This window comes from Carassius gibelio, chromosome A12 (assembly GCF_023724105.1).
Source record: "Carassius gibelio isolate Cgi1373 ecotype wild population from Czech Republic chromosome A12, carGib1.2-hapl.c, whole genome shotgun sequence".
NCBI classification, from domain to species: Eukaryota; Metazoa; Chordata; class Actinopteri; order Cypriniformes; family Cyprinidae; genus Carassius; species Carassius gibelio.
The window spans coordinates 12214252-12333017 of record NC_068382.1 but is presented as its reverse complement, the minus strand read 5'-3'; the positions used below and the strand labels follow the sequence as shown (position 1 = coordinate 12333017).

General features: G+C 36.9%; 11 protein-coding genes and 2 pseudogenes across 16 annotated transcripts; 6 read left to right on the top strand and 7 right to left on the bottom strand.

Annotated features, from left to right (window-relative positions):
* The first annotated feature begins 12510 nt into the window (after positions 1-12510).
* zgc:163057 (Hemoglobin subunit alpha-D-like) lies at positions 12511-13652 on the top strand. Its single transcript, XM_052611208.1, has 3 exons — positions 12511-12842; positions 13143-13347; positions 13449-13652. The coding sequence occupies exons 1-3, from the start codon at positions 12751-12753 to the stop codon at positions 13575-13577; spliced, it is 426 nt and encodes a 141-aa protein (XP_052467168.1). The 5' UTR covers positions 12511-12750; the 3' UTR covers positions 13578-13652.
* Positions 13653-14876: 1224 nt separating this feature from the next.
* LOC128025159 (hemoglobin subunit beta-2-like) lies at positions 14877-18033 on the bottom strand. 2 transcript variants are annotated; one of them, XM_052611206.1, is made up of 3 exons: positions 17139-18033; positions 16807-17029; positions 14877-15005 (listed from the first exon to the last, which is right to left on the bottom strand). In XM_052611206.1, the coding sequence occupies exons 1-3, from the start codon at positions 17228-17230 to the stop codon at positions 14877-14879; spliced, it is 444 nt and encodes a 147-aa protein (XP_052467166.1). In that variant the 5' UTR covers positions 17231-18033. The 2 variants fall into 2 exon arrangements, with proteins under 2 accessions (XP_052467166.1, XP_052467167.1); XM_052611207.1 differs by lacking the exon at positions 14877-15005 and adding an exon at positions 16415-16697 and having other exon boundaries at positions 17139-17245.
* Positions 18034-18169: 136 nt separating this feature from the next.
* On the top strand, positions 18170-20346 carry LOC128025158 (hemoglobin subunit alpha-like). The gene is made up of 3 exons (XM_052611205.1): positions 18170-18911; positions 19010-19217; positions 19330-20346. Exons 1-3 carry the CDS (start codon positions 18817-18819, stop codon positions 19456-19458), a joined length of 432 nt encoding a protein of 143 aa, XP_052467165.1. The 5' UTR covers positions 18170-18816; the 3' UTR covers positions 19459-20346.
* Positions 20345-23061, bottom strand: aqp8a.2 (aquaporin 8a, tandem duplicate 2). The gene is made up of 5 exons (XM_052611204.1): positions 22568-23061; positions 21753-21879; positions 21437-21651; positions 21172-21306; positions 20345-21079 (listed from the first exon to the last, which is right to left on the bottom strand). Exons 1-5 carry the CDS (start codon positions 22819-22821, stop codon positions 21037-21039), a joined length of 774 nt encoding a protein of 257 aa, XP_052467164.1. The 5' UTR covers positions 22822-23061; the 3' UTR covers positions 20345-21036.
* Positions 23062-25042: 1981 nt separating this feature from the next.
* On the bottom strand, positions 25043-29167 carry LOC128025156 (aquaporin-8). The gene is made up of 5 exons (XM_052611203.1): positions 28487-29167; positions 26899-27025; positions 26567-26775; positions 25556-25690; positions 25043-25320 (listed from the first exon to the last, which is right to left on the bottom strand). Exons 1-5 carry the CDS (start codon positions 28744-28746, stop codon positions 25278-25280), a joined length of 774 nt encoding a protein of 257 aa, XP_052467163.1. The 5' UTR covers positions 28747-29167; the 3' UTR covers positions 25043-25277.
* An 823-nt stretch (positions 29168-29990) lies between these two features.
* LOC128025155 (leucine carboxyl methyltransferase 1) lies at positions 29991-38668 on the bottom strand. The gene is made up of 11 exons (XM_052611201.1): positions 38308-38668; positions 37918-38009; positions 37706-37827; positions 37378-37454; positions 36349-36410; positions 36155-36257; positions 34284-34404; positions 34083-34184; positions 30479-30570; positions 30263-30360; positions 29991-30170 (listed from the first exon to the last, which is right to left on the bottom strand). The coding sequence occupies exons 1-11, from the start codon at positions 38388-38390 to the stop codon at positions 30148-30150; spliced, it is 975 nt and encodes a 324-aa protein (XP_052467161.1). The 5' UTR covers positions 38391-38668; the 3' UTR covers positions 29991-30147.
* Positions 38669-39393: 725 nt separating this feature from the next.
* LOC128025154 (rho GTPase-activating protein 17-like) lies at positions 39394-65066 on the top strand. 2 transcript variants are annotated; one of them, XM_052611199.1, is made up of 20 exons: positions 39394-40017; positions 49087-49126; positions 52951-53055; positions 53162-53238; positions 53703-53814; positions 53995-54071; positions 54170-54287; positions 55832-55900; positions 56039-56120; positions 57566-57693; positions 57992-58103; positions 58181-58262; positions 58351-58431; positions 58886-58999; positions 59082-59173; positions 59270-59426; positions 59750-60013; positions 60910-61037; positions 61425-61958; positions 62931-65066. In XM_052611199.1, exons 1-20 carry the CDS (start codon positions 39965-39967, stop codon positions 63044-63046), a joined length of 2541 nt encoding a protein of 846 aa, XP_052467159.1. In that variant the 5' UTR covers positions 39394-39964; the 3' UTR covers positions 63047-65066. The 2 variants fall into 2 exon arrangements, with proteins under 2 accessions (XP_052467159.1, XP_052467160.1); XM_052611200.1 differs by lacking the exon at positions 59750-60013 and having other exon boundaries at positions 39401-40017.
* Positions 65067-66456: 1390 nt separating this feature from the next.
* LOC128025152 (delphilin) lies at positions 66457-92204 on the bottom strand. Of its 3 annotated transcripts, none has more exons than XM_052611195.1 (23): positions 91817-92204; positions 89389-89642; positions 88280-88612; positions 88040-88194; positions 81064-81333; positions 79015-79100; positions 78133-78202; positions 76965-77258; positions 75394-75545; positions 75188-75313; positions 73872-73954; positions 73648-73780; positions 72476-72789; positions 71209-71982; positions 71040-71127; positions 69954-70043; positions 69585-69781; positions 69338-69493; positions 68800-68886; positions 68586-68715; positions 67967-68085; positions 67675-67839; positions 66457-67588 (listed from the first exon to the last, which is right to left on the bottom strand). In XM_052611195.1, the coding sequence occupies exons 2-23, from the start codon at positions 89632-89634 to the stop codon at positions 67517-67519; spliced, it is 4140 nt and encodes a 1379-aa protein (XP_052467155.1). In that variant the 5' UTR covers positions 89635-89642; positions 91817-92204; the 3' UTR covers positions 66457-67516. The 3 variants fall into 3 exon arrangements, with proteins under 3 accessions (XP_052467155.1, XP_052467157.1, XP_052467156.1); XM_052611197.1 differs by having other exon boundaries at positions 69954-70031; XM_052611196.1 differs by lacking the exon at positions 91817-92204 and adding an exon at positions 89739-91247.
* Positions 92205-92337: 133 nt separating this feature from the next.
* On the top strand, positions 92338-97681 carry zdhhc4 (zinc finger DHHC-type palmitoyltransferase 4). The gene is made up of 8 exons (XM_052611198.1): positions 92338-92422; positions 92512-92647; positions 92855-92993; positions 93068-93141; positions 95591-95769; positions 95852-95977; positions 96697-96941; positions 97044-97681. The coding sequence occupies exons 3-8, from the start codon at positions 92871-92873 to the stop codon at positions 97332-97334; spliced, it is 1038 nt and encodes a 345-aa protein (XP_052467158.1). The 5' UTR covers positions 92338-92422; positions 92512-92647; positions 92855-92870; the 3' UTR covers positions 97335-97681.
* A 2740-nt stretch (positions 97682-100421) lies between these two features.
* LOC128025151 (glycerol-3-phosphate phosphatase) lies at positions 100422-102203 on the top strand. The gene is made up of 2 exons (XM_052611193.1): positions 100422-101225; positions 101306-102203. Exons 1-2 carry the CDS (start codon positions 100631-100633, stop codon positions 101629-101631), a joined length of 921 nt encoding a protein of 306 aa, XP_052467153.1. The 5' UTR covers positions 100422-100630; the 3' UTR covers positions 101632-102203.
* A 430-nt stretch (positions 102204-102633) lies between these two features.
* Positions 102634-104969, top strand: LOC128025642 (uncharacterized; annotated as a pseudogene).
* A 263-nt stretch (positions 104970-105232) lies between these two features.
* On the bottom strand, positions 105233-109069 carry LOC128025150 (target of rapamycin complex subunit lst8). Of its 2 annotated transcripts, none has more exons than XM_052611192.1 (9): positions 108948-109069; positions 108562-108718; positions 107913-107964; positions 107631-107793; positions 107482-107557; positions 107246-107398; positions 106995-107119; positions 106721-106884; positions 105233-105553 (listed from the first exon to the last, which is right to left on the bottom strand). In XM_052611192.1, exons 2-9 carry the CDS (start codon positions 108688-108690, stop codon positions 105435-105437), a joined length of 981 nt encoding a protein of 326 aa, XP_052467152.1. In that variant the 5' UTR covers positions 108691-108718; positions 108948-109069; the 3' UTR covers positions 105233-105434. The 2 variants fall into 2 exon arrangements, with proteins under 2 accessions (XP_052467152.1, XP_052467151.1); XM_052611191.1 differs by having other exon boundaries at positions 108562-108749; positions 108948-109067.
* A 5732-nt stretch (positions 109070-114801) lies between these two features.
* Positions 114802-116176, bottom strand: LOC128025641 (meiosis-specific with OB domain-containing protein-like; annotated as a pseudogene).
* Between the last annotated feature and the right edge of the window lie 2590 nt (positions 116177-118766).

The window sequence follows — 118766 nt, the reverse complement described above, 5'->3', positions numbered from 1 at the left end:
TGTTAGTGTTATTGTGCCACCATAGACTAAATTATACTGTAATGAGATATACAATATGATCTCTCATCTGTGCATCAAACTAAACTGTTTAATTCAAAGTTACAATGATTGCTTTTCAGAATAGAGACCAAGCTCGGTGTATTCTCTATTGAATTTAGATACTGTAGCAGCGTTAATTAGGATTGTGCCATAGAGGATAATGAGGATAGTGGTGGAAATCTAAAAAGAAAATGCCTGCTATCCAGCAGGAATTCACACACATTCAGAAGCTTCAGAGTCTGATACTGTTATAGGAAAGACAGAGCCAATCTTTAGTCAAGTCACCTTTATTTGTATAGCGCTTTAAACAACATACATTTCAGTGAATTCAGAATTCAGTGATGTCATCTCTGTTCAGTTTAAATAGTGTCTGTGCATTTATTTGCAATCAAATGAACGATATCGCTGTAGAAGAAGTGACCCCAACTAAGCAAGTCAGAGGCGACAGCGGCAAGGAACCGAAACTCCATCGGTGTCAGAATGGAGAAAAAAACCTTGGGAGAAGCCAGGCTCAGTTGGGGGGCCAGTTTTCCTCCAATTCCAGGCTGCAGCAAAGTCAGATGTTACAGAAGAATCATCTGTTTCCTGTGGTCTTGTCCTGGTGGTCGTCTGAGACAAGGTCTTTACAGGGGATCTGTATCTGGGGCTCTAGTTGTCCTGGTCTCCGCTGTCTTTCAGGGCTGTAGATGTCCTTTCTAGGTGCTGATCCACCATCTGGTCTGGATACGTACTGGATCCGGGTGACTGCAGTGACCCTCTGATCTGGATACAGACTGGATCTGGTGGCTACGGTGACCTTGGAATAAGAGCGAAACAGACTAATATTAGCGTAGATGCCATTCTTCTAATGATGTAGCAAGTACATTGGTTGTTATGGGAAGTGTTCCCGGTTCTGGTTTACCTAATTAATGCTGCTTAAAAAACGTATTTGGAAATTAGAAGCATATTAGTATGTTATGTGTAAGCCAGGTTAAAGAGATGGGTCTTTAATCTAGATTTAAACTGCAAGAGTGTGTCTGCCTCCCAAACAATGTTAGTGTAACACAGTTCTTTCGTGGGAAGAAGGAGGTGGGAACCGGTGGACAATCAAATGATATTTTAATAATCAAAATAAAGACAAAACACAAATAAAAACCAAACACAACTAAAACCCAGGCCTGGTCCTCTCTCGTCCTTCCCTGTCATTGCTCCTGTTTTATATCCTTCCATCTCCTCCGTGGGACACGAGACCGGTGAGTGTTGCAGGTGTCGCTGATTTCCAATCACTCCACCGGCCTCACTCGTTCCCACGGCTCTCGGCCCCGCCCCACTCGTCACAGTTAGGTAGGTTATTCCAGAGTTTAGGCGCCAAATAGGAAAAGGATCTGCCTCCCGCAGTTGACTTTGATATTCTAGGTATTATCAAATTACCTGAGTTTTGAGAACACAGCGGACGTGGAGGATTATAATCTAACAGGAGCTCATTCAAATACTGAGGTGCTAAACCATTCAGGGTTTTATAGGTAATAAGCAATATTTTAAAATCTATATAATGTTTGATAATGAGCCAGTGCAGTGTTAACAGGTCCGGGCTAATATGGTCATACTTCCTGGTTCTAGTAAGAACTCTTGCTGCTGCATTTTGGACTAGCTGTAGTTTGCTCACTAAGCATGCAGAACAACCACCCAATAAGGCATTACAATAATCTAACCTTGAGGTCATAAATGCATGGATTTACATTTCTGCATTTGACATTGAGAGCATAGGCCGTAATTTAGATATATTTTTGAGGTGGAAACATGCAGTTTTACAAATGCTAGAAACATGGCTTTCAACCATCAACTCATAGACAGTGTTCTATGTTAATACATGCAGAGTTTTCAGGTCCTATAATTAACACCTGTTTTTTTCAGAATTTAGCAGTAAGAAATTATTTGTCATCCAGTTTTTTATATCGACTATGCATTCCATTAGTTTTTCAAATTGGTGTGTTTCACCGGGCCGCAAAAAATTATAGAGCTGAGTATCATCAGCATAACAGTGAAAGCTAACACCATGTTTCCTGACGATATCTCCCAAGGGTAACATATAAAGCATAAAGATTAGCGGCCCTAGTACTGAGCCTTGAGGTACTCCATACTGCACTTATGATCGATATGATACCTATTCATTCACTGCTACGAATTGATGGCGGCCATATAAGTACGATTTTAACCATGCTAATGCACTTCCATTAATGCCAACAAAATGTTCAAGTCTATGCAAAAGAATGTTGTGGTCAATAGTGTCAAATGCAGCACTAAGATCCAATAGAATTAATAGAGAGATACATACAAGCACGATCAGATGATAAGTGCAGGTCATTTGTAACTCTAAGGAGAGTAGTCTCAGTACTATGATACGGTCTAAATCCTGACTGGAAATCCTCACAGATACAATTTTTTCTCTAAGAAGGAATATAATTGTGAGGATACTACTTTTTCTATTATCTTGGACAGAAAAGGGAGATTCGAGATCGGTCTATAATGAACTAGTTCTTTGGGGTCAAGTTGTGGTTTTTTGGTGAGAGGCTTAATAACAGCCAGTTTGAAGGTTTTGGGGGCATATTCTAATGACAATGAGGAATTAATAATGGTCAGAAGAGGATCTATGACTTCTGGAAGCACCTCTAGGAGCTTAGGTGGTATAGGGTCTAACATACATGTTGTTGGTTTAGATGATTAAACAAGTTTATACAATTCTTCCTCTCCTATATTAGAGATAATGAGTGGAACTGTTCCTCAGGGGGTCTATAGTGCACTGTCTGATGCGATACTGTAGCTGTCGGCTGAATGGTTACAATTTTATATCTTATAGTATTTATTTTAGAAGTAAAGTAGTTCATAAAGTAATTACTGCTGTGATGTTGGGAAATGTCAACACTTGTTGAGGCTTTATTTTTCGTTAATTTAGCCACTGTATTGAATAAATACCTGGGGTTATGTTTGTTTTCTTCTAAAAGAAAAGAAAAGTAATCAGATCTAGCAGTTTTTAATGCTTTTCTGTAGGATAGGTTACTTTCCCGCCAAGCAAAATGAAATACCTCTAGTTTTGTTTTCCTCCAGGTGCGCTCCATTTTTTGGGCTGCTCTTTTTAGGGTGCAGAGTTCATGGTTTTTGTTTCATAATCAAGTTGTTCTGGGGTTTTGGATATGCAAAGGAATTTGGATACATCAGGAAGATAACTTAAAATGCAGTCTTTTGTGGTAGAAGTGATGGTTCTACCATACTTGCAACAAGAAGTAGAATTTAAAATTTTGGCTATATGAAGTTTGCACAAAACTAAATAATGATATGAGATATCATCACTTGGCTGCATAATTTCAACACCATCAACATCAAACTTTATTTGGCAAGAAAACGTGAACACATGTTTCTTGGACATAACATCTGGATAGATATGATTTTTTTTTTCAGGCAGTGGTGCATGTCTTTAATTCCTGAAGATATACTGTTCCTCCTGGTAGAGAAAACATCTATGAGACATTTGATGAGAGGAAACAAAAGTAAACAGAGGACCCTAGTATTGTCCCTAAAGAACCAGACAATTCTGATCCCTGTGTTGATTGGATCTGCATGTGGATGCATCCTCTTCCCCTTCCTGAAAATGAACAGCATTCCTCCTGCAGGATGGACAAACTTCCGACCGGGATTTTCCAGTGCTTAGCTTGGGCCCGAAACATTACATTTTAGGCTTACATTTTTTTATTTCTGTTTATTCAATTTCTTACACATCCTTTCCTTACTGATTTCTCAAAAATATTAGGAACTCTGGAACAATGACAAAACGCTTGTTTAGTGTATGGCAAATACACACTTCTAAAGTGCAATGGAAGACCTCTGTTCTGTTATTGAGTGCTGCAGTTGCTCCTTTCCACTCAATCTCAAACTTTTGTCATGAGGTGTGGAGAGCTTTGATTCCACACATTGATTTGACTGCTTAGGCAACAAACTCAGCCCTCAACTGAAAGCAGAACAAATCAGATATGCTGCTCCACATAAGGGCACATTTGCTACACAAAGGAAGCAGAGAAAAGGCACAAATATCTAAGGATCACCCTTGCAATGAATCAACCCCCTGCATGGGGGAGCTATCAGAGATTTAGTGTTCTGTGTTGATGGAGGAATGCAGGTAGAAAGACGAGAGTGCATACATGTCATTAACTCTATCAACATATGGAAGACATTGTGTGCTGACCTGAGATTTAACCCTGTCTGAACCCTGTGTGCTTTCTTTCTTTATGGTTCACACTGATATGTGGTGTTATGTCCTAATATATATATATAGTATATAAGTCATAATTAACTTTTTTGATCTGAAACACTGTTCTGTGAAATTTATGTAACAGTATTAGCAGCAAGAACAGTTTTATCTTTACATTTCTAATGCAAGACGATGTAAGCAAAATGGACATTACAAATGAAACATACCCGAGTCATTTATAGCCTTCTTTAGTAATGGTGCACAGATCCCCCCAACCCTCCCTGACAAATGATAGAAGACATCTGCAGGTTTTGTTTAATGGAATGTATGTAAATATCCACCTCAAGGGCTCTTTTTGTGAGAAACTGCTGGAAACAATTCAATGCTTGAGTGTTGAAAATGTTTGAATTAATTGAACTGAACAATTAGATCAAATGAGAGATTTGCAATCTGTCATTGCTAGTCCTGATCCCGAACAACTGAGAGAAAACATTACTTTATCAGGAAACATTTCAATTGTTAAGTTAAAGTTAAGTTAAATTGAGATTTTGTGAATCTGACTTAAACAGAATTTAGTCATCTGTATCTTACCATAGATATCAGAGGCACATTAAAAAAAGCTTTAATTTGACTCATTTCATATTAGATTTAACATGCAACGTCTGTGGTATAAAAGAAATGTAGTGACAGCAGATATTCTGTGAACTTTTAGAAATAGTATCAAACGGAAATTAAAACAACACTGGAAAGCACAGAAACAATGGATAAATTGTTGTATGACGATATCTAGTGTCTTCCAAATGTGTCTATACTCAGAGTAAATGTGAAACTTGTTTTCAGAACTGACTCATCAGGCACATGTGCCTCAGTTCTTCATGTGATACTTCAAAATCTTATACAAACGCCTCTGAGTCTGTTCCTACACTCAAAAAAATAAATTTTTAGTTTTTTTCACTTTACCTGAACAATTCATGTTGAATTAATGCCATTTTGGCTATTTTTCATTTCAACATGATTGTGTCATGTTAAACTGACTTAAAACTGTCTCTCGTTGGTTTAACATAATGTTTTCATTTTGAAAGAACATGTTTCAATCAAGTCCCTCAAAATAAGTTTTACACTTCCCATCATGCTTTGCACAGGACTGGATATGGGGAGAGAAAATGTTGAAATAAAGTGTTATTTTATGCAGTTTTTAATAAAATGTGATAATAAGGAGACTTTTTCATGTATAATGCTCTATTATGTGGGCATTTTAAAAGACTTTATATTGGTGTATTTTGTGCGAGTTACCATTGTGGTGAAGTGTGGAGCTTGTGGTTGGGTTGAGGACCTGGTTAAAAGAACGTCTAAAATACTTAATAAAAAAAAAAGCAACTTTAATGAGAGTGCTAGTGTATGATGTACACATAGTAACATCCTTAAACTGCAAACAATTAACATCATGTGTAAAGAAAAGTTATATCTTACTTGCTAATGTTTTTATAACACTTTGGCTAAACTTGCATGGACAGTGGTTCTACATGATGTAAACATATTATCTCTACTCAGATATTTCATGTAGGATGAACTAAAGCAAACTGAGTAAACTCAACTAAAGGTAGACAAGTCCTTATAACTTGATTTATTCATGTCCAAATAACATGGTACAAACATGTGGAACCACTGTCCATGAAAGAATCATGTTCAGCCAAAGAGTCATTTTTTTGAGTGTATATCATCAGTCACCTGTCACAGTATATTAGGGATTTGAGGTTAAATGTTGTTTTCGTGGTTTCTGTGACTGCATCCCCACTAACCAATACTGCACCAGTTCTCCAGGCTAAATTAGAAAAGAGAATGGAAATAATTACACTTCAGATGAGTAGATGCTTCCATAGCTCCCCACAAACTCTGTTTATTAGCAGCAAATGAAGACAGCTGGGGACCTAAACACTGCTGTTAAACTCGTAGTAGTTCAGGGGCGCCAAGATGATGTTTCATAAACCTCTCGTTTATTAACTTGGGACCATAAACTGTTCAGAGATACTTTTGGAAAGTGAAACTCCACAGAAGGCTACAGAGGGATAAAAGCAACACTTTGTTTTACAGTCCTGTTCTTCAAGTACATACTATTTACTTATTATAGTAATTAAAATAACTAGTAATATGTAATATGTAATAACTAGGTACTAACCCTGAACCTACCCCAAAACCTAACCCTACCCCATGTAGTTACCTTGTGTTACCAGAACTTTCTTAGATAAATACACTGTAAGTACACTATAAGTACATGTTAGTATACGTACTGTAAAATAAAGTGCAACCAAAGATATGATAATCTTACACTGATTCTATAAAAATACAATCATTATTTTGGAAGTTAAAGTTCTTCACTGGAGTTTAACTGATTAAAGATTCAATTAAATACAACTAACTAATTCTAACCCTTGATTTGGGAAAACTCTTAGATCACTGGGAGTTTCCAGACTATAGGTTTTTTTTCAGAATCATCCCTCTGGCAATTCAAAGGTGCTCAAAGATAAAGTTGGTGTAAGCTGAGTAGAGGAAGTGTTTATCAAGATTTAATGCTTGGATATTGACCCTGTGAACTAGGAAGTCGAGGTGAGGGGAATCCCAAGAGTTAACCACAGCTGATGGCAGATTCCTTTTAAACACTGTATTGTATATTATAAAGACGCATGGACAGGGCTTTTGCATTGCAAATTCACAGACAGATTGTGAATTGTGTGCAATGTATATAACTGAACAGTCACTACAAAAGCCTTAGGTACACAAGGCATGGTCTCTTGTGACCCATTACACTTATTGACTGGATCTCAAAACCCATATTTCCTTTCATAAAATGTTCTCTATAATGTAATATTAGTTTAGTATAAGGTGATATTGTTAAATCATCATAAGATATTGCAATATAGCAGGAAACAGAAGAACAAAAATGTATAAATGTATTATGTATATTTCGCCTTGATTTTGAAGCTCGTTCCTGCTCTGGAATTCTTTAGAGCAATATCTGCTTTATGCTCTTGCTCCTCATCTTCATCATCAGATCAGTCGTGACAGCATGATATATATATATATATATATAAATGTGTATATATATAAATATCTAAGTATGTTTTTTATAGTATTATTGTGATATACAGACATTCTGCAGTGAGCATGTAAGATACTGCTGTAGCATGAATAGGCATGCATAAATCCCTTAGCAGATCTAGTCAGGTGGAGCTGGGGGAGGTGGCGGGTTTCAGAGGAACTCTGATAGCATGCTTCAGGACCTGCTTACAGCGAACACTGAGCCAGACTATTCAAATATTGATCAAACAATCTCATTGGCTGCCGATCAGCTTGTGCCATGTAGTAAATTATGCGATTGCTAGCAGGTTGTTTGTAAAGAACCTGTCAGCCTGTGCCATGTAGAGTTCCATGACTGAACTAAATATATGGCAGAAATAGTGAGATGCTAGTATGTGTCTCTAAAATCAGCATATTCTTTTACTTTGTTTGGAACGGTTTTCACTGACAAAGCAAAAACATACAGATTAATAGCCAATATTGTAAAATGTAAGTTGCTAAATATTAACAAATGTTGTATAATTACACTCATGATGTCTATATATCAGTTTTGCAACTTCATGCCTACAGCTGATTCACTGATACTTTCAAACTGTTTTCTAAATTATGTCACATCTTAAATTGGATTATAATTAGTTTAGAGAGCAGACCACTGTATGAACCTTGTTGTCACACACTCTAGTACTTCCTCTCTACAGCTTCTTAACCCTGCCTGTGGCTCACTACTGTACATGCCATGACCACTTCAAAGGTTTCTGTCCCCCTGTAGAGACCCAGAGCAGGAAGTGCAGCTGGCAGCTGTTCACAGGAGCACTGGAAGGTTTGCTTCTTCTCTCTTCTGTTCCCCTTTGGCCTTCTAGTTTATGTGGGCCAGAAGGGAGTACTAGTTCTCCACTTTACGACATGTCAAAACTCCCTCCGAGAACCTAACTGTGAGATCTGCTTGTTTCCAACAAAGTAGCTATATGGCTTTGTATAATAGTATAATATAAAAAGCAACCACAAATTGGTTCCTTTTAGTAACATGTGAGTCACTCAGTTATTCCATTACTCATTTGCAACTAAGAGCAAAGGCAGGAGGATCTCCTGTAAATCACTGACCATGAACAGACATGAACAGCCAGAAACAAGAGCTCTTTCTTTTTCCTCCGGTTTGAGAGAGACAGGGCTGCTGCTGATGTTTTTATCTAAACAGCAGCGCCAGACAGTAAATCAACTGCTTGTCTTTAACTAAACATTGACATATAGCTCAGGGAAGATCCCTGGTGACTTACAGTATTTATTGCTGAGGTCGTTCGTCATCATTTTAGATAGTCTGGAGCATGAGGATAAGAGTATGTGTATGTGGTCACAAAATGCAGTCTAATCTGAATTGAAGCGATGCATCCCACTTTAGCAAACAAATCATCATCTGCATATATGTCTATTATAAAAATTACAGTAAGAGCAATTCAGTGCATATGTGGACACTCTTTGTTCTTGCCAGCCCAGAGGGCTTAATTTAACCATTGAAAAATTCACTTGTGCCTCAAAAGTTTGCAATTTAACTTTCTCATTGAAAAGGTGCATTTTTCCCCTTCCTTTTCAGCTTCTAATACGTGCAGGAAATCCAAAAGCCTCCTCCCTTTTGTGTAGCTAAGAGCAAATGGCTTTTCATTGAACATTGAACTTTTTGAATGCAAAGATCAAGTGTGACTGTGAGAAGGAGAACTCCACAGTTTCGAAGAGTTGCCTAAAGTTTTTATGGAAACGGTGATACTTTTCCCGGGATACTTTTATGAATGGAAACTTCAAAAGAACAACATTTATTGTTATTGTTATTTATTCAAATATTTTGTAAGATCATAAATATTTGTATTGTTATGTTTGACCAGTTTAAATCTTCCTTACTGAATAAAAGTGTTCTGAATATTTTATTCAAAAAAAAAAAAAAAAAAATGAAAGATACTCTGTATGTACTGTAGTATTTACATTTATAAATTTTTGCATATGATATATTTTCTGCACACTTCTTGTTTTGATCGAGATGCATGCTCATGTTCTTCACATATCAGCAAGATGCATGCTTCTCATAGATAAGCTTACAGATATCCTCCACCAAGCTCCAAAGCACAATGACTGTCTGTGGCACTGTTTAAACGCTTGAGACTTTTTTGTCCTGGAAAGGAGGATTAGGTGTTATGGAATGATAGATGTTTAAATGCCCTCATGGGGGCATTCACAGGATGGGGAGACATGACATGGCCTAAGAGGTGAGCACATAGTCATGTTGAAAGATGTGCACATGATTTATGGCCTCTGTTTGGCAAGATTTCACAGAACCACTCACATATTTTGTTTCATGTGCAGAACAGTCAAGATTAAATGAGCTATTGATGTTTCGCAGTACTTTCCTCTCTCCTTTCACCATTATTACAGCCCTCATAAGAACTCAAAGGCTTCCTAAATACACTAATCTAATGTAAACTGCAGTTATAATCCATTAGTGTGCCATCCAGTCACAATATAACACATCTGAGTATTTGGCAGCCTGAGTATTTGGCAGGCTGAGACTAGACAGTGTGGATGTCATGTGTGATCTAATGAGTGCTCAAGCAAACAATACATAGGATTAAAGAAGAGGAAAATAATTCATATGTGATCCTGTTTGCTGTATTTAGTGTCTTTTGAAAAGATGACAGACATTTCCCTCTTGTGCGAACCATGGGCTTCTTTATTTAGCTAAATTGGCACTTATTCAAAATTAATTTTGTTCACCTAGTATGCAAAATACTTCAATACATGCTTTTGATTTGCATGTTGTATTCATTGCAATTGTTTGGAAAGCAGAGCTTTCAATAAAATGGATGGTATATATATGTCATACAAATGCAATTTTTCCCAATGCCTAGCCTTAAAAGTATGTTTATTGTTTTCATACGATATATTTGCTTATGGTGCGTTGTTGCCACCTAGTGGACAGTAAGATCAACAACAGTTTTAAACAATTGGTAGGCAGGGGTTTTAATTTAAGAACCTATATTTGTTACAAAACAAACAATTGCACAACCATTCAAAATTTTAGGTTGGTAAGATTGCTCAATAAACATTCCTGAAAATAGTTTTGCTAAGTTGTTGTTGTTTTTCTTGCTGATAATTCTTTATGGTGAATAGAAAGTAAAGAATAAAGCTTAGATATATATAATTATATATATATAATTTAAAATGTTGTACATGTCTTTACTGGCACTTTTGATCAATTTAATGCATCCTTGACAAATATAAGTATTAATGCCTTTTTTATCTATAGACTGCATTGTATATAAAATAATAATAAGAAATTATACACTCTTGAAATATTAGTTACAAATAATATTTTTCGAGATTACACTTTCATTTGAGCTTTTCAGGACACAAGGTTATCCAGGGGACAGTGTTTTCAGATCCTGCAGAGCTGTTTTTCAAATTTAAAAAGAGTTTTTTGTTTTTCTGTCAACCTCATCAATTCCCACTAATGATTTTTTCATAAACATCCATTGTTGTTCTACTCTTCTTGGGACTGTATTACAGCTGAATACAATACTATCTCTTTTCTCTCTCCCTCTTTTTTTTTTTTTTACAGGTGAATATTTAAATAATAAAGAAACCTTGTCATATTCAAATATTAATAATTCAATATTCTCGTCTTGACTTATTCAAACTTTCATAATAAAGCAAATAAAGTACAAACAAAGTACACAAAAAGTAATACAAACTTTTATTTTTGTTTTAAAGTGGCCAGACCTTTTTGTCGATTTGTGTTTATTTGACAAAATACTTTACATTATCATATATAACTATAATAATGATATGTCACTTGGATATGTTGTTTCCGATCGAAACAGACACAAAATTTAAACACATAAAGGATTTGAAGCATAATAAATGATTATAAAAACAACAACAACAACAAAACCTATAACCATTAGACGAAAACAGAATATGCAATGAAGCTTTAACTCTCCATCAGCTTAACAAAAAACACCCACACACAGAGAACAAAGAACAGACCTGAGCACCGTCATGCACTACCTGTCATACTGCACATTTCACTAAATGCAAAAGGATGCAGATTCAGTTTAGCTGAGTCATGGGTAGTTCATGCTGCCAGGGTTTGTTCCCAACAGGAGGGCAGGGCAGGAGTGAGGCGGGTGATTACGCTGCTCTTCAGCTTCCACCCACTTTCAGCCCCCAGCTTGAGCCACTGATATGAACAGCCATAAGGCTTTATCACATTCAATGCCTTGAGCCCTCCCTATCACAGAAGTGCAGGCTCATAGCCATTAAAGATGAGAGTCAATGTCATTCAATATCATAAATAAGTATGCACTCCACAGTTTTACATTGCCGTTTTCTTTTTACGTTTGTGACACATTTGGCATTTATGTGTGGTAAAATCCCAGAGACAGCAGATGTTGCTACATATTTATATTCTTTTGAAAACTGTTTACTGTTCATTTAATTTGAGTAGTCTGTTTGTGATAAAAAAAAACACCAACTAACTCTAACACTAATTATTCAATAGAAATAAATTTTCATAATCGTCTGCGTTGATATCAAATCAATGTTATCAACATACATCTTATAGAAGGAAAGATGCCCCCTTAAGAATGTTGAGAATTTTCTTTTAAAGTAAAACATGTTTAGATATGAGATATAAATATACATATTTGCTAGTTGTTATAGCACATATTGGGGTAAAAGGCCCCCTTGAATACACTTTTACAGAATGTATGAATCACTTTTGATACAGTTCTTACTAGTATTTTTTTATGAGTTTTTATGTATATATTTAACATTGTATTTTTATCAAATACAAAATATATTTTTATAATGACAACCCTCAATTAACCTATAGGTTTTAATGAAAACAAAGATGTCAAAATGTACATGTATTTTTTGGAAATATAAAAAAAAATAAGCTCATTAATTACAATAAGCATGAAATATATATATTTTTTTACTTCCAATAAATAAATAAATAAATAATAATAATATATATATTATTTAAAAATAGCGTAGCCATTCACCACAAGCGCTACGATGAGATTTTATGACTAATTGTGCTATCGCTATCTGTTGCGAAATACATCACTGAACTCACTCAAGACTCGGAATCCCTTCATGATAACATAGGCTCTTCTAATATGACGCAGGGAACACTTAACAGTGCGCAGTTTCAACTCACACGTGATTACCTCGAGCTTGCCGATGAGTTGAGGACAGCGACCGTCGGGAACAACATTTCTGCTAACTGCTCCTTTCTATTTTTGCATTTTTTTAAGTCGAGATGTGATCGACATTGCATTGGCAAAACTCAGTTAATATTTATTCACCTGTGTTTAGATAGTAGGCTATTAATAGGCTATATTTTACTTGTGCCACGCCGTCTTATAATGCTCTCGAACACCGAAAAAGAGTTGATTGTACAGATATGGGACAAAATGATTCCAGTGGCAGAAGATATTGGATCTGAGGCTCTTCTAAGGTATGCTGTCCTATACTGAACAAATATTGGCTAACAGACCAAACCGACGTTTCTGTAAAATGTTGCTTTTCTATGAAATGATACTAAACTTGGTCTGAGTTGCTCTGAGCTGAGCCTTGATAGTCCGCCGCTCGGTTTTCTGATTCTGAATATCAAAATTCTTTACAATGATTGATGGTACTGTCGTTGGCCATTTGGCAGTTTCCCACGAGTAATGACGCAAGCAGCAGAGAGGGAGGAAATACCTTGGGTCTCGTGCCGTCTGTGTTTCGCTGACCTTGTTTTTCTCCCTTGTTACAGGATGTTCACAACGTTCCCCAAAACAAAGACATACTTCTCTCATCTAGACATCAGCCCCCGTTCGGAGCATTTGCGCTGCCACGGGAAGAAAATCGTCCAGGCTTTAGCCGAAGGTGCGAGGAACATAAGCACACTTACTACAACGCTGGCACCGCTTAGCAGGTTCCATGCCTATCAGCTGCGAATACATCCAACAAACTTCAAGGTGTTCATGTAATGTCTGTCTGTCCACTTAAATAATGCAGTAGCCTACAAATGCAGTTGCTTTAGCTCACTAACGTAAACTTCTCATTTTTCCACCCCCAGCTTCTCAATCATTGCATCCTTGTGACATTAGCCTGCTATATGGGTGAAAACTTCACACCTGTTGCACACGCGGCGATAGACAAGTATCTTTCGGCATTCTCAGCGGTTTTAGCCGAGAAGTTCCGATGAAGACCCCTCCGAAGGCACATGGGATGGTCCTGATCATTCTGTCTTTAATAAATAAATAATACATGTTTTACCAAAGTATGTGTTTCTTTGTTATTTGTCCTCATGTAATGCCATGGAATAATCAATAAAATCAAATAAAAAAAATCGCTCATTGTACTCTTCTCTGTTGGCGCCCTCTGTGGGATCATTACACTTCCAATACTCTTCTTGTTTTCATATAACATACTGTACAGTACATTAGCTTAGTCGTTTTAACGGTGATGCTGTACTGTCTGTATTTTGCCTTCCTAATACAAAGTCCTCATTAGGTACTTGATGCGAAAGGAAAGAAATCAACCAATGACGACAGTGTTGCACTTGATCAAAGCCGCGATGTTTGATGTGGGTGTGTTGCTGTCCAGACGTTAAGTGCTGAAATCTTGGCTGAAGTCCAAAGGAAACGTGACGCTCTCCGTTGTGCTGAACGGGTTTAAACAGCACACCTGTCGTTACCTGTGGATCACATTGAAAATCTAAAAGTATATTACATGAAATATGTAGGATTTATGTGATAATAAACTGAATGCTTTAAATGCACAATAACCAGGTTTATATATTTATCATAAATAAATCCCTTTTGTTTCAATCTTATACGTTTTAACTAATTTAATTTAGCTTGTTCCAGTCACATAATTAACCACATTTCAGGTCAAGCTGCTAAGCAGTTTGAATAAACACATTTTTAAAATACGATTAATTAAAAAAATATTATTTAAATAGAATTTAAAAAACTCAAATAGTTAACAATGATCTATGAAATGTTTTTTTGAGTGCAGAAATCTTTCTGTTCATTAGGCTGACTAATAGGCAACGCATAACTTCATTAGTTTTGTGTTAAAACTGTGTAATCCAAACAGATGGAAACATGGAATTCAAAAACATAAATCTTAAATTTAGACCTAAATACATTTGAATGTATTTTTGAGTGTTTACAATAAAGCATTTTGGATCTTCAGCAAGGGAATTTTGGACATTAAGTTTGCATCAGCTATATTTCTTTTAAAGTTCTGTAAGGCGTGAGAAGAGGGAAGGGACATGGAAGTGGAAAATCATATGATATGGCCTCTGGCCTTTGTGACACAAAACTACATGCAACATTCTTGTAAGTTAGTAAAATTTTGAATATTAGCACTTCTAATTGTAGAATATTTCATTTTAAATGTAGAGACCACTCAATGGATGAAATTGTATCAATCGTTTGTTTTTCAGGAATGCATTATAAAGTCAAGTACAAGATTATTTTCTTGTTCAGTCAATGAATCAATGGTACTGCCTTCTTAGGGCTGACACAACAACAGACATGAACTTCTCCCATGCAGCTTGGATATCTGGGGTGAACTCATTTCTCAAGTGTGTAGCGATCACCACCGTCAGACACTCACCTAAGAGCTGGAAAGCTTTAACAAGTCCCGTGTGTTGCGACCTTTGGGTTAGCCATGATTGCCTCAGCATTAGGTTTCCAAATCCATCAAAGGAAGTCCAGGGGTAGACAACCAAGCATCTTAAGACCAGACAATCAATACAGGAAACTCGAAGGCATTGAACATGCTAATGGTTAATTACATATACATCCCTTGATGAAATACACAGGGGCATCGGACTGGGGGTAAAACCAGTACTGATTACCAGGGCCCAAAGGAAGAGAAGGCCCTTGAAAAGTCATGGAATATATAGCCCATTAGGACTGCCTATGCATAGGGCCCGGGATCTTGTGCAGCGCCCCTGGAAATACATACAATAAAATATATCAGGAAAAAAAAAAGCCAGAAATAAGATTACCTTGCCAAGCTCACATGGCCCACCGACTCGAGTTTCGCAAATACACCCTGTATCAAAGCGTGCTCCTCAGCTGTCCATCAATGTCTGTTTGGGGATGGGTGTCTGTGTTACTGTGGGCTTCCCAATAGCTTAGGATACCCCTATATATATTATTTATTATATTTTATCTGCACTATTGAAAGATGCAATGACTACCTTTTTTATTTTTATTTTTTTATACAGATTACATTTATTTTTTATATATTTGATGGATTACTTTTCACCAGTAATTAGTTAATTGTTTATTAGTTTGTTTTGCATTTTACACATGCAAAACATTTATGACTCACTTTCTTCTGTTGAACATAAAAGTAGCTATTTTGAAGAATGTGGGTAACCAATCAGTTGCTGGTCCCAGTTGACTTGAATATGCAAATAAATACATACATACATACATACACATACATACTGTACTATGGAAGTCAGTGGGGGCCAGAAACGGTTTTGTTGCCCACATTCTTCAAAATATTGTATTTTAATAGAAGAAAGAAAAATATACATGTTTGGAAAAAACTTGAGGGTGCATTCATGATTTTTCTGTGAATTAACCCTTTAAGTTAGTAATAATTATACAGCTCAGAAAGGAAAGAGCAAAACTTAGTAGTGTATCAGAATTCGAATGTATTTTGATTGGGCAAGATAACATCCTTGCGAGGGACTTTCAACAGACAGGTGCTCCATTCATCTAATTTTAACAATAGAGTATTGTGGGCCAAATGAGTGTAGAGGCCAAAACCGGGAAAAGAGTTTGCATTGAAGCACTTCCAGTTTCATGACCATGAAGTCAATGTTTTTTGTTTTGTTTGTTTAATGGGTTTTTGGTTGAAAGTGTGGTCTGTGGTTAACACAAGCTCAAGATATTTTCACATTTTATTCTGTGACATAAAGTACATCATCAATACCACTTGTAATGAGTCATCTTGAAACTTAAAAAAAATGTCTTGTGTTATGTATGTATGACTTTTTGCTAAATGTTCTGGAATGTTTGACACAATGATGACAGTTTTCAGTTTTGGGTGAACTATCCATTTAATGATACACAATGATCAGTTTAAACGCATGGCTCAGGTGCGTGTCAATTCCTCTTTATTGCATTAGAGACCAAAACATGTTTTCCCCCATATGTTCGAGGATTTAATGATACTGTCTGCACAGGGCAGAGACGACAACAGCGAGGAACTTCTGCCAGGCAGCCTGCACCTCAGCTGTGAAAGAGGTACCCATAGTCGCCGCAATCACGATGGTCAGGCAGTCAGCCAGCAGCTGTACAGAAAAAGCAGAAGACGGAGGTGCAACAGCTGAGTCACTGGTAGCTTTTAATTATTTTCTGACCGCATCTGTGTGAGTTTTATATGATGCTGTGTTTGCATACCCTAAAGTTGTCAGGATCCACGTGCAGTTTCTCGGAGTGCAGCACGCTGAGTTCGGCATAGGTTTTCTTGATATCATCCATATTCTTCATGGCTCTGTCAAGCCCATGGAGCACAACAACTCCGTGGGCTGCCACCTTTGAATTGGACATGATGGCCTCTGCATTGTACAGGTTTCCAAAACTGGTGAAGTACCGCTGGGTCCAGGGATACACAATCAAGGTCCTACAATACAGTATAATATATAACATACAAGTTAATAAAAATAAAAAATAAAGAAACTGACATCATTTAGCCTGTGATAATGATGAGCATAATAAGATGTGCACAATACCTCTGCAAAGCTTTGGGGCCAGCGTCCTCATAATTCAGCTTGCTGAAAATGTCCTGGATGTAGGCACGCTCCTGGTCGGTCCACACAACCATGCTGTCGGTTTATGATTGTTTTTCTCCGTTAGGAATAAGAATCATACCTTTCCACTCTTGTCCACACTATTTATATCATCGGGTTGCATCGCCAATACAAGAGCGCTCATTTGATTGGCTGGAACTTCTGGTGGGCAGGACTAAGCTCAGTGTAGGGATTTTGCACGTTTGCATCGCTCTTGAAGTTAGACAGCGTTTTAATGTAAGTGGCAAAACACTTGTAGCATAACATACACCCCCTCTTTATGTAAAGTAAAAAAACATATTATGATGGTTAAAAAGAGAATCAGTATTGCTTGGCAATGATAATGTCTTTGCAGGTTAAACCATAAACATATAGGATTGTAGAGTAAATCTTTATTTAATTGTTTAAATCCTTGGGAAATGTGACTTTTAAAGACCATCAATTATTGTTGTGATCTGCAGCTCCTGGTTATCTTATGCACATACGTACGTATAAAACGACTCTGCCTTATCTCTACTCACAGACTCTCCTCTTACGTAATCTCAAAATGAACTGCCTGTAAAAAATAAAATAAAAAAATCAAGTCTCATCAAATACCAAATTAAAAGGGTGTGGCCACTTTATCGATTCACCAGACATGCACTATTGCAGAGCCAATAAATGAAATAAATGATTTATAAATCAATTCAGAATAAAAATATTAAAACAAATCTGAATAATTAAGATCTGTGCCCTCAGTTCCTGTTTTTTTTTCCCCTTCTACACTATATATGCCTTGTAACAAAAAACAAAAAACAAAAAAATGTACATATGTATTAATAATAATAATAATAATAATAATAATAATAATAATAATAATAATAATAATAATAATATATTGATAATATATGAATATATAATATATTCAATATATAATATTATAAAAATAATTATATATTGTGAACTAATAATATATTTAAAAGTAACAATAGTAGTAAAAAGTACTACTAATACATAATATATAATAAAAATAATTATTTTAATTTTTATTTAGTAATAATAATCATAATATTAATAATAATAATAATTATTATTATATAATATAATTATTTGCCCTTTTATTTTTTTATTACTTTTTTTTTTTACAACTTTTATTGGACTAGATAAGCAGGTATGCATGAGTCATGCATGAGCAAAATGGACCGTTTATTTATGTATTTATTTTGTAATACATTAGGTAAAAGAGTGTAAAATAATTTTGGGTGCAGAAAGCACATGTGAGCATAACGGGTCTAAGATCTATCATCTAAACTAACTAATGTACTGACTTCATGAATAAATTCTTAGTGAAAACATGTTTTGGGGTTACTTGAACTGAAGATGCGGTCTCGGACTGATTAGGATCTGCCCATATCTGTTTATGTCTTGTGACTCAAGTGTGCACGCATGTAATATCACGTTCTCCCTTAAACAAAAAAATGGGCATCATGTCAATTTTCAGTGTTAACTGGCAGAGGTTCAATCTGACACGCAATTAGGCTGTATCTTGGGTGTGCCCACTCAACTACAAACGCTTAAAAAGAGGGCCAACGTTAAGGTGGGTAAGTCATTTGACCCAAGCACCACTGCTCATCGATTCAAAATGAGCCTCTCTGCTAACGACAAAGCAACTGTGAAGGCCTTCTGGGCTAAGATCTCCCCAAAGGCTGATGATATCGGAAATGAGGCGTTGTCCAGGTAAGTCAAATCAGTTTTTTTTTTTTCTATAGAATGTCTAATGCTTATTTTGCAGATATGGCTATGAATAAATTGGCTTTTCCCCACTATTTTTGCAGAATGCTCTATGTCTACCCTCAGACCAAGACCTACTTCTCTCACTGGAGCGACCTGAGCCCCAATTCTGCTCCTGTGAGGAAGCATGGAAAGAAGATCATCGCTGGAATTGGTTTGGCTGTTGAGAAAATTGATGACCTCTTTGCCGGCCTGCTTACTCTTAGCGAGCTGCATGCCTTTCAGCTGAGAGTCGATCCTGCTAACTTCAGGGTAAATATACTGCTGTGTGTCTGACACTTTATATTATTAATTTAGCCATATTTCATATATTGCATTTTGAAGTTGTCTTCAAAATTGGTGACTATTGATCTTCATTTAACAGATCCTGTCCCACAACATTCTTGTGGTGTTGGCCATGCTCTTCCCTGATGACTTTACACCCGAAGCCCACCTGGCCATGGACAAGTTCCTTGCAAGACTGGCCTTGGCTTTGTCTGACAAATATCGTTAAGCAGTTTGATATTTGTTAACGCCGTTTGAATGTTGTTTTGTCAGTTTGGTCGACAACATGTCAATAAAAACAAACAAACCAGGATACAATCATCCGGTGCTTTTGGTTTCCCTGACGCAGAGCAAAAACAAAATACATTTGCAATACATGCAAATCTAAAACACAAATCTATTTAAATACGGGATCATATGAATTCCGTTAGAATTGTGAAACTGTTTTATATCACTAAACTAAATAGCAGACAGGGCTGTGAATTAAAGTTAAGCCTGTTGCTTGTGCAAACCATTCAATAAATAGTTTTGGCACATCAGGATAGGCTCAAGCTATGATACCCTTATCCATTCTGTTTCTTTGTACAAAGAAGACGGTCAAGGTTTATTTCGAGAGTATATAAGGAGGATATTGCAATAAGATTTAATATATATTAATTACATACTTTTACTTGTTCTTATACTTTTACTTTATAAAATGTATTTTAAAAATACATATATATTTTTATATATAATAGATTTTATTTATAATATGTGTCTAATATTTATATAAATATAAGATGCATAAAAGCATTAAAATATAGTCTGTAATTTGAGAAAAACAAACAACAACAAAAAAAACATCAATTAGTAAGAATGAGGTCAACTGCATGAGACACACCAGCAGCTTTGAGTCACATGAGTCTTGGATGGAGCGTTTACGGTCAACCTGATATCTTGATCATCTGAAGAAAAAAAAAGAAAAAAAACAATACTTTATCAAGGAGCCGCATGCACAAACACCAGAAGGGCAGACGGGCATGCTACAAACTATTTCACATAAAGTTAGGTACTACTCATGATCACATAAAAATAGTGTAACATTTTACTGAAATAATTAAATACATCCACTGAGCCCTTGTGACAACTTAACTCTTTATTTTAAGGAGCAATTCTCACAATTAATTGGCATGCATATGACAGTTGTAGCATATTGGCTGTTTATTACTACATACAAAACACATATCAATGCCTTATTCTGCATGATAACTTTAGATCACCTAATCCTTCCCTACACCTAAACTTAACAACTACCTTACTAAGTAATGATAAGCAGCAACTTAGCAGTTCATTGAGGCAAAAGTTGTAGTTAATAGTGAGAAGCTTAAAATAAAGTGTGACTATATTTCAGGGGTGTCCAGTACTGTTCTTGGAGATCTACCTTCCTGCAAACAACCAACTCATTAAGAAGTGTCTGGGAAAAGGATAGGGAACCCTTAAAGTGATGATAAAGTGGACAGTGGACTTGATTTGTTTGGTCTCTGCCAAATATACTATACTATACTATAAATTGCAATACTGACACACAGATAATATAAGAATATGAAATAGACTGTACTGTACACTACAGCTTGAGATGAGCAGGCTCTTTAATGTAAAACATTATCAAAAGACAATTAACTCACATATACTGGGGGGAGAAAAAAGATAAAGTGTTGGTCATTGTTTATAAAAGTCAAAAATACTAATTCACAGTTTTAAATGCAATATGTGCTGTTAGATTAGACATTAGTGTCCTGATGCAGTTAGATGCTGATGTGCTCCAGTATCATTTCAGTATAACTCGTATCTTCTCATCTCCAAGCAGAAGTCTGTTAAAACAGTAAAGTAATAGTGTGCTGTAAAAAAATAATTTCTTAGACCTCAACAATGAATGGCAGATTTGATATCAAGGCAAACTGACCTCACAAGAGCAGCCGCCACCAGACCTCCCCCTATCGGACCGACCCAGTAAACCCAATGATAAGCCCAGTAGTTAGCCATCAGTGCAGGTCCAAAAGCTCTCGCAGGATTCAAACAGGTGCCAGAAATGTCTCCTCTATTAAATAAAATAACATATATATATATATATATATATATATATATATATATATATATATATATATATATATATATATATGTTTTACAAAGCAAACATGTTATTAAAATTATTTTTTTTCCAGACTCACCCAGCCAGAATATTGACAATAACAGTGCAGCCCACCATGAAGGGCACCAGGGGACTCTTGCTCTTTCCATTGACAGCTCCCAGCAGCACTACCATAGTTACTAGACAAGTCATGGCCATTTCAGCGAACACAACTTTGCCCAGCTGCTCGTCAGATTCAAGAATAGTAAAGGCCGCTCCAGTGGCATTCATGTAGTTCTTGTGTGATGTCATAACCTTCAAAATATAGATTTTCTGTTGTTGAGCAGTGTTTGGGGTTGTGGGAAGTAACAATGTTATGTTACATGTATGTGTAATAAGTGCATTCTTGTTCACACCTTTGACATTGCAGCTCCCAGCACACCTCCAATAAGCTGACTGATAAGGTAAGGAATAACCATCGTCAGCTGAATTCCACCACATAACCAGATAGCAATGGTGAATGGAGGGTTAAAATGGGATCCGCTAGAGAGGGTAGAGAGAAAAAAACATTCAGGTGAAACGTAAACACTGGTGGTGGACGAGGAGATAACCACTGCCCATGTAAAGCGCTTTGAGTGCTTCGAAAAGTGCTATATAAATGTAAGGAATTATTATTATTATTATTATTATTACTATTATTATTATTATTATTATTATTATTATTATTATTATTATTATTATTATTATTATTATAAACTCATTTGCTTTCAGAAATGGATGCAGAAAATCACTTTTGGTACTCAAAAATCATTTGGGGTCCTGAAAATTCTGGCAATAGTTTTGAATATAATACAACTGAATATAAATGTATTGTAAAGCATAAAGCAACTTAAATAACAATAAATTAAAATTAATATCTCTTTTGATATTTGATATTACACAATAAATAAATGTAAAAAAATTATATATAAATATAAATATATCTATATAAATATAAATATAAATATAAATCTAAATCTAAATCTCTCTCTCTCTCTCTCTCTCTATATATATATATATATATATATATATATATATAAATATATCTATATAAATCTAAATCTATATATATATATATATATATATATATATATATATATATATATATATACAAAGTATTTTAGCACATAAATAATTACAACTTTTAATAAAAAGCAAAAAAAAAAAAAAAAAAAAGAAGAAGAATGCTTACCTGATTTCTGCCATACATGCCACCAGCACAGCCACTGCCAAACCATGGACAAGTGCAGGTTGTAGTCGTCCGGCTGCCTCCACATTTTCAATGACAGACACGCAGCCGATGAAGACAAAAAATGTAGTGCCGACCAGCTCGGCAACACATGGCTGGATTATTCTCTCGTACTTGCCCAGAGGTTTGGGTTCATTCTTCTTTAGCAAAGTTTTGTCCAGCTCTTCAAGCTCTAGCTTCTCCGCCTGCGCTGACATTGTGCACCATCCAGTGCATTGAGTAACTCTGTGACAGTGGCAGAGGGAAGCACTATGATAACAGAGCCAAACTAACTTGTTCTGCCATAAATCATTCTTTTATCCCTGAAAGGTCTGATATATTATCGTAGGGCTATATGAATGATGCAGCAAAAAATACAATCAAGTTTTAGGAGAAAATTTGGAAAGAATAGATTTGGGAAGAACAGTAAGGTATCCAAGCACAATTACAGACCTCTTCAGGTTGGAGTTAGATTAGTGCATAGTTATACCCTTACCAGATTCACATTTGGACAGCATTGTTTCCATTATTATCTCTGTGTTATTGATCTGCTTGTCAAGTGTGTGATAACTGACTGACCTTGGGTGGAAATGTAATCAACCCACACGGCATTATAAAACAACATACCAACGCTCCAAGGTGAACTTTGAGCTGCAGTGTGGTATGTAAATATGTTGATGGTGGTATAAAAATACTATTAATATGATCAGGGGTTCATATATTTAACAAAAAAGAAAAGACAAAAAAAGTGGTGTGAGTGTGTGTATATACATGGGGTTTATATTATTATTACCATCTATATATATATATATATATATACATGGTGTGCATGGTTATATGTTGACATTGACATGCTTCAACCCCCCCCCCCCCAAAAAAATGTGTGTGTGTGTGTGTGTGTGTGTGTATGTGCATGTGTGTGCGTGCGTGCGTGTGTGTCTCAGTGGTAGATCATTGCATTAGCAGTGCAAAAGGTCGTGGGTTCAATTTCCAGGAAACACTCTAAAAAACTAAAAAAAACTAAAAACAAAAGTATAACCTGAATGCACTGTAAATCGCTTTGGATACAAGCATGCATAATTTAAATACACACACACACACACACACACACACACACATATATATATATTATATATATGTACTGTCAAACAATTCATTAAAATATTTAAAAGTAAAGTTTTGTTTGTGTACGGGGTGTATATTTATTATGTATGCATAAATACACACACATGAATGTATATATTTAAGAAAGATATATTTGTATATTAAATATATTTATATATAATATACATTATATGAATATAAATAAACATGTAAATACATATAAATATTTCCAAAGTATATCCTGTATGAGTGTGTATTTAAATATACACAGTACACACACATATTATGTAAATAAAACTTTTATTTTGGATGTGATTTTGGATTTTTCGTTTGACAGCTATATGTATATGTGTGTGTATATATATATATATATATATATATATATATATATATATATATATATATATATATATATATATATATATATATTTTTTTTTTTTTTTTTTTTTTTTTTTTCAGATTCACTTTGTGAATGTGTTGTCATGCTTAAAAATTCAAATATTTATTTTTACGGATTAATTAAACATTTATATTATATTTTTATATGGATCCTGCACATTACATGCTCCAGAAGGAAACAATGCATTAAGAGCTGGGGGTGAAAACTTTTGAACATGATGAAGATGGCCAAATTTGTCTTATTTTGTTGAAATATAATTTTTTTCCATTTAGTTCTGCCCTTCGTAAGCAACAGGAGATACTTGAATGTTTCCCGGTACACAAATTAAGTACAATTTACCTTGATCTTCAAAGCTCTTAATGCATCTTGTTTCCTTCTGGAGCATCAGTGAATGTTTGAATCTTTTTTAATAGTTGTGTTTGAGTCCCTCAAATGTCCTCAGTGTGATAAGATGTATCTCAAAATCTTAAAGTCACTGCTTAAAAAGGGTTCAAATATGCAAAGATGCTGGAAAACTGAAGAATCTGCAGGACCTTAAAGATTTTTCTGAAGAACGCTGCTCAGTTTAACTGTTCAGAACAAACAAGGGACTCATGCACAACCATCACCAAACAGAAAGACAGTCGAGGATCATCAGGTAACAGAACACAGTATTAAGAACCAAGGGTTCCCAAACTTTTGAGTGGGGTTATTTTAATAATTTCAGCATTTTTTTGTCTTGTGGACTAAATGTTAATATCTTTTATGTACAATATCTTACTCAGGACAGAACTAAATAAAATATAACATGCATTTAGTATGATCTCTCTTATTTTTTGAAAATTACTTGCATTTTCACAGATTCTGCAAAGGGTGCCCAAACTTTCGAGCCCCACTGTACATAGTATAAAGCTGTATATATACATAGTATAAACTGAAGAATTATATGCAGGCGATTTCTAACAAAAGACTGTTTATTAACAGAAAACATCAGAATAAACAATGGCAGGCTATACTTACTAAAAACAAATAAAACAAAAAAACACTTGGCAAAGAGACAAGGAAGCATCACAATACAGAAAACTAGAATACTGCACCAATATAAATGTTTGACAATATCATACAATGCTTTACAAGTTATCTTGAATTTAAAAAGCTTGCACCATGAGATCCTCTGAGGTCCCCTCTCCATTATTTGAAAATAACACGAATCTTCTTGTCTCCCACTACCAACCTGGAATGGATAATGCAATTGATCAGATATCAGATACTCATACTCGCATATTAAATATAAGGATTGAAAGGTTCAGACACAAATACTGTAATGTACATAAAACATGAATGAACTATTAATTCTTATTTCAATCTGATCAGCCTCAAAATCGGTTATCATATATACAATAAATGACTTTGTACTCTCCCTAAATTAAGAAAATCATTTGTTTGTATAAGGTGAGCAGCAGGAATACCTCACAAGGCTGACAGTGACCAGAGCGCCTGCCAAAGGTCCCACCCAATATATCCAGTGGTGCGTCCAGTGACCGGACACTATTGCTGGCCCAAAGGCCCGTGCTGGATTCATACACGCTCCTGATATTCCACCTCTGTTGAACATTGAAGACAAAATCAGTGAAATCACAGAAAACCGAGAGGTTGGAAGACTGGCTTTAAAAAGGTGACCCTAAATATAGCACATTAGCACATATTGTTAGGAATCTTTATTCCCTATTTACTGTCCAAAAGCTGTTTAATGTCTTTGTTTCCTGTAACATATCCTGTGATGTTCAGTTTATTTGGTTGCCATGTTCAATAAAAACACCTCTGTCTCCACAATGAAACAAGTGTAGCAACTTATGAGAAAATGAGACTTGATTGTGATAGGCCATCAACATCTGCTTATGTGACAGTAAGGGAGAACAGAATGAGTTAAAACAGCATCAGTTTCAATGGTTAAAAATGTAATGTAATGTAGTTATGCATGACCACCACCCTAAATATGTGCGTTTCTGCGTATAACAATATAAAAAATTACACATTTCTGTTTTTATATCTCTATTGTTTTGTAAGTTTTAAAATGTGTATAATTATAGTAAAACTATATCAATTAGACTGTTTTTTTTACTACTTGTTTTGAATTAAAATGTGTCCTGTATGTGAATTAAATTAGCATTTTGAATTAAAATTCACAACATTTAAACCATCAGTGTTTGTTACAGTAGTGAACATCTAGTTAGTATATTTTTCTCAACTTTTTTTCATTTGTAGCAGCTATACATACTATAACATTATATCGAAGTTGGAGACTTAAAATAAAAAATGAAATGAAACAGATTTTTCCAGTCATTCCTATATTTAATCTCTTTAACTATTTATCACAAATGCTCTTTTTATTGTTGCAAAACAGAAGACTAAATTTGTCTTATTTAAACATACTACAGCATAGTATTCGGTGTAATTTGTGTGAAATATTAGTTTCCTACCCAGCCAAAATATTTGCAGTCACAGTCAGTCCAATGCAGAAAGGAGCTAGATGACTTCGGGTCCTTATGTTCACGGCACCCATGCTGACAACCATAGTCAAGAAGAGCGTCATAATCATCTCTGCCATCGTCGCAGAGCCAATGCCATGAGAGGACTCATTAAATGCTGCTCCCGTTGCATTTCCAAATGCCTCATTTGTAGTGACAGCCTAAAGAAAAAGAAAAAACTCATGAATCATGGAAAGTGAAAGTGCTTTGTCACCAGTGTTAATGACTAGTAATTTGTGCAATAAGGCTTCACCGTGTCTTAATAGAGAAGCTTGCACACATACTTTTGCGAGGCTGGCAGCAATCACTCCACCTAACATTTGTGAGAGCACATATGGCACCAGTAGCATCAGTTCCATTCCTCCGATGAGGTAAACGCACAAGGACACAGCTGGATTAAAGTGGCCACCACTGGAGAACAAGATCAAATGTAAGCCATCATGCATAAATTATGTTTGGGTTCGGAATGAATGGCTTAATTCCCCTTTCTCCAATAAAACAGGTTAAGAACAATAGGAAAATACAATTAAGAAGAAAAAAAAAGAACTCTCAGAAAAAAATAAAAATCATTAAAAAACATTATATAAATTGCTTAAAAGATCATTAGTTAATGTATAGTCAGATAGCTTGAAATATGAGATAATGTTTACTAACGAACTTACTAAACGTTATCTAATGATTAACAGATGATTATTTAATGTAAATTGAAATCTTAGTAAACTTTCAGGTCATATGATCTTCATTTGTTGGTCTTTCTTTGTTGTGTAGCCCTCTGTTTATCAATCTTAACAAATAATCTATGAATGAATTATTTCTTCATGTTTTTGCAGTACCCAATCTAAAGTGGAAACTATTCATGATTTGTAAATGCTTATAAATGATTACTAAACATTTAGCATTTTTATAGGCATTGGACTTTTAGCTAATTTAACAAGGTTTGTGTGATGGGTGGCTGGTTAAGTTTAGCTAAATGCTGGCTAAAAACATTACAGACTTTATTTATTTTTTATTATTACCTCAAAACTCACATTAATATACTACTCTTTAGTATAACATAAAACATGGTATTCCTTGAATCAAAAATAAACAGCAGAAAACCAATCAATCAAAGAATATAATTGTTCATTCATCAAAACAACATAATATAAACAGATTGAACTGTGTTCCCTTATAATCAAATTGACCCCTGTACACTGTTGACCCTTAAACCTACCCATACCAACCAAACCTGTCCTTAACTCGTACCCATATCACACCTCGATAGCAGCAAAAGTGCTGTGCATTATTTATAACACCTGTTAAAATCATTTGTAGATTTTCAATAAGTGTTTGATCATATGGAATTGAAAGTTTAATGACATCTGTAAGCATTTTAACTTGCATGAAATAATGTTTTTGTAAACATTATCTTGTTTATTATGTTTATTAGCAAACATTAACGAGCACATTATCTCACATTTCTAACTCTTTGAATATATATTAACTAATGATCCATTAAGCATTATATAATGTTTGTTAATGATTGATTAATAAGTTATTATAAAGGGTTACCAACTTTTTAATTCGAATAAAACTTCACATTTTGAAATGAAAAATACAAAAATATGAAATTATTATTTATAAATAAATGTATACAATCATGAAATTATACATATATAATATTTTGAGCAATCAGATATTTTAAAATAAATGTCTTTCAAATGACAGGTTTGGCAACATTATTCATTGTTCAATATTTTTTTATTACAAATATAGAAACCTAATATAAATATTATATAAAAATGTTTTAAACATTGTTTATATACATTCTTATTCTCTATTTCAAAGTCTAGTCATTTGCTAAATCATGCACACAGAACATAAGGCAGTTACCTGATATCTCCAAAAATGGCGATGGCTATAGCCAGTGCTAGTCCATGTGCAAGGGCAGGCTGGATGCTCCCACTGATGCCCACGTTGCCCATGACTGACACACAGCCCACAAACATGAAGAGAGTGGAGCCGAGGACCTCTGCCAGGCACGGCTGAATGTAGTGCTCATAGAAGGACAACTTAGGCTGATTCTGATGGGCATCCCTTCCATCGCCAGTGGCTACTGTAAAGAGCTCCGACTTGGACTCGGTGGAGGTCATTTTGCCTGAAACTTCAGGTGATCTGTGCTCACAAAACTGTGGCTTTGTTCTGATAAAGGTGGACAGAGGATTGGGTGGAGTGCTGGTAAGGCGGACCAACAGTCTCACCCGTCATCACTCTTGGTGGCTTGGGAAAAATACTTTACAATTACAGCAGTGGAGAGCATTGTTTCGGGGGGTGATGGCTTCAGGATATAGCTTATCATCCACCAGTCTGTGATTACACAACTGAGGACCATAAAAATGTGCATAACGAACTCATGTCACTCAAGGTCTGCTCGACTGAATTATGCAATTGAATTGATCTGATTTAATGCAGTTTCCCATTCTTCACAACTCTAATGGCATATTATAGATCGCTATGCATTTCAGCATGGCCTGCAGCAGATTTTCCTGCACAGGCATCTGCATTTATGGCAGTGCCATGCTCTTCTCTCACTCTCATGCATTAGGGTTCCTGTGGCTGTAAATAACAGCACAAGGTCGGTTTGGGTTAATGTTTCTCTTTAGGGACTCACTGACAAAAACGAATACAGAGAAAGACTGCAGGATGCCTGGCTTTGACGGCTAAAGAGGAAACACTTCCCTTTTTTTTGTGTCTTTTAATCACCTTTTGTTTTCTAAAACTACTTCCTTGAGATTATTTGTGACATTCGGAAAAAAAAAAAAAACATACTCTACAGTTCAAAAGTTTAGGATCATAATATTTTCTAATGTTTTTGAAATAAACTTATAAGCTTATGAGCTTTTAAAGTAAAATGTTTTTTTCTATATGTATAATAATCCACCAAATTAACTACATTTTATTCAGAAGAAATTCAATTGAGGGCCGCTTATGACAAATTTATGTGGTTTGACAAGGGCATCTCTCTTCCTAGGGTTTTAATGCTGTAATTTTACACAATGTGGATTGTTTCAAATGGTTTTCAAACCAAAGGTATTTTTAAGTGGAATAGATCATGCACTTAACCATCATTTTATACCCCTAATTGTCTTAATTCATCATCATTGTTCATGAATATTCAGTGCTTTAAAAAAAACAATTGCTATTCATATTGACTACAAAATAGTTTATTCGTATAAAATTGTATTTTTATTTTGTCATCCTATGGATGTTTCACGATTGTTTAACAGGTATGCAATAGATTTGTAAAACATACCTTAATTAATATGGCACTTTAGTGAGAGACAACGGTCACATGGGAGAAAAGAGGCGGCACATAAAAAAGAAGAAAATACGCTGATACCAGTAGTCTCCATTTTTATTGTGCACAAAAATGGAAATAAAGATATAAATGACTTCCCCTTTCTATTCTCTGAAAATAGTCAAGAAGGTTGTCCTGTCCTCTCTTGGCGATGTTGTTTCAAATGAAACTTTTACAGCCAAGTCCATACTGACGTTTAAACCCCAATCTGTGAGAGGCCTGAAAAGAGAAGTCCGCTATTACTTACAGGTGGTGTCAAACGATCCATGAAACTCTAGAATGCAGTTTAATGGGTAAAAAAGATGCCTCACCTAGACTGAGCTTATCTTTTACAGCCCAGCAGATGCAGTAGTGTTGTAGAAGCTGTTGGAGAAGTTCCTTTTCATCTAAAAACTCTAGACGCTCAATTCTTTGATTGTAAAACAAAGAACGTCATTGTAGTGATTCTGATCTCAAACTTTCCTGGCACAGGTTGAACAGTTATAAATACACGCTTGATTACTGTACTTGAGTGTTGGCTTGTGTACCTAGCTACATCTTCCTGAGGAAGCATATTGTATACCGTCATCATGTCCAGTGCATTTGCACTTTCCCAGCCTGCTGACAGAAAACGATTCATCTGTGGAAACACACATTAGGTTAATTATCATGAACGAAGTCTAAAACCATTTAAAACATTTGATTTTCATTACTTGAAAAATGTTAACTGAAATAAAATCTAATATATACAATAATTTATTTAGACAAAAACATAAAATCCTAAAACTTTTAAATTATTATAATGAGATATATACATATATACATACATATATATATATATATATATATATATATATATATATATATATATATATATATATATATATATATATATATATATATATATATATATATATATATATATATATATATATACACATATATATACACATATATATATAGGCAAATTTTCCAACTCCCCTAAAGTTAAACATTCTGGCGTAATAATCAAGGAACTTTCATTGCACCTGCTGCACCCATGGTATGGCAGCAAAGTTCCTTGATTATACGCCGGAATGAGAGTGTAGTTCCTGGCAAAAATCGGCCTAGAAAATTGCAACTTTTCATTTTCCGTCGGTCTTAGTACACGATAATATTGAAACATATTGAAACTCTTTGGCCATTTTTGACCATGACTGTCTGAAACTGTATGGAATCACATCATACAGTTGATGACATGATGACACTGGCTGATGACATGGGCGCCACCTCAACGACACTATGTAACCCACTTGAGGCTGCGCCATCTGCTCCTCAGAAGTCCTGTCATCAACATGAGGAGCTTGGTAGCAAACACAGCATCTCATTCCCCATTCAGAAGACATTGGTTACTCGAGTAACTCGAGTAATTCTCTTTCAATGATGCGTAGCTATGATGCAATGGGAACGATATAACACACCTGCCAAGCTGAGAGCTGAACATATCTGGCCCGATGCAAAATAGACCAGGCTAACCTCAAAATGTTGGTTCAAGCAGAAATAATCTGGGAGCCAGGAGCCGCATCGAAATCCAAGCTATAAAACCTGATAAAAGTGTAAGGAGGGGACCATCTTGCTGCTACAGAGATGTCCTCCAGGGGAAATCATATGAAAAGAGCTTGGCACTAGTAGAATGAGCTCAAAAAGTGAGCAGTGAAGAGGTACCTCACACCTCATACCCAAGGGAGGTAGTGTCTTTTACCCAATGAGAAATCCTATGTTTTGATGCAGCCAGCACCATCCCCTACGCATTTGATAGAAGCCAACTTCAAAAGGAGCGTCACTTTAAGGGTGATACAATAACCCTCCAGGATGATAGACAAGTCCCTTGAAGGAACACTGACATGGTGTGCCAGCCTCAAATGCCTAACCCCATAAACGAAAAGACCAAACTATGTCTACCTAGGGGGACTTCATCTGCATACAGTACCTGCAAGCAGGGAACGCTGGAACATAAACTCTCAAGGTGGTAGCAGCCACCCCAGTCTTAAACTTTTCCTGCAAAAACTCCAGCACTGAACCAATCGGGCAGCAGACTGGGTCCACTACATGAGCCAAACAGCATGACTCAAAAACCTCTACTTGGAAGAATTAAACCTCCTAGTAGAAGAAGCCCTAGCATTATCAATGGTTTCCTGAACATCCAAAGGAAGACCAAAGGTTATAGCCATTCGCCCTTAATCATTCACATCCATAGCCTCCAAATCTCAGGCTGAGGGTGCCAGATTCTGCCCTGGAGTTGAGACAGCAGGTCTTTTCTGAGTGGAATCTCCCATGGGGGGGTGCTCTAGAACGGACACTAGCTCAGAGAACCACATCTGGGATAGCCAGAACAGGACTATCAACAGGAGACAGACTTTGCACTCCCACTATGTATTTTACATCTTAGACTTTAACATTGTGGTATTTTATTTTATTATTATTATTATTATTGTCTGTTCAGAACAACAAGACAAATTACCTTCAGCGACAAATAAAGTTTATCCTTATCCTCACACTGCACAAGATGGCCAAACTCAATTTGATTGTTGTGAATGCGTCAGATCCAGCCATGGGGGAGCAAAAGCAACTATCCCTAGAGGTACCTGTTGATATAGGTAGAACCAAAGGGGACATTGGGTTGATTTCAGCGACCATAAGAGATCTACCTCCACTCATGCAAAAAGATGCCAGACCAAAGCCACCGTCTGGTGGTTCAGCATCTAGTTCCCCGACATGAGTTTCTTCCTCGATATGAAGTCTGCTGCGAGGTTCAGAGCCCCGGGGACGTGAAAACTCACGGGACCTGCTGGTAATGAACTGCTTAAGGGCAGGCGACTGAGTCTTGGCATCATGGAACTATCCTGATTTTGAGGTAAGGGGGTCAAAGAGAAAATCTTTTTTAGCCAAAGATAACACCCAGCAGCCACCAACCCCACCGTTGGAGCTATTTGACCACTTCAGGCCCCCTCCCTCGTCCATCTCCTTCAGGGAGTGAGCTTGATAAACCTGAAGGACGGCCATGGTGTGAAGGGTCATGTCAGCCTGGGCCGAAGATGCAGAGAGGTGAGCAGTCAGAGTGTCCTTGAATGCTGGGATAGCAGCATAATCCTGCTCCACAGAACCTACTAAGTTGGTGAAGTCAGTAGCCACCATGTTAGAAAGCCGAGCAGAGAAAGGCTGCTTTCAGCATCCGGAGATTTTGTGATGCAGATTATTGAAAAATGCCAACTTTCTTTCCACAGGACAAAAATTAGGGCCACTCAAGAAGCACTCGTTGAGCTTAGAGGACTGGGACTCGTGTGGTTCGTCCGGCCACTCAATATAAAGCTTTTCGGTAGCATGCGCTAACTTGTCCACTAACTCAGTATAGGCCACAGGCGGTAGAGTGTCGACTCTCAGGCACGAAATCCTCCAAGTCAGATGCTGCGGTGTACAAAATTATTTCTAACCAGAAGGAAACGGTCTTGCATGCCTCCAAGCTGGGACATAATGGGTGAATCCGAAAGAAGGAAATCTAAGGAGTGGGTGGCACAGTCACTTGTAATAGACAGGGTGACGTATTAAAGTTGAGGTGGAGCCCGTGATCCCATATGGGGTTCAGACAATCAGCACACCCAAGCATTCCCATTGCATCATATGTTGAGCCTATGAAATAGTACAGAAAATATTAAAAATAAGAATGAATTAAAAACATTAATAAATCTGTGACATACTATCTATCATCATAAACACTAGCACATTATCAATAAGAAACACAAATTTCAAGCTATGCTGAACAGATATTCTAGGGTGTCTATAACAGGGCACAATGGTGGTTGTAACCTTGAGAGGCCTGTGCTGATACTGCTTGTGAGACTTAAGTGTTGGTGTTGGCCACAGTAAACAATGACTTGAGCTTAACTGCCCTGTTTTCCTGAGTCTTGATCACCCATTGTATGTTGAGCAGGAAAACAACTTTGAATTCCAAGTACAATCCAGTCTAATGTTTTGATTGTACATAGAAAGACACTGTTTTACTGTAGGGAGTAAAATAATCAACAGTCATTCAGCATGACAGCTGTACAATATCACTGAAGTACATTATAAATAAAGAGTTAGAACGTTGCTAGTCCTAAATGTTAAATGTCATACTTGAGAGTCCAGAGACTGACACAGATCCACCCCAGCCAGATTGCACTGTCGACGCTGCAGATTCTCAATCATGATCTCCCCAAAGCGATCATTCATGTTCACCTGAAAAGATCTGGACACTTAAGAGGTGTAGACCGAAAGAGCTCCTGTTCATGCTTTTAAATGACTATAATAATGAAGCTTTTTCAAATATGAACTCACCTGTTCGTAGTTAATGAACATGGCGGTGGGGAAGGTGTCTGCAACCCAGTGCACCAGTTTAGAGGACTGCTCAGGGGTCATGTACACCAGTACACATTCAGACAGAAACAGAGTGGGCAACCTGGGTGGAAAGAAGCATGAATACACAGATAAAGTTAAATGTTAAGCAGCTTTTATCAATGGTGGGGAAGTGGAAGATCTTAAGCATCCTCTAGATCGGATCAAATTGTCAAACTAAATTCCTGGAGAGCCGGAGCCCTGCAGAGTTTTGTTCCAACCATGCTCCAACACACACATCATTTCGTTTCAAATAAACCTGAAGGACTTGATTAAATGATTAGTGGTTAATTAAGGTTGAAGCTAAACTCTGCAGGGCTCTGGCCCTCCGGGAATTGTGTTTGACACCCCTGCTCTATATAGAGACTAAATTTAACTATGAATTATAAGTAACATTTTTTAATTTAATAAAATTAGAACTAAAGCATTAGGCACCATGAAATAACAGTGAACAACAGTACTTTTTATACCATTTATAAATCTACATAAATGTTAATTTCTGCAGACACTAAGAAAAAAAAAGTTCAAAAACGTATCACAGTTTCCATAAAAATATTAAGCAGCACGGTTGTTTTCAACATTTATAATTATAAAAATCAGCATATTAGAAAGATTTCTTTGAAGGATCTTGTGACTTTAACGGCTGCTGAAAATTCAGCTTGCCATCACAGGAATAAATTACATTTGAAAATAAATTAAAACAATTATTTTAAATTGCTATAAAATCTAACAATACTACTATTTTAGTAAATAATAAATAAATAAATAAATGCAGCCTTGTTAAGAATAGTATTTCATCTATTTCATGTATATTAATAAATACTGCAAAAATATGTATATATAATGCATTAACTACATAAAATCTTATTACCAAATAACATTTTCCTCATTAAAAAAAAGTAAATTATTATTTAGCAGTTTACAGTTCAAAATAAAAGTTATTTTGTAGAATGAGATTTTAAAAAAAATCCCGAATTGAGAAACATCACAATCTAATAAGTTCTAGCATTAAAACTTAACAAGTGTGTTCCTGGTAACAAATCATTATGGTAATATGTGAAAGTACACAACAGGAAATCACATTTTTGGAAGAGCGGTTTGCGTGCTATTACAATAGACTTTTTTTTTCTCAGCATCTGAGACTGATGTGATTTGCAGCTGTCAAACGTCAAGACGCCACGTTAGGCTGGACTGAACAGGAAGTTGCAAAAAAAAAAAAAACTCAAGGTGAACGACCTTGGAAATGATGCCATTGATGTCATACACCTTCTATAAAGATAGCTTCCTTCGGCTCTCATCAGTCCACATCAAGGAAAACATGCACTTATTGACGCATCGGAGGAAACTTTAAATGCTCCCGAGTGTACTATTGTCGTCGGGGCATCAGCAGAGATGCACAAAAACAGAACAACAGATGCGTGCAGCTCCTATTGGTATGCCAAACAGGATGGATCAACCCTATCTAGGATGCACAGCATCGTTAAAGTTATCTTTCTAGTAAATTGAGTTAAATCTCAAAATCCTATCATTCTGATATGTAACGTTCCATCAGCCATTAATATTAGTTGCAGCATTATACAACTAACATGTAACAGAGGCAACAAATCAAACGTGAACCTTTCAGAAAGTCAAATCAGTAGATCACAATAAAGATAAGACAGGCTCATCCTGAGGTTGCAACTGCACTTACTTGATAATCTACTTTGATAACCATGTTGGTTAGGTTAAACATAAAAAGGTAGTGTATTAGAAAGACTGAAGAAAATTTGAATTTATGTTTAACCCAGCCAAGGTTGGGACGTTAAAGTACATACTCTGGATTTATCTGGAACTTTTTCAGTTTCTCCTCCAAAGTTGGCAAGTCTCTTAGATCAGCGCCGATTATACAATATCTGTCCGAGTCAAGGCTGTGAACATCTGTCAAAGAGACAAAGTTGAACAAGTGAAAGGTTACTGTGGAAAAATATCACTACACAACAGCAAAGTAAAATGAATCTGATTTCAATACCCAGAAGGAGTGCATCAGAGGAGTGGGTCTCAATCAAAGGTTTTGATAGTGGAGGTTTCGTCCTGTGATAGATAGAAAACATTTTTAGCTCAAGATCGTTATCAGTTATCAGATTTCTATCTTCAAAGGCAAGTTTTATCTTCACACAACTTGTAGAAAGTCCACAAGAAAAATACAAGTTTGACTCCTAAATTATATTACTCTGTACCATATTGTAAAGCAATTTCTAAAAATACACACAATAAATACATCATAAATACATTTTGTGTGAACCTGGGGGGAACTGACTTTATCCAACACAGAGTCAACTGCAAAAAAAGGGTCGTGAGAAAGGGCTAGTATCATTTGTTTGCAGATGACACTTTGGTATTCTGTTATCTAATGCACTGAGGGTCGGATTGTATTGTATTACATACGGTAATTCCCTCTGTACACAGCTTGTGTGTTTACATTCTGTCACTTACATAGACATCCTTAAACCAAAGCACTTACAGACATACACAGTCTTCCCTTTCTTTGCATTTCACCTTTGCCCAAGCTTGTTTCCTAGTTTAGCTTGAATGAATATGAATATTGTTGGCTCCGTGACAAATCTCTATTGTAATTCACTTTAAAATAAAATGCACTGTGAAATGTACATGCAACACATGCAGGAACTTCCACTGACTGTGGTTACGTAGCAATAAAAAAAAAAATATTCCAATCACCCATGACAGTATAAATCAAATGCATAACAAGTATTGAATAGTATTATTTCAGGTGGGGTACTTAAAATTTTAAAGAGCACCGAAGGAAAGATTTGATTTAGTACACTACAAAATAGACAGTAGCTATAGCCTACAATCCAACCATTGCTTTAGAGGGTGGATATACTCAGATGGAAAACTTCTCATTTGAGACACAGTCTCCCTCTACAGGAATATGAGTAAAAGAACATGCTAAGCATCCAAAATCACTCAGGTTAATTTCAAAAGGCAATTTACTGAAAATAATAACAACAATAATATTATAACAGTAAAAATGCCTTACTTGATGTGGTGTATTTTTCTGTCAACAATCATTGGGAAGTCGACTTCAAAGAACTTTTTTGGCATAATCTTTTCATCCTAAAAATTTAAATAGTACATGCACTTAGTAAAAACAACATCATTTTCTGATTGCTTATCGATAATATTTTATGGGAGTCTGTATAGGAATGTAAGAGTATAAGAATATAAGAAGAAACTTTTTTACTTATTACAGAGATGTATAAACTAATATAATAATAATTTCTTCTTTTTAATAATAATTCTCCTTCTACTTTCTGAATCTCTAAATAGCTAAAAGTGAAATTAACTTAAAAAAAAAAAAAAAAAACCTTTAATCTCCAAAAAGTAGTATCCAGTCCTGCCCCAAGATTCACCACCTGGCAGTCACATCGTGTCTTCTTGAGAAAAGCATCAATAAGAAGATTCATTCCTTTGACGCGTCCATAATAACCTACAGCACATTTAAAACAACAGCGCATTTGATTAAACGCAGCTGCGAACATTAACCAGCAGGGGGGGATGTTTCAACAATCACTCTCACCTCTGTTGATCTCAGGTGCTTTACGTTCACCTACTTGTCTCACAAAATACTGGACGTAGAGGTCATTCCAGTAACCTTTACTGGAAGCAAACCTACGAAACAAAATAAAAAACAGTTTTATGAAATATTAGATGATTATTATAAGTCAATAACAACTAGTATAACGACGATTGTTCTTGAACATAAAAATATTTTATAATCTGTAAATGATGAAATAATGTAAGTATTATTCATATCAGTGCAGAACCATGACATTAATATATTTTCATCCATTTTGGAGATGCACGGAATTCTCAATAGCATTACAGTAGAATGTCAATAGAAAAGCACAGTAAGTTACTTAGAAACATGTTTAATAATTGTATTATTGATTATTGTTGGCCATGCTACCTTTTGCATATCGATGCATCGTCGCAAGTAGCTCTGACTGCTTCATCCGAAATGTCAGAATCAAATGGCTGTTTGGATGCCATTTGGAGCGATGCTGATAAACACTGCGTTACATACACATACTGTAATCGTATGAACACAAATGCTAAATGTTAGCTAAACAGATCGGGTATCGAAGTCTAAGGATTCAATACTTAACTGGCAAGGTATTCAACAGATTCTTTAAATATATCAATTTTTTTCAGGCAAATTTATTTGAATAAAGTATAATGATTTTCGCAGCCGCATAACAGGACCATACGCACTCCGTTTGACGTTTGACAATCACGTTTACATCTATTTCCGCTGACGGAGCTTTCCCATAATGCATCTCGAGGTGGCGAAGAGACATACTGCGCATGACAGTTTAGTTAATTCACGTTTGTGTGTAACCTTTACATTGGTTGATGTGCAGATGTTTACGCTTATGATTCTGCAAATCGTTTAAGAATGCTTTTAAAAATACCCCGTTGGTTTATATCATTCTTCACAACAGTGTTAAAACCCTGCAAGCACTCACGGAAATGTCCCGGTTTAGCTTCAGACTTATCATAAATAATAGAGTTTAAGGATCTAAAGGCTATACAAACTTAAATCTGCCGTTTAAACGCACTCCACAGATAAAATGAGAGAAAGTCGACCGCGTTTTTAGAAAACGAAAGTGGTGGATTTGGATTGGATCAGTAGCTGCAAACCCCGATGATTTAAATTTATAAATGTAGAGGAGTTGGGAGATGTTTATTTAATTTTATTAGCACTGTTTTCAAAATTTGTAATATTTCCAAATACAGTACATGAAGTATTAAAATAGACAATATATAAAATAAACAGTCTGACGCAAACAAGTAACATGAGGCTAATGGAAAATAAAGTAAATGGACATATTGTAATATATTGTAAAAAAAAAAAAAAAAAAAAAAAAAAAGGTTATTTCATAAACTAAAATGGAATAAATAATTAGTTATGCTGTAAACACAACAGGAACGACGCGTAAAATTCCTACAGTCCATACAGGGACTGTATGGTCATCCCAGTAGGTAATAGTGGACCTGGACTCTACGTAGTCTTCGTTGGCTGTGTCTCAAAATCTTTGCGGCTGTCTACACAGACTGCATTTTTGGAGATCACAGACGCTCCAAAATACTGTCTGTAAACTCAGCGCACTCGGTTTCGAGACAGCCCCTTTGTCCACATTAATGTCATCATGATCAGCCCGGAGCTGCGCGGATCTGAGCGGTGAAACACAGACAGTACCAGACACGAATGGAGTATCGGTCCGATAACGAGCATTTCCACTCACTCCCGTAGATGTCACGGCTGGCATACGTGGAAACACCACTCACTCCCGCTTATGAGACCAGTTGCAACACGGAATGACATGAAACGAGTACCGCTATTCACCGGAGCTAACTTTTTTTCCCCCATACTACGGTTTTCTTTTTTTCTTCTCCAGATCGGCTAGTTTTCTAGCTGCGTGAGCTAACCGTACACCGGGCTGTTTTAATGTAATTATTCACACGCCTTGACCATCGTACTCAAGGATCTTTCGGCTCATGAGGCATCGACGAACACACTCTCCACGTCCTAAAAACTGGGGTTTGAGGCCGACGCCACTAAAATGAAGAAACAGTTTAATCGGATGAGACAGCTCGCCAATCAAACAGTCGGCAGGCAAGTATAGTTTATTGGGTTTTGCCCTCTCATGGATGTGCACGGACAGCTCTGACATGGTTTGATAGTGTTGTTGTTATGTTGTCAAGGCGGTAGCTGCCCTAAAATATTCTTTTGCGATTTACCGCTTAGTATAACTGCAAGTAAACTTTCTTCTTTCTTTTTTTTTTTTTTTTTTTTTACATTGTATATTTATATTACGTAATTTGTAAGACTACGTACTGAACTTTTTCGGCACTCTACTTTTGATTTGAATATTGACTGTTATACTGTTGCATTGTTACATTTGTAGCGGGCCCCTTAATATTGTAATAATTAATCTTAAATTGTAAATGGTTTAAGATAAGCTGTCTGATAAACTACTGTCCGGTTGTGAACGAATCATTCTATTGAGTCGGGTTTTTGCAATGAATCGGTTAAAGAAGATCTGGTATGAACGATTCGTTCATGAATCGACTGAACTGTTTGGAATGGTTTACAATTTACCACTTGGTATAATGGCAATTTCCTAAATGGTAAATATTTTTCTTGTTATATTTTTCCTAGCTTGCGTTATAGACCGAGTTTATGCAGTTCTTTGACCTTAGACTCTTTTAGATACATTACCTTTTGTACATAATTACTTTAGAGTAGAGTAATGACTCGCTTGCGGCCTTATACTGTACATGCTGTGTCTGTAAAATAAAGTTTCTGATAAACTACTTGGGGCCAGATGTATGAACAAAGCCACTTATATTAATACTAAGAACTAGTTTGACCAACTAGCAGTTAACCAAGTGGTAATCAATCTTACTTTTTGGATTCAGATTAGAGCAGTATAATTTTTTACACAACTGACTTTACAAAGTTATCAGTTTTTGGAGGAAAAAAACAGATGATTAACTTTTAAGACTAGCTATGCAATTTAAAAAAAATTCTTATCTTAACCGATTTTAAAACTGTGGGAAACCACAGACAAGACAGTTCGACCAGTTTTTAGCCTTATAATCTTCTGGACCAGGGTTAGTACAAGGTGCTTAAACTGCTAAGTACTTGGGTTTTACTTTTTGAATTGTAAGTCCTCGAAAACCCTTGAAAACAGCCAGTTTTTTGAGAAGGTAACTGAAAAGTCAGTATATATGAAATAAGTGTTGTTATTTTTTTTTCCCTTGATAAAACAATATTTTTGCCAATATCAATTAAATTAACGATGCAGCGTGTCTGAAATAAATACAGAGCTGTTTTGCCTGGCCTTTAGCAGCGCAGGAGATACCGCGATATTACTCACTGAGGTAAAAAGTGGTCTTGCGATATTAGTATAAGTTGTGTTTGTGGTACAACTTTGATAGTGCTTGGATTATATTGTTCGGTCTTTTATTGCATGTGCTGTTGATTTGGGTATACAAAGTCTGAGATGGTTTGTGTTGCACTGTAATCATTTACAAGCATGGAGCGCATCTCCATTTCAGCAGCTCGGGGACACAAACTTTTCCTCAGAAACATGTTTAACATGTTCACATATGCTGTGAGTTTGTGGCCTCTTGCGGCCTCTGTGTGTGTGTTTATAATGCATAATATACTTAAGTTGGTTATGATCATATTTTGTTTAGTCATACTAAAGCCTGTTTTTAACTTTTGTCTGTTTGTGTTACTTAATAATATCAGATTACTCAAAAAAAAAAAAAAAAAAATGTACAAAGGTAATAAATAGCAATATGTGATGTGACTTCATACTTTAATACATCATGGTGGTGATGTCATGAATCAAAAAGTGATGTAATTGTTGAATCGTTTTTTTTTTTTTGAGTCTGTCTTCCAACACTACCGCAAATTTTTCCTCTTCAAAGGTATATTGAGAACATCCTGGCTCTTTTTGAATGAGTCCTTTGAGCTCATACTTTGTTTCCTACATTGAAATGGTATGTGCATGGTCATCACTTCTGACTCCTCTGACTGTTGATAAAGCCTCTAACTGCATTCTTCATTCTGCACAAGCTGCTTGAGGGTAAACGGACCTCTAAATTCTCAACATTCAGGGAGGTGTTCAAGCAATATATGCTGTTTTCCCCCCTCAAGTCAAACAATAACTTGTTCACTTCAAGCCTTTTGAGTAGGCCTAATACAGATTTTAAATGAAGTTTCTATCAATTAGATAGCACTTTAAACTTTATTGAATAGGCCACATGACTAAAAGAACTGTAGGTAGATTCCTTTCTGTGATCTTGCTCAAATAGGCTAGATGGTATCAGAGATGACTAGGCTTTCACTGTTTTTTTTTTTTTTTTAAACCAATCATAGCACGTTTACAAGGACGGATGCACTTGCAGCTATCAGCTTTGCTCATCTAACTGGTGGTTAACCTGACCTTTAGCATCCATGTCTGCAGCGTCATTCCCTTTAAATGTGTGCAATTCGATCAGCCACCGGAGACATTTGGCTAGCCTGATGACAATAGAATGGTATAAGTTGAGAAATGCCAGTAACTAGCAGTCTACTTGAGCCCAACTGGGGCTAGGCCATTCCTGTTCAGTTTTAAAGAAGATTTATAATTTTGTTGCAAAGTTTCGAAATACCAGGAACTTTACAGCCCCCTTAATCTTTCTAGGCCTCAAAAAAAAATTACTGTCCGCTTTAAAGAGGGCGGTACGTCCATCCACCACTAGACAGTCCAGTGTATTTTCCCAAAATTTGAGGTGTCAAATTATACTTTATATAAATGAAGATCTACATAGTAATGAACTTAAAAAGCATAATTTGGTATTAAAGAAATTACATTTCAAATATCAAGCATCAGACATCACAATAGTATTGTTCATAACCCTGGAAATAGTACCTTTAGGGACAAGACAATTATATGTTATATGTTGTATATGATGCCTCTCCACTGTTGGTTGTAATATTGGTGAAGTAAATCCACACTTTGCTGAAGAAGTGTTAGTAAACTCTTGAGCAGCGACAACAGTACCATGTACTCTGCCATTGTTGTATTTGTTTGTTCGCGTTTGCCTTTAAAATCAACACATTCTGTGCATGTCTACATAACTAGAGGTTGACCAATATGGGTTATTTCACTGGCTGATGCTGATGCTGAAATGTATAAATCAGGGCAGCCGATGGCCAATATATGTGGCCGATTTTTTTTTGGTCCGATATGTTTGCCCGATTTTCTTTTTTTTTCATTCATCTTATAAAAGTGAGTTTAAGCAAATTATTATTGCAGGGTACAAGATAGTAATAGTAGTAGTAGCCCAATTTAGCGTAAAAATACATGGCTCAACACTTAAGCACCTTCTCAAAACAGTTCTGAAGCATGCTTTTTGTTTATGTTTACTGACAGACACCAGTGTATCCCACAGACTGCAAATTAATTTGTTGGAGCGGAGATATAGCGGTTTCCCCAGTAGCGGCTGTAATAAAATAAGTGCTGTTCACAAGCGCTACTTTATCAGGCATTACAGGAAAGACGAAGTTAAAATGACATCGAAGCTTTTTTGAGGACGCTCAGATCTTTTCGAAGACACATTCATATGAAAACACCCGCGCTTTTAAATTGAATATGAAGCTCTCATTTTATTCTACGAAGTATTAGCCTTTGGAAGATCTATTTGTGGCGGTCAGTTTTTGATATAGTGACGAGCCGTCACAAATTCTCAATTTATAGGAAACACTAGACACTGCTATAAGTCAAGTGGCCATAGTGATAACAAAAATAAAAGATTTCACGCACATTACAGAGTCTGCTGCTCATAACTGCTAGAGTGCACTGACCACAAGCGATGACATCGTGGAGGATATTGTCGGACCTACATACACATTTCATGAGGAAAGTGTGTGTCAATTATGCAAATGATTTGTTTCACTCATAGTATGAATCAGCCTTATCTGCAGCACAAATCGGCCGATCAATCGGTTGACCTTTGTACCTTACCTGTACTACGCACGCGCACGACGTCACCATTTTCAAAGATTCCCGTTTTGGGAGTTTATACTTACACCATAACGGTGACGTTTTCAAAAATTTGCTCTGAAAGCTGTTTCAAAAATGTGTTTTCAGTCCACAAAATGCCGTTGTCAAACAGTAACGCATAAGAAGTTTACAGTGTTTGGCTGAAAACGTTGTCGTGTAAACTGACCTAATATCCATTCAAATAATATGTCCATTAACAAACTGTGCTATTAGGTTAGGCATTTGACCTTACATAGTGAATCTGTTATTAAATCCTACTGCTGAAAGGTCCATGATCTGACAAAGTCCTTCTGACGTGACCTGTAATCTTCCATTCATTTATGATATGGTCTGTAAAATAATTTTTAGAACGTTTATAATGTTACAAAAGATGTTTATTCTCTAATACATGCTCTTCTTTGTGAACTTTGATCATCAAAGAAACCAAAAAAAAAAAAAAATATATATATAACTTTTTTCCACATATATATTAAACATTTTTTTTACGTTTTTCTATAATAATATTATAACATCTACAGTTTTTTTTAAAATCTTGATTAAATAAATGAAGCCTGCATTAAAAAAAAAAAATCTTACCAACCCCAAACATTTGAATGGTAGTGAAACCAATTTTTGACTGCGGGTTGTATTGTTTTATTTTACTTTTGTTTCTCATTAACATATTTGTATAGTCAAAGCCGTTTGCTAAATAATATGGAAACATTAAAAGCCCGTCATTGAATACTGCCCTGTAAACACAAATGTTTTACATGTGGATAAAAGCGATTCAGCTGGAATTCTCATCTCTTCCTGAATTTATTTTCGAAACGTAAATCACTTCAGAGTGATGCAGAAAGCAGACTTGAAGTGGTTGAGGTTCGGACACACATGGGGTGGAAGCGGGGGGGTGTTGTTGAGGTGGCTGGGTGCAGGTCTCAGCAGGTCCCATGGTTCCTGTGATTGTGAGGAGGCAGTACACTGTGTTCGGCATGCAACCCCTCAAAGGAAATCTCTCCTTATTCTCTTTTTAAACAGGAAGACGTACTGAGGAAGTTACATTTCTATGAATGAAATCAAAGAATCAAGAGGCAGATCCAGTGGCGATCTAGGTTTTAAACCGTGTGACATAAGATTCTACCCAACAATCTACGGCTTGCTTGTGCATAGCACCTTCCCAAGGCACATTAGTGCCACTTTACCTCACAGTTTATCAGAAGACTAGAACCACCTGCCAGTTTGCTGATGATGCAGATCTATTGTCGGCTCAGATTTTCCACTGGCCTCAGGTGCTTTGTTTGAGGGAAAGCATTATTGTTGTAATTAAAGTAAAAGCATGGCTGTTTTAATAGACAGTTACAGAAATCAAGCAGTCAGTGCAAAGGTTTTTACAGTGGCTGGCTACCATATCTGCTCTTAATCAGTTTCTTTATCAAATACTGTTGATATCAGTAAGTAGTGCATGGCTGAAACCATGATAATGTGATTAAGGGAATAAACTTGCCACTTCTCTGAATATAACATACAGATAAGGATTATATGAGATAAAATGTGACCCTGGAACACAAAACCACTCTTAAGTTGCTGGGGTATATTTTTAGCAAGAGCCAAAAAAACATTGTATTGGTCAAAATTATAGATTTTTCTTTCATGCCAAAAATCATTAGGATATTAAGTAAAGATCATGTTCCATAAGGATATTTTGTAAATATATCAAAACTTAATTTTTGATAAGTAATATGCATTGCTAAGAATTCATTTGGACAACCTTAAAGGCGACTTTGTCAGTATTTAGATTTTTTGCACTCAAAAAACCCCCCTAAAAATCTTGCAAAAAGTTGCTTACAATTGCTTTTTTTTTTTTTACTAGGATTTTATATATATATATATATATATATATATATATATATATATATATATATATATATATATATATATATATATATATATATATATATATATATATATATATAATTATATAATACAAAAATTTGCAAGCAATTTTAATTTATTTTTATAATATTTACAATTTTATATATATATATTTTTTACCTTTACATCAACCGTTCATACACAGACTATGTACTATACACTTTTTCAGCAATGAAGGAAACATTAAATTGATCAAAAGTTACAGTAAAGACTTTCAAATTGTTGCAAAATATATATTTTTTTCCAACAAATGCTGTTCTTTAGAGCTTTCTATTTATAAAAAAAATTTGAAAAATGTGTCATGGTTATCACAAAAATAGTAAGCAGCTCAACTGTTTTCAACTGATAATTATAAATGTTTCTTGAGCACAAAATCAGCATTTGGTAGCAGGATCTCAGAAGGATTTTGTGAAGAAGACTGAATAGCTGCTACAATTCAGCTTTTCTTTCACAGAAATAAATTACATTTCAAATAAACATTTTAGATTAAAATAAGATCATTGTGTTTTATAATATTACTGCTTTAACTGTATTTTTGATCAATTGCTAGCCTGACAGTGGCTGGAGAACGCTCTGGAAACCATTTATTCTCAGTTCTGCTTTACATGTGACATCAAGAGCTTGATTCAGACACACTGTTAAGATGTCTGGAGCTCAATCTGGATCGGTTACAGTGTTGTAGGCTCTTTTTCTTGTCCTCCTGTGTTAATTGAAAGCAGCTGTCCTCCACTGTCACGAGGATACAACTGCCGTCCAGTTTTGCCAGAAGCAGGAACTGGGGCTGAGATGAGATGTGTGGGTAACTTGGCAGGATAAAGGAAGACATGAAACGGTAAAGAATCAGAGTCTTGAGTTTTGACAGATCAATTTTCAGTTATTCAGACCCTGTATTCTGCTTTAACCACATTAGTCAATCTTCATTAGAAGCTTATGGCAATCATCTCTGCTTGATTGTTCCTCATTAATTACATCGGTAATAAATGTTTTATTACTATCATGATAACTAAAAGAAAACATAATGTCTTAAAAGCACCATAATTAACGGTCAAGCCAGCATTGGCGATAGTCTTGCCAGTACATGTATACATGACAAAGGCATGCTTTTACATCTGTAGTTTTTAGAATCGTTGAAACACATAAAATGAAATTAACAATTGTAAAAAGAGACCGCTCATTAGTTTTGGCCACGAGCATTGAATATTACAAAGGATTTCTATTTGAAAAATATGCTGTCATTTTGAACTTTGTTTGTTAAAGAATCTTAAAAAAATTAATGATGGTTTCCAAAACATATTTGCAGCACGGCTGTTTTCAACATTAAAAATAATATGAAATGTTTCACCAAAGTGACTTCTAAGTGGCTGCAAGATATTGGGAAAAACATATTGTGATATGAAATCTAATCAAATTTTTTCTTACAAACAAAAATGGGGTGAGCACACTTACATTCTCATGTTAAATGATTTAAACATCGAAACCATTGTGTCAATTAATTAATTAATATGCACGACGGAGAGAGAGCAAGACAGCGCTAGTGTTGTTTGAAGACGGTGAGTGTGCAGCCGGGGCTCGCTTGCTCTCTCTCTCTCTCTCTCTCTCTCGCGGGCTCTCTCTCTCTCTCGCGGGCTCTCTCTCTCTCCCTCTCACTCGCACTCGCTCTCTCTCTATCTCTCTCTCTCTCTCGCGCTCTCTCTCTCTCTCTGCCCTGTCAAAACTTTCACTCTATGATGGTTAATGTGCAATTAATCCGCGAATCACATTCGTCAAGGGCCGGGGAGCAGCTGGCCCATACAGTTAATGAATAGCGGATCAACTACGACAGCCTACATCGCACATCTTGCGATGTGACTATCGTCGATTCGTACATCGCGATATCGATGCTTAAACGACACATCGTGCAGCCCTACTTGCTAGAGCGTTTTCCGAAGGATTTTTTCACAATGAAGACTAAAGTAATCGCTGCTGAAATTTCCCCTTTTTCACCACAGGAATAAATTACAGTTTACAATATATTAAAAATAAGTTTTCATTTTAAATTGTAATTATATTTCACAATATTACATTTGACTGTATTTTTGAGTAAATAAATGCAGCTTTAATGAGAATAAGAGACTTCTTTAAAAAAAAAAAATTTAGTATAGTACAATGTGGTAACTTAGTAAACTTGTTTTACTGCAGCATTTTTATTTTCATGTTTAATGTAAGTTACTGAATCCAAGACACTGGCAAAAAAAAAGTATGTAAAACAATACCTTATAACTGCTGTCATCCTCTTGGAGAAAAAAAAGATGTTGTAAGAGTACAGTGAAACTAATACTCCAGGTTATGATGGGCAAGCTTACAGTATTGCATAACTTATGACATCCTCCATGCTTTTGAATGTTACAGTAGCCACAACAAAAAGTGCAGACAGAGACAGGCCCAACTGATACATTTCTGCAACGTTTTATTGCCACAGACTGTTGTATGATTTTTATGTTGATGTGAACTCCATAAATCCATTCTGTTCTCACTGTTTTCCCTGCGCAGTCCTTTCTGATATTTACAGTAGCGCAAACACACAGTTTTTAGGTGAGGTCACACAACCTGTCTCTGAGTCATTGTTCTGAAACAGTAGTGTGATAGATGTTTGTGTGTGTTTGTGAACTGAGCCGGTGTTGTCCTCTCACATTCTCTGTCTCTGATAGACAGGACATAATCTGTGCCATGGTCAAAGCCCTCTATTAGTTTACTATTAATAGGGCCTTAACTATTTGTTCACAAGGCTGACAGTGGAAGGCTAAAAATCCCTGGGAAAGTAAATGCCTGTCACTCCCATTTCGGACAGCTGCTTTCATTAGACAGACGGTCAGCTGGCTTCTCCAGGACTTGACCATTGCAAGAATCTACAGTTGAATTTACAGTTTCAATTATTTCCATACTTTGAAGGGCTGCAAGATTAATCATAATAAAACAGAAAGCGCTGTGTGTTTCAGAAAGAAGTGCGGCTCATTGTGTTTTTGCACACATGCAGCTCCTGATCCAGTGCTTTCAGCGTCTTAGTCCGGTCTGATTCATGTGAATGTAGATCCAGAATCACTTTTTTTTTTTTTTAAATATCAATTGGGTATTATTTCCCCCCGAATTGTAAAGTCCTACTACTTTACATTTGTTGTTTTGTGCAGTTTAAATATATATGGGTTTCGTTTCTAATGATATATTGTATTCTTTTACAGAGCGGAGAAAACCGAGGTCCTCAGTGATGACCTGTTACAGGTGACTGCTTTTTATTTCCATCTCTGTCTGCAGTGAAGCCATTCTGTTCTTTGGCTGTGATCCATTTACATTAACTGAAATGGTGGGAAACTAGTGAGTCATCGGGTAGAGAAAGGTGAAGTCACTGGTGTCAAACAAATACATTCCATTTAGTTTATTTTGGTCACATTCGAAGGAATGTTCTCTTCTGAATAAATGAGCGAAATGGACTGCGTCACGGCACTTTTGCTGTCCTTATGTGAAACTGTCACTAGTGAAATTGTCAAAAAGTTTGGATGCCTTGGAAATTGTTTCAAATCAACCTCATTATCTTAACTTTATTAACTTCAGCTAATATTGTTTCTGTGAGCGTTATTTGACAGCTTGTTTATTGCACGTGATCGGCTGCATCTGAAATTATCTCTATGAGATGTTTGGACACATCAAGTGAGAGTTATGCTGACAACCCCCCCCCCCCCCCCCACACACACACACACACCCCTCGTCACTCAGAGGGGCTTGGTTTTTATTCTGGGTTCTGGATGGTGCTCAGGGAGGATCACAGCGGTATCCCATCACCCCATTCTGTCTGGACACCCGTGCCACTCACAGATGCATTCAGGGGACACTTTTGACAATCTTGAGCGTCTGGATAATGGCATCCTCCCAATTTGAAATGCATCCAGTTTTCCCTGATCGCATGTCCGGACAGGACGTTCCTGCCGCTTTCATTTTGCCAATGACTATTCAGTATTATAGTGGTGTTTCCACAATTTCTGAACATATTATAATATGTTCCGTTACATAAATAACATAGTTCATTGTTTCTGCATGTTTAGTCTGTCACTGGCTCGCCTGTTTTTAGTCTGTGACGGCAACAGGCAAACACTTAGACATCTCACACCAGATAATCCAAACAACTCCCCTCGAACAGGATCCCCCTCAGCAGAAAAAGCACCGACAATAACAGTTAGTGCTTCCCCTTGTTCCCATGCCAGGTAGTAAGCCCCTGTGCATTCTCATGCCGGAGACACCTGAGCGGAATGTACGCTTGACCCAGCTGCACTGGGACGGCTGTGAGAGAATGTTATGACGTAAAAATATGAGGAGGTGGAATTCCTGATCTGGGCTGTTTTTGAAACACAAGTCAGTTTTTTGTCTCTCTCTCTCTCTCTCTCTCTCATTTGGATCTCTTTTCTCCTCCTCAGTGTTTGTTCAGTCATACCGCTCTCACAGTTCTGAAGTGTCATTCTCTTCATGGTTGTTTTTAGGGCTGACATGTGTTCAAGCAGGCCTGCCCTGCTCACATCAAAAAGCTGACATGTCTGTCATGACACCAGTCTTAGACAGTGGCCTTCTGTTCTGACAAAACATACATGATGACACCCTCAATTTTTTCTAAGCACATTCCTGTTCAAATAAGAAGCCTATATAATAAATGAGAAACTAAATCTCAGTCAAAACAAAAATTAATACAATAGAACATTACACATATAATTTCACATTTGCCAGTTCCTATGGAGTTATACACTGTATTATTAATACGATTTATAAGATTATAAATGTTGATATATATATATTCACCTAAAGGATCTAATCAACCAATCACAATATCTAATCAACCAATCACATGGCAGTTGCTTCAATGCATTTAGGGGTGTGGTCCTGGTCAAAACAATCTCCTGAACTCTGAAACTGAATGTCAGAATGGGAAAGAAAGGTGATTTAAGCAATTTTGAGCGTGGCATGGTTGTTGGTGCCAGACGGGCCGGTCTTAGTATTTCACAATCTGCTCAGTTACTGGGATTTTCACGCACAACCATTTCTAGGGTTTACAAAGAATGGTGTGAAAAGGTAAAAACATCCAGTATGAGGCAGTCCTGTGGGCGAAAATGCCTTGTTGATGCTAGAGGTCAGAGGAGAATGGGCCGACTGATTCAAGCTGATAGAAGAGCAACTTTGACTGAAATAGCCACTTGTTACAACCGAGGTATGCAGCAAAGCATTTGTGAAGCCACAACATGCACAACCTTGATGTGGATGGGCTACAACAGCAGAAGACCCCACCGGGTACCACTCATCTCCACTACAAATAGACAAAAGAGGCTACAATTTGCATGAGCTCACCAAAATAGGACAGTTGAAGACTGGAAAAATGTTGCCTGGTCTGATGAGTCTGGATTTCTGTTGAGACATTCAGATGGTAGAGTCAGAATTTGGCATAAACAGAATGAGAACATGGATCCATCATGGCTTGTTACCACTGTGCTGGCTGGTGGTGGTGGTGTAATGGTGTGGGGGATGTTTTCTTGGCACACTTTAGGCCCCTTAGTGCCAATTGGGTATAGTTTAAATGCCACGGCCTACCTGAGCATTATTTCTGACCATGTCCATCCCTTGATGACCACCATGTACCCATCCTCTGATGGCTACTTCCAGCAGGATAATGCACCATGTCACAAAGCTCGAATCATTTCAAATTGGTTTCTTGAACATGACAATGAGTTCACTGTACTAAAATGGCCCCCACAGTCACCAGATCTCAACCCAATAGAGCATCTTTGGGATGTTTTGGAACTGGAGCTTTGTGCCCTGGATGTGCATCCCAAAAATCTCCATCAACTGCAAGATGCTATCCTATCAATATGGGCCGACATTTCTAAAGAATGCTTTCAACACTTTGTTGAATCAATGACACATAGAATTAAGGCAGTTCTGAAGGTGAAAGGGGGTCAAACAAGGTATTAGTATGGTGTTCCTAATAATCCTTTAGGTGAGTGTATATATATATAGTCAGCTGCCTCCCTACTAATTATGATCATCACCACCCCATCCCTTAATCACTGCCCTTCACCAGGCACCCGACAGGAGTGGGTGTGTGAGAGAGGAGGGGCGCTGGAGGAGTCAAGGCTGACGGCATGTGATGGGGCACACCTGACACAAATGGAGTCCCATCACCACCGCTGTTAAAATGCTGAGTGCACCAGTCTCTTCCCCCATGCATACACGCTGGTGTCCTCGTGGGTCATACAGGGACTCCTGCGCCAGAGTGTTTCAAAAACTGCTGATCTACTGGGATTTTCACACACACCCATCTCTAGGGGTTCACAGAGAATAGTCCCAAAAAAAGAACATATCCAGTAAGTTGTGTGGACAAAAATGCCCAAACTGGTTAGAGATCATAGAAAGACAACAGTAACTCAAATAACCACTCGTTACAACCAAGGCATGCAGAATACCATCTATGATTTAATGTTGTTACAATCAACACATTTATTTCATATTTATTTAATTTAATTTTCCCTATAGAAATAAATTGGTAACTATTGTGAACAAAACCATGCAAAACAGAATGAAGTAGAAAAAGAGCGTATGGTTTGCATCTGTATTTTCTATTTATGACATCCCAGTGCTTCGCTCGTGCATCTAAATCTTATGTATCCTAACAGGGCTCATACTTGACTAACAGAGTCATACTTGACTTCTTTATGTAAAGTAACATCTCTTTTTCATGCATCCACTGGGAGTGGTGTGATAAATCATGTTTGACCTTACCCCACCCTCAAGACTGTGGAAAACTGTTAATTGACACAAACCCTCAGGCTGTGATGACCTATGTCTAGTCTAAGGCTATCTGAAGGCTAAGATGTCATGCTGAATTTATGAAATCTGTTTCATGTCACAGAAGCTTCCCATGCATTATTGCATAACATGCCTTAGGCACTCTTTTACAGGCTGTTTTCTTTCAACACAATGCATACGGGCTTTGCATTGAGTGGTGGCCAACAGCCATAGCTCAATAAGGATTGTCGGTTGTTATTGACATTTTGTTTTATTCTGAACAGATTGAGCGCCGTATGGAGTTGGTGCGAGTCGTTTCGCATAACACGCACAAAAAAATGGTTGCGTGTTTGCAGGGGCAGATAGGCACTGATGCTGAGAAGAGACATGTAAGGGCATAACAGTGCTTATGACTGCACAAAATGTCAGTCATCATCACATATTTTTATCTGCTTGAATTTGCGTGTAATATTTCCCCCTGGTTTTGCGTCACAGAAAAAGCTTCCACTAACAGCGCTGTCACAGGCCATGCAGGATGGCGGAAACCAGTTGGGGGAGGAGTCTCTGATTGGGTAATTGAATGACATCAACATTTAAATAGATTTGAATCTATTTCCACCTATGTTGTTTAGATTATTAATGGGTTAGTTCATTCTATCATTTAAATATTTGGGTTTTTGTTGGTATGTTATTGTGTCAGTGCATTTCTCAAATTTATTTAAATGTTTGGGATCAGGTGAGATTTTTTTTTTTAAGAAATTAATACTTTTATTCGGATGCATTAAATTGATCAAAAATGACAATAAATGACATAATGTTAAATAAAAATAAATGCTGTCATTACATAAATATTTCAAAATGTGTTGAAATAGAAAAGTTATTTTCAGCTGTAATAATATTTCACAGTATTACTGTATAATTGATCAAATAAATGCAGCCTTGGTGAACATGAGTGACTACTTTCAAAAACATTTAAAAAAAACTTACCTACCCCGAACTTTTAAACGGTAGTTTGTATTTAATTTCTTATATGCAGGAAAATGATGGAGATGTGCGGAGATGCCGGGAACAGACTGGCCTCTGAACTAATGCAGCATGAGATGAACATTGAAAAGGAGATCTTAGACCCCCTCAATCAGCTAGCTGAGGTACAAACAAAACTCGCCTTCAGAGACTATGCATGCTTATTTCACCAATTTAACATTTAGAGCACCTTTGCTGGATTTCAATGTCAGACACTTATTGGTTATCTTACAGTAATATGGCAAATTATTGGTATCGGCCAGAGTTTTAATAGTGACACATACCTAATCTTATTCTTTTGTCAGGTGGACATTCCTAACATCCTGAAACAGAGACGGCAGTTAGCCAAACTGGTGCTGGACTATGACTCTGCCCGAGCGAGGTGAGGTTTCTGTCAAACATCTTGACTTCTTAATTTATATTATATATATATTATATTCTTTATTACCTTAGTTTATAACTGAAACGGTCTCTTCACAGGTGGTTGCAGGCGACCAAGTCCATAATCTCAGGAACAAACACACAAGCACTGACAGCCAAAGCAGACTCACTTAAAGAAGAAGTCGACGAAGCTATGAACAAAATGGAGCTGTGTAAGGTACTGATGTGCAACATGCCTAAACATGTTTTACCCTTGTGAGTTGCTTAGTTATGGATTTTAAACCAACGTATGGTCGCAGGGGCATAAGAACAATCACATCATACAGCTCATTGTCTTGGTTGATGAACAACAATTAGATGACATAACATTTGCTTAGTTTGGTTTGCTGATTGAAAGGTAGGTTTTTGCTAGTCATGAGGATTACCAGTTAGCCAAGCATATTGAAACTCTCAACATATATTGTTTATGAAGGGTGTGCAGATTTTGAGATTTCAAAAAAAATAAAATATATATAAACATGGAAGTATGGAGGCAGTAAGATCTTATATATATATATATATATATATATATATATATATTTTTTTTTTTTTTAAAGAAATTACTTTTTTTATGTTACAAAATATTTCTGTTTCTAATAAATTCTATTTTATTTTATTTTTATTCATCAAAATATCTTACATTTTCCAGAAAAAGTCAAGTCACCTTTATTTGTATAGAGCTTCATACAATACTGGTGGTGTCAAAGCAGCATTACAGTGTTAAACAGGAAAATAGTGTGTCAATAATGCAAGAAGATAATAACAGGGTCATTTTTGGGTGGTGTTGGCGCAGTGGATAAGTCACATGCCTTTGGTGTGAGAGACCCAGGTTTGAATCCACTGTGAGACACCAATGTGTCCCTGAGCAAGACAATTAACCCCTAGTTGCTCCAGATGCGTGCGACCTCTGACATATATAGCTATTGCAACTCCCTTTGGATAAACGCGTCAGCTAAATGAAGTAATGTAATTTTTGAAGGTCAAGTCAGTTGATTTATGATTCAGTGATGTCATGATCCAGCTCTCTTCCAGTAGTATCTGTGGAATCAGTCAAGAGTCCCCAACTAGCAACCGTATCTAAAGTGCTAGAAAAGAGAGAGTCAATAGTTTCTGTTACACCATCAAGTTTTGTTGAGCTATTGGATATTCTTAGAAATTGAGACAAATCGGGAAGATTGTTTACAAAGGGAATAAACCATATTATAAAATATAAAAAAAAGAAAATAATTATTTTGAAGTTATTTTAATCTCAAAAAGATATGTTTTTATCTCAAATAAGGCTAGACATCAGTCAGCTTAATTCAAAGTTCATCTGCCCTGTGGCAGAACCATTGATCTGTTGTTATAACTGCAAAAATCTGGTGTGTAAACAGTGTTGTAATTCTAGATAATTTTTTCTTTCTGACTGAAAAGTCGTTTTTGGTAAATGGAGACATTAAATAAAGTTTCAAACCTGCGTCACCTGCATGAGCAATTAAGGCTCAGTTTGTGTGTTCCTGTTTGGCATGGGTCTAATTTTCGGGGAACACATTACTGATAAAATGTATAGCATTGAGTATAAGTGAATTTGGATAAAAGCATCTGCCAGATGCATAATGTAACGTGTCAAGAGCATGTGGCTAATTGCTGTGCTTTTTTCCTGTAATATTCAATTTCTCTATCTGAAACAATTCTACACATTCAGAGTCAAACCATTAGTTTCAATCGTGTTTTTTTGTTCAGGATCAACTTTCGGCAGACATGTACAATTTCTTCTCAAAGGAGGCAGACTATGCCCGCTACTACGTAATGGTAAGAATTTTTTAGTTTGTCATCTATTTGTTGAATAACTCAGTTGCTCTGTTTATTCCTGTTCAGTTCCATGTTTGTTCTGCCCATTGTTCATTCTGCTGTGAGTCCCTCCTTCCTCAATGTCTGCTCTGTTTTCAGTTATTAGAGGCACAAGCAGATTATCACAGAAAATCGCTCACCTTGCTTGAGAGCGTCCTGCCTACCATTCAAGCTCAACAAGGTAATGGCACAAGTTTTTATTGCTGTGTATCTGAAATAACTAAAAGTGAAACCTAATTTGCCTCTAGGGACTAATAGACTTCTCTAAAACGACATAGTTTCATATATGACTAGTTGACTAACTGGTCTTAAAGGGATAGTTCACAAGTTGTATCATCAGGTATTCACAATCATGTTGCTCCTGACCTGCATAAAGTTGTTTCTTCTGTGGAACATAAAAAAATTATTCTGATGAATGTTTCATCTGTGTTTGTCCATACAATGAAGGTCAGTGGGGTCCAACATTTGTCCCATTGATTTTTAGTGTGTGGGGGAAAAAAAAACACAAATAAATATTATATATAACTAATAAGTGGCAGAAAGAATGGGATGGAAATAAAAATAATAAGCTGTATGAGATAAACCCTAGTATAAAAAGAAGTAGCTTCTATAATTTTAAATCAAGACATGATCAAGTTGTCTTTACTAGGTGTAGACTGGGGCTTTCAAGACTTACCCATGGGTATTTATTAATAGGCGAAGTTCCTCCTTTATGTCTTTCATGTAAAGTTCCTTTGACTAATTTTTATGATGCTGCTAGAAAACGCTTTTATTCAGAAACATCCTTGCATGGAATATTTGAAAATGTACCACCTAAATGTATTTTAGATTTTTCTATCTTATGTTAAGTTGAAATGTTTTATATAATGTAAATCTTATGGATGATACTGATCCTTTTTGCCATGTAAATAGCCATGATGCTAACATGGCGTAAAAAAATTAATAAACAAACAAACACAAAAAAATCTATTATCGTTATGCAGACAAATTAAAGTAATAGAAGTTAAAAAGAAAATTAGGGTGAGTAAATGATGACACAACTGTCTTTTTTGGGTCAACTATGCCTTTAAGGAAAATCTGATTCTTTTTTTACACAATTTGTATGTTTTTTCTGAGACAAGATGATCAATGCTCGGAAAAATATACAAAAGAAGTAGCAACCAAAGCTGGTTTTTAGATGAGCCTCTGTGGACCAATATGACCATACTTGGTGACTACAAATGAAACAAAAAAGACATAAATTTATCCTGATGGTGTTTTCCAGTGATTTTTCTGCGCCGTCCTCATAGACTCTTAATTGTTTTCATTCTCATTTGTGCCAGGAAATCTGGCGCTTGAGTGCTATAAATTGTTGTTGTGATATTTTCATCTGAGACAGACTTGCTGTCTCAGCATGTGGCCCATGACTAATATTTCTCACATCTCACCCACCTGGTTCTTCTGCCTTTTTAAGAAACAGTAAGAAAGAAAAAAATATGGGGACTTGACAGCAGGATGTAGTGTTGTGTTTATAGGAGTTTGTCTTGATGAATCACAGACGAATGCTCCTTTTGAGAGTGTGATGCTTTCAATTAATGCTGCTAGTGAACACTTTTTAAAACAAAGATATTTATACGTTCCCGATAGATTCGTGGACTGAGAAGCCAGCGTTTGGAACGGCTCTGGACGAGCATCTGAAGCGCAGTGGCAGAGAGATCGCACTGCCTATAGAGGCCTGCGTTATGATGCTGCTGGAGACTGGAATGAAAGAAGAGGTACGGCGGGACCACTTACATGTTTAAACAATGCATCAATCATCCACGTCAAATATTATATTGCTGATCTGCCACAGTAATTTTTCCAAATCCGTTCAAGGCAGTTTGCAAATGTTTTCAGTTATTGAACCATAATACAAATATTGTTCAACCTTTAATACTGTTCACATTGTACAGTCATGTCTCTAAAAATGCTACTGCAGCTATCCAACAAAACAAAACCTTTAGAGGATGAATTTGGGTTTTGGATTTTAACCTAAATTTGCTTGTATACGTCTTAACATTTATCGTTCTCCAGGGTCTCTTCAGAATAGCTGCAGGAGCCTCTAAACTGAAGAAGCTGAAGGCAGCTCTGGATTGCTCCACCTCACAGCTGGAGGAGTTCTACTCCGACCCACATGCCGTTGCTGGTATGTTCTGTATGTTCAGTAATATGTCATTCACACCTAATGAATGTTAATTTAAAACCGCACTCTTTGGATTTAAGGGGCATTAAAGTCGTATCTCAGAGAGCTGCCTGAACCTTTGATGACTTACCAGTTGTATGATGAGTGGATCCAGGCATCCAAGTAAGCCATCTTGCAGGACTTCACATGAAGTTTTAAATGAATCTTGTATTGTTTTTGTTTTTAATTACTGGGGTTTTACTTTGTCAAGTGTCCCTGACCCAGACAAACGGTTACAAGCTTTGTGGGTTACCTGCAATCAGTTACCAAAAAACAACAAGGCAAACTTCAGGTAGGTTTTTAACTACATCTTCATGTGATGTGCAATCAGCTTGTGCCAAGTTCTGGGGCTCCATGTATGAAATGGCACAAACTGTATCCTTAAATGTTTCAGAATTATTGAAGTTTTATTGTAAATCGTCTGCAGAAATGAACATTAACTAAGATCAATAAATGCTGTAGAAGTATTGTTCATGCTTGGTTCATGTTAACTAATACAGGTAACTACTCTTAACTAATGAACCTTATTGTAAAGTGTTACCATTTATTTTAAGGATGTTCAGAAAAAATATTAATTTATTTCTGCAGTATAAAAAAAAAAAAATCTGACATCAGTAGATCACTGAAAGAACCTGTTTGTACATCAGGACTAGGACTACAGTAAAAATCAGTTTCAGAAGTTAAAAATATTGTTTCTAAATTTGCGGTCTTCTGATTTAGACTTTTTTTTTCTCTCTGTTTTACAGGTACCTTGTTAAGTTCCTCGCTAAGCTTGCACAGGAAAGTGACATTAACAAGATGACCCCCAGCAACATTGCCATTGTCCTTGGACCCAATCTGCTCTGGGCCAAAACCGAGGGGTCAGAATATTTAGCAGTATCCAGCAAACAAGTTAATATATGTAATTGTGCCTTGTTTAAACTCTTCTCTCTTTACCTACAGGAGCCTAGCAGAAATGGCTGCTGCAACCTCTGTGCATGTAGTTACTATAATTGAACCCATCATTCAGCACGCAGATTGGTTTTTCCCTGAGGGTATGGGCCATAAAGCTTTAAATATATAGTATTTACCAATGAAAAAAACTATTGCTGTCAGTTTTAAGATTAACCTGTTTCTTGTTATTCCTTCAGATGTGGATTTTAATGTGTCCGGCATGTTTTCTATGCCTGCACCCCTGCCAAACAACGTCAACCACCTGACCCCGCCAGATTATGACTCGGGCACCATAGAAAGGAAGAGACCTGGCAGCATGGTGGGCCCAGATGGTGAATTGCCCCGGAGAGACAGGTAAAACTTTACACAAAGTCTTAGTTAACAGTTTGATTTCATAAATCAATTTTCATCTTCCTTCACAAAGATCTGCAATAAAGTTGATTTAGAATGCCGTTAAACTGATCAATTCACTTTAATTAAGCAATTAAAATAGCATTAACCTCTCCTGTGTTGTCCGTTCTACTGATAAAACTCCTGCTTTTTCCTTTTGACCCTGCTATGCGTGTGGTCTAAATGGGATTTCTACCAATGCAGATTACCCTCTTGGTTTCTGTGGTGTCGCTTTCTTGGGAACTTATTAGCATTAGTGGTATCTCTGCTGTCTCTTCTTTCTGTAGCTCTGCTAATAAATTAATGGACCACAATCCTCGTAGAGGCAATACTGTACCTAGAAAGCAGCACGCTTCGCCTGCCTTCCAGCCCCCGCTGCCCCCTGTGGAGGCTGCAGGTATTGCAGGGGGTCAGCCCATGGCTGAACTCCTGCTCCAGCAGCCTGCGCAGGTGGGCCTGGGTTTAGAGAGCTGTCAGCCCGGGCTGGTGCTGGGGATGGCTGCCCTGGCAGCAGCACAGCAGCTTCTAGCTCAGCATACTGAGGAGATCAGGTAAGACTCCTGCAACGTTCCGGGTCATGCTGGACCAGTGTAGTGCATGAGTGTATCAGCCCTACATGCAAATATGGAGGGACAAAACGGATCTTTCAACTCTGTTTTTTCCAGTGGTTTAGATTGTTGTGATCTATAACAACCCAGAATTAAATTAGTTAGCTACAGATGGCAAATAGCTATGATTGATGAATTTATTCTGTGATTGAAGAGGAGTTTAACAATATAAAGAGAGTAGTATTTGATTGGTCATGCTCCTGGTCCTGCTCCGTCTCAACAAAGGTGCAAAATCAGCTTGTCACTGGGATAGTACCCTCAAAGGTGGACCTTTGAATCTTATCTTTTTTTTAAAGATATTAGAACCTTAATATTCAAGCAGTCAAGTAGCTGAGATATAGTATAAATTGCCCTATGCAAGTATACAGTGTGTATGCGGATCTACTTATTTATTAAAATTTATTTGAAGAGCTGGTCGATAATAGTTAGATTTTGAAGAAAAAAAATCAGGTAGTTGAGATTTTCTATATAGTACATATTGCGTTTTATGTGGGTGTACTACATGTATGCAGATGAAATTGGATGTTTTATATATATATATATATATATGTGTGTGGGGGGGAGGGAGGGAGCTTTGAATATTTATATCCTTGTTTGGATATTGGAGATATTTGAAGTCAAAAGGGTTGAGAACCACTGTTTTAGGTGTAGATACGGTACACATATCTACCTACTGCGCTGTTGAAAAGCTTAAGCTTAATTTTTTTTTCTGAAACCATTTCAAACATAATATTACAATTTTCCATCACAAAAAGCCTTACCTTTGTATTTGTGGAATTTGCATGTTGCAGAATGTCAAATAAATATGATTTAATAAATATCCTCCATTTGCTCATCAGTTCAAAGACCCGAGACCCAGCGTCCACTCCTCCAGCTCAGAGAAATGGCACTGGAGGATCAGGACAGATGAATTTGGGGACCCCTGTGGCTGGATCTACTGGACCCAGTCCTCACTTGGCACACAGAGGTCAGTAGACTTACACCAGGGATGCCCAGTCCTGTTCTTGGAGGTCCTGCAAAGTTCAGCTCCAACCCTAATCAAACACAACTGAACCAGCTAGTTAAGATCTCCAGGAGCACTTGATAATTACAGACAGGTGTTGTGGATCAAGGTTGGACCTGAACTCGGCACCCATCTTACTCCGACGCAAGATGACCTGTTCTGTTTCTGATGTATTCCATGTGCTCGTGGTACTTCTGACACAAAGGACAAATGGATTTTCAGCATCCATTGTAAATGGCCTGAAGCCTTAGCACGATAACAGTCACGTCTGGTGTAGACAGGATGTTATATGATGAGAACTGCTAAGGAACACCAGAAAGAGCTCGTTTTAAATTCTCTTTTTATTTATAGGTTCAAAGAAGCCGGCCCCAGCTCCTCCTAAACCAGCCAACCCTCCACCAGGCCAACCAGCCAATCAGTCAGTACAGCAAGCTTCTTCAGGCACCCCCCAGTCCCTCAGCCCCTCCCCTAGACCGCTTTCTAGTTACTCTCCGACCAATCTGAGCTCCACACAACCACTGGGTCAAACCAGCATGACCCATCGTCGCAACCCGAGCAACCAGCCCCCTATTCAGGCACCCAACCATCCGCCCCCCCAGCCTCCCACACAGGCCACGCCCCCTCCCCAACCCAGTGCTCCAGCTGACCCTGGAGAAGACCCCTCCCCTCCCAGCACTCCCACTCCACCGAGCACCCCTCCGCCCATGGTAGTGTTCCACGACAGTCCCAGTCCCACCGCCCCCCCAGTGTTCCAGTCAGGGTCGCTTCCTCGCCCGAGGCCTGTGCCTAAACCACGTAACAGACCTACTGTCCCCCCTCCGCCCCAGCCTCCAGCCACAGGAAGCGACAGCAATGGAATTTGCAGTGCTGCCTTCAAAACAATGGGTGAAGCTTTTTTATTTCCGTCACATCTGTTTTTTTCAGAGCACATGAATACTGTGTCTGAAAGCTGAATAGAATATCACTTTAGGAAGGCAACAAGCTACATATGAAATGTAGTTATAAAAAAAAATCAAAAAATGGATTCAGTTGTTATACCAATATTTTTTAAATAGTTTAATACATGGCTTTAGTTTATAAAGACATGATTTTGCTACTATTTACTACACCGAGATGAACTGTCATTGAGAGAAGGACACATTTATTTATAATTTTAAATTAATTATTTTACTTAATTTTACAATGTCAACCAATTTTACGATGTCATCCAATAAGAGCTACATGACTGGTTTTACCCAAAATTAATACACTGCTATAACTTAACATCAGTTATGTTAATAATATCACATAATTCCACCATTTATGTTTGAGTGAGATATGTTTCATATGTCCTTGATGTGCAGCACTGTAGTGGAAGTAGGGATGCAAAATTGTCAATGTTTGTCAAAACAAAAATGCCTCTTTGAATGAAAGACCGTATGAATATTAGTATTTTATTTAATTTTATCGTTGTTCTGTAAAATAAAATGTGCATTGTTTTTATTATTAAATAAAATTTTATTTTACAGCACCGTAGTATTATTACTATAGTAATAGTTCTTTATTGGTTCAATATTGATTATTAATTATTGTATAGTCATTGAAAAGATTCTATTTAAAAAAAAAAATCTGTTAAAAGAATCCTCATTTTAAAGCTAATCCATGATTTTTCAAATTTATTGTTTTACAAGAAAGGCAGAAACAATTGTGAAGCACTTTTTTTATATACAGATGCCCAGTTACAGTCAATAAACACAGTCTAATAAATGTAAGCACTGTATGTGCATAACAAATTTATTAGACCACCTGTCATAATAAAGACAAGTATTTTAGGAATCTAGGAATCATGGTCTGACTTCCTTATCTTGTGTTTTACAGATTCGGGAATGACATTTAAACCACTGGGTCGAGCTCTTGTTCCTGATATCACCGTTGAGAAGCCTGTTACCCAACTCAAGGACATAGACCTTGACACAGAGAGCACCGTCCTGTAAAAACGGCCTTGACCCCAAACACACTTTCCCTTAACCAAAAGTTTGCTAAAGGGCTGCTCTTCTCACCTTTACCAAAGTGTTTATCATCTTTGCTGTACTTCCCGAATACACTATACTTAAGATGATCAACAGTCCCAGCGTGCACCAGGGAAATGATGTTGGACGTTTATTTTAACATGCCTTTTCGTGATGGCAGCAAAAAAAAAAAAGACCTGTATTGCATGAGAAACTGAGTTGAGAAACAAGAAACTCATTTGTTTGTTACATGGAGGTGAGTCTTAAGTGGCCTTAGCTAAACAAAGCAATTACTCGATTTAAAAAGTGGAAGATGCTTAAAAAAGGAAAGAAAGAAAAACTGTGGCTTTATGACGATCTTGCGACTGCAGGTCTCCTGTCATCTAATACAGTACAAATACAGTACATTCCTCTTTTTTTTCATTTGTAAAGCCTTACGTTTCCAGTTTGGAAACTAGTTTCATTCAAAAAATTGGTCAGATGATTAGTTGTCTGTCTTTCACAGCTAATGGTTTCAGAATTTTGGGGCATTAATATGACTGGACCTCAGCTATGTGTAACAGTAATCCTGATTGGTTCATATGTGAGAAAGGTCATTTGCTATTGGACATTTGATTGTGAAAATTAGAAGTGTTCAGCTGTCAGTTTATGTTATGTAAAAGGTCAAAATATGTGCTTTAGTGATATTCTGGTATAAAAAACTTTGTTATGGCTTTGTTTGTATGTTTACCAGGCCTTGACAATGATAGCTTTGTATTTACCTCCTTTTACCTCTGATATGGTACCAAAGTGGGGAAATATGTGCCACTTGGATGTTAGACTTACTGTATAATAGCTAAGAGGAGGTATAATTGCTTACATTTTCCACTCCTTGTCCCGTATTATATAAACTCTTGATCGTAATTATTGAATTAAGTTGTTTTGTTGATATTTCTGCCAAAACACAAGAATGAACCCCAGTAGTGATAATTATCGGCCTGTCTGCCTTCACGACGTTGCACACCGGTAAGGCATCGTTCATCTTCGGAACACAAATGGAGATATTTTTGATGAAATCAGAGAGCTATCTGACCTTCCATAGACAGCAAAGCAACTGAAATATTCCTAGGTACAGAAACGTAGTAAAAACATCGGTAACACAGTCCATGTGACATCAATGGCTCGACAGTTTTGTGATGCTACAACTCTTTTTTTTGTACAAAGAAAACAACAACATAATTTACTTAACCATTCTTCTCCCCCGAGTTACTTCTTTGACTATTTTGGAGAGTACCCAAAGAACGCATTGGACATAAACAGCATTGTTTACGCTCTGGGGGAAAGCGTGAGTATGCATTATTGTACTACTTTCTAAAATGGTGGAAGTAGTTTGTAAATTTTTATTTTTGTTTTCTTTGCACACAAAAAAGGTATTCTTGTAGCATTGCAAAACTGAGGTCGAGCCACTGATGTCACGTTTCTGGACCTGGAAATATTTCAGTTGCATTGCTCTCAATGGAAGGTCAGATAGCTCTCCGATTTCATCAAAAATCTTCATTTGTGTTCTGAAGATGAACGAAGGTTTTAGGGGGGTAATTGATGACATAATTTTCATTTTGGGGTGAACTAACCCTTTAATGATCAACACGATCAGACATTATCTAGTGTGAACCGCTTGCTGAACAGATCCATGGTGACACTGCTTCATCCTCTTCCTCAAAAACATTCGGAACATGATTCTGATTGATGTGGGAGAGAAAAATGTAAGTGATCATGCGCACTGTCAGCTTTTCTTTATCCATTTTCCTTGCTTTTACCATGCTGCCTTACCCAAGTACACTTACAGGAGCTATTTTACCAAGGTTTGGAGAGTACACGGACTTCACGCTTATGAAACGAAAAGTTGATGGTGCATTTGAAGTTTAGAGCATTCACGTCGGAAGACAACATCTTGATTGAATTTGGAACGCGACAAAAAGTGCTTTGTATTACTGCTTCAAAGTGAAATAAAAAAGTTTCAACAGTTCATTGTGTAGTTGTTGACTTCTCAAATGTAGTTAAGATATGTCTTATTTATTTATTCGTTAATTTATTTATAAATGTATAAATATAAATGTATTTTCTTTAACAGTAGTTTTGAATTTATAGGGAGCACAAAATTTGAGTCCATTAATGGTTTTTGATAATGAGCTGAGAATAACTGTATTTCTCCAGCTGAACTCATACCTCGCTCTTGCTGTGTTTGCCATCATTCAGTTGACTAAAATGTCGTATGATTAATAATTTATTCCAGTCTCGATGCACACTGTGTAAGCTTTCATTGTGGGAAATGACATTTGGCAAAATATTGTCTTCTCTACTACAGCCTGAAGGAGACCAAATGACTCTTCATTATTTTGCTTCTTATATGCATACTTAGAAATAATTATGAGATTATAAGAAAGAAACCATGGGATAAACAAGTGGCAATCAATCAATTGGGACACTAGTCAATTATTATTAGCTTTAAAAAACATTTGACTACAGAATAATCACAATCAACCGACCAGAATCGAGTTTTACAGATATGACTAATAAAGTATTTATTCATGCATTAATTTTAGTCGGTCGTGTTTGGATTTTCTTTCAGCACCTTGGTATATAGGAATGATATAAACCAGATCTCATTCTGAAATGTCAGTTATTTATGATTTAGCCTTATATATCAGTGGAGAGTGTGTCAAAAAAGAAAAAAAAAAGATTTTTGTATAAATGCAAAACAAAATTCACTTTACAATCTGACATGATTATACACAGTTGAAGATACCCCTTTAAATCAGATTTAAAACTTGTTGAACGTGACAATAAAGCAACAATAAAAAAAAAAATAGCCTACAACTTTTTAGCCTATTGCCATTTTTGCCATTTCAATTATGTAAAAAGTATTAGAATTTAGTAGAATTTGGATCCCCATTGCCAAGAAGGGGTTAAGGTGGCCTACAAGCGGCTTTAGGTATTTAGTTCATGTCAAAGTATCCAAATATCCACATGTTTCCTGGCAGGACATCGTCCAGAGCATAACACTGACTCGATCTGCCTTCCTACACAAGTACATCCTGCTGCCATCTAATGTCCAGGCTACGCTACACAGCAAACTGAGATGCACTGTGTGTGTTTTGACACCTTTCTCTCATGGCCAACATGAAGCAATCTGAGCTACAATACCTCTTCTGTGTGATCGGACCAGAAAGACTCATCTTCACTTCGAGACTTGTTCCACGTGCTTCAGTCATCCCTGGGACCCATGACCCTGATGTCAGCTGTTAACAACATAATCTGTGTTATTCACTTCACCTGTCAGTTCTTCTAATTTTGTGGCTGAGCAGTGAAAACATCCATAAATGGATACAGTTTCAGTATAAAATAATTCCACAGAGTTGAATTCCGTGTATTTATTCAGGCAAAACAATTTAGACATCTGATTAAAACGCAGCAGTATGTGGCCTGTCGATATTGCAGCCGATATAGAACTGCTCAGGAAAACACTAGGCTAGTCACGCCGACAGTTTGAACACAAATTAATTTACAACTCATTTGGTCAAACAAATTCAATATAACAAATCGATACAGGAACAATCAAAACAGGAATACATTACATAAAAAGAAAAACTCTGCTACATGCATATGCAAATTGTAGGTTTTCTCTCCTCCGAACAATTTAGAGAAAGAATGGAGGTTCTGACAAGGAACTAAGAAAAATACACATAAAGAACAAGAACAGGCAATAAGGAAGATCATGCATTTGTTCAAGAACAGAAGACGTCAAGAAGAAATGCATTTTTGTTATCTTTAACAATAGTAACTAGTCAGACGAGCTACATACTCATTTTAAAAGAACGCGGATGATATGTGCACCCCTCCGCCGTTGAATAATGTGAAGCTTTTGCATTTTCTTTTCATAGTTGAAAACCAATTTCATGATGTAAAGCCTCCCACAGATTCTCATGCGGGGTGAAACCACCGATCCGTTATACGACTAATATTGCAATAAAACACAAATGATCATCGGAGTACAACAATAAAACACTAATACTGCAAAGGATTGAAAACTCATTTGAAACCTTTTTTTGTGTGGTGTTAAAACACATTTGGCATGAGGATGATTAAGTTCATCATGAAAACATTCATTCACCTCGGTTTCCGAAATATACCATCAAAAATACCATCAATCTTCTCCACCTGAAGTGTTCGTGTTCCTGTTACATTCTCTAGCAGCTGGAAATCTCAAAACAAAATGATTAATTAGGCTATATTAATATACTTTCTCGATAAACACGCTGAAGTTCAGTATAAAATATATATCTTTTTTTATTCTAAAGATATTTTGAATTCATCTAAGACATTTAAAGTAAGGTTGTTTCCTCTCACGCTATCAAGTTCCCGGTTTTTATTGGCACATGGGCGTTGTGGGTTAGAAACAGCAGCTGCTGTTGGGTTTCACCAAGCCAGCGGCGAGGCTATCCGGGGGCTTCTGGGGTTTTCTGATCCTTGTGTCTCACTCAGTGCTCTCTGTTGAACAGAAACCCAGCAAACTCTTATTTCATGACATAGTGTCATTTCACCTGTTAAAAAACGGCAGCATTTAAGAAACTCACCTCAAATTTGGAGATAAATTCCGCAAAGATGCCAAAAAAGGTTTCTGTGGTCGTGGCTTTACTGTCTTCTCCGAAATACAAGGCCACTTTATGAAACTCCTCCATTGCTCTTTGCTGCAAGGAGTCTAGGGACTGCACCGCTGGATGACAGTTCTCCAGAAAGCTCTACCATCAGAGTCAAGGGCTGATACACTGCAATTGAAGCTCAATATACATATATTCTCACAAGATATGGGTTTTTAGTCTTTTCACTAGCAAACTCATTCATAACATGCTGTTGGTTGGTGGATACACTCATAACCGATGCGAAGCGATCCTCTGTAGTAGCTGGGATTTTCTCACAGGCGCTTCTTATATCCTGGATGGTGGAGTGAAGGTCACTGAGCTCAGCAGTGATTGTCCTTTGATTGACTGCATTTACAGTGAAAGTGTGTCAATACATTTTATTGACATTTTTGTACATATAATGCCTGATTTTCCTCAACAGCAGAAAATAGTGTTGTTGAGGTCAGTAGAATTTCTTTTAAAGAAATGGAAACTTTTGTTCAGCAAGGATGCATTAAATTGATCAAAGGTGACAGTTAAGATGTTACAAAAGATTTCGGTTTCAAATAAATGCAGTTTTTTTTTTACTTTCGATTTTTCGAACAATCCTGAAAAATGTAAAAATGTACCATGGTTTCCACCAAAATATTAAGCATCACAATTTTTGTCAACATTGATAATAATATGAAATGTTTCCTTAGAGTATTACACAATATTATTGTCTTTACTGTATTTTTTTCATCTAATCCATGCAATGGATAAGCATGAGAGACTTTTAAAAACATATACAAGTTCTTACCGAGCCCAGACTTCTGAACGGTGGTGTATATACAAATATCTAACAGGAAGTTGTTCTGATACCTTACCTTTGGCAGCTAGTGGCACTGTTCCGAGGTCCCTGGCGAAGTTGAGGAGTTCTGGGAAGTGTTGGCATAATGATTTGGCGAGAATATGGAGGAAAGTTGACTTTCCATCAACGGTTTTTGTTGTGTTCAGCTGGGGAGTATTTTAATTCATTATTAGAATAAACACAATATTGAACAACATCTAATAAAAACATTGCAATTATTGCAAACATACCTCAGTAAGAAAATTTATTTTGAATCCTGTTGTTTTATTCGTCTTGGGTTGACCATTATTCAGATAATTTCCCATTGCTAAAACAAACTAAAAACACGAAAAAAAAAGAGTACATACTGTAAGAATGACATTTAGGCTAAACAAAGAACAAATCTGAAAAATGTATGGCTCAGAAAACACCAGCTCCTCTACAGAAGATTTATAAAAGATAAAACGGTAACACTTTACACTAAGGTTCATTAGCATTAGGTTCATTCACATGAACTAAGCATGAACAATACTTCTACAGCACTTATTAATCTGATTTCATGCTAATTTCAACATTTACTAATGCATTTTTAAATCAAAAGTTGTGCTTGTTAACACTACTTAATGCATTGTGAATTAACAGGAACTAAAATGAACAAAGATGAATAAATACTGTAATATACTGTATTGTTCTTTGTTTGTTCATGTTAGTTAATTCATTTAATGATGGAAACTTTTGAAAACATTTATAATTTTTATTCAGTCACATCTGCCGAATGAAGTGTTTTACCTCCAGGATCTTGGCCAACCTCTTGCTGTTTTTAAGCTCTAATGAAGCTTTGTATATGCATTCATATGCGCCTCTCATTTCTTCTGTTTTCTCCTGGACGGTGGTCTTAAAAAGAAGACTCCTCAATCTGGTTTTATACTCAGGAACTAGTAGCATCTGTAGAACGAGCCCACAAGAATCCATTAATATTTACACTAATTATGACAAGAACTCTGGGAGAACAGCTGGAGCTCAGGTAAAACAGCACCTGTAGGACAAACTTGTCGGGCTCGCTGAGCTTGGCGGGGTCCTGGTCATAATGCTGAAACTGTTTGACCTCCTCTTCGTCGGGAGCGTAAAGCAACAGTTGTTTAATGTGTGCGGGTTCCAGGCGCTCGGTGCTCATGGTCATGAGGATTTCTCGCAGTTCCTTCGGGGACAGCTTCAGATGCGCTATGAGGATAGCTGAACAGGGCAGCCAGATGTGATGAGACGTGGGAAAGTTCATTCCCACACAGTTGCTACAGCAGCAAATACCTACAGCACCTCTTTAACCTGCTCCTACACATCTACGTCACATGTGACAACAAACCTGACTCAACCCAGAGCACTTTAACACAACCCCACTCATACTCACAAGCGTTGTAGGCCTTTTTATGGGAGAGAATCTCAACCACGTCTTTCTTTTTAAAGTTCTCGGGCAGGAAAGTGGGCTCTGGAAGAGAGACTGACACATTTAATAACGGTGTAAGGATGAGCTCTCCTCGCACCAGTACTGGAGACAATATAGTGTATGGAGGGTTATGAGACTGAAAAGATGGATGAGAATGATGGGATCTGAGACAGATATAGCTCTCCATGAGAGATGAGCTGAAAAGTACAAAAATAGACAAGGTAATTGAGTTTATATTCTCCATCAAAATGACAAGCACATGTGGATGAAGACAGCAATATACAGACAATGTTGAGATTTTGTTTAATGTGTCTAAAAGACTTTGCCCCGTCTGAGTTTCTAGTGTAAATTATACAGTATTGCATTTCTTTATATTATATTACATTACATGATGTCATGTTTAAATGCCATAAAAATCGTAACCAAAGTTTGCAATCAATAACTTCTTCTTTTTTTTAAATTAAATTTGTACTTTTACTCCGCAATGATGCATTCGATTGATCAAAACTGTCAGCAACGACATTTATAATGATACAAAGAAATATATTAAGCAGCACAACCATTTTCTACATTGAAAAGATATAATTTTTGAGCAACAGATTACAATGATTTCTGAAGACTTAAGTCGCAGCTGCTTTTGATTTATTTTTATTCAAATAATAATCTACAAATAGCTTTCACCATATTTTTGAACAGCAGTGTAATAAATTGTATTATTTAAATAAATAATACATTAAACTAATAACACTAAGATATGATGATATTGCATTAAATAATTAAATTCTTAAATTATGAAAAAACTAAATTCCTTCACCGTGATCACTCAATACGAACTACAGGAAGAACTGCATTTCCTTTTTTCTTTTTTTTCATGGTTCATGAAGTGTTTTGTTTTAAATTCATAGGTTTCAATAGATGATTACATGATGTACATTCAGTGTAAAAACACAGAAAATCAGTTGGGGGCAAACACTCTTCCACAGCACTGTATGAAAAGTGGGTGATGGTGAATACTACATTGAACTAGCTATAACAAAACAGAGAACTTACTGGAATTCCTCTGTGTGCCGAAGTACAAATCCAGATCCAGGTACTTGACCATGTCACTGAGTTTATGATAATCAGGATCATCTCCAAGCTAGAAAACAGATTATCACTACTTAATAATGGGTCACATGACCTGCACCTACACTGGTTCTGTTATGCATCACTAACTAACCTGTCCCCAGATGGTTCCTTCAGAGTTCTCCACCTGCTCCCAGCGCAGTCTTTTAACGCTCATGTGGTTGTTGTCAGAGGCTTTCGGGCTGGCTTTGGGCAAAGGTGGAGGATCACAAGGTGGGGGTAAAGGAGGAGGTGGTGGTGGCGGAACCTTAGTTGAAAGCGTGCCTTCATAGCTTTGTTGGGAAGATTGGGAGTGGAGGCTCTTTTGTTTGGTCAGGTTTGGGGAGGTTCTGGAAGCAGAGGTCTGCCTGCTCTGGTAGACTGACTGGGTGGGATGCCGCAGCTGAGTGTGCTGTGTGGTAGCGTGTGGGGGTTGAGGGGAGGTGTGTGGGGATGATTGAAGGATGGGGTGAGCCTTCGGTTGGTGCAGCTGAAGAACAGACTGAGCGCTGGGCTGGGGAGAGGAGTGTCGAGGATGGTGGTGCCGGGACCTGAGCTCCTCACTGCTGGGCAGCACCTTGTGCAACGAAGGGCGATTAATAAGGAAGGACCGAGGTGGAGGTGGGGGTGGAGCTATGATGGGGTGGTGCTGGAAGGCTAGGGGAGGTTGGGGCAGGTGCTCTGGGGTGAGGGGAAGGGCCGAGGGTGGGTCGGTGAACTGGATGGGCGGTGGCGGGGGCGGAGGACTCTGAGGGGGAGGGGGGATGTGGTCAGACCCTGAGGAGTAGGAGACTGAGGTGGAGTCATCGCTGCTGCTGTGCTCTTCACTGCTGGCGCTGCTTAACTCATGAGGCAGCATGTTCACTTCCTGCTCATCCTGGAAACTCATCTGCCAGGGTCACAAAGACAATTAGGGCTTTAAAAAACAAACACATGTATGGAACATAAATGTATATAATGCTAATTTTGAAAATGAAAAAAAAAAAGTGACCTTATATATGAAAAATGTTTTAAGAATGGAAAGATGCAAAATAAATAAATATAGCAATTAATTAATTCAAAATAACAATTACATAAATAGATATGAAATGTGAATCAAAAAATTAAATTAAATTAAATTAAATTAAATTAAATTAAATTAAATTAAATTAAATTAAATTAAATTAAATTAAATTAAATAAAATTAAATTAAATTAAATTAAATTAAATAAAATTAAATTAAATTAAATTAAATTTGACTCTCCTAGACAAGCATTTTGGAGAATGGATAGACAAAAATAATCATGAGAATTGTGCGTATAATTGATATAAATAAATAACTGTTGGTGATTATTTTATTAGAATATTTTTGTGACCTTTACTTGGCTGTGTCTGGCACAAACCTCCTCATAGTCATTCTCCCCTCCCTTAAAGTCATCCACGATATTGACCCTGTGGCCCAACTGCTCGCTCAGAGCATCCAGGAACTTGTCAGTGTCTCGGCTGCGAGGGGGCCGTGAGAAGGTGAACAGCTTCCTGCGCTGAGGCAGAGGACTGGGCTCATCACAAGGCAAGGGGGATGCTGGGGGGCTGTCTAAACTAACATAAGGATTAGAGTCCACACTGTCTGGAGAAGGAACAGTCTGCTGGTAAGGCTCAAACTGAGGGCCAGGAAGGGATTCAGTCCATGAAAGAGAGAGGCCTGACTTACGGTTCCCTGCAAAATGAACAAACTCATGAGGAACATTCATAGAACACTTATGAGAAATCTTAATAAATGTTATGAACATTTTTAAAAAACCAAGAACTACAACATCCTAATACATTAAATTTGGGATTTTCAAACTTGTTGATGCCATGGCCCTTCTTGTACGGGACTGCTAAAAAACGGGCTCATATTGTCATTGCAAAACAAACAATTATAATTTTACCTGTAAAATATTTCTTTTCAATTGGAGATTACAAAAAGTTTAAATGTTAGAACAATCATTGAACGCTGAAGAGAAACATTGAAAAATGAAATGAATTTTTTTGATAACTTAAAATATCCAAATTACATTTTTACATTTCTTAATCTTAAAATCTATTACTGTAATGTATAAATTACAGATAAAGATAACCAACTAGTCTTTAGAAAGCAAAGAAAAAAACAGTAATAATGTTAAAGAATAACACTTTACTATAAAGTCCCATAACTAACAATGAGCCATACATTTATTACAGTATTTTATCACCTTTTTTTAATATTAGTTGATAAAAATACAACTCATTTTTAAATAATGTAAGCACTGGTCCATTAACTAATGTGACCAGATTTTTTATTTTGATTGAATTAAATCAGCGTTAACTAAGATTGATAAATGCTTTAGAAGTACTCCCCTATCAGCTCCCTGGATCGCAGTTTGAAAACCCCACGCTATATCTCACATTCACTACATAAGCAAGCACATTTAGTGCCAAATGGTCACACAGGTCCTGCACAGCCATTATCCTAGTATCTGTCATCATAATCATGGCTGTCTCTATTTTGGAGGCACCATGTGACAGTTAATGTGTCAGAATAAGATCAGAATACCTTTGTTACTGTGTGTGAAAGACTGAGTGTATGTATTGTTCTCAGCGTGGCCCATGCCGACAGCCCTGGGTGAGGAGTGACTCTGGCTCTTCCCGGGATACATGTTCTCAAGCTCTGTGTACACTCCTGACATCTATGGGTTGGGGCATGGTTAGATGAGATGAGTTTATAACAGCAGTGATGACAGCGCTATGAATTGTGGATGAGCAGTAAATGGTACCCACGTGGCTGAGATCGGGGGACTCTGGGAAGGAAGTCCCATCCCCGCACTGTCTTTCCTCTGGAGTCACAGGGTCAGTGAATGTTCCTGAGACACAGAGAAAGTGCTCTCCAGAAACAGGGCATGTGCATAGAAAGCTGCTTGCCCTTCAGGAGCTAAATAGAGACTGAGGGCAGTCAGCTTCAGCAGTGGGTTTGGGTGGAAGGTGGCTGAGAGGCGCACAGCACTTGCAAGCAGTTTATAGGTTTTGCATATTAGATGCTGCATGGTGAATCATAAACATGGTTGAGAACAGCTCTGACTGCTTGTTTAATCCACAGGAGTGACAGTATCCCAGCAGGCACACAACATCATAAGACGTTGATATTTGGTTACATTTTAGTTGTGATGTCGGGTTACCAAAATTCAAGGTCAATGTTAATTTGATGTCCATTTAATTTGTTGTTTTTAGGTTGTGTAACCAAAATCCAACATTAAGTCAGCGTCAAATTGATGTCAAATACTGACGTCAACCCGATTTTCATTCTCAACCAAAATGCAACGTCTGTCCGACATATGGGTCCAACGTCAACCTGAGTAATTGACGTCTTGATGTTTGGTGCCTGCTGGGAAGGCATGGCTATCTGAAACAGTGTTACGATGAAGTAATGCATAGCATAAACAGTATTCTATATGAACGTATTGGTCTATATCAATGTCAAGTCTACGTCATGTTATCAGCAGGATCTAAAATGTCCCATAATCCAAAAATCATCAAGTTTTAAAATAAGATTAAAAACTGATTTTGGCAAATAAATAAATAAATATATTACACCACTATTCATAAGATTGAGGTAAGAAATATATATTTTTAAAGAAATTAACACTTTTTGACACAAATGTCAAATTTGTTAAATTTTTATGTAAATTTAAATATTTCAAATTAAACCCATTCTTTTAAACTTTCTATTGATCAAAGAATCCTGAAAGAAATGCATCACGGTCCATGCATCAAGTGTTTTCACATGGATAATAAGAAGAAATATATACTATTTATTATAAATGTAAAAGTATTTTACAATATTATGATTTTTACTGTTTCCTGACCAAATAAATGCATTCTTGGTAAACATAAGAGACTTCTTTTAAAAGCATGAAAAAAAAAAAAATGCACCGGTCCCAAAACTGAATTGTAGTGCATATGTACATATAATAAATAAAATAATAATTTGATACAACATCATGATGTTCATGTTTTCATTTGTTTAGTGTGGAAAAAGTTCATTCTGGACCCTGCTTTTTGGTCTAAAACCAAAACACTGACAGGAGAGTAAGTCATACCCATTCCCAGGTGGGTGCCGATAATGCAGTCGTCTGAGCTTCTCTCTCTCACAGTGTTTTTGTGAGAGGTACCTGACACTCGCATAGAGCTGCTCCGTCTGTGGGTCTCTGGACCTATCTCTGGTTCTGCGGTAATAAACATACACAATCAGAATACATTCAGGCCAGAAAACCACTGACGTTCACACAGTAAACTCCCAGCTAACCTGCGCTCTTGAAACCCAGGAAGCGGGCGATCTTGCTCTTGCAGTGTTCCTGTTCCTCGTAGGTCAGCAGCTGGTAAATGAACTGCCAAATCAGCTGCTTGGCTGGAGTGTCCAGCACTGGAAACACATCTACGATCAGTGTGTCCACATTCCTGTTTACATGCAACAGAGGGAGCCATTTTAGAAACAATTGTGCCGCTCTCTCAGCAAGCAGTCGCACTATTTATTTATTACATTTGGAAGAACCCCACAGATTGTTCCTGATTATGAGCATCTATTTGTTCTTGAGGCTGAAGCTATTTTTGAATGCTTTCCACATTTGCCTTGCTGCTGCCAAGCGGCAGAAAATCCCTCACTGTGAGAACAGTATGCTATGATATTTATAAAAATATAGCAGGATGGTTCCAATCTATAATTGTTTATAACCTCTGTTGCTTATAATTGGCTGACACATTTCTAACTTGTATGCTTTTTCATCAAACATCGCATTGGTCACTTAAGGGATGACTATAAAATATAATGAAATCTTTGATTAAAATAAATGCACTCAAACGTTTGGAATAATTACAATGTTTTTGAAATAAGTCTCGCAGAGGATGCATTTATTTAATTAAAAAAATATGATAAAATATTGTTGTGATTTAAAATAACTGTTTTCTATTTGAATATATTTTCAAATGCAATTTGAACATGTTTATTGTTTGATGTTTAAAGACTGAGACTTTGTGATTACCACTGTTGGGAACGTTACTTAAAAAAAAGTAATTAGTTATAGTTACTCACTACTTGTTCCAAAAAGTAACTGAGTTAGTAACTGAATTACTCTATAATAAAAGTAACAGGAAAAGTAACTATTTGCGTTACTGTAAAAAAAAAAAAAAAAAAAAAAGTTGCTATATGTCAAAGATTTTTATTTTTTTTTAGCATTTTTCACAAGTCAGTTGAAATGAGTAAAACAGACAGCAAGAGTTTTATCCTGCACTTCAAGTATTATCTTTGTAAGAAGTGTTTTGGGCCACTAGCTTTGTAGATGTGTGTGTCACACATTACATGTACACATTACATCCACACTCTTGCCTTTGACCACAATGAATTTGAAGTAGCGCTTATGTCCACCTTGAAAATATCGACTTTTCATCGGATTGCTCCTGACTCGCCATTTCTGCTGCTGCTGCGAATCTTTGTGTAGCTGTTGCGTGTGTGTGTGTTTGTGTGTGTGTGTGTTTGGCGCCGCTGGCGCGTGTGCCAGCATGTGTGTAAAAACACTGGCTCTGATTGGCTACCATGAAACACATGTCTCTGCCTTAGCCAATCATAATCGCTTATCTCATTTTTAACCCACCTCCACACACAGCATTTAACTTTCAGTAATGGTAACGGCGTTGTAATGACGGGAAAAGTAATTAGTTAGATTACCCCATTACTGAAAAAATAACGTCGTTACCTAACGCCATTCTTTTAAACGCCGTTATTCCAAACACTGGTGATAACAGAGCACAAATTTTTTGCATATAGGGCCGGGACTGACTCATTATGTCACTGCACTCTGCCATGATGAATTTTGACCTGACCTGTGTTGGAAGAAGATCTCCAGAGCTTTGCAAATAGTATATCTTTCTTGTAGGGTGAGGAGGTGTTCAAGTTGCTGGCTGAAGGTACGGCCGTGCACGCGGATGCTGGGAGGAAGGATCTCAGCAACCCACTGCAGGGAGCTGAGGGCCGGGGAACGTGAGCGGGGGAGGGTGGGGGTCTCCTCTGGCTCTGAATCTGAGAGCGGATAGTCTACAGGGCCCTCTTCCACGACTAGAGAGGGCATGGCACCACTGCCCTGCAGCATGGACACCACCTTATCATGGGAGCAGTTCCTAAATTTACAAAGAACAGAATTAATGTGTGATCAAATTAAATATAATGTAATTTAATATAGGACAAAATGGTGTGCAAGTAGCATGTTCTCTTAAATTACACTTATAAATAAATGTACAGTTGGTGGAAATGTTTTATTGACATGATGCTTGTCAGTAAATTACTGTGAACCTGAGATTAACTACACTGCCAAGAAGCAGCTAAATCATGGCCACGGGAAACTGATTTACATGTAGGCCTAAACAAATGATCTCAGAATGCATGTGGTTTAAGGAGCAGCAGAAAAATATAAATGCATGATATAAATAATTCATCTAATAATAGCTTGTTTCCAATCTGACTACCCATTGTACTGATCACCAAATGGTTAACTCTCAAAATAACAAAATAAACTATATAACAGTCCCATATATTGCTAAAAAGGTCTCTGTGTTACATGTCTTATTGTCTTTTATGCTCACCAAAGCTGCATTTGTTTAATGAAAAATAACAGGAAAAACTATAATATTGTATAATATAAAAATGAATTAAAAATATATATTTTAAAACACCAATTATTCTTGTGACGGTAAAACAGAATTTTCAGCAGTCATTGCTCCAGTCTTCAGTTTTTGAAATTTTGCAATTTAGCAATTTTGAAAATGCTTTTGCTGCTTAATATTTTTGAGAAAACTTATCAGAAATCTTTACTCTCACTGCTGATCATTTTAATGTGTCGTTATTGAATAAAAGCTGACTTAATAATAATAATATTTAAAAAAATCTGAATTTAATTAATTGTGTATTCTTAGTTACCAGAGTAACTACTGTAGTATCACTTCATTGATATGCAATTTTTAAAGCATCATCACAGCATAACAAAAATAAACACACCTCATGTCTAGGCCATTGAGGAACAATATGCGGTCTCCTGGTTTAAGTCCACATGCTTCGGCTGGGCTGCCTGTAATGGGAAAACATGGGTTTAGGACTGAGAATGAAACCTCAGACACTTACAGTGAATAATACACCCAAACCCACAGATAATACTACAGTGAAACTTGTTGATGTGTAATACTGCTGTCCTTTGTGTCTTTTGTGAAAACACTACAAGATTCCCCGATGTACGTCTGAAATGGGAATGTAATCTGTTTTTTCATCACAATGCTAGACTCCTACTTGTTTTTATAAGCAGCCCCACATGAGCGGCTGAGTCAGTGTTAACTAGCTTCAGCACAGGCCTGCAGTGGGCGAATATCGTCATACACACACTCACACACTTACCGCCCTCTGTCCACTCAGAATGTACAATCGTGCAGACTTCAATACAAATGTACCCAAAGCTTGCTCAATAGCACAACAGCCCTCTCCTTCCTTTTTCACAATGTACCAAAAAAACAAAACACTCCATTGCCCTTGAAAATAAACCACTGACTCCAGCTGTGCTTTCCATGTGCCTTTTTATTACAGCCGCCTCTGTAGCCTACAGCGATTCTTAGTAACAAAACACAGTCCTGTCCTGGACGATGGTGATTTATATTAGGAGAGCATCTCTATTTGATCAGTGGCTGTTGGCAAAAATCTAATAGTAAAAATGTATTTATAGCACTAGATCTGTGTCCTTGATGGCAGGATGTATAATTCTGGGCCAGACCATAAACCTTCAGAAAGAGAAAAGCCTGACTCACCTGAGAGTCAGTGCTGTTCTCACTCTGATTAATAATGAAACATTGCAAGTGCTTATAGGTAGACGTGATGACGATCATTCATACGCACCTGGCATTACTGAGTCGATCCACACTGGAGCATGACCTCTCAGAGTAAACCCAAAACTCTTCTTACCTCTGTACACACGGATGGTTCTGCAGAGGAAACAAGAGAGGCATTACTGACTGTGCTGACTGAGCAGAGGTATGTTAAATACTCACATAATATTCAAAATGAGAAAATGACTTGCGCTTAGCTGTCGCTATGCAGTTGCTAAGGTGTTTGCCTGTTGCTAGAGTGTTCTGTGTAGTTGCTTACTGACCCATTTCAAAATATCAGTTGCAATGATGTTGCTTTGTGGTTGCTAAGGTATTCTCGGTGGTTGCTAGGGCTTTGCTGGGTTGTTTTAGGTAATAACTTACATGACCAGGTCATAACACTCGTTATGTCTTGTTTTGGGGGTTTTTAGGGTGTTTTGGTGGTTGCTAGGGTATTGCCGTGGAGTTCTTATTGTTGCTAGGTGGTTGTTTACTGGCTCTAGTCAAAAGAGCAGTTTCTAGGGTGTTGCTTTGTGGTTGCTAGGGGATAGCTGAAATGTGTTAGTTGGTTGCTAGGTGACTGTTTCAAGTAAACTTTGGCCTTTACGGTTGCTTGTGTGTTCTGTGTGGTTGTTAGGTGGTTACTAATTGGCTTAAGTCACAAGAGCACTTGCCAAGGTGTTGTTTTGTGGTTTCTAAGGTGTTCTAGGTGGTTGCTATGGCATTGTTAGGGTGTTATGTGTGATTGCTTACTATGTGGTTGTTTACAGGCTCAAGTCAAAAGAGCAGTTGCCAAGGTGTTGCTTTGCAATTATTAGGGTGTAATAGACGGTTGTTAGGGTGTTGCTAGGGTGTGCTGGTTGGTTGCTACTGTCTGAGGTCTCTATGATGTTCAGGTCCTTTGGCATGGCCCAACAATTCCTTCCAATAAGGATATTGGATATAAATGATAGCACAAGTCTCCTCAACAAGTACAATATGTGTTATCATGACTCTATGTTTACTGACAGTATATGATGAATACATTTCAAAGGCCAAACATCCAAATATTGATTTATACCAACTTATGATACATCCTAAACCAAACGGACAGGTATACTGAAGAACCAAGAAGATTTAAGATTTTCCTGCTTGTTAGAGGAAACCTATGACATATCATTAGAGCATAGCTAGCCTTAGTGGTTGCTGTGGCAACACCTCAAGGCGACACTGGAACCGCGGAGTAAACAGAGATAAGGGAGGGCAGTCGAAACATTTGCTTCTTGTCGCAGTGCCATTTTATATAAGGTGGGCCACCAGGACCAAACATTGATAGCAGATTAGAAAGGAGATGACAGATAAACAAAGACATTTTTTTTTTTGTTGAAAACTCTGAATGGGGATTACATAAGGACTGAGACAAGGACGCATTATTTATTGAAGAGCAGCAGTTTATCAGAAGAGGAATACAGTCTAGAGGGCATCAGCACATCAGATCCCCTGTTGCTGAAGTATTTAATAACCTAAACACTCTGGGTGACACTTCCCCAGTAATATATTAGATATCCCTTTCAATTTACAGATAAAGAATATTGATCAATTGTAATGACATATAAAAAAGGAATACTGTAAATGTGAATCATGAGCGAATTTAAAACCAAATGACAAGAGGATCTGCTTCAGTTCTGGCTCAAATCCCAGCTTGAATATGATATGGTGGCACACTTCCCTTTCGGTTAAGTCACGATCTTAATGATGAAAATAGTGTAATAAGCTGATTATATATCCGGCGCTCTAAAACACCCAACATGTAGATCACAATATGAAAAAGTGCGTGTGATGTGGTCAGTATGTGCATGTGTTTGTGTAAGGAAAGCATGAGGCACAGAAACAAACTAAACAGTGCTTCTCTCACCCACCCACACACAAATTCTCCCACATATCACACAGTGTTCTAAGCATTGGAGGAGGCTTCCTGCAGTGTTTTGGTATAAAATTGTCCCTTCAAACCAGCATGGAAGATGAAAAAGCTCGTTTTACTAAATGAAATAATAGGACATACAAAAAAGGAACACTTACAAAAGAGGTGCGTGATACATACCTCTGGTTGGCTCCAGTGACGTAATGGCTGGGAATCATAGTGGTGCTCTTCCTAAGGCCACGCTCAGGTTTGGCCGGGTCATCCCCTGTATCTCTGGGCACAGAACTGGCCCGCTTCGAGCCTTGAGGACGCTCGTGGTGGTCTTGACTTCGGCTTCGACGAAGCCTGTTTTGGGGCTCACCCAGGCTCTTGCTACGGCACATGCGGTTGAGGAGACTCTGAGAAACGGCCTCGTCGAAGCGCTGCCGATGCTTCTTGGGAATGAAGATCCTGGCAAACATGGTCACAGCAAGGCAACAGAGAAAAACGGTCTAAATCAGCTACAGGGAGCCATTATCATAAAGACTTTTAAAAGGTTGCTAGTTCAGCTCAGGCAGTCAGTTTTTCCCATCCAATGGTTTCCATCACGACACAAAGTGAAGAAGCTTTAGATTCAAGTCCACAACACTGAGTCAAGATCACTGTGAGAAAATATTCAAATAAAGCCAAGTCATGAAGGCAATCCTGATCTTTCATGGAAGCTGTGAGGAACTCCACCATGTAGCAGCCTCTCTGAGTGCTGGCTTCATCTGAAACTCCCACTACAGAAGCTCTGCTACAGATACCAGAATCCAGCAATAGCAAAGGTGTGGGAGTACATCACATTACCGCCTCTCTCTCTCTCTCTCTCGTTCTCTCTTTCCTCACTCCCTTTTTGCTTTTTCCGATGTAGCATGACGTTCAAAATATAATTGAAAAGATTCAGCACATAGCGAATTCAGTGAAAGATTTGTAGAGGGGAAAAATGGCTGACAAAAACGTTTGGGAAAAACATTTGGTATACAAGAGACAAATACAATTTTAACTTTGATAGCTTCACCTTCATAAGATTCTGAATAAAAATAAGGCCATGTTTGTCATATTTATGTAACGTCAGGGGATATGGAAAAGCCTGTTATGCTGCCCACCAGGAAAAACCTCAGCAAATGTAACTTTAGTAACCTCGGCAAGTTTAGGGTCAATGCAATACTGTCGGCATTGTTCTCTGAAGGTGATGCATCGGCATTAGCATTTGAGATCATTTTGTGTGTTGTGTGTATCAAATAAAACATTTGTGTGTTGTGTGTATCAAATAAAACATGTGTGTGTTGTGTGTATCAAGTAAAAAGCACATTCTGAGTCACACCATAATTTCTTCTGATAGCTGTAAGTCTGTTATTGTCACTGCCGGTATTAATCAAATCAGGCTAGTGGATTATAGGCACAAACTAAATGAAATTCATTTTATTTTCCACAGATCAGGCATTATTTTAATACTAAATATATCAGAGTTAGGTACAAGAGTTAGGACTCCTCTGTCATCATTCACTCACAAACACAGAGATATATTTTTTTAAATATCAATTTATAGTTTGGAATAAATTGTCATTTTTAGGCTAACTTTGAAGTAAACATACACATACATTTTTCATGAATTTTATGAATTTTTCATTGCTTTTCTTGATATTATACTTCATAATTTTATAAACACAGTCTCTATCATTCTGAATGACACAAACACTCGGCACGCAGGTACTATATAATTGTAACCTGGAAATATGATTTAAAATTATATATTCACAATATTGTTTTTCTCTCCCCATTGCCTGGATGACAGTATTGACAAAAACACACCATTAGACAACTCTAGAGTGCAGAGTTGCCTCAGGTTCACATTATTATGGTGGCAGAGAAAGACAGTGACTTAATTAAGTGGCCAATCGCTGCATTAATGGATGCAGTTCCAGACAGCAGACAAGGATAAAATAAAGTATTAAGCATCCTTAGAGGCCACTAGAGTACAAACCGCAGCTTACATAGAGAACTAAAGCACTACTGTGACAGCGTACACCACAGCACATTAATATTTATTGTGCTTTTCAGAAAATGTTGATAAAACTACCATTGCCAGACTATTTGCAATGTGAAATTCATTTGAGGAGGTTCACTGGGACCATGCTTTGCCTGTTTATTTTTGAGAGAAAAAAAAACTTTTGGAAAGGAAATTTTAAATAAAGGTTAATATGATATGCTCTGTTTTTATATTTTACAGACTTTGAGCACAGCATTGCAAAACACAAGTATCTATCTATCTATCTATCCATCTATCCATATCTATATCTATATATTTATACACACACACAGTCGTGGCCAAAAATATTGGCCCCCTTGGTTCTTTAAAAACCTTGAAATAAAAGGTTTTTCTCAAATTATCGTAGGACACAATTATTGGCCCCCCTAGAAATTCTTATAAGTAAAATATCTCTGTTGATGAAGTATATTCCCATTCATATTCACAATTTTGAGCACTCCAGTGTGATTATAAATTATAAATAATAAATTATCCAGCCATGGCTACCTGTTTCACAGAAATATAAAGAGGAGGGAAAACAAAGCCCAAATGCCCTTAATCATCCATCACAATGAGAAAAACCAAAGAATATATTTCTGATGTGCAGCAAAAGATGATTGAGCTTCACAAATTAGTGAAGTGGCTTTAAGAAAAGAGCTAGAGCAGTGACAATTCCCATTTCCACCATCAGGACAATAATTAAGAATTTCCAAACAACATAAAATGTTACGAATCTGCCTGGAAGAGGAGAGTTTGGAGTGGCTAAAGACTCTCCAAGGATCACAGCTGGAGAATTGTGGAAAATAGTTGAATCTCAGGTTCAGAAGTTCTTAAAAAAAAAATGTCAAACAGAAGCTACATCACCACATGTTGTTTGGGAGGGTTTCAAGAAAAATTCTACTAGCTCATTTAAGAAACATCTAAAGACTCATCTTTTTCGCCAGCACTTAACCAACTAATACCAGCACTTTCCCTTTTCTTGTCTTTCATATAAAAATAAATAAATAAATAAATTAAAAAAAATCACACCCTGGCTATGCATTCGGTACTAGACCAACTGACACTTGTCATGGCACTTGTATACTGTTGTTGTTCTCTTGTTGACCTGACTGCTTCTATTGTTCTCATTTGTAAGTCGCTTTGGATAAAAGTGTCTGATGATTGATTAAATGTAAATGTAAATGTCACTCAAAAACAAACTAAAGCATATTCAGTTATCAGCCATGACTGGAACTTCAAATGGGACTTCCTTCTATGGTCAGATGAAACTATAAATAGCTTTTTAGTAGCAAACACTCAAGATGGCTTTGGTGAACACAGAGATAAAAAGTAACCCATGTGTACAATCAAATATACTGCTGTATTTTTGTTGTGGGCCTATATTTCTGCTGGAGGTCCTGGACATCTTGTTTAGATACATGGCATCATGGATTATAATCAAATGGTGACTGACTCTGTTAGAAATCTTATAATGGACCATGTTTGGATCTTCCAACTGTACAATAACCAAAACACAAACCACAAAAGCAGCACAGAAATGGGTCACTGAGCTCAAAACCAAGCTTCTGCTATGGCCATTCCAGTCCTCTGACCTGAACCCTACAGAAAATGAGAGGAGTAAACTGAAGAGGAGAAGCACCAAAATGGAGATGGGAATCTAAAGGGTCAGGAGTGATTCTGGATGAAGGAATGGTCTCTGATCTCTTGTCAGGTTTTCTCTAACCTCATCAAGCATTATAGGAGAACATTTAGACCTGTTAAACTTGCAAATGGAGATTGGGTTTCAAAAAGTATTGAATAAAAGCGTGCCATTAAATAACTATGGCCAATGTCTATTGGAGAAAAACCTTTATTTCATAATGATATTTCCCCCCATTTTAAATTCTTATTATCCAATGAAATGATAAACTTTTGTGATTTTTTTTTAAATAAAAGATCAAAAGGATTAACAATGCAGATCAATTTTCACAGCCTTCTTTGATCATATTTACCTAGGGGGGCAATATTTTTGGCCACGACTGTATATTAGTAAGATTTCATATTTTTATTATTATTAAAAAAACGTAATTTTTTTATTTGATTTATGAAGGATCACGTGACACTGAAAACTAGATTAATGGCTGCTGAAAATTCAGATTTTCCATCACAGCAATAAATTACATTTAAAAATGGTTTAAAATAGTTATTTTAAATTTTTTATAATATTTCAAAATAATATTGGCTTTACATCATTTCTGATCAGTAAATGCAGCCTTGGTGAGCATAAAATAATAATAATAATAATAATAATAATAATAATCTTACCGAACCCAAATTTTTGAACAGTTATTCAGCTCTAAAATATCAGTGCATAACTGACACAACATGACTGAATTAGCAGCTATTCTAAATGAACACAAACCCTTTATACAATCTTAGATGTTAAAAAGTCTTAAAAAGACAAAATTCATCAACACTTCAAATCACAATGACTTTCTGTAAAATACTATATTAAAGAGACATATTCCACAATATATGATATTAAAGTTGAATGAAATGTACTCACCCAAAGCAACTCATCTTTTAGCTAATCATTCCTCAGAACAAGATGAAAGTGAAGTGCCAACTTAAGAGATATATTCAGTAAAATGAGTATCACTTTAACCCAGAGGAATTTAATTTAACAACCTCTGAGCCATCAAGAATCATTGACTGCATCTGTACACAGACCACTGCCTCTCTACATTGACTTGCAGAAGATCAGCACTGAATAAAGAGCAGAAAATACATGAGATTCACAAAGAGAGAGAGAGAGAGACGGTGATCCTGTGTTAGCAGAAACTGAGACACGCCTACAGTACTTAATATAGTAAGACCAGGCTGATTATTCAACCAGTAAGAATTAAATGAGACCAGTGATATCATTTTACCAATTCGTGATTAACTGAGTAGGACAGGATAGGATAGGGTACAAGCTGCTGTATGGTAAAGATATATGTCAAATGTAAGAGGAAAATGCATTAGCCTTAGGTTTAGTCAGTAATTTTTTAAAGAAATACTTTTATTCATCAAGGATGCACTAAATTGATCAAAAGTGACAGTAAATACATTTAAAATGTTTTGAGCATCTTGAATAAATGCCGTTCTATTGAACTTTCTATTTATCAAAGAATCCTGAAAAAAAATTATCACAGATTTCACAGAAGCATTAAGCAGCACAACTGTTTTCAATGTTGATAATAATAATAAATGTTACTTAGCACCAAATCAGCATATTAGAATAATTTCTGAAGGATTATGTGAAACTGAAATTTGGTGAATAAATTAGATTTTAAAATACTTTTATAAATAAACAGCTATTTAAAAAAACATCTTTTACGACCCCAAACTTTTGAACACTTTAAAATGTTGTCTGAAATATCATTCTTTCTGCAAAGCATTCGGTTTCTTGATGAATAACGAATAATAACCGAAGATGGCAAAATAGACAGTCACACCTTAAACTGACCAACTATAGCTTATCATGTGGCCTAAATAAGGGATTTCTAGAAATGATGACAGTTGTGCGCAGATATGTCTTTTGTGCCAACTAAAAGAGCTTATTTAAATTGAATCGGGAACTGGCTAATGTCCCAGTAGGGCAATGCAAACTGAATCTATCCAGACAGGCTTCAAATCTGTCCTAAATAATGCTAAAATGTACTAGATCATAAAAGATGTACTAAGCACCAACAGTTCAATACCCGTGATTAATTCCTTTTCCTTCAGCATATTTAGCCTTCCACTGTGCATCCCAAAGAACTCAAGATCCCCAAGCTGCTGAACACATGGTGACATGGCCATTCACCACCCTTCACATGATATCTCTCTAAAGAGGATTATACAGTGACAAAGGTTATTACTCATAACACCTACTGCACAGAGGGAATAGAATGTCTCACTATATATAATCTTGATGTTCTTTCTCTGATAAATAGAGGAAAACGATCTTGCTAAATGCAACGCAGGTAAGTAGGTCAAAATGTAACATAGTATATTGCTCTCGCACATTAAACATGTTCACCAAACAAAATCTATTATACTAATATTTTAATAACTTAACAGCATACACTACCATTCAAATGTTTAGGGTCAGTTTTTTTTTAGTTACAAAAGACCTCTATTTTAAATAAATGCTGTTGTTTTGAACCATTTATTGAAAAATCCTTAAAACAAATGTATCACGGTTTCCACAAAAATATTAAGAGGCCAAATTGTTTTCAACATTGATAGTACTAGGAAATGTTCCTTGAGCAAAAAATCAGCATATTAAAATGATTTCTGAAGGATCGTGTGATAAAAGTAATGCGACTGGGGGGATGGCTGCTGAATATTTAGCTTTGCCACCTCATTAATAAATTATATTTGAAAAAAAATATTCAAATAAAAGCAGTTTTTTTAAATTTGTATAATATTTCTCTATTAGATTTCTGACCCTGAACCTCTGAATGGTAGTGTATATTATAATAGTCAAACAACTAATCATGTGAAAACATCTGAATATAAATCGCTTGTTAGACCATGTAAACTGTCCCACTAATCATTAGATGCCAAACAGATTGATAGTGCCCAAAGAGAAGCCGACAAATGGATCAACACTAAATTCTCTGTCTAGTGCCATCTTATGTTATTGACCCAGTTGGCATCAAGGCAAAGGCTGGACTGGAAAAGGAACTTCACTATTAACTGTGCCAGCATACATCAGAGGGATGGAAGATTATCAGTTTACATAGCAGCACCAGATGGAGACACATCTATCAGTCTCCTTATTAGGTCATACCAGTTAATACCCAAAGCCACACTAGTTAATCAGATACCAAACACAGAAATAAAAGTCTGTTAAAGTTCACTGCAAATATGTATATCACAGTATGCTGCTCTTATAAATAATAAGAACAACTAAGAATATACCAAAATTCTATTCACATACTTACGAAAATCTACACTAAACTGGTGTCCTCTGGTGGCCTTCAAACTGTTCTGCATAGCTAAATACAGTAGCTGAAAACATCTGGGTCAGAGTGGCCCTGAGATGGAGGTTAAAAATGATTGAGCGCTGTAGGTGGCAGATGGGGTTGTCATGGATACCTGATGTTTGAGATGAGCTGCTGCTGCTCTTCAGTTGTCAAGATGTCAGGAAGAGCAGAAGCAAGCCAGTCCACCTTCCTCTCTGCAGCAAACTGTTTCAGGACAGCAAACAGTTTCTCTTTCACCTCTGGTTCATTCCTCAAAATCTCCTCAACCTGAAACAGCAATGATTGTGATTTTGCACCTTTTCAGTTTTAGAAATTCGTAAAAACACATTGAAAGTCTGTCATATAAACCCACCTTCCTATTGAACTCCACCGCCTTGTGTTTGCGGTCTTGACGCATGCCATCTATGTCTTTCTGAGAGTCCTCTAGACTCCCACTGCTGCGTTTCTGACGACTGCCCATGCACAGCACCCCAAGACGCAGCGTGCGGCCCTGAGAGGCCTTTATCAAAGCGGCTGCCATCTCATGGTGCTTCACTGGAATCCCATTCACCTCCATGACATAATCTCCGGCTCTGAGACCACTACGACCCGCTGGGGAGCAGGTGGAGCAATCCTCCACCAGCAGTGGGCAGTCTCCCACGATACTGAAACCAAAGCGACCATCGGGGCCTGGAATGATATCCATCTACAGATAGGCCATAAAATGCAACAGACTGTAAAAATTGTTATAGACAGAACTGAATTATTAGCTGTATATGTACTTTTATTCATGTTGGTTTCTTGGCTCTTGATGCCTTGACCCAAGCCTCAGTCCATTACTTGTAAAGTTTACTCAAATTCTTGAATCATATTTGCTTGACAATCCTCATAATGCTGCGGTTCTACTGATTTGATCTGTTTCTTCCTCATTTTTTCCTTCCACTCAACTTTCTGTTAACATGCTTGGATACAGCACTCTGTAAACAGCCAGCTTATTGGCAATGAATGTTTGTGGCTTACCCTCCTTTCAATGATTGTCTTCTGGAAAAACTGTCTTCCCCATGATTGTGTAGTCTAGTGAACCAAACTGAGAGAGCGTTTTGATGTCTCAGGAAACCTTTGCAGGTGTTTTGAGTTGATTAGCTGATTGGCATGTCATCATATTCTAATTTGTTGAGATTGTGAATTGGTGGGTTTTTATTAAATGTGAGCAAAAACCATCACAATTAAAAGAACCAAAGACTTAAACTACGCAGTCTGTGTGCTCTGAATTTATTTAATACACGAGTTTCACAATTTGAGAGGAATTACTGAAATGAATGAACTTTTCCACACCATTCTAATTTATTGAGATGCACCCAATTTAGTTACATTTTAATGAACTAAAATGTCTTTAATAGTTTAAATTTTACTTTAAGTTAAAGATAATATCCCTGATGTTACTATGAATAAATGAATAAATGAATACATTCAGAAACCCACCTGCTGTATGCGTGAAACTACTCCAATACTGGGCGGGATGTTTCGTTGGGATTGGGCAAGGGCAATGACCTCTTGAGCACTTAGACTGGAAACATTCTGCCCCTCAATCTCCAAGACCTGGTCTCCAGGTTGCAGTCCAGACAGATGAGCACTGCTTCCATCCTCCACAGTCAGGATGTAGCTGGGCCCATTCCCCCCTATCTGAAAGCCAAACTCCTCTGGCCAGCCCTGGTTGGACGCTGGCATGGTGAGGACTGTGAAAAAGATGTCAAATAAGAGGATATGTGGTCTCTAATGGCTAACTAGGCTCCAAATGTTTGATCAGCCTGTTGTAAACAAGACCTACTTACACACAGCAAAATGACCAAGTCTCCAGAGAAAATGGAAATTTGCTGGGAATCACTGTGGACACATGCTTGAACAGACACTAAAATATTTCAAGCACCTATAATATATACACCTAAATGCTAAAATATGTCAAGCTGTGTCAATTTCTGCCTATGCTGACAAGACAAAGCAATGCAGTCCCGCATAAAGAGAGCAATATATAGCCTTCACTAAATACAGAGTCTCGGCTGACACATTAGACCTCCCAGTAACATTGACCTCATTGAAAAAGGAACAGAGGCTCCCAAATCATCTGATTTTTCATCAGAGTTTAGATGTGCCTGAAAACAGCATCAGCAACATGAGAGTCATGTAAAATAGCATGTACTTACTAGTGAAACCAGAACACTAAGAAACGTTCACGCATCAACATTCCCAATTAAATGACTGGTAAAATATTGCGTTTGTGGGCTTGTCCATGATAGAAGGTCATTCATCAAAACATTAGCCTCCATGCACACCTAAACATCATTATCATCCTTCAAACACAAAATTCTTGAACACTAATCACTTACACAAATCTTTGGGCGGATATCGAGGACCCGGCTTGTTCTGCCGTAAGGAGCATCTCCCTTTCTTATTCTGAAGGAATTTCTTCATTTTGTCGTAATTCAACAGGTATCAAAAATTCGGAGAACAAAACGCCTGTCCTCCACGTTGTACGAGATCCTCTTACTGCACCGCACCATGCTTCATGGGAAACGCCTTTCGAATGCCCATCGTCATGTGGCATGCAGAGCACTACCACTTAAAAAAAGGGTGACACTGCATCGAGTGCCGGAGTGATGTTGTCGATGGGTTGACTCTGCATCTCTGGCTAGGCTTGCTAGTCCTGCCTGCAGAGCTCAAATCAAGAAACTGGGACACCTAGCACAGATCCTTAATGATTCGCTCTCCAAAAAGGGTAAAGTGAGGCCCCATTTCTCTATAAATACCTCCTTCCCATACTCTCTCTTCTAGCTGTCTCTCCAAGGGACACAAAGTAGCCCAGTATCAGCTTGGGGATCCGTCAGGCCGATGGTGGATAATTAGAACGTCTGAATGCACTAAAGAGCACAGTCACACATCTTTGAACAGGAGCAGTGCTATTAAAGCTCTTGCTCTGGATTAGACAGATTAAATGCTGCATCTCGGGATCTCTCGTGCCACATGGCAGGACACATGCTGTCATGCATCCGGGGGGAATTCAGAAGGAAGGATTGATTTACAGAGTGAGCTGACATGCAACTCAGGTGCCTCCAAAGCATTTTTTTTGGTAGGGGGGCGGGGGTACTACCTCAGGCAGATAATAAAAATGAACTCACCAAAGTATAAATACATGACAGTTGTGTCACTTTCAAGGTTAAACTGAATAGGGAAACAGTATCACTAGCAGTAAAACGTAATAGACGTATTATGCAAAGAACTGAAGCAAAGGCAAGCTATAAAGCGCTAAATTAATTATTTAGTGCCAAAACTTGTATCTCCAAACACACTGTTCCTCAATCAACATCTTAACTTACCGAAAAATATTGTATTGCAAAAAAAATAAAAAATAAAAAATAAAATAAAATAAAATAAAATAAAATAAAATTACATACATATACACACATATATATATATATATATATATATATATATATATATATATATATATATATATATATATATATATATATATATATATATATATATATATATATTTTGGACAGTAAGGACTCTATTCTCTCTTTATAATTTAAAATGCTGTCTTTGATAGATTAAACATCATTTAACATAAAACAAAACTGAATAAAATTAGTTGTTACAGTAGAATCATTAGACATTAGACATTCAAAAATAAATTTGATAACTGAAATTACAACATCCAAAAATAAGAAACATAATCTCCAGCTCTCAATAATTTGTGTTAGCTCCATTTATGTTAAATGATGGTGTGGTCTGACAACCAAAGGTGCAATAAGAGGCTAACTTTAAAAACACACAGAAAACTTTCTTCATATTCATAAAACTTGTTAACACATAGATTTACAAATGCACGCATGTCTTAAAAGAGAATAACCTGCTTCCTTTGCTCGGTAGAGTATTCTCGAAGGGCTTTTTTAGTATCCCTTTCCTTTGAGGCATCACCACTGTAGTGAACGTGCAGGTCTGTAACATGATAACTGTTGGAGGCAACAGTGTATGGCAACCCTGAACTGAAAACAAGAGCATACAACATTATCAACCATCTCCTTCTGAAACGAATGACGAAAATAAATAAGTAATTGAATGTTTTTGATGGACAAATAAGCTTGTGGAAAAACCGAAGTATCAAAGTAAATATGGAGACTGTGTTGTAATCAGAAAGTTGGTTTGTCAGTTAGCAGAACAATATTCCATGCACTGCATTTCAATAAGAGACATTATTTAATTATTAATTATTCAAATGTTACTAAAAACAATCCCCAATTTTGAGGGAAACAATTTTCTGCGATTTTCCCGTCAGCAGAATATACTGAAAGATGAACCAAACGATTACAAAATAGCGAGCCAGCAAGTTAACAGTTAAAAGGAAGTCTGGGACGACTTTTATTTTGACAGTATAGTTGCAGTAAGTTCCGCATCAATGTTGCCATGTCCACTTCTTGGTCCACTTTAGGATTGTTTTCTACCAACATAGTAGCGGGTAGTTTATTTATATGCAGTATTGTAAAAGTTTTTAATTATTAATGCAAAATTATATGCTTATAATCCTCCTTATGCTTATTTGTTGAGGCAAGTCGTTATGATTTGACCATACCAAGTGTAAAGATCTGGCAACAGTGTTCCGCATTCACGTCTGCTTCACCACACTACAGTCTGCACGGAAAAAAAGTGTGAGTGGGTGAGGATGGTGCTCAGGTGAATAAAGGTAAAACTTTTCTTCCCTTGCCTCTTTTTGTGTACATTAGCACAGGTGTATGTCCAGTACTGTCTAAAAAGAAACAGTTTAAAATGGTTTTATTAAGTAAATAGTTTCGGCCATGATACATTCGGTTTTGTTTTAAGCGCTCTTTTCTCGTCTTGTACAAACATCTGTGATAAGTGAAAATAAATGTCTCACTGCTGTTCTGCTCAGGTAACGTTAGTGGCAAATGGACTTCCTCACTCTGTTCGGTGTTTATGTGGCAGTGGTGCTCACCTGCATCGCTCTGGTTTGTAAATATTCAGGACATCAGCAGACTCCTCTCGGTCTGCTTTTGGACAAGTTCACAGGGGTAAGTGAAGCCCTGCAAACTGTTTATTTCTGTAATTGTTTGAAATATAATTTATATCAAGTTGTTGCTTTTAGATCGTCTCGCCATGGATCCCACAACGTATCCAAAGCTTTTGCTACAGATCTATGCACAGGCTGTTCCATCAAAGGTAAGAGAGTTTGAACAGGTACGAATGTTTGGATTTTTAAAGTTTTTTTTTTTTTTTTTTTTTTAAAGAAGTCTCGTCTCTTATGCTCTACAATGCTGTATTTATTTGATCAAAATACAGAAAAACAGTAACATTATTCATGAAATATAATAATAATAATAATAAATTCTAGGGGTGGGAGATATGACCAAAATCTTATTCCGGTTATGAGGAATTTTATTTCACGATATAGCTGTTTTTATTTTTGAATTTGAAATAAAGCATTATTTTTTCAGCTACAGTAGGCTAGGTTTATTTAACGTGTAGTAAGAAATATTAAAAAAATTTACTAAGGCGTATAAATAAAATACTCCAAAATCATCAGCGTATCAAACATTAACTGATCCCTATTAAAAATCCAAAAGTAGTTCAGTCAAGGGCAGTGAGTGATTAACATTAATAATGACAGACAGCAGCAGGTAAATTACACTGCTGTCTCTTTAAGACCAACTGCACAGTTCCAATATACTGATACACATCTAGTTTTCACCCAATGGTTTATTTAACATATAACTGACTGTGTTTATGGGAATACTCATGCACATTCCAAATTCGCAATTGCATGCTGTCTGATGAGGAGGTGCTTTCTGAGTGTGTGCTTCGCATGTGTGTCAGTCTGCCCGAGCACCACATTGAGTTCTTTTTCACTGCTTACCACACTAACTCTATCAAGTGCATCCCACACTTAATTTTCTCATTCATGATTGTTTCCTTATCACTTAAAGATCTAAATAACTTTTAAGTAGCACTATGTTACGCAGACATACTTGCATAATGCAGAATACACAATATAGCACTTTATTCTGTGTAAACAATGTATACGGTCATATCGCCCAGCCCTATTATTTTCTATTTGACTATATTTTAAAATGTAATATATTTCCGTGAAAAAAAAATCTGGTTTTCAGCAGCCATTACTCCAGTCTTCAGTGTCACATGATCCTTCAGAATTCATTCTGATATAATTATTTGATGTGAACAGTTGATTACTAATTGATTTATAATGAGTTGATTAATTAATTTTTATTTAGCTTGTTAAGTCTTTTTTTTATTATTATTAAATAGATGTTTACAATGAAATTTGCAATTGTTTTACAAATGTAATGTTTGTCAACTGGAGGCTTTAAAGGGATAGTTCACCTCAAAATGAAAATTTGCTGTTAATTTACTCACTCTCAGGCCATCCGAGATGTAGGTGACTTTTATTTTCTTCTTTAGTAGAACAGTAAAGATGATTTTGATCTGAAACCATGATCACTGGTGATTCATACACTGCACGTTTGTGGCTGCTGGTTTTAGAATGTAAAAAAAAAAACACAAACAGACAAGATCAAATTAATACCAATGGCTACTGATGAAATAATGAGGTCTTATGAAGCAAAATGATCAGTCTGTGCAAGAAAATTATTTACAATATTATTACTTTTAATCTACAGCCGGGGCAAATGGTTCTCAGCATGTTCACAACTGTCAGGAGCATGAACTTCCTCTTGTCACATAATGACAAATGCTTTACAAAAGAAAGTGAGGACTCGATCGCAGACTGAGAGAGATGACCAGGGACACATGTGACCTGACCCTTTTTGTTTACAACAGAAAGTGAGGACTCATGTGCAGAGCTTCAGTAGCAGTGCCAGTGTCTAAAGCTCACAATGTAAAAGTGACAGTGGTTGATGATTTAGATGTGAAAGAGGATTCTTGGTCTCTGATTTCTGGTTTGATAAAGTAGGGATTTGCATAAAATTCCCCATCCTCTTCTTTCACATTGAAATCATCAGTGTCAGCTCATCCATGTTCTTGGTTATCTCTGTCAGTTTGCACACGAGTCCTAACTCTTCGTTGTAAACAAACATCAGCTTATGTGAGAGTATGCATACGTCATTACGCGACAGAAGAAGAACATTTGCCCGGGCTGTGGATTAAAGGTAATAATGTAGTTAAAATAAATGTTTACATTTTAATTCACAATATTGTTCATATATGCTGTAGTTTTCTTAATGTTCGACCAATTAAAACATTTTAGTTGAATGGACTATAAAACTAGTTCAGTAAATGTTGAGCCAACTACAAAACAACAATTCAAGTAATGTTTTGAAGATTGAAATTGAGTGAATGTAAACAATTCTGTTGAATTAGTTAATAAATTGTAATTAGTTTGAAGCAGCTTGAATTTTTTTACAGTGTTGTTAAACTAAGAGATTAATAATACAAATATTTAATAGAATACTAGATTTCACATTTAAGGCAGTTTCTTGCATGCATTTGGCAGATTCTTTAACCGAACTAAGCAGTTTACGGTGTATTATTCAGACTATGCAATGTATTCAAGCTGTACATTTTATAGTTCTCTAATCATCAAGCTGTCAAGTATATTTCCTCTAATCCTATGTCTATTTATTTTTCACATTAGGAACAACCTCTTCCTTTTCTTGCACCTGTTACTTGAAGTGGTTGTGTATGGAGAATTCTCCTATGAGGTCTTTGGCTTCTGTTCGGACATGGGCACAAGTTCAATCAGTTTGTACGTTCCTTACGTCCTCCTTGCAGTGAAGTCTTATCTGTTCTACCTGTGTTGTAGCAGAGACCCAGGTAAGCAAATGAACAATTGCCTCATTTCCATTGAAAACAAATTGGGAATACCATTACAGTTAATTTGAGTTTCCCTTTAAAGGCACATTGACAAAGGCAAACCATACTGCACAACTAAAGGTCTACCAGTATGATGAAAAACTGTTCCATCAGGGAGTCCGGTGTTCAACCTGTCAGCTGCTCAAACCTGCCCGATCCAAACACTGTCGTAAGTATAGAAATAATGTTAATATTCTTCCTTTGAACATCAGATTAAATGTAAATTTTTTGTAAGTGAAAAAAATGTAAGAATAAGCCCCTTGTATGAGGTGAAAATAACCCAGTGATTTTAATAATTGTTTCTGATCAGACGTTTTTTTGTTGTTGTTTTTATGTACATAATGACTTTATTTTACACTGTATTTTGTTAGATTAATTTGTTTGCATATGTGTGTATAACTCTGTACACCTGGTATTAGTATTTCCTTGGTTTGCTTAGTTTTGCTTTTTCTGTCAAATTTGTATTTTATTTTATAAAAGTACAAAACCAATTATAGTACTTTGATATATTAACATTATATCAGTTAACTTTATATATATTTTACTGTGTATTGTAAAATATAAAACATTGCTACCATTGTTATTTTTCTAAACTTCTTTCTTTTTTTAATGATTTTTTTAGTGTATCCTTGTAAGTTTAACTACTAATTAACCCCTTCAGCTGTGAACCTGTTATTACTTAGCCCATTTTATATAATTCATTTTCTAAATTCATTTTCTCCCTTAGTTAAAAAGAAGCAAGAAACAAACAAATAATATTAGTGAAACAAACTATTTTTAGTATTGTTATAATTATTCATAACGGCCCAGTGTAACTCCCTGTTAGTGGCATTTATACAATTTTTTTTCAACATTCTTCATCATTTGCGGTTGATCTCGTTTCTACAGGGGTTTGCAATAGATGTGTGCAGAGATTCGACCATCATTGTGTGTGGGTGAATAACTGCATTGGTGCCCAGAACACCAGATTCTTCCTGTTGTACCTCCTGAGTGTGTGCGCCATGGCAGCTGATGTTGCAGTCCTTACAGCAGACATGTTGCTAAAAGCTGTTCTCCGAACTGGACTCCTGCATGCTCACTACATTGATGAGCAGGGTGAGCAACAGCTCGCTGGACCGATCTTTATCATCCAGGTAATAAAAACACACCACAGAAATGGTCTTTACTAGTAATCGTGCTGTGGTCCATGAATTGTCCCTCTAATAAATCTTTTTCCATTGCATTTCTTGTTTTAGCATCTCTTTCTGACATTTCCAAGGATCGTCTTCATGCTGGGCTTCTTGGTATTTGTCTTTTTCCTATTGGCGGGATATTTCATGTTTCACATGTATTTGGCTTTGATAAATCAAACCTCAAATGAGTGGTTTAAAGGAAAAGGTCACAGTTGCCAGCATTGCCATCCATACTCTGCACACAACTGCCGGACATCATACAATCCATTTAGAGGTTTCTATTACAGGGGAATCCTCAAAAACCTTGGGGAAATCTTTTGGCCCCTATGTCCTGCTCAGAAAAAAGAGAATTAGAGAAAGTAGGTTATTGTTCTTACACCGTGTCTACACCGGCGGTCACAACAGCTCGAGGATGTCTACACTGGACATTTGAACTTTGAAAATCATTTGAACTTTGTGTTAGTACGTCATAAATAGAACAAGGCATCCGTTTACTGTCAGGGATTTGTCGTGTTGCATCACATCACGCCGCATCCAGTGTAGACCGCATCACTGATTATAATGGGTTCTATTGTATTTTGTGTAGAACCCAAAATGGGTCCGGTGTAGACATGGGGTTATTTTTAACTGTGTTTGTATTTAACTCTGTATCCTGTTTTGGTAAATTGGGTTTTTAATAAAAGATTTCTCAGCATTATGTATTATTGGCACCTTTTCTCTTTATTTTTTCTTTTCTCTGATTTATTTTTTTTAATAAAAAATTCTAATGTACTTTCCAATTGTTTTACCAAAACTTAGTGAATGAAAATGAGGATGTCAAGGAAAGGCATACAGTCCATTCAATAGGTTGTGCTGTGTTGAAGTCACATACGGTCTAATTTTTACTTTATGCATTACCATAGTTTCAGGATTTTATATTTGAAATGTATTTCTAGACGACTTTAGCAGTGACACTAATAATATTCTTATGTTATCAAGTAGAGTTACAGAAAACTTACATGGCAACATGAGCAAATTATTACTGTTATTTAGGTTGAGAGTGTCAGATTTCAACATTTTATAAAAATATATTTCAGCATGAATAAAAAACAATACCATGTATTACAATTTATATTAAAAGATCTTGACAAAATGTATTTTATACATTTGACGGGGTTTTAAATTCATTCCCGCCTCGACCATAGATGCCATCTTAACACTGTAATTCTTTGGATGGTTATTCTCTTTTATTAATAATGATACTTCATAATCTGATTCTAATCTGATTCAACCTAAATCATTTTGATCTTAAATATTCTAGATAAACTTTATTCAGGTTTTTTTTTTTCCATTGGATAATAGTCTGTGAGTTTATTTTATCTTGTATTAAGTTGTATATTTGTGGACACAGTAATTCATTTACAGATTTAGAATAAAAATATTGTTTTCCTTTTAAAGTTAAAATGGGACTTTATACTAAATTATATAGTCTTTTATCATAAATATACTACTACTACTACTACTACGAATAAAACATTTCAGCAAAAAGAAACTTAAGTTTAATGAAGGTATGTCCTCTAAATTTCTTTGAATCATAAAATATATATTTTTTCAGCTAGCTATGAGTATCTATTAGTGAAGAAAATTTGGGGGAATTGTTCTGTTCCCTAGGATGAAGTGTTACAATACAATATGTTACAAACCTGCACCATCATACATTATATCAAAATCAAGTTGAAGACTGATCAATGCCATTAACAGATTATTATTCCAATACATGTCACCTTTAAATACAGATAAAACAGAGTGGACAACTTTTAAAACTGTAAAAAGAGAAGTCTATGACTCCCACAAGAGTAAATCCACAACATCCAGCACAATGTGGCTGAGAACCAACAGTCCTATAGTGCTGGTGAGGCAAAGGACAGCCCAGTGAGAAAGAGGAGGAAGATGGATAGTTTTGAGAAGCTCCACTCTATCCGCTTGTCTGAGTGGAGCCACAGTTCAGATCTAAGTCAGACGGTGGAGGACCAGGATACTGTGCTGAAATACGAAAGATGGACTGAAGGTGAATCCTTTGATTGTTTACTGTTAACTATATGTACACCAAACGGTCTACACAATATTCAACTATACAGTATATGAGTATCCATTGATGAGAACTTATTTAAATAGGGTAGTTTTTCTTGTAGGATGAAGTGTCAATAATTACGGTTTTATTAATCCCCACGGTTACACCCTACTGTTGAAACATTTAAAGCTGCAGTAGGTAACTTTTGTAAAAATATATGGTTTACATATTTGTTAAACCTGTCATTATGTCCTGACAGTAGAATATGAGACAGATCTGTGAAAAAATCAAGCTCCTCTGGCTCCTCCCAGTGGTCCTATTGCCATTTGCAGAAATACATCGCTCCCGTTAAGAAACAACCAATCAGTGCTAGGGGTCCGTAACTTAGTTTGTGCTCAAAATTTAGAAAACTGTATATAATAAGCGAGTACACCATGAATCCATTTTCCAAACCGTGTTTTTAGCTTGTCCTGAATCACTAGGGTGCACCTATAATAAGTGTTTATATTCAGACTATTTTAGATTGCTTCGGGGGTACCGCGGCGGAGTAACCCAGTACCTTTGTGATTCTTCATAGACATAAACAGAGAGAAGTAGTTCCGCCTACGATGTTCTTCCGCAAGACGCAAGCAGTTCTGTTTATTAACCGCTAGAGCGTCAAAAGTTACCGACTGCATCTTTAACTTTAAATGTTTATTTTATATTATATATATATATATATATATATATATATATATATATATATACGATTTAATGTAGTAACTGAACAAATAATATGAGTATGAATTATTTAATTAATTGATTAAAACAAGCTTTAATTTGATATTCAAGTCCTCCCTCCTGCAGATAAACAGGGTCAAACTCCTACTCTAGTCCAGTCAGTTCAGCATCTAGACATAACAACAAAGTGGACATAAGAATTACAGTCATAACCCAAACGTTAACTTGTTTCCAGGCTTTGCTCTAAAAGTATAAGTCATCCCTACTACAACCCCAAAGGAGTAAAATACACGGTTTCCTCACAGCCTCGCTTTCGTTGAATTTTTGTTTATTTTATTAACCTTTTTTTTTTTTGCAGCCTACCCTGACGAAGGTCTATTTTATTCACTGATCTATAATATAGAACATGTTATATATATGTAGATCAGTGATTTTATTAGTTCACTGGCCCTTTAAGCCGGTGCGGAAGTGCCTCACTAGTATAACGTCACCTACACTGTCAAACGAATGAATCACTGGCACAAGGCTTGCAGCCTACCCTGACGAAGGTCTATTTTATTCACTGATCTATAATATAGAACATGTTATATATATGTAGATCAGTGATTTTATTAGTTCACTGGCCCTTTAAGCCGGTGCGGAAGTGCCTCACTAGTATAACGTCACCTACACTGTCAAACGAATGAATCACTGGCACAAGGCAGTGTGCTGCTCGGTTGCTGCAACTAGTAATTTCCAGTTCCCTGTCATTATCGTCTGACATAAGCTGATCTCCGGCTAGTCAGCGGACTATTCGTAGATAGGTGAAGATCAAATACTATTTTAGGACGGACCGAGGAAAAGAACGAGGATTGCTCTGAGGACGAGAGTAACTTGAGGAATGGCTGCATCTAAATGTACGCGACTGACCGTTGCTCTGAGCAGACACTTACTGGACTCGGTAGACTGTGTCCTGTTCGACTGCGACGGTGTAATATGGAGAGGGGACCAGGCCATCCCCGGAGCCCCTGAAGTTATCAGTTCACTGAAGAAAAACGGAAAACGGGTGTTTTTTGTCACAAACAACAGCACAAAGACCCGACAAATGTACGCGGATAAATTAGACAAGCTCGGTTTCGAAGCCACTGCTGACGAGGTGTTCGGGACAGCGTACTGCTCGGCGGTGTACCTCAAAAACGTTTGTAAAATCAACGGAAAAGTCTATTTAATTGGGAGCAATGCGATGAGGCAGGAGCTCGAGGACGTGGGGATCCGACCGCTCGGTGTGGGGCCTGACCCCGTCTCAGGAGTTCAGAAAGACTGGGCCGATGTTCCTCTCGATAAGGAGGTTCAAGCTGTACTCGTCGGGTTTGATGAACACTTCAGTTACATGAAGCTCAACAGAGCTCTGCAGTACCTCTGTAACCCCGACTGTCAGTTCGTGGGAACCAACACGGACACGAGACTGCCTCTGGAGGGAGGCAAAGCGGTCCCGGGTAAGCAGATATCAAGGACATCACAAATATGTATTACCTTAATGTAGTGTTTTCACAACGACCTTGTCTTCCGCTTACAGGGACAGGGTGTCTCCTAAGGGCGGTTGAGACCGCTGCGCAGCGCCAAGCTCAAGTGGTCGGGAAACCCAGCAGCTTCATGTTCGAGTGTGTGACCAACCAGTTCGGTCTGGACCCTGAGAAGTGTCTGATGGTCGGAGATAGACTGGACACTGACATCATGCTGGGCTCAAACTGTGGCCTGAAGACCCTGCTGACCCTCACAGGAGTTTCTACTGTAGAAGAAGCCGACGCAAACCTGAAGAGCAAATGTCCACTTCAGCAAAAAATGGTGCCTGACTACTATATAGACAGCATTGCTGATATTTTACCTGCACTACAAGCATAGTCAGTGTTTACTTGAATTTCACCCAGTTTAATAGAGAATATATTTATCAACAAATGGGTACGGATATTTTAATAATTTAATGGAAATTGTTCATCTTGATATATATATATGCAATATGATTTACTATGTCATCAAGGCTTAATTTCAAAACTGGCCTACCTCTTTTTTTTTTTTTTTTAATAACCTACTGTTTTAATTTTAGGTAATATAAGGGCAATACATTTTTTTTATTTATTTTAGTTTTATTGTTTGTTTTTTATTTTGTCTAAAAAAGTAATTTGTGAAGTGTTTTCTTGTCAGTAATACTCGGGTGCTATACAAAACAAGTGACCCTCTAAATTGTGCCGTTTGTTTTTATTTTATCAGAAGTACTTATTCAATTCTGTACTGTTAATTCACTGTACTTGTAACATAATAAGTGAGAGAATATTTTAAAATAGTACATTTTGCATTTTACAGCTTTGTCACTCAGTAACCCATAAACCTGGTAGGAATTTATTTCTCGCCATGGTTTGGTGTTCAAATGTACATTTTGCTTGACTGATCAAATAAATAAGGATTGTTAATGAAAAGTGTATTTCTTTTTCTTAATATTGTACTTGAAAGAGATATAAATTCTGTGATCATTTACTCACCATTACATCAATCTAAACTTACTTTTTCTAGGATACATAAAAGACAATAATTACATTTTGAAGACTGGTTATCAACATTCATTAAAATGTCTTCTTTCACATTCCCCAGAAGAAAGGAGGTCACAGTTTTGGAACGACATGAGAGTGTGTAAATGATGACACAGTTTAAATTTTTGGTGTTTCCTGTGATGAGACTGCACCTCAGTTTTCTCACTGTAACCACCTCTGAAGTTATTAAAGTCAGCAGCCGAAGGGCATGGCCAGTCGATGCCTTCACACATGATCTGCAACGAAAAGACCTGTCCACAGTGCCGATCTAGCTGTCCCCTTCGTCTGCTGTCTGGTATGGGGTAGTCAGCCAGTGGGTTGGACTACCTGGTGTGAGGCAAGAGGTGGGGGGCAGAGGAGTTAGATTCCTATACTGCAGGCACCGTTGGTCGGTCTCAGTCATGAACATTGCTGTACACAGAAAGAGGTAAGACAGGTACTGTGAGGAGAAGCAAAACAGGGCAGAATGTTGAGGTGCTGGAAGCATTCAGAAGCCAATCTGGAGGACCCACAGAACATGTTGAGAGTTCATTGCTGTTTTCCATTAGCAGTGCACATACTTAAGATTAAAACAGAAATATGTCACTTTGTGTTTTGCTTAGCTGTGTTTTATGGCTTGCTTACAATCCATAAATATTCTTTAATGTGAATGTGCCTTAAATGTAACTTGGAGGGAGATGGCTGTGTGTTTGGATTTGCTAGCACTGTGGTCCCATGAGCTCCTCTAGGGTTCCTCACAAAGTTCTCTGGGGGAGTATTGCTGCCATGCTGCTCATTGCTATCATTGCTCTTGGTGTGGCCACACATCTAGGGCTAGAACACAAGACACAAGTCCAGGCATTTCATATTTTCAGTAATTTTTATGGCAAGACGCCTGTAAACCACTGTTTTTTCTGCCCATGCACTGGCCAGTTTGGGATTATGGGATATTTGGCTTTTACAGCTTGTCTTCTCTCATAATGGAAAGAAAATTTCCCAAATTTCCCACATGGACTGAGTCAGAAATCTTCATTTCAGTAGCACTTATATACACCAGACCCAGCTCTATGTTTTACAGAGGGGTTTACACTTAATGTACTGTGATTAATTGACAGGGAGAGTATGCTGATATTGTATCAGCTGTGGTGTCTTCCTTTAAAGGTTTGCACTGAAAATTAAACTTCTGTGCACTGTCTTCATTGCAAGTTGTCAGAATTCCCAATCACATGGGTGACTTGATCAATCAGTCGGCTTTGATTGACAAGCACAACAGTGTAGTGACCTACACTGTGACTTCTCATGTCAACCACACTTCCATAGTTATTTTTAAGCTTTTTAAGACCTTGTGCACTGAACGTACCTAAAACATAAAGGTGGCTGGCAAATTGACTGGCACCACCCCAGTGCTCTTAGGTAGATTAGAGAGCACTTTTGGCTGCTTTCTACTCTGTGACTCCAGAAAGTGAGTAATGGACCGCACCAGCTCAGGAGGGCTTTAGTGTATAGCTGAGACCGAATTCCACAGACCATCTGATCCACCTTGACTGGATTGCATTACAGGATGGGACCACAGGGTGCACAATGGCCACTCTGTTGGCTTTTTCCTCTTTTAAGTCAATAATGGAAAGACCGAGCTCCTTTCCGCAAATAGAGCAGAGACCTGTGTTGGACACACTTCTCTCAGCACTTAACAAGGCGATTCATGCACTGGGTTATGATCTGTGCAGAGCGGGATGGGCTGATGAACCGATAAGTATTGCTGACCACTTAAAATCTTGGTCTCAGTTGAGATTTTTGCATCATTGCGTTTGATTTAAGCCATTAGAAATGTTTTTGGAAACGCCTTTTGAACAAGATTTCCAATTTTTGGTGCACAATGAGCTATTGAGAAGCATAAACTGCCAGTCTCAGGCTCACTCAAGCATTACTCCACTTTAACACGTTTCTATCTGATCTCTCAGAGGAGTAAGTGGTGTAATTACAAATGCCTTTTGCACTAGAGGAAACGCTTAATCCCCTTAAGACATAATTATATGATCAGGAGTCATACAGTGTATGCGTTAACACTGGAACAATATAGCGAGTCTGTATCACACCATTAGAGGATCATTTACTCGGGGATGATATACAGAGAGTTATGTGATGATTCCCACAGGTTCATCAGGTCTGGGTGGTGTGAGTTTTTAGGAGTGCTGTCCAGAAGTCGTGTGGAAGCTTCCACCCTTCAAGAACCTCTTCAGTCCCTCTGTCAGCAGGCCTCTGTGTACTGGACTAAAAGATCTGATGGTAAGAGTATGTCAGTATTACAATATTACATTCTGTTACACTAAACTGATTCAAAAGCGAAAGACATTGTAAAAGACATTTATACTGTAACAAAAGATTTATATTTAAAATGCTTTGTTTTAAACTTTCTATTCATCACAGAATCCTGAAAAAACTACTTGTGTTTTTTAAGAAATATAAACCTTGAGATTTCTTTCCTTTTTTTCCTGAAGGTCCTGGGAAACAAAAGACTTATTTATTTCTGCACTGACATCTGCTTTCCCAGCAACATTTGGGTTTCTGTGTGCTTCTACTACTTGCCAGAGTGACATTCCACTGACTGTGTACCAGCACACGCCAGGGAAACAAACAAATGCATTCACATCAATGAGAGAATCTGGAGAGGCTACTCAAATGCCATTTTAAGGTGGAATCTTCTTGTGATTATCTGCTGGATCCTTATCTTCATCCTCTCTTGTATTTAGCCCCATCTTTCCAGTGGTGTATGAACGTGACTTGGCTCTAAAGCTCTCTCCAGATTGCAACTCTTGTTACAACTCCTGCTGGTCAACAATAAAGCACCATTGTGTTCAAAAATTCATATATTTGAATGCGTATTCAATTCAATTACGGAATAAATTCAGTGATGTCTAGATATAATTAAAAGCAAAATACAAGTTACCATAACGTTTATTGACAAAAAATTACATGTATCCTAACACTGAATTTGCTACGATAAGGATACGACATTCAGACAGTCACCATCATCATAACCATTAAGGGTTTTCATTAATGCAACAAAAACTTAACATGTATGCAGTCCATTGAACACCATATGGATATGGATATGAGATCAGAATGAGCTTCTTCTGCATACTATCCAAGCACACTGTCATTGAAGGCCAAACACACCACGGCTTTCTGATGGCCGCTGTACTCCCGTTTGATCTCTCCGGTCTCCACACACCACAGACGTGCAAGGTTATCCGAGGAGGCTGAAAATCAGTTGAAAAACACAAACATTTAAACAGGAATTCTTCAGGAATGATGCTCGATCATCACGAAAGGATGTTATTGATGCTCAAGTGGATTCAGACCCATTTAATGTATTTTACAACTATTTACTGGCATTTAAATTAATAATATGATACAATGCACTTACAAACATGTTTTTACATTGTAGTTATATTTTTAAAAATACCTGGAAGTATCTAAATCTGTAATACCTTTACTCCTCCATTACCATTAACCCTCCTTTAAACCTAAACATAGCTCAAAAGTTTATTTTACAGTATGTGTACTTACTGTACATTGTACTTATTCAAGAAAGTACTGAGTAATACAAGTAACTTCATGGATAGATTAAGATTTGGGGTAGGTTCATGCCAGGGTTCCTACCTAGTTATTACCCAGTTACCGTACGTACTACAATGAACATGACTGTAAAAGTTCTATGTATTCTACCTCAATACAACATGAACACAATAAGTACATTGTACCACACATTAATAATAATTGGGTTGCACTTTATTTTACAGTACGTGTACTAACATGTACTTATAGTGTACTTACAGTGTATTTATCTAAGAAAGTTCTGGTAATGCAAGGTAGGGTTAGGTTTAGGGGTAGATTCAGGGTTAGTACCTAGTTATTACATAGTTATTGTAATTACTATAAGTAAATAGTATGTACATGAGGAACAGGACTGTAAAATAAAGTGCTACCAATAATTGTTTGACTTAAGTACAGAGTAGTTAAAGGGATAATTCGCCCAAAAATTAAAATTCTGTCATGGTTTCCTCACCCATGAGTTTCTTTCTTTTACTGAACATGAAAGAAGATGGTTTGAAAATAATGGTAATCAAACAGTTGATTGGTAATTTTCTTCTACATATTATGCAAGTCAATGGCAACCATCAACTGTTTGGTTTCCTATTTTCTTCAAACATATATTTTTCTGTAGTTACCAGCAAAAAGAAACTCATACAGGGTTGGAGCAACTTGAGGGTGATTGAATGATCACAGAATTTTCACTTTCGGGTGAACTATCCTATTGAAGACACCTCATATAAAGCGGTCCAAAGATTCTGTAATGGTCATGTAAACTTATGATCATCTCATATTAGTAAAACATCTGAAGTGTGAATCTTGTGTATGTTTACCTGTAACTATGTATTGTGAATCTCCAGAGAAGGCACAATCCCACATCCAGCCTCGGGACGTCTCTCCTGGGTTGTTACTCTTTATACTCAACTCGGTCATCAGAGAGAAGTTGGAGGTTCTCCAGATTTTACAGGTCTGGTCAGCAGAGCATGTGGCCAACAATCTAGCATAGAGTTGAAAAAATTGTTGCACTGTTGCACTTATATAATAACTGTAAAAGATTTCCACTGCTCTCTCCCCGTTCCTCGGTTTAGCTTTTTGTAAGACACTTACGTGGAATCTGGGCTGAATTTGCAGCGTAATGAGTAGCGTTTGTGAGCAGGGATCTTGGTCTTAGGTATCAGTTGTGTCACCTCATCGCCGATTCCTCCAGCCAAATTCCACACATAACAGTTGCCCTACAATCAAAACCAAATGAACCATATTTGACTCTGATACAATATGAATATATGCAGTACACATTAGCACAACCTGATTAGCAGTGGGAAATGTTGAAGCTTTAAGGATTGTTATTGTTTACTGACTGAGCTGTTGACTGCAGCCATATAACTGGCATCAGGATCGATATGGACTGAATTGACGGACACGTCTGGCTCTGGGATGAGCTGTTCATTGTGGTCCGTTTTCAAATCCCAGATATGGATAACACCACTTTGGTCCCCAACAATTAATTCAGCCTAAAGCAAATACATTCAGACACACATTGGTTTGCTTGCTTGTGAACAGTAGTAGCAGATAATACAAATATTATCCAACTGACCTGATTGGGATGAAGACACACACAATTAATAGGTGCATTGACTTGAAATATTCTTTGGCACTGTAGATTCCTTGACCTGAATGCAAACAGTACTTTAAGAAACACACCTCTAAACAGCCTTTATACTCACAGCAGACAGCATTCATTACCTTAGGTCCCAGATGCGAGCCATGCAGTCTTCTCCCCCCGTGTACATCCACCGCCCTTCCTCGTGGAAGCCAACAGACGTGATGTTCTTGCTGACACCGTCGTAATTGATCACAGGGTTTGGATTATTTGAGTTTAGGTCATACATGCGTATGTGTTGATAACCTGAAATGCAAGAAAAAAAGGAAAGCGTGAAAACTATACAGTCGGGAGATGAGAGAAAAATACTGTTTGCAGAATTCTTAGCATTGTACAGTACATAATGAGGCACATGCTGAACTTACCAGCAGCAGCAATCATACTCCTATCAGGTGTCACTTCAAGGGAATTTACCTGCTGGTGTTTGAGTTAAGCATCTTTAAGATATTTCTGCTCCTAAATAAACTCATTAATCTGACTGTACAGAATGTACCAGCAGTTCTCGTCAGAAACAAAGTTCAGATGTAAACTCAAGTGTAAACTCAAGTAAAAACCCACTTAGGACTTGAGTACATTTTTTAATTTAATTTTTTATCTTTGAAATATGTTCAGTGTATTGCTAAATGTATTAACAACCATTCATAGTAACAAAAATATATTTTACAGTATGTCATGTATTTAAATATGTGTAATTACACTTTTGTAACAATGATGTTGCGTTATATTTAAAGTTTAGTCAAAATTATGATCAAGCATTTAACGTGTAATTTTTCAAAGCATGACAAAATATTCTTAAATCAATACATAATAATTTGACCAAATGAAGTTACCAACAAAAAGCACTTTTTGGTAGGGTGTTAAAAAAAAAAAAAAAAACTTAGAATCAAGAAAGTTATCTGCATTACATTTTTTTTTTTTTTAAATCCTTTTAATATTTGAATTACACTACAAGTGTAGATTCAGTACAATAAGAGCACTTTTTTTCACAGGGGGTATTGGTCAGGGGAAGGATACAGAGTCCTGGTGCTGGACGGTTCTCGTGCAGATGCCACTGTGAGCCTGCCAGAATCTGACAGTATGATCATATCCAGCGGTGGCGAGTATCACCGGATCACTGCCGACGGTGCCTTGATTCACATTCATGATGAACTCGATGCAGACCTAAAGACAGCTTCGCAGGAGATTTTCCAGACTCGTTTTAGCTGTGGTTGTTGAGAACTTCATGAATGTCTTGATGCGTTTTTATGTACGTTTCTTTAAATCGTTTATGTTGGCAACAAGATCAGAGAGTACAACTTGTGATGGCTTGGCATTAATGTTATTAGCGTGCTAAAATGCTTTCTAAAAAATAAAATTGGAGAAGCTTGATAAAATATTTGAACGTAAATCAATATTCTTACCTGATAACAAAGAGTGCCAGAGAAATTCGATTATTTAAATGTAAACTATGAAACAACAACGAAATGTCAAACCTAAGAGGTGCTCCTTTTCAAAACCGTCCGCACAGAAACAATTCTTGAATAAAAGGTTCCGTATGGGATATAATAATAAGCCTGAAACCAAACATAAAAAACGCAAGTAAAAATATATTGCATAAAATGTAAAAATAAAAGTACACATTTTAGAATAGCATACAATGGTCACGGATCGAAAGATTAAAAGCGTAAATCAAAAATGTGATAACGCATTAAAAAATAAAACAAGCATGAATCAAAACTGTTAAAAACATATTGCACAAATCTGAAATATTAATGCAAAATTATTAGACTTGAACACAAAATCATGTTTTCCTTTGTTGTATTTCTCAGTTTATTTTATTTTGTTTTGTGTGTGTGTGTGTGTGTGTGTGTGTGTGTGTGCTCTCAGATATTTTCTGCTTATTTTTTTTTTATTATTTTGTATGTTTATGTTGTTTTTCACTCCACTCTTGTTTCCAAGCTCTGTGCTTGCTTTTCCAAAATGTTGCTGGTAGAGAACCCCTTACCAGTCACCCCCCATTTTTGGTATGGAGACAGAAATGACATACCCAAAATAAAAATGTTTCTGCTCATGATTCTTTCTGACTAGATACTGATAGATAATCAACATTTGTTCACAAAGCTGACACTTCAGAGTTTACTGTTCAGAAATCAGAATCACTGTTATGATAATAGATATATATAAGCTCAAACATAAAAACAAAAAGAAAAATATTAAAAACATATTTTTTCAATGTATTAAAAAAATTGTTGATGTAGGATATGAGTTTAAAAACACAGTGTAGCTAAAGCCACAAGTCTTCCAAAACTTCATAAAAAAATTCATAATAGAATCTGTAAAACTGTTGAATTTTATTAAATATTGTCTAAGGTGTTTTTAGAGAAGGCTAATCAGATTGATTTATAGCACTTGTCATCTCTGTAAGATCAAACATGTAAACACTTCTGTGTGCTCTGTATGAGTGTTTGGCTCTGAAAACTCCCCGATTCTTGGTTCTATTGTTCTCACCAAACGAGTCTTTCACACCTCTGCCAGGTATGACACATTATCCGCATTATTATTTTATAATTATTTTATAATTTTTCTATTGTTTTTATTCCTTTATTGAGGTTTTTAAGGCTTTACAAAGACACAAAGCTGCAATCTCGCTAAAAGTCTTACTATAAAAATACAACAAAACATTTGACGCTGTTCAGTGAATTTATGTGAACACAAATAAACCACTGCTGACGTGAATGAGTGGTGAATTTCTATTCAAAATGTGGCATAATACGGATTTATTATTTTGCACTCCTGACATAAATTACTAAATAACTGTTACTGCAACAATGTTTTATCAAAACATTGGTCAAATATCGAAGCTAGAGTCTTTAAACTTTCAATTGATGCACAGTTTGTCCAGATCAAGTAAGAGAGTGATGTCGGTTTTAAAGTCAGCCTGAAACTGAAGTTGAGATTGTCCTTTTTTCCTTGTTCTGACGTATATCCTAGTGAAATGGCTTCTGAAAAAAAAAATGTAATGCGAGGCTTGATTCCATAAATTGATTGAATCGTTGGCAGATGAACATTGCTAATGAAATGGATGCAGATTTGAATGCCTCGCACACAGACGTGAATTTGACATTATTCTTCCTTCTTCAAAGTGCAAGAAATTCAGCCAGGGGTCTCGCAGATTAGGTTTTTTGGGAATGGGAAAATCAAAAGGACTTGAGGAGGAGCGCAACCAAAAATGCACCTAACCACCATACTGCCAATTGCTGCAATCTCCTCAGTGATAGGTTTCTGAAGAGGCAGGGAGACACCGATAGCCACGCCCTCGCGCCATCGCATGTTACCGGAAGATAAGATGAGTACTTTTGAGGGGAGGGGAGGGGAGGTTTACATTTTTGATTAAAGATTATGATGGCACATGGATTTAAAAATTAATAAAATAAAGAAGTGCATGGATGTTATTTATAATAAAGACTACACTATTCCATTAAAAAACAAGACTTGTCAATTTTGATTCCATGCCAACTTAATGTAAATTAGGGTGAACTTAAGCATCATCAATGGTTCACTTGTTCTAGGGCAGTGGTTCCCAACCTTTTTCAAATCGCGGCCCATACAACCAAACACATATGTTTGCGCGGCCCACTGCAAAAAAATGAACTGACCCGCCTTTGCTTGGTTAATAACTAATAACTTGGCTTAAACCTATCGTGATTTCTTTGATAAATTTTGAGATTTTGATTTTAATCACGATTTTGACCCACAGATATGCTTTACAGTTATAAATGCATTCAGGAAAACCAGATCCAGGCAGAGCTCAGCAGCGGGTAGACAGTCAGTGGAGCAAGCAGTCAGGAGGGAACATGTTGACAGCCATTAATGTTGACCCTTGACAGCCATTTATGCATTTTTGAATTTGTTGTTCTGTAGCATATGCAGCAAAATATATAAGATAAATTGATGGTTTATTCTTAAATCAGCGAGCTTGAATAGTGGAAGAATAGTTAAAAAGTTTCATATTTATTTTTTGTTATTTAATCATATATATGAAATGATTTTATTATTTTATGACATAGACATTTTTACATATATTAACAATATTATTATTTATGTTAATAGTAATTGGCGGTCCACCTGCAATACCACCGCGGCCCACAGGTTGAAAACCACTGTTCTAGGGTGCTTCTAAAGGGCCTTTCGCACCGTGGGAACCCTTAAAAAGTGGCAGAACAAATTTTTGAGCTACCCACTTTTGGGTGTTTTCGTACCACTGGAGTTGGCTGCAATTTTAGGACCAGACTGCTGGTTTTTCGAGAACCAAATTAGCTCTGACTCCGGAGCAGGGTCTAACCAGTACAACTGGTACTACCCGTGATGTAAGTATACATTGATTGGCCAGACGAGATCGAAAATGCCCACACCTGCCATGATTTAAAACACTGTGTAAACACACTATAAACATTGTTTCAACTTATTTCACAAGTAAAATGAACAGCGATAGATGGACGGACACTGAAGTGCATGCACTTGTAGTAAATGTCACTGCCAGGTGTCTTTAGGAATTTTTAATCCTCCATTCCATTCTTTCAATGTCTTTATGTATACGTCGACATTCCATGTCCATTATTGTGAAACCCACGAGACACAACAAAAACACAGCTCCGATCACAGCATCATCCATCCTGCTGTTGTTAACGTTATTCTTCTTTATTAATGTTGTTGGACGCAGCGCACAAATTACATCACTAATGACCGGCTTATGTCACTTGCTAGTATACACTGTAACATAAGAACCGGTTGTGTTTAAAGAGAATAAAAAAAAAAGATTGGTCCTGCTTGTTGTTAATTATTTCCAGCGGTGACATTAAGTCAGGTCAAGTTAAGTCTGCTTTATTGTCAATTCTTTCACATGTACAGTACATACATACAGAGAATAGTTCAGTGGTGCCTGGGGCAGAAGAGGGGAGGGGGGGCAAGTTCAGGGGGGAGTTCTGCTTCCTCACAGCCTGGTGAAATGAAGCTGTGAGACGGGTGGGTGGGATCACCTGCGATGCAGAAGGCTTTGCGAGTGAGATGCTATCCGTAAATGTGCTGGAGGGAAGGGAGAGAGACAACAATGATCTTCTCAGCTGCTCTTACAATGCGTTTCAGAGTCTTTTGGCAGGATGCGTTGCAGGCGCCATACCACACAGTGATGCAGCTCGTCAGGATGCTCTCGATGGTGCCTCTGTATAAGGTGTACATGATGGGGGGTGGGGCTCTGGCTCTTCTCCGTTTGCGGAGGAAGTAGAGACGCTGTTGTGATTTCTTGGCCAGTGCTGCTGTGTTTTCAGTCCAGGAGAGGTTCTCTGTGATGTGCACACCCAGGAACTTGGTGCTGCTCACTCTCTCCACAGTCGCACTGTTGATGGTCAGAGGAACGTTCTGAGTGTGCGCTCTCCTGAAGTCAACAACAATCTCCTTCGTCTTCTCCACGTTCAGAGAGAGATTATTGTCACTGCACCACTTGGCCAGGCAGCTCACCTCGCTCTTGTAGTTTGTCTCATCTTTGTCGCTAATGAGACCCACCACAGTCATGTCATCCGCAAGCTTAATGAAGAGGTTGGAGTTGTGTGACGGAGTGCAGTCATTGGTCAGTAGAATGAAGAGGAGGGGGCTCAGCACACATCCTTGGGGGGCACCGGTGTTCATTGTGATGGTGCTGGATGTGTTGCTGTCGACCCATACTTCCTGAGGTCTTCCAGTCAGAAAGTCCAACAGCCAGTTGCACAGCGAAGTGTTGAGCCCCAGCTGGACCAGTTTGCAAATGAGCTGTTGAGGGATGATTGTGTTGAATGCTGAACAGAAGTCTATGAACAGAATTCTGACATATCAGTCCTTTTTGTCCAGATGTGTGAGTGCTGAGTGGACGGCAGTGGTGATGGCATCATCAGTCGACCGATTTGCAAACGGGGGGGGGGGGGGGTTACACTAGATGTGGTGCATGACTAGCCGTTCAAAGCACTTCATGAGAATGAAGGTAAGTGCAACAGGATGGTAGTCATTGAAGCAGGATGGAGATGGCTTCTTCGGAACTGGAATGATGGTGGTAGTTTTGAAACATGTGGGAACAACAGCCTGACTCAGTGAGATGTTGAAAATGTCTGTGAAACATCAGTGAGTTCTGCTGCACAGTCTCTCAGTACACGCCCAGGGATGTTGTCAGGACCCGGAGCTTTGTGTGCATTGATCCTGCTGAAGGATCTCCTCACACTGTCTGGGGTCAGCATCATCATCTGGCCGGGAGGAGGTGGAGTCTTCTGTGCAGTGGTGCCGTTTTGTTGCTCAAAGCGAGCAAAGAATGTGTTCAGCTTGTTCAGCAGAGAGATGTTGTTGTCACAGGTCCGTGGTGGCGGCTTGTAGTCTGTAATGGTCTGTATCCCCTGCCACAGGTTCCTAGTGTCTCTGCTGTCGCTGAATTGATGGGCTATCCTCCTGGAGTGCTGTCTCTTAGCCTCTCTGATGCCTCCAGACAGTTTGGCCCTGGCTATACTCAGGCCCACCTCATCTCCAGCTCTGAAGGCAGCGTTCCGCATCTTCAGGAGTCTGTAGACTTCCCTTGTCATCCACGGCTTCTGACTGGCCCGGACAGTGATGGTTTTTGTGACTGATACATCATCAATACACTTGTTGATGTAGGCAGTGACAGTCTCTGAGTACTCCTGGAGGTCAGTGGTGTTATTGCATGTGGCAGTCTGCTTAAACATGTCCCAGTCAGTTGTGTTGAAGCAGTCTTGAAGACTTTGAAGACTTTAATCTGTTTGTGAAGTTAAACAGGTTTGGTGTCTTTAATGAGCAGTCTGTATGCAGGCATTAGCATGACAGTGATGTGATCTGAGGCTCCGAGGTGGGGGAGGAGGAGGGCTTTGTAAGCTCCTCTCTGTGTGGTGTAAAAAAAGTCCAAAATGTCATTACCTCGTGTTGGAAAGTTAATGTGTTGGTGTATTTTTGGAAACACACTCTTTAAGTCAGCATGGTTGAAATCCCCAGCTATGATGAGAAAGATAGAACGGCTGTCTATCTGTCTCTTAGTATTGTTGTTGGCATTTTGTATGGAGTAATCAATACTTTTTGATTTGTGCTTATTATTTTTGGATCAGTGACCATTGTTTTATTCTGCTTTCATTTTTTTTATTCTGTGCAATATATTTTTACTTGCATTTAAAAAAATAATAATAATTTTTATCCATGACTGCAATACGTATGGCAGAAAATTAATACCATAATTCCGAGGCAGTACAGTGTTCAATATTCATTGTTTTTATTTGTTAAAGCAGTTAAGAAAAATCAGTTTGAAACAAACATACAGAGATACACCAAGTTAATTTGTTTACAGTGATCAATTACAACACAATGAGATCAAATGGGACATTGGAAAGAAATGTCAAAAATATTGAATTAGTCACAACATATGTATTTGAACCAAAAAGTTAATTTACTAGACAAGTAGGCACACATTTCTACATTCCTCACACGAGGAACCATACTGTTTGGTTGCTGTGTTGCAAAACAGCATCAAGCCACAAAGGAGGCAAGGTTTTGCTTCACTTCAACGGGGTCAGCAAGTGCAAATGACAAAATGCTCGCCCTCATTCCACTTCTGCTTCTAGTAGATGGAAGAACCTACAATTTAAAATAAAGAATGGATTATGTCCTTAAATATAAAATTTCAAAATAAGTTGCAAATGGCAAGCATGAATAACCTTTAGATAGATTTAGCATCTCTCAAGAAGAAACTTCCACTGCAGAGTTTCCCTTTGAGACTCCAACAGACACATAAACTCTTCTGTCTGTCAACATAAATATTTTACGTTTACTCTTTGCAGGACTTACAGACATACAAATTCCACGATATATATTATTAGAGAATGTAGGTAATTTAAATGTTTATTTAATGGTGAATGTCTCCAAGGGTTGTAGTATCAATGCAAAAAGGTTTTTAATGAAACAAAATAGTTTTAACCACTAAAGGCATTTAGTAAGCTTACAAATGTACATGCACAGTCTTGACTTAGCAATAATATAATATAATATTGCTCACTTTACAGCCCAGGGTTTTCTCAGCCACTGTGCCTGTCTGGTTGCATGACTGCAAAGTCCCAGTGTGATCACTGATGTCCACCAGCAGATCAAAGCCTTCAGTAGCCTGGAGCTGTTGTCCTTGATTTGGACAGGCATCATTGGAACATGTCTTACTCTCCTTATTGATTCGAAAATTGCATTTGGCACTAGTTGAGAAATTATTAAAACAGGCTTGTGAACCTCATTGCACAAAACCGTCAAAGCATTTTACACTTACCATCTCTTGCATATGACTTTGGAGATGGCGGAACTTAGATCAAGATTTCTGATGAAACCGTATGTTATGCAATGAAAGACATCAGCATGTTTTTGAATTCTAGCTTTAAGCTGGGTCACAGTCAGAACATCACTAATGGAATCCACTGAGAAATAAATGGAAGGATACAGTTATACTGTTAACACTTTACAAATAAGGTTCCACAACTACATTAAATAAGAAAAAAAGCACAGTCTAAAGAATTTTTTTAAATCTTATTTAATGTTAATTCATTAAAATCAAAAGATATATCTGTAAATATTATTTTACTTGAGCTAACATGAAGTAACAATGAAGAGTATTTTTATTATCTAATGTTGACAGAGAATATCAAATGCAATAGTAACAAAGTGCTTAATGTTAGTTAATATTAGTAAAGGAATAGTGCTCCCTGAAATTAAAATATGATGAAAATTGACTTACCCTAAGGGCATCCAAAATATTCTGTAGTTTGTTTCTTCGTTAAAAAAAGATTTGGAGAAATGTAAACTTTAATCTGTCACTTCCGGCCAAAATATAAGTCCACCATGCTTCCACCCCCAATGTTCTACTACATCAAATTCTAATAAGATATTTTTATTAGAAATGTTTTCGCATGTAAACTGTATTTGATCGGTGCATATTTCTCTACTAATTAAGATTAGATGTTTTTTTCACCGGAAAAGAAGCAATTTTATGGACAGACAACTCATATCGCAACCATAAGCAATAGTTTGAAGTTAAAAATTTTCGCTTAGATTTTTACAAACATAGCTTTTCGTGTCACAAAGTTACTTGTGGATTATTGTGATGTTTTTATCATCTGTTTAAACTCTCATTCTGCCGGTACCCATTCACTACAGAGGAAACACTGATGAGCAAGTGATGTAATGCCAAACTTCTCCAAATCTCTTCTGATGAAGAAACAAACTCATCTACATCTTGGATATCCTGAGAGTGGGTAATTTTATTCATTTTTTGGATAAACTTTAATGCATAAACTAATGGTAATAATGGGACCTTACTGTAAAGGTTGCTGTTTTTCTGTATGGGCCGCACTATAAATACTGTATTGTTAATGTAGAGGTTCAGAAACATCACATGACTTACACTGCACAATGTCACCTGAGAGGATGCCTTGGTCATTCAGAACTCCTGCTTCTAGCAGTTCCCTTACAGATGTGTACAGTTGGTTAGCTTCTGCAGTATCTAAAATTTAATTAAAAAAAATGCAAGGATTTTAACGATAATAGTTAAAATATAAAAATATTATAATTGTAAGTATTTAAATTCTTTAATCTAGCATATCGCATCACTACCAGGGTTGAGAGTAATGATTGTCTTTGAGGTCGCTGTTGCTATCAAACAATTGTGAAAGCTGTCAAAGGTGATTCAAGCATCTGCAATGAACAGCACTGAGAGAAAATAAATACAATGAATTTCAATCCTCACATATCAGAAAATTCCACTGAAAACTACAAACAGACAAATAAACATTGTTATAGCTGTTTCTCTTTGTGTCAGTGTTTGTACCAGCCTAAAAAAAAGTAATGAAATCACTTTAGTGTTTGGCGTAGATTTGCTTGTTTATAAATATATATATATATATATATATATATATATATATATATATATAAATATATATATATAAATATATATATATAGATATATATATATATATATATATATATATATATAAATGAATTTAATAATACTCACCACAATAATGATTGAATAAATAAATAAACAATCAATCAAAATCAATCACACAAAAGGAAATTATGTCTCAGTGTCATCAAAGAGCTTTATTTCTAGCCTCTGTCGTTTGCGTCCATCAGATTTTGTAAAGAATTTCTCCTCTCCGATCTAAATGATAAAATCTTAATCAATGAAAATTATACAGTTACTTTCAGAAAAACATCTGTACTTTTGCAGGGTGGGAAATATTGCCCACCAGCCATTAATGTCAGCTTTTATTAATTTCCCTGACATCAGTGAGGAGGGTTAGCAGTAATGTTGGAATCTATATATATATATATATATATATATATATATATATATATATATATATATATATATATATATATATATATATATAGGATTTGGATAGTAATGACTTCAGTGTTACTACATCATTCTACAGGAATTATTACTAATTACATGTATCTGTATTCTTAAGTGAAGATAACAGTGACCCACTTGTAATGACCCTCTAGTGTTACCAAATCTAGCATCCAGAATCTTACAAAACCCTCAAAAGCTTACATGATTTCATGTTTGTTGTTCATGTTAAAATACTGATCCAAGTAATTAGTAATTCCTTCTGAAGAATTTGTTAATACTTGAGTCATTACTGGTTGAATACCATGACCTTCACTTTGGAATGAATTATTAATTTTGACTTAATTATTAATAATCATACAATATGTATTATTCATATGGCATCATTTATGGCATCTCTTTTAACAAAATTGTCAAAGAAAGGATTAATTATTGCACATTTAAATATATGCAGCCTCAAGAACAAAATTCATGAGGTGATGAGAATATGCACTGAAGATAATATTCAAGTTTTAGCATTGTCAGAAACACATTTAGATATGGCTATGAGTAATTCTGAGCTTATGATTAATGGTTTTAAATTGTATAGGAAAGACCGGGATAAATATGGTGGTGGAGTAGCCTTTTATATTAGAGAACATTTTGGTGTGTTGTTAAGGGAAGACTTAATGAACAGTTATATTGAAGATATATGGGTAGAGATTTCTGTTCCACACTGTAAACCAATTTTAGCTGGTTGTTGTTATCGGCCTCCTAGTGCTAATGTGCAGTATTTGGATAGAATATGTGAAAGTATGAACAGGGTCACAGATGAAAATAAGGCCATATTTTT

What these genes read in the sequence shown, in the direction of transcription:
- zgc:163057 (XM_052611208.1), top strand. Translation starts at nt 12,751, where the DNA reads ATGCTCTCGAACACCGAAAAAGAGTTGATTGTACAGATATGGGACAAA. An exon ending in GGATCTGAGGCTCTTCTAAG is followed by an intron (nt 12,843 to 13,142) that starts GTATGCTGTCCT and finishes CCCTTGTTACAG; the next exon opens with GATGTTCACAACGTTCCCCA. An exon ending in TACATCCAACAAACTTCAAG is followed by an intron (nt 13,348 to 13,448) that starts GTGTTCATGTAA and finishes TTCCACCCCCAG; the next exon opens with CTTCTCAATCATTGCATCCT.
- LOC128025159 (XM_052611206.1), bottom strand. Translation starts at nt 17,230, where the DNA reads ATGGTTGTGTGGACCGACCAGGAGCGTGCCTACATCCAGGACATTTTC. An exon ending in GGCCCCAAAGCTTTGCAGAG is followed by an intron (nt 17,030 to 17,138) that starts GTATTGTGCACA and finishes ACTGTATTGTAG; the next exon opens with GACCTTGATTGTGTATCCCT. An exon ending in TGGATCCTGACAACTTTAGG is followed by an intron (nt 15,006 to 16,806) that starts GTATGCAAACAC and finishes AAAGCTTTCCAG; the next exon opens with CTCTTAGGTGAGTGTCTGAC.
- LOC128025158 (XM_052611205.1), top strand. Translation starts at nt 18,817, where the DNA reads ATGAGCCTCTCTGCTAACGACAAAGCAACTGTGAAGGCCTTCTGGGCT. An exon ending in GGAAATGAGGCGTTGTCCAG is followed by an intron (nt 18,912 to 19,009) that starts GTAAGTCAAATC and finishes CTATTTTTGCAG; the next exon opens with AATGCTCTATGTCTACCCTC. An exon ending in TCGATCCTGCTAACTTCAGG is followed by an intron (nt 19,218 to 19,329) that starts GTAAATATACTG and finishes TTCATTTAACAG; the next exon opens with ATCCTGTCCCACAACATTCT.
- aqp8a.2 (XM_052611204.1), bottom strand. Translation starts at nt 22,821, where the DNA reads ATGTCAGCGCAGGCGGAGAAGCTAGAGCTTGAAGAGCTGGACAAAACT. An exon ending in TGGGAGCTGCAATGTCAAAG is followed by an intron (nt 21,652 to 21,752) that starts GTGTGAACAAGA and finishes TATATTTTGAAG; the next exon opens with GTTATGACATCACACAAGAA. An exon ending in ATTGTCAATATTCTGGCTGG is followed by an intron (nt 21,307 to 21,436) that starts GTGAGTCTGGAA and finishes TTTATTTAATAG; the next exon opens with AGGAGACATTTCTGGCACCT.
- LOC128025156 (XM_052611203.1), bottom strand. Translation starts at nt 28,746, where the DNA reads ATGACCTCCACCGAGTCCAAGTCGGAGCTCTTTACAGTAGCCACTGGC. An exon ending in ACTGCAAATATTTTGGCTGG is followed by an intron (nt 25,691 to 26,566) that starts GTAGGAAACTAA and finishes AATGTTCAACAG; the next exon opens with AGGTGGAATATCAGGAGCGT. An exon ending in GTCACTGTCAGCCTTGTGAG is followed by an intron (nt 25,321 to 25,555) that starts GTATTCCTGCTG and finishes TATCCATTCCAG; the next exon opens with GTTGGTAGTGGGAGACAAGA.
- LOC128025155 (XM_052611201.1), bottom strand. Translation starts at nt 38,390, where the DNA reads ATGGCATCCAAACAGCCATTTGATTCTGACATTTCGGATGAAGCAGTC. An exon ending in GATGCATCGATATGCAAAAG is followed by an intron (nt 38,010 to 38,307) that starts GTAGCATGGCCA and finishes TTTGTTTCGTAG; the next exon opens with GTTTGCTTCCAGTAAAGGTT. An exon ending in AAGTTCCAGATAAATCCAGA is followed by an intron (nt 34,405 to 36,154) that starts GTATGTACTTTA and finishes CTTTCCACCCAG; the next exon opens with GTTGCCCACTCTGTTTCTGT.
- LOC128025154 (XM_052611199.1), top strand. Translation starts at nt 39,965, where the DNA reads ATGAAGAAACAGTTTAATCGGATGAGACAGCTCGCCAATCAAACAGTC. An exon ending in CTGATGCTGAGAAGAGACAT is followed by an intron (nt 53,056 to 53,161) that starts GTAAGGGCATAA and finishes TTTGCGTCACAG; the next exon opens with AAAAAGCTTCCACTAACAGC. An exon ending in ATGCCCGCTACTACGTAATG is followed by an intron (nt 55,901 to 56,038) that starts GTAAGAATTTTT and finishes CTCTGTTTTCAG; the next exon opens with TTATTAGAGGCACAAGCAGA.
- LOC128025152 (XM_052611195.1), bottom strand. Translation starts at nt 89,634, where the DNA reads ATGCCAGCGTCCAACCAGGGCTGGCCAGAGGAGTTTGGCTTTCAGATA. An exon ending in TAGTTTCACGCATACAGCAG is followed by an intron (nt 88,613 to 89,388) that starts GTGGGTTTCTGA and finishes GCCTATCTGTAG; the next exon opens with ATGGATATCATTCCAGGCCC. An exon ending in AGTGCCACTAGCTGCCAAAG is followed by an intron (nt 68,086 to 68,585) that starts GTAAGGTATCAG and finishes CTGTAAATGCAG; the next exon opens with TCAATCAAAGGACAATCACT.
- zdhhc4 (XM_052611198.1), top strand. Translation starts at nt 92,871, where the DNA reads ATGGACTTCCTCACTCTGTTCGGTGTTTATGTGGCAGTGGTGCTCACC. An exon ending in TTTTGGACAAGTTCACAGGG is followed by an intron (nt 92,994 to 93,067) that starts GTAAGTGAAGCC and finishes TGTTGCTTTTAG; the next exon opens with ATCGTCTCGCCATGGATCCC. An exon ending in TGCCCGATCCAAACACTGTC is followed by an intron (nt 95,978 to 96,696) that starts GTAAGTATAGAA and finishes TCGTTTCTACAG; the next exon opens with GGGTTTGCAATAGATGTGTG.
- LOC128025151 (XM_052611193.1), top strand. Translation starts at nt 100,631, where the DNA reads ATGGCTGCATCTAAATGTACGCGACTGACCGTTGCTCTGAGCAGACAC. An exon ending in GGGAGGCAAAGCGGTCCCGG is followed by an intron (nt 101,226 to 101,305) that starts GTAAGCAGATAT and finishes TTCCGCTTACAG; the next exon opens with GGACAGGGTGTCTCCTAAGG.
- LOC128025150 (XM_052611192.1), bottom strand. Translation starts at nt 108,690, where the DNA reads ATGAATGTGAATCAAGGCACCGTCGGCAGTGATCCGGTGATACTCGCC. An exon ending in GAGTATGATTGCTGCTGCTG is followed by an intron (nt 107,794 to 107,912) that starts GTAAGTTCAGCA and finishes CTTGCATTTCAG; the next exon opens with GTTATCAACACATACGCATG. An exon ending in TGGCTGCAGTCAACAGCTCA is followed by an intron (nt 107,120 to 107,245) that starts GTCAGTAAACAA and finishes TTTTGATTGTAG; the next exon opens with GGCAACTGTTATGTGTGGAA.